Raw genomic sequence first — 144,179 nt, 5'->3', positions numbered from 1 at the left:
CACACACTTGCCAACTCCTAAAACAAGGCAGAGGAAGCAGATTGAAATTTCATGGGACTCTAATCAGCTTCCTATGACTGCCCCAGGGCGCACCCCAACCCAAGGTGAGTGGCTGTATCAGCCCCTTTTGCTGTCTGGCACTGCTCAACACTAGGGTGAGGTCTGCTGTGGCTGAGGAAAGGGCACACTTATGAAAGACAGAGCAGGTTCAGACCCAGCACAGCACCCTAACAGAGCAAGGGCAGCCATTACTGGCATTCACGGGGGCAGCAGATCAGGAACAGTCTGGAACTCTGGTGTGCCAGGACCACAACAGAATGCCCCTAGCCCACACTGGATGCCCACTTAAGCCCCTCTTGCCCCAGCACTGCTCCTCTTTGCAATGGAGGTGACAATGCTGGGGGTGCAGAAAGCAAACACTGAAAAGGAATAGAACTAGCTCAGACATGAACTTCAGGGCTTCTGCTCCTACAACTTGAGAATCATCCCACCCCTAATAGGGTGGTATTGACCACTGAGGAGACAAGCTCTGGCTCACACTTGACTCTGGCTCAAGCCACTCCATCTCCAGTTCCACCACCTATCAAGGTAACAGTAGCCAACACACCCTGGGGGAAGATGTGACTTCTGTTCCCTTCAGATATAGCCCTCCCAATGACACCAGGCACATACAGAACATATAGGGATACTCCCATACAAGCACACCACTTTAAGACCAGGATAGGTAACAATTTCACTTAACTTCACAGTGATTTAAAAAAAAAAAAAAAAGTTAAGCCAAATGATAAGATAGAGGAATTTAGTTCAAATGAAAGAAAAAGGGAAAAAATAAAATAAAAACTAATGAAACAGATTTACCAGATAAAGAGTTCAAAGCATTAGTAATAAGAATGGTACTGAATTAGTAACTGAATTAGCAAAAATACAGTGAGAATTTTATCAAGGAACTAAAAAAGAAAAACAGCTAGAACTGAAAATACAACAATTGAAAAACATATCAGAAGGAATTAATAGCAGACTAGGTAATAAAGAAGAATGCCTAAGTGATCTGGAAAAGAGAATAACAAATAAGAACAGCAAAAACAACAACAAAAAAAATTTTTTTAATGAGAACATAGTAAAGGACCTCTGAGACAATATCAAGTGTACCAACATTCACATTATATAGGTTACACAGGGTAACCATTATATAAAGCAAATAGGGTACCAAGAAAAGATGAAGCCAAACAGACACACACCAAGATATATCATAGTTAAAATGGCAAAAGTTTAAAGATAAGAGTATCCTAAAGGCAGCAAGAAAAAAATGGAGTCACATTACAGGGGAGATCCATAAGGTTATCAGTGGATTTTCCTGCAAAAATATTGCAGCCCAGAAGTGAGTGGCATGATATATTTTAAGTGCTGAAAGAGAAGAACAAAAACCTAGTATATTCTACCAAGTAAAACTATCATTCAGAATTAAAGAAGAGAAAAAACTTCTCAGGCAAGTAAATACTAAAAGAGTTCATCGATACGAAACTGACCCTAAAAAAATGTTAAAGAGTTTTCTTTAAGGTGAAAAGAAAAGGATACAAGAAGTAAGAACTCATAGGAAAGTAAAAATCCCCCTAGGAAGGAAATATATAGTAAAGGCCATCATTCAACCATTTAACAAACCAGTACAAAAATTAAAAGACAAAAAATTGTGAAATCAAAAGTAACCACAAAAAACTGTAAAAAGATACACATGAAGATGCAAAGTATGACATCAAGGACACAAAGTGTGGAAGAAGGGAGTAAAAAGTGTAGTTCTTTTAGAATGGGTTTGTATAGGGAACATTTTATAATAACTAAAATGGAAAGTAATCTTTAAAAACTATATAATAAATTAAATAATATTTTAAAAGAACAGAAAGATACCAGTGGCGGATTCATTTTGATATATGGCAAAACCAATACAATATTGTAAAGTTAAAAAATAAAATAAAATTAAAAAAAAACTGAAAGTCAAAGTTATTTAAAAAAAACAGAAAGAGTAAAATTTACAAATTGTAGAACATGGGGAATATAGACAATATTTTGTAATGACTGTAAATGAAAACTAACCTTTAAATAAACCTTCAGTTCAGTCCAGTCTCTCAGTCATGTCCCATGGACTGCAGCACGCCAGGCTTCCCTGACAATCACCAACTGCTGGAGCTTGCTCAAACTCATGTCAATTGAGTCGGTGACGCCATCCAACCATCTCATCCTCTGTCATCCCCTTCTCCTCCTGCCTTCAATTGTTCCAGGAATCAGGGTCTTTTCCAGTGAGTCAGTTCTTCACATCAGGTGGCCAAAGTACTGGAGCTTCAGCCTCAGCATCGGTCCTTCCAATGAATATTCAGGACTGATTTGCTTTAGGCTGGACTGGTTGGATCTCCTTGCTGCCCAACGGACTCTCAGGAGTCTTGGAACGCCACAGTTCAAAACTATCAATTCTTTGGCACTCAGCTTTCTTTATAGTTCAACTCTCACATCCATACATGACTACTGGAAAAACCATACCTTTGACTAGACAGACCTTTGTGAGCAAAGTAATGTCTCTGCATTTTAATACACTGTCTAGGTTGGTAATAGCTTTCCCTCCAAGGAGCAAGCATCTTTTAATTTCATGGCTGCAGTCACCATCTGCAGTGATTTTGGAGCCCAAGAAAAGGAAGTCTGTCACTGTTTCCATTGTTTCCCCATCTCTTTGCCATGAAGTTATGGGACCAAATACCATGATCTTCATTTTGTGAATGTTGAGATTTAAGCTAGCTTTTCCACTCTCTTCTTTCACTTTCAAGAGGTTCTTTAGTTCTTCAACTTCTGCCATAAGGGTGGTGTCATCTGCATATCTGAGGATATTGATGTTTCTCCAGGCAATCTTGACCCCAGCTTGTGCTTCATCCAGCCTGGCATTTCATATGATGCACTCTGCATATAACTTAAATAAACAGGGAGACCGCATACAGCCTTGACATACTCCTTTCCTGATTTGGAACCAGTCTGTTCTTCCATGTCCAGTTCTAACTGTTGCTTCCTGACCTGCATATAGGTTTCTCAAGAGACAGGTCAGGTGGTCTGGTATTCCCATCTCTTTCAGAATTTTCCACAGTTTCTTGTGATCCACACAGTCAAAGGCTTTGGCATAGTCAATAAAGCAGAAATAGATGTTTTTCTGGAACTCTCTTGGTTTTTCTATGATACAGTGGATGTTGGCAATTTGATTCCTGGTTCCTCTGTCCCACCACTTCATGGCAAATAAATGGGGAAACAGTGGCTGACTTTATTTTTGGGGGCTCCAAAATCACTGCAGATAGTGATTGCAGCCATGAAATTAAAAGATGCTTACTCCTTGGAAGGAAAGTTATGACCAACCTAGATAGCATATTAAAAAGCAGAGACAAAAGGTGAGATGGTTGGATGGCATCACCGATTGGATGGACATGGGTTCGGGTGGACTCCTGGAGTTGGTGATGGACAGGGAGGCCTGGCGTGCTGTGATTCATGGGTTCTCAAGGAGTCGGACACGACTGATTGAACTGAACTGAACTGAAGACAGTCATCATCAAGTCACAAAAGGAAAGAACAAAAGAGGAAATGAAGACAAAAAGACCTACAAAAACAGTCCAAAACAATTAAAAAATGGCAATAGGAACATACATATCAATTGTTACCTTAAATATAAATGTATTAAATGCTCCAACCAAAAGATAGACTGGCTGAATGGATACAAAAACAAGACCCAAATATATTCTGTCTACAAGAGACCCACCTCAGATCTAAGGACACATGCAGGCGGAAAGATAGGGGATGGGAAGTTAGTCCACAGAAATGGAAAACAAAAGAAAGCTGGAGTAGCATTACTCATATAAGACAAAATAGAATTTAAGATAAAGACTGTCATAAGAAAAAAGTAGGACATTAAAATAATAATAAAGGGATCAATAAGAAGGAAATATAACAATTGTAAATATATATGCACCCAACATAGGAGCACTTCAATATATAAGACAGATAGTAACAGCCATAGAAAGAAAAATACACAGTAATACAATAATAGTGTTTAACTATTTTGAGACTTCAACATCCCAATTACATCAATGGACAGCTTATCCAGATAGAAACTCAGTAACGAAACATAAGCCTTAAAGGACACATTAGACCATATGGACTTGATATTTATACAACAGTCCATCCAAAAGCAGCAGAATACACATTTTTCTCAAGTGCAGATGGAACAATTTCCAGGATAGATCACATGCTGGGCCATAAATCAAGCCTCATTAAATTTAAGAAAATTGAAATCCTATCAAGCATCTTTCTGACTACAAAACTATGAGATTAAAAATAAACTACAAGAAAAAAAAACAATAAAAACATAGACACATAAAGGCTAAACAATATGCTACTGAACAATCAATGGATCACTGAGGAAATCAAATAGGAAACTATGAGAAAACACAAATATCCAAAACCTATGGGACACAGCAAAAGCAATTCTAAGAGAGAACTTTATACCAATACAATCTCACCTCAGGAAACAATAAAAATCTTAAATAAGCAAACTAAACTTACACCAATGCTACTAGAAAAAGAACAAACAAAACTAAAAGTTAGTAGAAGGAAAGAAAATATAAAGATTAGAGCAAAAATAAATGAAACAGAGAAAAGAGTATAAAATATCAATGAAATTGAACATTGCTTATTTGAACAGATAAACAAAATTGATGAAGATTTAGCCAGACTAAATTAAAAGGGGGGGGGGGGGGCAGCGGATTGCTTCCCAGATGGTGCTAATGGTAAAGAATCTAGATGCCAAAGCAGGAGACATAAAGATATGGGTTCGATCCCTGGGTTGGGAACCTCCCCTGGAGGAGGGCATGACAATCCACTCCAGTATTCTTGCCTGGAGAACCCCATGGACAGAGGAGCCTGGCAGGCTACAATCCATAGGGTCACAAAGTGTTGGACACAACTGAAGTGACTTAGCATGTGATAAGAAAAAAATAAGAGGGTTCAAATCAATAAAATTAGAAATGAAAAAGGAAATGTTACAAGGACACCACAGAAACAGAAAGGATAATAAGAGACTACTACATGCAACTATATGGCAATAAAAATGGACAACTTGGCATAAACAGACAAATTCTTAGAAATGTATGATTTTTCAAGACCTAACCAAGAAGAAAGAACAAATATGAACAGACCAGTCACAAGTACTGTAGTTGAAACTGTGATTTAAACTTCCAACAAACAAAAGTCCAGAAACACCTGGCTTCAAAGTTGAACTCTATCAAACGTTTAAGAAGCGTTAACACCTATACTTTTGAAACTATTCCAAAAAATGGCAGAGGAAGGAACATACCCAAATACATTCTGAGTCCACCATCACTCTGACATCAAAGCCAGACAAAGATATCACATCACTGATGAACATAGATGCAAAAATCCTCAACAAAATACCACCAAACTAAATTCAACAACATATTAAAAGAATCATACACCATGATCAAGTGGGATTTATTTCAGAGATGCAAGGAATTTCAATATTTGTAAATCAATCACTGTGATACTCCACATCAACAAACACAAGAATAGAAACCATATGATTATCTCAACAGATACAGAAAAATCTTTTGACAAACTTCAACACCAATTTATGATTTTTACAAAACTCCAGAAATTGAGCATATAGGGAAGCTAACTCAACATAATAAAGGGCATATACAACAAATTCACAGCAAATATCATTCTCAATGGTGAAAACATGAAAGCATTTCCTCTAAGATCAGGAACAAGACAAGGATGTCCATCATTGCCACCTTTAAACAATATAGTATTGGAAGTCCCAGCTACAGCAATCCAAGAAGGAAAAGAAATAAAAGAAATACAAATTGGAAAAGATGAAGTAAAACTGTCACTGTTTACAGATGACATAATACAAATAGAAAATCCTAAATGTACCACCAGAGAAATACTAGAGCTCATTAATGAATTCAGTAAATTTGCAGGATACATAATACATAGAAATCTGTTGCATTTCTATCTATACACAAACAGTGAAAGATCAGGAAGAGAAATTAAAGAAAAAATACAATTTAGTATTTAAATATATATATCAAAATTTTAAAAACATATTGAAAAGAATAAAATACCTAGGAATAAGCCTACATAATCAGGCAAATACATGTACTCTGAAAACTATGGCAGTGATGAAAGAAATTAAAGATAACACAGAAGGAAAGATATACCATGTTCTTGGATTGTAAGAATCAATATTATCAATGTGACCACATTACCCAACACAGTCTGTGGATACAATGCAATCCCTATGAAGTTACCAATGTCATTTTTCACTGAACTAGAACAAAAATAATTTTTAATTTGTATGGAAACATAAAAGGCACTGAATAGCCAAAGCAGTCCTGAGAAAGAAAAAGAGATGGAGGAAACAGACCCCCTGACTTCAGACTATAGTACTGTATGGTACTGACACAAAAACAGAAATGCAGAACAGTGGAATAGGAGAGAAAGCCCAGAAATAAACCCACATACCCATGGTTGATTAATCTATGACAAGGAAGGCAAGGATATACAATGAAGAAATGACATCTCTTATAAGTGGTGCTGCTGCAAAAACTGGACAGGTACATGTAAAAGAATGAAATTAGACCATTCTAACACCATATACACAAATAAACTAAAAATGATTTTAGACCTAAATATAAGACCAGACACTACAAAACTGGAACACTGAATACTATAAAACTCTTAGAAGAAAACATAGGCAGGACACTCTTTGACATAAATTGCTGCAATATCTTTCTGAATGCACCTTCTAGAGTAGGGGAACCAGGCCACATAGCAGGTGAGCTGCAGGCCAGCAAGTGAAGCTTCACCTGTATTTACAGATTCTCTACTTGCAGGAAAACAAGCTCAGGGTTCACAATGGGTCTGCATTATGGTGAGTTACATAATTATTTCATTATATATCATATTGTAATAACAATAGGAAAAAGTGCACAAGAAATGTGATGCACTTCAATCATCCTGAAAACATTCCCACCCCCAACCCCTGGTCTGTGGAAAAATCATCTTCCGTGAAGCCAGTCCTTGGTGCCAAAAATGTTGGGACCACTGTCCTAGAGTAATACAAATAAAAACATAAACAAGCAAATGGGACCTAATTAAACTTAGAAAGCTTTTGCACAGCAAAGGAAACCATAAGCAAAACAGAAAGACAACTCACATAGTGGGGTTTTCATGTGTTTATTTCATGCCTTCTGTATGTCTTCTTTGGAGAAATGTATGTTTATATCTTCTTCCCATTTTCTGATTGAGCTGTGTTTTTCTGATATTCAGCTGCATGAGCTGCTTGTATATTTTGGAAAATAATCCTTTGTCAGTTGCTTCATATACAATTATATTCTCCTCATTCTGAGGGTTGTCTTTTCAATTTGTTTATAGTTTCCTTTGCTGTGCAAAAGTTTTTAAGTTTCATTAGGTCTCATTTGTTTCTTTTTGTTTTTATTTCCATTACTCTACTAGGTGGGTCGTAGAAGATCTTGCCCTGATTTATGTCAAGGTGTATACTGCCTGATTTATTTGGCCTTACATTTAAGTCTTTAATCCATTTAGAGTTTATCTTTGCATATGGTGTTAGGAAGTGTTCTAGTTTCATTCTCTTACATGTAGCTGTCCAGTTTTTCCAGCACCACTTGTTGAAGAGGCCGTCTAGGGTTGTTGTTTTTTCATATTGGTTGTGTGAGCTGTTTATTTATTTTGGATATTAACCACTTATCAGAAATATCATTTGAAAACATTTTCCCCCACTCAGTAAGGTGTCTTTTTGATTTGCTGATGGATATCCTTGCTATGCAAAAGCTTTTAAGTTTAGTTAGGTCACATTTGTTTACCTTTGCCTTTATTTCCCTTGCTTTAGGAGACAAATACAAAAATATTGCTATAATTTATGTCAAAGAATATTCCATCTATGTTTTTTATTTAACATTTTTTTAATTATGAAAGTATGATAACAGATTTACAGGAGAATTGGAAAATACAGAACAAGGTTACATATAGTTCTACTATATGTTACAATTACTTTTTAAGTAGATAAATTAAGTTTAGTTGGAGTTTCAATATCAAACTCTCAAAAATTAACAGAATGAATATACAGAGAAGTAGAAGGAAGTAGAAGTAGCTTTTCAGTACACCTGAAAAGTTCTGTGAACCAATTCAACATAATGAAGATTTATACAATTTTCCCACAACAGCAGGATACAAATTCTATTCAAGTTTTCATAGACTATAAACTAGGAGACACAGGAACATATCCAGGGACATAAAACCAAAGTGCAAGAATATCATGGTCTAAATGTATTGAGATCATAGTCTGTTCTCTTATCACTGTGGAATTATGTCAGAAATCAATATCAAAAGATATTTGAAAATAACCTACAAATTTTCAAGTGCAATATGCATTTACCAAGAGAGATCCTCAACTTAGGCATTTAAAGCCTCAATAATGTTAGTCTGAAAACAACACAGAGGGTGATTGCAAAGAAGAAAGCATTTACATGAGAAATTAGTATCAAAATGAGAATTTAATGTTAAATATACTTTAAACAAAACCCCATTTATTTGGAAAATAAATGTTCACTTAAAATTGATGAGTGTATCTAAGAAGCCATTACATTGAAAATTAGAAAATATTTGTAATGGAATAAAAATGAAAAGAGAATTTACTGGAATCTGTTGCATGCAGCAGAAACTCCTCAATGCAGTTGAATACAATATAGAAGCTTGAATAAGGTATGAAAACAAATAATGGACTCTAGCATAAAATTTTGTGAAATTAAAACAAAATCTGTAGTTAATAATACTGGATCACTTGTTAATTTCCTGTTGTTGTTTGTTTTTTTTCACAATATAGTATTTCTGAGATCCTGGATCACCTTCACTATCATTATTCTGAATTCTTTTCCTGGAAGGTTGCCTAACTTAGTCATTTTTGTGGGGTTTTATCTTGTCCCTTCACCTAGGGCATAACCCTCTGCTTTTTCATCCTGATTAACTTTCTATAATGTGGTTTTCCTGACTAACTTTCTATAATGTGGTTTTCATTCTAGCCACTGTGGGAGTCTGGTTCTTCTCGCTTCTTCTGTCTGAACACTGGTGGATGAGACTAAGAGGCTTGTGTAAGCTTCCTAATGGGAAGGACTGGTGGTTGGAAAAACTGGGTCTTGCTCTTGTGGACAGGGCCTTGGTCAGTAAAGATATAATACAATTATCTGCTGATGGGTGGGGTTTCCTGTTAGTTGTTTGGCCTGAGGCCACCCAGTCCTGGGGTCTATGGTAGGGTTAATGGAGACTCCAATAGGACTTATGCCAATGGGCCCCTTCCAGAACTGCTGCTGCCAGTGACCTATTCCCTGTGGTGAGGCACTGCTGACTTACGCCTCCACAGAATACCTTCCAACACTAGCAGGTAGGTCTGGTTCAGTCTCCTGTGGGGTTACTGCTCCTTTCTCCTGAGTATTGGTGCATGTAAGATTTTGTTTGTGCCCTCCAAAGGTGGAGTCTCTGTTATCCCCAGTCCTGTGAAAGTCCTGTAATCAAATCCCACTGGCCTTCAAAGTGGGAGTGGCCAAAATCCCCAAAGTGGCCCTGGGGATTCTCAGTCCCTTTGCCAGATTCCTAGGCTGGGAAGCCTGACATGAGGCTCAGAACTTTCACAACAGTGAGAGAACTTCTTTGGTATTATTATTCTCCAGTTTGTGGGTCACTTACCCAGTGGGTATGGAATTTGATTTCATCATGTTTGTGCCTCTTCTACCATCTTGTTGCATCTTCTCCTTTGTCTTTGTGGGCTATCTTTTTTGGTAGATACCACCATCCTCTCATGATGGTTGTTCAACAGCTAGTTGCAATTTTGGTGCTCTTGTAGACGATGAGTGCATGTCCTTGTACTCCACCATCTTGAACCAGAACTCCACCTAAACTAAATCCACAAAACCGAACTCCACCTAAACCTTGTGTGGTATGCTCATTTTAACAATATTAATCCTTCCAATTCAAGAACACAGTATTCTTTCCATCTCTTTTTGTCATCTTTAATTTTTTCATCAGTGTCTTATAATTTTCTGAGTATGGACCTTTTACCTCCTTAGGATGGTTTATTCCTAGGTATCTTATTATTTTTTATGTGACTGTAAAAGTAGAACTACCATATAACCTGGAGATTCCACTACTTGGTACATATCTGAAAAAAAAACCAAAAACACTAATCTTGGATATGTCCATAGCAGCATTATTTATAATTACCAAGATATGTAAGCAACTTAAGTGTTCATCCACAGATGAACTGATAAAGAAGATGTGGTATATATACACAATGGAATATTATTCAGCCACAAAAAGACCAGAATAATGCCATTTGCAGAAACACGGATGGATATGGAGATTGTTATACTGAGTGAAGTTAAGTCAGATGTTGTTGTTTAGTCATTCAGTCATGTCCAACTCTTTGCAACCCCATGGACTGAAGCACACCAGGCTTCCCTGTCCTTCATCATCTCCCAGAGCTTGTTCAAACTCATGTCCATTGAGTCAGTGATGCCATTCAACCATTTCATCCTCTGTCATCCCCTTCTCCTCCTGCCTTTAATCTTTCCCAGCATCAGGGTCTTTTCCAATGAGTAAGCTCTTCGCATCAGATGGCCAAAGTATTGGAGCTTCAGCTTCATCATCTGTCCTTTCAATGAATATTCAGGACTGATTTACTTTAGGATTGACTGGTTTGATCTCCTTGCAATCCAAGGGACTCTCAAGAGTCTTCTCCAGCATCACAGTTTGAAGGCATCAATTCTTTGTTGCTCAGCCTTTTATTTTATTGTCCAGCTCTAACATCCATACATGACTACTGGAAAAACCAGAGCTTTGACTATACGGACCTTTGTGGGCAAAGTGGTGGCTCAGATAGTAAAGACTCTGGCTGCAATGCACTAAACCTGGGTTCAATCCCTGAGGCAGGAAGATCACCTGAAGAAGGAGATGGCAGCCCACTATAGTCTTCTTTCTGGGAGAATTCCAGGAACAGAGGCACTTCACAGGCTACAGTCCATGGGGTCACAAAGAGTCAGACATGACTGCACCACTAAATCAGAGAAAAACAAATATATGATATTGCTTATATGTGGAATATAAAAAGGGTAGAAATGAACTCATCTACAAATCAGATATAGATTTATAGATACAGAAAACAAACATATGGTTATCAGGGTATCAGTGGGGGAGGAATAAATTAGGAGATTGGAACTGACATACACACATTACTATTAATATATATAAAATAGATAACTAATGAGGATCTGCTCTACAGCACAGGGAACTCTACTCAGTACTCGGTATTGTCCTATATGGGAAAATATCTAAAAACAAGTAGATATATGTATATGTATAACTGATTCACTTTGCTGTATCCCTGAAACACAACATTATAAATCAACTGTACTCCAATAAAAATTTTTAAAAGAGAAATTGTGGTATGTGTGTGCACACAATGGAATTCTACTCAGCCATAAAAAGAACGAAATTTTGCCATTTGCAACAATATGGATAGACTTGGAGGGCAGAATGCTAAATGAATAAGTCCGACAGAGGCAAATACTATATGTTGTAACTTACATGTATAACCTTAAAAATAAGTGAATAAATATAACCAAAGAGAAACAGATTTACAGGTATAGAGAACAAACTAGTGGTTACCAGAGGGCAATGGAAGAAGTGTGGCGAGATATAGGTAGGGGGTTAAGAGGTACAAACTACTATGTATATGATAAATAAACTACAAGAATATATTGTATGGCACAGGGAATATAGTCGATATTTTATTTAAAAAAACAAATGAACCAAGCAGAAATCCTGAAGCTGAGTAATACAATGACAAAATCTGGAAAATTCAATACACAGCTTTAACAACAAACTCAGTTATGCAGAAGTAATAACCAGGGAGGGATTTCCAGGTGGCTCAGTGGTAATGGAACTGCCTGTATATATGTAATTTGGAAAGATAGTAACAATGATCCTATATGCAAAGCAGCAAAAGAGACACAGATGTAAAGAACAGACTATTGGACTATGTAGGAGAAGGCAAGGGTGGGATGATTTGAGAGAATAGCATTGAAACATGTATATTACCATATGTAAAATAGAAGACCAGGGTAAGTTCGATGCATGAAGCAGGGCACTCAAAGTCAGTGCTCTGAGACAACCCAGAGGGATGGGGTGGGGAAGGAAGTGGGAGGGGGTTCAGGATGGGGGACATATGTGCACCCATGGCTGATTCATGTCAATGTATGGCTAAAACCATCACAATATTATAAAGTAATTATCCTCCAATTAAAATAAACTAATTAACTAAAAATGTTACTGCCAATTTATATGCCATTTATGATTACATTATAGTCAGCATTAATACATATATTAAAAATGAGAAAGGTAGGCCTCATTTCTGCCCCAGTCTAGTGTCTGAAATGTAAGGCTACTTTCTAATTCTCAAATTTATACTATACTGTTGTGCAGAAAAGGAAATGTTCATCAATTATTTATGTAAAGGCCAGATGTGGAGCTTTCCTGCATGCTTTAGACACAACAGAAAACTCCTTTTAGAAAATAACTGAGAGTCAGTCTTGCTTGGCTTGAAAATCCTTGTTTTTAATGGTAAATCATAAATGGCATATAAACAAGCAGTGGTATTTTATTTTAAGCTAAATACAAAAGGCGATTTGACAGTCATTTAATACAAGACTTATTTGCTACTGTCTTTTTTTACTAAATTGCCATCTACACTACTTTTTCAATGCATTGTGTACAATTTTTAGTTTCAATTTTCTTTGTGAGCCATAGGAATGTAAAGCACTAGATATTACATCTTCAGCCACCCACATTCTGACTTTGGCCATAGCTCCATGGTTAATAGGAAAATGTTGTTGTTGTCTTTGTCATTCTTTATGAAACTACTTGCCTCATTCATCAGCTCCCAATTGAACACATTTTCTTTTTCATAAAAGCAATAAAAGTGAGCACTCAACGTGACACCTTATGGGATTCAAAGAAGAAGGAGAGAATGAGAAAGGGACAGATAACTCAGTCAAAGAAATAATGGCTGAATATTTCCAAAATCTTGGGATGGATATGTATATCCAGACTCATGTGATCAAATATTCCCAAGCAACATCCAACTAAAGATTTCCCAAAGGCACATGATAATCATAAAAATCTAAGACAAAGAGTATTTTGAAGCAGCAAGAGAAATACAGTGTGTGACATACAGAGCAACCCCATAAAACTATCAGTGGATTTCTCTGCAAAATTCTTGCAGGATAGGAAGAAGTCAAATGGTATTTTCAAAATACTAAAAGGAAAATATGCTAACTAGGAATACTATTCCATGAAAAGCTTTCATTTAAAAATGAAGTAAAGATAACTGCACTCCCATAAAAACTAGAGCTGAGGGAGACCATTACTATTAGATTTCACTCATGAGAAATGATAAAGGGAGTTCTTTAACTTGAAAGGAACCTAAGAAACAATATGCAAACATATGAAAATGCCAAACAGTAGTAAAGGTAAATATATAGTCAGTTCAGAACACTCTAATATAGTAATGGTGGTATATAAATCACTGAACTCTAGAGTAAAATTTAACAGGCAAAAGTAATAAAGATAACTGCAGCTATAATAATTTGTTAATGGATACATAATATAAGAAGAAGTGAAAGGTCATATCAGTAGCATAAAATATGGGAGAAGTATAAATATATCATATTTTTTCAAATGACTGACATTAAGTTCTTATTAGTTTAAAGCAGAAACTTCAACTATGTCTTTTGTAAGCTTCACAGTAAAAAAATAAAAACCTCTACTGCATGCACAAATGATAAAGAAACCAATGTATACATGGGAATAATTAATGAATAAAAATGGAAGATAATAAGTGAGGAAAAAAGAACAAACTAAAAAAAATTCATAAAATAATGAACAAATTGGCAATAATAAATACTTAATCTGTCAATAATTACTTTAAATGTAATGTATTAAGTTCTTCAATCAGAAGTCATAGAACGGCTGAATGGATTTAAAAAAACAAACAAACAAACAAACAAGATCTAACAACATCTGTTGGATCATTGAAAAAGCAAAAGAGTTCCAAAAAGACATCTACTTCTGCTTTATTGAGTACACCTAAGCCTTTGACTGTGTAGATCACAACAAACTGTGGAAAATTCTTCAAGAGATGGGAATACCAGACCACCTTACCTGCCTCCCTGGCAAACCGAATGCAGGTCAAGAAGCAACAGCTAGAACTGGACATGGAACAATAGACTGATTCCAAATCAGGAAAGGAGTACATCAAGGCTGTATATTCTCACCCTGCTTATTTAACTTACATGCAGAGTACATCCTGCAAAATGCCAGGCTGGATAAAGCACAAACTGGAGTCAAGATTCCCAGGAGAAATACCAATAACATCAGATAGGCAGATGATATCACCCTTATGGCAGAAAGTGAAGAGGAACTAAAGAGCCTCTTGATGAAAGTGAAAGAGGAGAGTGAAAAAGTTGGTTTAAAACTCAACATTCGGAAAACAAAGATCATGGATAGCCTCTGGTCCCATCACTTCATGGCAAATAGATGGGGAAATAATGGAAACAGTGACAGACTTTATTTTTGGGGGCTCCAAAATCACTGCTGCCATGATTTTGCTGCCATAATTTCATGGTGACTGCAGCCATGAAATTAAAAGACACTTTCTCCTTGGAAGAAAACCTATTAACAACCCAGACAACATATTAAAAAGCAGAAACATTACTTTGCCAACAAAGGTCCATCTAGTCAAAGCTATGGTTTTTCCAGTAGTCATGTATGGATGTGAGAGTTGGACTATAAAGAAAGCTGAGTACCAAAGAATTGATGCTTTTGAATTGTGGTGTTGGAGAAGACTCTTGAGAGTCCCTTGGACTACAAGGATATCAAACCAGTCAATCCTAAAGGAAATCAGTCCTGAATATTCATTGGAAGTACTGATGATGAAGCTGAAGCTCCAATACTTTGGCCACTTGATGTGAAGAACTGATTTACTGGAAAAGACCCTGATGCTGGGAAGATTGAAGGCAGGAGGAGAAGGAGATGACAGAAGATACGATGGTTGGATGGCATCACTGACTCGATGGACATGAGTTTGAGCAAGCTCTGGGAGTTGGTGATGGACAGGGAAGCCTGGCGTGCTGCAGTCCATCGAATCACAAAGAATTGAACACAATAGAGCGACTGAACTGAACTGAACTGAACTGAACAATATAGAGCCTATAAGAAATTCACATAAGATTTAAGGGCACCCACTGACTGCAAATGAAGGGATAGAAAAAGATATTATGTGTAAATAGTAACCAAAAGGAAGTAGTAGTGGGTATCCTTAAAAGAGAGAAAATAGACTTTCATTCAACATCTGTCACAATAGACAAAGAAGGTCACTATATAATGATAATGTAGTCCATTCATCAAGAGGATATAGCAATTATAAATATAAATACAGTCAACATTGGAGCACTTAATATATATAGGAATTATTAAGCAAACTGGATGAGAAATAGAAAACAATATAATAATGGCAAGGACTTCAATAATCCACCTCAGGAAATTTGAACAAACTAAGACCACAGTTAGCAAAAGGAAGAAATTAATGAAAATTAGAACAGAGGCATCCCTGATGGCTCAGTGGTAAAGAAATCTGCCTGCAATGCAGGAGACACAGAGGACGTGGGTTTGATCCCTGGGTGAGGAAGATCCCCTAGAGGAGGAAATGGCAATCCACTTCAGTATTCTTCCCTGAAAAACCCCACAAACAGAGGAGCCTGGTGGCCTACAGTCTAAAGAATTGCAAAGAGTTGGGCGTGACTGAGCTAGCCTGTAATGCCAATGCAGAACAGAAATAGAGACCTAGAACACAAAAATCACAATTAGCTGTTGAACAACCATGAGCAGAGGATGCTGGAACCTATCAAAAAAAAAAAAAAAAGGATAACCTATGTCCAAAGACAAAGAAGATGCTGCAATGAGATGGGAGGAGGGCCATTAACAATAAAATCAATAAAATCAAATTCCATACCCACTGGGTGGGCAACCCACAAATTGGAGAACAATAATATCAGAGGAGTTCTCCCACTATTGTGAAGGTTTTGAGCCCCATGTCAGGTTTCCCAGCCTGGGGATCTGCCAAAGGGACTGGGAATCCCCAGGGAATCTGACTTTGAAGGTCAGTGGGATTTAATAACATGACTTCCACAGGACTGGGGAAACAGAGACTACACCTTTGGAGGGCACAAACAAAATCTTATGTGTTCCAAGCCCAGGGGAAAGGAGCAGTGACCCCATAGAAGACTGAATGAGACCTACCTGCTAGTGTTGGAGGGTCTCCCATGGAGGTGTCGGTCAGTAGAGGCTTGTCATGGGGAAGGGGGCACTGGCAGTAGCAGTCCTGGAAGGGGCTCCTTGGCATAAGTCCTGTTAGAGTCACCATTAACCCTACCATAGAGCCCGTAGACCCCAGGACTGGGTAGCCTCAGGTCAAACAACTAACAGAGAGGGAGTGCAACCCCAACCATCAGCATATAATTAAATTATATCTTTACTTACCAAGACCCTGTCCATAAGAGCAAGACCCAGTTTTTCCCACCACCAGTACTTCCTATCAGGAAGCTTATACAAGCCTCTTAGTCTCATCCACCAGTGTGCAGACAGAAGCAGCAAGAAAAACCAGAATTCCACATTGGCTAAAAGAAAACCACATAAAAAGTTAATCAGGATGAAAAAGAGAGGATTATGTCCTAGATGAAGGGACAAGATAAAACTCCAGGAAAACAACTAAATGAAGTGGAGATATGCACCCTTCCAGAAAAAGAATTCAGAATAATTAGTGAAGATGATCCAGGATCTGGGAAACAGAATGAAGATGCAAGAGATGTTTACCAAAGATGTAGAAGAATTAAAGAATAAGCAGAGATGAACAGTACACTAGAAAGATTCAATAGCAGAATAACCGAGGAAGAACAGATAAGTGACCTGGAGGACAGACCAGTGGGAATCACTGCTGCAGAATAGAATATAGAAAGAAGAATGAAAAAAATGAAGACAGCCTAAGAGACTTCTGGGAAAACACACCAACATTCACATTACAGGGGTCCCAGAAGAAGAGAAAGAGAAAGGACCCAAGAAAATATTAGAAGAGATAATAGCTGAAACTTCCCTAGCATAGGAAAGGAAATAGTTAACCAGTTCAGGAAGTGCAGAGAATTCCTAGCAGGATAAACCCGAGGAACACACCGAGACACATAGTAATCAAAATGATGAAAATTAGAAACAAAGATTAAATATTAAAAGCAACAAGAAAAAAATGACAAATAACATACAAGGGAACTCCCATCAGGTTATCAACTGATTTCTCAAACAGAAGCTCTACAAGTCAGAAGGGAATTGAACCATATATTTAAAGTGATGAAAGGGAAGAAACTACAACCAGGAATACTCTACCCAGCAAGATTCTCATTCAGATTTGATGGAGAAATCAAAAGCTTTCTAAACAAGCAAAAGTTAAGAGAATTCATCATCACCAAACCAGTTTTACAACAAATGCTAACGGAACTTCTCTAGGCAGGAAACAGAAGACAAGGAAAAGACCTACACAAAATAAACCCAAAACAATTAGAAAATGGTATTGCAGGCAGACGCTTTACCGTCTGAGCCACCAGGGAAGCCCAATAGGATCATACATATTGCTAAGTACCTTAAATGTAAATGAATTAAAAGCATCAACCAAAAGACATAGACTGGCTGGGCAGATGAAAACTTGTGCATGTATGCACTTCCAGTTACCATGTCACTCTATTTAACCCCCCAGAATGTATGCAATTCTTTTATATTGTTAGATTAATCATGCTTCCATTTACTTGTCTGGTTATTGATTGTGAAAACTGATAAACATATTTTATTACTGTGATTATGTAACTATTTCTCACTTAATACCATAGCATCATGATGGGTCAACAGAAAAATAATAGAATTCTGTACTGCCAAAACATTTAAGAGAAAAACCTATAATCATTTTTTATTTATTTTTTTGTATATGAGCTCATTTTATTTTTTTTACACCTCCTCCTCTTTTATTTTTTTAATTTAATTTAATTTTATTTTTTAACTTTACAATATTGTATTGGTTTTGCCATATATCAAAATGAATCCGCCACAGGTACACATGTGTTCCCCACCCTGAACCCTCCTCCCACCTCCCTCCCCCTACCATCCCTCTGGGTCATCCCAGTGCACCAGCCCCAAGCATCCAGTATCGTGCATCGAACCTAGACTGGTGACTCGTTTCATATATGATATTATACATGTTTCAATGCCATTCTCCCAAATCATCCCACCCTCTCCCTCTCCCACAGAGTCCAAAAGACTGTTCTATATATCAGTGTCTCTTTTGCTGTCTCATATACAGGGTTATTGTTACTATCTTTCTAAATTCCATATATATGCGTTAGTATACTATATTGGTGTTTTTCTTTCTGGCTTACTTCACTCTGTATAGTAGGCTCCAGTTTCATCCACCTCATTAGAACTGACTCAAATGCATTCTTTTTAATGGCTGAGTAATGCTCCATTGTATATATGTACCACAGCTTTCTTATCCATTCATCTGCTGATGGACATCTAGGTTGCTTCCATGTCCTGGCTATTATAAACAGTGCTGCGATGAACATTGGGGTACATGTGTCTCTTTCAATTCTGGTTTCCTCAGTGTGTATGCCCAGCAGTGGGATTGACAAATGGGACCTAATTAAACTTAAAAGCTCTGCACAACAAAGGAAACTATAAGCAAGGTGAAAAGACAGCTTTCAGAATGGGAGAAAATAATAGCAAATGAAGCAACTGACAAACAGCTAATCTCAAAAATATACAAGCAACTCCTGCAGCTCAATTCCAGAAAAATAAATGACCCAATCAAAAAATGGGCCAAAGAACTAAATAGACATTTCTCCAAAGAAGACATACAGATGGCTAACAAACACATGAAAAGATGCTCAACATCACTCATTATCAGAGAAATGCACATCAAAACCACTATGAGGTACCATTTCACGCCAGTCAGAATGGCTGCAATCCAAAAGTCTACAAGCAATAAATGCTGGAGAGGGTGTAGAGAAAAGGGAACCCTCTTACACTGTTGGCGGGAATGCAAACTAGTACAGCCACTATGGATAACAGTGTGGAGATTCCTTAAAAAACTGGGAATAGAACTGCCTTATGATCCAGTAATCATTTTTTATATCCAGATGCATATCAGAATTACCATTGAATATTTTGAAAAATATAAACACCTACGTATTGCTTTTTTTCCTCCAAAGCTCCAGATGTATTTATAATGAACAGTGATGTATAAAAACAACTGGACTATATGATGATCATTTATTTATATCTAGTTTATCTCACATTTACTGTTTCATATTCAGTTCTCCCATTTCATTTAATGTTTTCCAAGTTCTCTCTTTTTCTTCTGATATTCTTTCTCAAACTTTGATCAAGTGTCAGTCAGTTCAGTTCAGTCTCTCAGTTGTGTCCGACTCTTTGTGACGCCACAGACTGCAGCAGGTCAGGCCTCCCTGTCCATCACCAACTCCTGGAGTCCACCCAAACTCATGTCCATTGAGTCGGTGATGCCATCCAACCATCTCACCCTCTGTCGTCCCCTTCTCCTCCTGCCCTCAATCTTTCCCAGCATCAGGGTCTTTTCAAATGAGTGAGCTCTTTGCATCAGGTGGCCAAAGTATTAGAATTTCAGCTTCAACATCAGTCCTTCCAATGAACACCCAGGACTGATCTCCTTTAGGATGGACTGGTTGAATCTCCTTGCAGTCCAAGGGACTCTCAAGAGTCTTCTCCAACACCACAGTTCAAAAGCATCAATTCTTCGGTGCTCAGCTTTCTTTATAGTCCAACTCTCACATCCATACATGACTACTGGAAAAACTATAGCCTTGACTAGACGGACCTCTGCTGGCAAAGTAATGTCTCTGTTTTTTAATGTGCTGTCTAGGTTGGTCATAACTTTCCTTCCAAAGTGTAAGCATCTTTTAATTTCATGGCTGCAATCACCATCCACAGTGATTTTGGAGCCCAGAAAAATAAAGTCTGACACTGTTTCCACTGTTTCCCCATCTATTTGCCATGAAGTGATGGGACTGGAGGCCATGATCTTTGTTTTCTGAATGTTGAGCTTTAAGCCAACTTTTTCACTCTCCTCTTTCATCAAGAGGCTCTTTAGTTCGTCTTCACTTTCTGCCATAAGGGTGGTGTCATCTGCATATCTGAGGTTATTGATATTTCTCCCGGCAATCTTGATTCCAGTTTGTGCTTCCTCCAGCCCAGCATTTCTCATGATGTACTCTGCATATAAGTTAAATAAGCAGGGTGACAATATACAGTCTTGACTTACTCCTTTTCCTATTTGGAACCAGTCTGTTGTTCCATGTCCAGTTCTAACTGTTGCTTCCTGATCTGCATATAGGTTTCTCAAGAGGCAGGTCAGGTGGTCTGGTATTCCCATCTCTTTCAGAAGTTTCCACAGTGAAAACTTTTGTATATGTATATACAGTATGTATAAAATAATATACATTTTAGAAAACTTATGACTTCTTGCCCAGCTAAAAAGTATGACATTTTGAATCCATTTGTTTGACTTAGTATGAATAGAATGCTAGATTTCTAATTTATATTCACTCAAAATTTTGATACAGTTCCATGTATTTTGGCATCTAGTATTACTGTTGAGAGTCTAGAAAGTTTATTAAATTAGTGCTTTAAAAATTTTTGAATGAGACTTAAAAACTTCTAATCCAATTCTGAGACTTAAAAACCTCTAATCCAATTCTAATCCTATAAATACTATGCTTTAAAAAAAAAACAGGAAATTAACATGTGATACAATATTATTAAAAATGACAGAATGATTTCAGTTGGTTTCCAAGGCAAGCCACACAACATCACAGTAATCCAAGTCTATGCCGCAACCAATGATGCCAAAGAAGCTAAAAATGACTGCTTCTTTGAAGACCTATAAGACGTTCTAGAACTAACACCAAAAATGTGTTTTTTATCAAAGAGGATTGGGATGCAAAAGTAGGAAGTCAAGAGATATTTGAAGTAACAAGTTTGGCCTTGGAGAAAAAAATGAAGCAGAGTAAAAGCTAACAGTTTTGTCAAGAGAACACACTGGTCATAGCAAACACCCTCTTCCAACAACCCAAGAGACAACTCTACATATGGATATCACCAGATTGTCAATACCAAAATCAGATTGATTATATTCTTTGCAGCCGCATATGGAGAAGCTCTACACAGTCAGCAAAAACAAGATATGGAGCTGACTGTGGCTCACATCATGAGCTCCTTATTTCAAAATTCTGACTTAAATGGAAGAAAGAAGGGAAAACAACTAAGTATGACCTAAATCAAATCCCTTATGATTATACAGTGGAGGTGATGAATGTTAAAAAATTCAAGGGATAGATCTGGTAGACAGAGAGCATGGAGAACTATGGGCGAAAGTTCATAACATTGTATAGGAGGCAGTGAACAAAATCATCCCAAAGAAAAAGAAATGCAAGAAGGCAATGTAGTTTTCTGAGGAGATTTTACAAACAGCTGAGGAAAGAAGAGAAGTGAAAAGCAAGGGAGAAAGGGAAAGATATATCCAACTGAATGCAGAGTTCCAGAGAATAGCAAGGAGAGATAAGAAGGCCTTGTTAAATGAACAATGCAAATAAACAGAGGAAAATAAAAAATGGGAAAGACAAGAGATCTCTTCAAGAAAACTGGAGATATCAAGGGAACATGTCATGCAAAGATGGGCATGATAAAGTACAAAAATAGTAAGGACCTAACAAAAGCAGAAAAGGTTAAGAAGAGGTGGCAAGAATACACAGAAGAACTACACAAAAAGGTCTTAATGACCTGAACAACCATGATGGTGTGATCACTCACCTAGAGCCAGACATCCTGGAGTGTGAAGTCAAGTGGGCCTTAGGAAGCATTACTATGAACAAAGCTAGTGAAAGTGATAGAATGCCAGCTGAGCTATTTCAAATCCTAAAAGATGCTGCTGCTAAAGTGCTGCACTCAGTATGTCAGAAAATTTGGAAAACTCAGCACTGGTCACAGGACTGGAAAAGGTCAGTTTTCATTCCAATCTCAAAGAAGGGCAATGCCAAAGAATGTTCAAACTACTATTAAATTGCACTCATTTCACATGCTATTTATAGTAAGGTTATGCTCTAAATTCTTCAAGCTAGGCTTCAGACAGTATATGAGGCTGTATACTGTCACCCTGTTTATTTAACTTATATGCAGAGTATATCATGTAAAATGCCAGACTGGATGAAGCACAAGCAGAATCAAAATTTCTAGAAGAAAAATCAACAACCTCAGATATGCAGATGATACCACTCTAATGGCACAAAGTGAAGAGGAATGAAAGAGCCTCTTGACGAAGGCAAAGAGGAAAGTGAAAAGGCTGATTTGAAACTCAACCTTCAAAAAACTAAGATCATGGCATCTGGTCCCATCAATTCATGGCAAACAGAATGAGAGAAAAGTAGAAGTGACAGATTTTATTTTCTTAGGCTCCAAAATCACTGCAGATGGTGACTGCAGTCCTGAAATTAAATGACACTTGCTCCTTGGAAGGAAAGCAATGACAAACCTAGACAGCATACTAAAAACCAGAGATATCACTTTACTGACAAAAGTCCGTATAGTCAAATCTATGGTTTTTCCAGTAGTCGTGTTCAGATGTGACAGTTGAACTATAAGGAAAGTTGAGCATTGAAGAATTGATGCTTTCAAATTGTGGTGCTGGAGAAGACTCTTGAGAGTCCCTTGGACTGCAAGGAGATCATACCAGTCATTCCTAAAGAAAATCAACCCCAAGTATTCATTGGAAGGACTGATGCTGAAGCTGAAGCTCCAATACTTTGGCCACATGATGGGAAGAACCAACTCATTGGAAAAGACCCTGATGCTGGGGAAGATTGAAGGCAGGAGGAGAAGGGGATGACAGAGAATGAGATGGTTGGATGGCATCACCGACTCAATGGACATGAATTTGAAAACTCTGGGGGATGGTGAAGGACAGAGAAGCCTAGCATGCTGCAGTCCATGGGGTTGCAAAGAATTGGACATGACTTAGCAGCTGAACAACAACAGTATTATTAACTAAAATAGAGGTTTCATTCAAATTTCACAACATTTTATGATAGTGTCCACTATTTGTTTTCATACCTTATTCAAGACTCCACATTGTATTTAATTTAATTGCACTGAGCAGCTTTGGCTACATGCAAGAAATTCTGGTAAATTCTCTTTTCATTTTTCTTCTGTTACAAATATCTTCTAATGTTCCTTGTTGTGGCTTCTTTGATAAACCCATCATTTAAAAGTGGACATTTAATTTCCACATACATAGGATTTTTAAAGTAAAAAGAAAAGTCACAGCCCAAACCAGTGTTTTAAAGAAAAGAAATAGAGACTGGAAAGACAATAGAAAAGATCAAGGAAACTAAGTGTTGTGTTTTTGAAATGACAAAGAAAATTGAAAACTTTTGCTATGCTGACTATGAAAGAAAGACAAATAAAATTTTAAATAGAAGACATTTCAACTGATTTGTTGTTGTTCAGTCACTAAGTTGTGTCTGACTCTTTGCAATACCAAGAAATAAAAAGTTCATAAAAGACTTTAATAAACAATGAAATGCCAACAAATTGAATTATCTAGAAAAATAGATAAATTCCTAGAAATATATAACCTACTCAGACTAAACCATGAAGAAATAGACAATCTGACCTGACCAATAATGAGTTAGAATTTTGATTCAGTAATCAAAAATCTCCCAAAAATAAAAGTCCAGGGCCAGGTGGTTTCACTGGTGAATTCCAACAGACATTTTAAAAAGAATTATTTCTACTCCTTCTCAAACTCTTTCAAAAAATTGAACAGAAGGAAACACCTCCAAACCATTTTACAAAACCAACATTACCCTGAAACCATAGCCAAACAAGGATACTTAAATAAGGAAAACAATAGGACTACATCCCTGATGAACAAAAGTCCTTAACAGATTACTAGCAAACCAAATTCAATAGCACATGAAAAGGATCTTATACCATGATCAAATGAAATTTATCCCTGGGATGCAAGAATGGTTCAACATATGCAATTAATAAATGTGACACATCATATTAACAGAATGAAGAATAAAAATCATATGGCCATCTCAATAGAAACAGAAAAAGTATTTGACAAAATTCACCATACTTTCATTATTAAAAACTCAACAAATTAGGTATAGAAAAATGTCCCTCAACTTAATAAAGGTCATTATATATGACAAGCCCACACCTAACATCATACTCAATGGTGAAAATCTGAAAGCATTTTCTTTAAGATAAGAAACAAGACAATCATGCCCACTCTCACCACTTCTACTCAACATAGACTGAAGTCCTATCTATAGAGAGTAAAATAAATAAAGAATAAATGAATAAATAAAAGCATCCAAGCCAGAAAGTAAGAAGTAAAATTGTCTGTTGGCAGATGACGAGTTGATCTTATATTTAGAAAACCCTAAAGACTCCACCAAAAACCTGCAAGATCTAATAAATGATTTTGGTGAAACTTCAGGATGCAAACTTATAAAAAATCAGTTCTATCTTTATATTCTTACAGCAAACTACCTGAAAGAGAAACTAAGAAAACAATTCCTTTCACAGCAGCCTGAAAAAAAAAAACCTAGGAATTAATTTAACTGAAGAGATGAAAAAAAGTTTGCATACAAAACTTTAGGACATTGGTGAAAGAAACTAAAGAAGATACAATTAAATAGAAAGATATCCTATGGTCATGGATTAGAAAAATTAATATTGTTAAAATGTGCATACTACCCAATGTGATCGGCAGAGTCAATGCAATCTCTGTCAAAATGAGTGATATTTTTCATAAAAATAGAAAAAACTATTGCAACATATATGCTGGTGGTGGTGGTTTAGTCACATCCAACTCTTAGCAACCCCATGGGCTGTAGTTGCCAGGCTCCTCTGTTCATGCGATTTCCCAGGCAAGAATACTGGAGGGGATTGCCATTTCCTTCTCCAGGGGATCTTGCTGGCCCAGGGATTGAACCTGAGTCTCCTGATTGGTAGGCAGATTTTTAACCACTGAGTCACCTGGGAATCCCTGCAAAATGTATATGGAACCACAAAGGATTGAATAGCCAAAGCAATCCTGAGCAAGAAGAACAAAGCTGGAGGCATCATGTTTCTTGATTTTAAACTCTATTAAAAACTATTGCAGTCAAAACAGTGTGGTACTGGCATAAGAGGAGATATATAGTCCAATGGAACTGATGAGAGTCTAGAAATAAAGCCACATATAAGCCGTCTATTAATTTTTAACAAGAGTGAATATACAATGGGGAAATGATAGTCTCTTTAATCAATAGTTCTGGAAAATTTGGACATCTACATGCAAAAGAAACTGAACAATTATCTTACATCATACACAAAAATCAATTCAAAATGCATTGAAGACTTAAACCCAAAACTGTAAAACTCCTAGAAGAAAACAGAGGGAAAACACTCCTTGACATTAGTCTTTGCAATTATCTTCTGGATATGACACCAAAAGCAAATACAACAAAAGCAAAAACAAATGTGTGGAATTATATCAGACTAAAAAGCTTTTGCACAGCACACAATCCACAAAATTAAACAGCAACCCACAGAATGGGGAAAATATTTGCAAATCAAATTTCTGATAAGAAGTTCTCCATAATATATAAGGAACTTATACAGTTAAATAGCATAAAATAAACAATTTGATTTGAAAATGGACAAAGTACTACCTAAATAGTCATTTTTCTGAGGATGACATACAGATGCCAAAAGGTATGTGAAAGGTGCTCAATATAACTAATTATTGGGGAAATGCAAGTCCAAACCACAACGACATATCACCTGTTAAATGATTATCATCAAAGAGACAAGAGGTAACCACTGTTTGTGCACTGTTGGTGGAACTGTAAACTGGCTCAGCCACTATGGAGAACCCTATGGAGGTTACTCAAAAAATTAAACATAGAACAACCACATGTTCCAGCAATCCCACTTCTGGGTATATATCCACAGGAAGTGAAAAAGGTTACTGAGAAAACATATATTTTCCCATGTTTATTTCAGCATTATTCACAATTGCTGCTGCTAAGTCACTTCAGTTGTGTCCGACTCTGTGCGACCCCATAGATGGCAGCCCACCAGGCTCCCCCGTCCCTGAGATTCTCCAGGCAAGAACACTGGAGTGGGTTGCCATTTCCTACTCCAATACATGAAAGTGAAAAAATAAAGTGAAGTCGCTCAGTCATGTCCGACTCCTAGCGACCCCATGGACTGCAGCCCACCTGGCCGCTCCGTCCATGGGATTTTCCAGGCAAGAGTACTGGAGTGGGTTGCCATTGCCTTCTCCATCAAAATTGCTAGTATACATATAAAATACTATTGAGTCATGAGAAAAAAGAAAATTCTGCCATTTTCAAAAATATGGATGCACTTTGAGGACATTATGCTAAATGAGATGTCATAAAGAGAAAGACATATACTGTATATTTCTTACATGTGAAATTTAAAAAAACATACTGTTACCAGGAGCTGTGGGGATTGGGGTGGGAAAATGAGGCAGAAGTTGTTTAAATGTACATATTTGCATTATGTGGTGTGGTACAGATGTTAGCTAAGGGTACAATAGCAATAGTACTGCCAATCAACATGATGTACACCTTAAATTACACAATGTTTATTGTATGTCAAATATACTCAATAAAAAATAATTGTCAAAAATGGTAACTGTGTGAGGTGATGGATGTGTTAATTAGCTTGATTATGGCAATCATTTCACAATGTATATGTATATCAAATCATCATATATATATGTGTGTGTGTGTGTGTATGTGTGTGTGTGTGCAGTCAACATATGTGATCTTAGCTCCCCAACCAGGATCAAACCTGTAGTGGAAGCAGCATGTCTTAACCACTGGACCACCAGGGAAGTTCCTATACTTTTATCTGTCAGTTTTATCTCAAAAAGATGGAAAAATATTTGAAAATCTACGTCAGAACCTTAGGGCACAAGTCTTATCAGGCTATTAAAAAATAAATATTTTAATTGAAATGAGCTGCATTTCATTACATCATTTATTTAGTAGTATTAACTATGAATGTAACAATCTGAAAAGAAACAACAAAGTTCTTATCAGTTCAGGAAATTTGCTGCACATGTAACTATGAATAAGAACAGAGAGCAACATGAGTCTTAGCAAAATTATTAATTTCTTCATGTCACAGATCTTCATAAATCTTTGAACCTGCCTGGGTGCTCAGTTGTGTCTAACTCTTTGCGAGCTCATGGACTGCAGTCCACCAGGTTCCTCTGTTCATGGGATTTTTCAGGCAAGAAAACTGGATTGGGTTGCCATTTCTTCCTCTAGGGGATCTTCCCAACCCAGGGATGGAACCCGGGTCTCCTACGTCTCCTGCATTGGCAGGTGGGTTCTATACCATTGAATTACTTGGGAATCTTTGAACAGCAGGTATTTATCAAATTTATCATATCTATAAATGTACAAAAGCTTGCTATACTTCTTATTGTACTTATGTCATTGAACACCTATTGCTGTGATGAGAACATGAGCTTCTTGGAGACAGGCCCCCTTTTGTCATTCTTTTTATCACCCCACTCCAGTACTCTTGCCTGGAAAATCCCATGGATGGAGGAGCCTGGTGGGCTGCAGTCCATGGGGTCGTGAAGAGTCGGACATGACTGAGCGACTTGACTTTCACTTTTCACTTTCATGCATTGGAGAAGGAAATGGCAACCCACTCCAGTGCTCTTGCCTGGAGAATCCAAGGGATGGGGGGAGCCTGGTGGGCTGCCATCTATGGGGTCGCACAGAGTCGGACAGGACTGAAGTGACTTAGCAGTAGCAGCAACCTAACACAAAGCAACCACTCTGCAAACACTTGTTGAAATAATTGATGTGTATTTCCAGGCTGTTCCCCTCTACAAAATTCTGCCGGTTGTTTTACAAAAATACACTTTTGATAATGTCATTTTCATTGTCCCAAAACTTTTAATGATTATTCAATTCATTGTCCCCAAACCTTTAATGGTTGTTCATAACCTGCTTTACAGGATTATGTCCACATACCCTGGCAGGGTGTACTCTACTCACGACTTGTATTCCCAGTCTCATTCCTGACCTCTCCTCTTCACATACTCTCTCCTCAAGCTGTGCTGACTGTTTCTTGAACACGTTTGTATTTTCATTACTCTCCAGTGTCCAGTGTCTAGTGTTAATCGCTCAGTCCTGTTCAACTCTTTGTGACCCCATGGACTGTGGCCTCCCAGGCTCCTCTGTCCATGGAATTCTCCAGGCAAGAATACTTGATTAGGTTTCCATTTTCTTCTCCAGGTGATCTTCCTGACCCAGGGATCGAACACGTGTCTCCCCCACTGCAGGCAGAGGCTTTAAGATCTGAGCTACCAGGGAAGCCCGGGACTCTCTGCCTTTACAAATGCTGTTTCCTCTGTCTGAAAAGTCCTTCCCCTCCCTTTTGTTAGGCAAACTCTTATTTATTACTGAAGCCCAGCTTAAATATCACTACCTTGTAGTTTTCTCTCACCTCTCACAGAATTGACATCTCTCCCATTTTTTTTCTGTACCAATATGTTTATTTATTCTTAAAATAAATGGACTAAGTTGACTCGGGGGGGAGGGAACTAGAGAAAGAAGGAGGGAGCTTCCTGTTAATGGACTTACCCAAGCAGCAACTGCGGCGCTACGTGTTAAGCATATTGTTCAAGCAGCAGTGGGAGTATGGGGCTGGATGATCTTTAAGTCATTAGATGCTACCGTTCGTATATTTCACACTGCGTGTCTTTGTGCTCGAGTGTGTCAGACAATAGTGTGTGTGTGTGTGTGTGTGTGTGTGTGTGCGTGTGCGTGTGTGTGGCGTTGGGAGGGAGGGGACAAAGAAACAGAAAAAGATCAGAGCGGAGATGAGATGAGGGGAACGCAGTGCAGTAAGAGCAGATGGGCGGACCTAAATTTCTTCTGCTTAAGAGTTTTGCAGAGGTCTAGCCCTGCATCAAGTGCTGTGGCAAGGGGTGGGAGAGGGGGAAAGAGGAGGGACTGCACTCTCCACTCCCTCTGAGCGTGCCCAGCCTCGCCAGCCTGACGGATCATCTTCCGCTCCAACACCGCCTGTTCCTCCTCGCCGTGACTCATGCCTATTGTGTGTGGTGCACTCTGGCCTGCAGCCCCACAGGTGGTATCGACTAGGGGAGATTGTTCCCGCCAGGCTAGGCAGTGGAGCGCCGCACAGCGCGTCTTCCCGCCTCTCAGCCGCTGCCCAGCAATTCCGACCCAGCGCCAGCAGGCCTGCTCGGTCGATCTTCGAGCCTAAGATGCGGCGGGGCTGGAAGATGGCTCTGTCCGGGGGGCTACGGTGCTGCCGCCGTGTACTTTCCTGGGTGCCAGTGCTCGTTATCGTCCTCGTCGTGCTCTGGTCCTACTATGCCTACGTCTTTGAACTCTGCCTGGGTAAGTCGAGCTGGCACCTAAGGTGGGGAAATTATGCTTCAGCATAACCGTCTGCCCTACCCTTCACACTGGTGTCCCCTGTGTTCTTAGCCCTCACACTGCGGTTTTCCTTAAGCTCCCTGGAGATCTCTTGATCTCCAACCTATGGCTTCCCATAGTATTTCTTGCACCCTCCCACGAGTGTCCCACCATGTCGCTATCGTCTCCTAGCCAGGGTTTCTTACATTACTTCCTGGCCATACCCACAAGAATTTCCTCCCCACCCCCCCACTGGGGTCCCCTTTTCTCAAACAGGACAACCACTTGTGCCTTGTGCTCTGGTTCTAGGGGCTGTCATCCTACCGAGTTGAGTAAACAACGTACCCTGTATACTTAAACTGGCCATTTACACTATGAGTCCCTCCAATTCACCCAACTAAGAGCCCCATATTTTCCAATTTCTTCCTATTAGGAACCCCCAAATATTTCCTGTACTCCCTTACTAGCTCTCCCTTATCTAACACTGGGATTCCTCCTTTTCCAGTGATCCTCTCAAGCCAGCTGAAGTGCATTTTCTGCCACTTGGGACCCCACAGTACACCTTGTTCTATCCCACTGTAGTCTCCCCTTTTCACAAAGTAATGTGCCTTCCATTCCTCTTTCCCTGTGGGACTAAACTAAAAGTTCGATTAGTTTCCCTTCCATTCCCCATTTTCTGATCTTCTCTAATGGAATGGGAATCCTACAATACATCCCATCCTTTCTGCTCATACAAGAAGCCCTGATTTTGTCACACTGGAGCTCCCCTTAGTCTCCTGCCTGCCTGCTTTGAGGTACATTCACTCCTTCCCATTCATGGCCCCACATTATTTTCTGACACCTCATACTAGTCACCCTGCTTTTTATCACACTATGGTACTGCTTTGTCCACTCTCTTCTCACACTAGGGTATCCTGTTTACCCTCCTACAAGGGTTTCCCTGGTGGCTCAGACAGTAAAGAATATGCCTGCAATGCAGGAGGGTAGGGTTCGATCCCTGGGTGGGAAAGATCCCCTGGAGAAGGGAATAGCTACCCACTCCAATATATTTGCCTGGAGGATCCCATGTACAGAGAAGCCTGGTGGGCTACAGTCCATGGGGTTGCAAAAAGTCAGACACAACTGAGCGACTAACATTTTCAATTTCAAGGGTTCCCACAATATCCCCTGTACACCTTCCAAAGGCCATTAGTTTTCTATATGATGATCTCCTCTTGCTATCTTTTCTGAAATATACCCCCCACCTCCTGCAGTCTTCTTCCACTGTTAGCCCCACATTTTGCCATCCTCTTCCTCTGGGGTTTCTTATTATTTTCACTTACTTTCTTCTAGGATTACACTTGTCCCTTGTCTTCTCAAACTAGGGAAACACCATACTTTCCTTCAGGGGTTTCTAATATTTCCTCTCCTAACAATGGGGGGCTCATTTCTTGTCCCCTCTCATTAGACCATACTTTTATAAATCTAGGGTCTCCTGTTACACCCAGTCCTATAACACCAGGGAACATTTCATCCCCTCCAGTCTATAAAACAGTTCCCACAGTATATCTCACGCTCTCAAACTCAGAATTCCACAGTATTTACAGATGCAAATCCCAAGACTCTATCCCACTTGGATTAACCTCAGTCCCCTATAGTGTTATCAATTCACAATGGAGTCTTCATAGTATATCCTCGCAAAAGAACCTCTGCTTTTCTCATGGTGAGATTTCTCTTTGCCTCTCACATTGAAGAATCCCCATCTCTTCTCAAAGGAAGTTCCACTAATCTTGTCACTTCAGTATAGAATCCCACTTCTAACATTCTTAAAATTGTGTCCTATAATGTTCCCTATTCATTCAATGTGAGGTCCCAGTATATTTCCGTTCCCTCACATTAGGACTCCTATTTGTCTCTTTGGACATCCCCTCACTTTCAAATCCTTCCAAGACTCCTATATTTCTTTATATCAGATTCTTCTCCTCTTAAAAATTATGGTTGAGGTCCTGCTTTTTCTAACCCTAGGACCTGACTCCACTTATAATTTCTGTTTCTTACATATTTGACAAAGCAATAGTCTACTCCAGGTAGACTGGGATTAACTAGGGAGACAGAAGATAGCTATATTTTCTAATATAGAAGTTTCTTATAGATTCTGTGCATCAGAGTTTGAATTTTCCTGGTCCATTTCTTAGATTTACTAAGGAAAATACAGAAAGGTTATTACAAATTCAATTAGTTGCCTTCATAAATACAAATTTAGGCTGTATTTCTTTTTTTAATCACATTCTGATATGCAGGTGTATTAAATGGGCTGTACAATGACTGGGAAGTTTTTCTATTCCCAGAGCTCACCACTTTCTTCTTTTGAATGATTGATTGAAGGGTTAAAAGTTCAGCTCTGTTATTGTTGCTCCTAGGATCAATGCCATATTGTAAATATATCAGACATATTTTGGAGTTTTTCAGTACTGACCTACATGAGCTTTGCCAAGCAATTATTTTAAAAATTAATAATGGCTAACACTTACATAGTGCTTGATCTGTGCCAGGCAATGTTCTAAGTACTGTAGATATATGAACATTTTAATATATTAACTTATTTAATACTAACACTAACCATACAAAGCAGATATCATTACTATCCCCATTGTGCAGATGTGCAAAATGATGTAAAGACCAAATTAATAATTAGCTTTCTACAAGTTCTTATTAAGTTATATAATAGTAAAAGCTGAAAAGAAGCTTATTTATTTTGTTTATTTAACATATTTGCAGGGCATTTACTACATTCTAGGCACTGTTTGCAATGGCACTCCACTCCAGTACTCTTGCCTGGAAAATCCCATGGGTGGAGGAGCCTGGTGGGCTGCAGTCCATGGGGTCGCTAAGAGTTGGACACGACTAAGCGACTTCACTTTCACTTTTCACTTTCATGTATTGGAGAAGGAAATGGCAACTCACTCCCGTGTTCTTGCCTGGAGAATCCCAGGGATGGGGGAGCCTGGTGGGCTGCTGTCTATGGGGTCACACAGAGTCGGACACGACTGAAGTGACTTAGCAGCAGCAGCAGGCACTGTTTTAAGTGACTACACACACACAAACATACACAGACACACAAACTTAATCCTTATAACAACCTTATGAGGCAAGCATTATCATTATATCCGTTTTGAAGATAAGAAAACTGAGGCACAGACACATTGTGAAACTTGTCTAAAGTCATGGACCTAGTAAATGTCCAAGCTTGGATGGCAACCCAGGCAGTATAGCTCCTCAGTCCATGCTTTAACCTCCACAGTATCTTATTTAACTCCATCTACTTTCAACCAATACAGAGGTCTAAACTTGTGACTCACAGGCCATATGTAGCCTACAGATGTGTTTCATTTGGCCTGCACAGTATTTTCCTAACATTTTGCGTCAGATACCATTATTTAAAAACTAGAAAGGTAAGATAGCTTTTATTTCCAATTCTGGCTCCACCAATCCATCCTGTCATTCCCCCCTCCCTTTAATAAGTCTTTTATTTTTTAATTTAATTTTTAATTGGAGGAAAATTGCTTTACAATGTTGTGATGGTTTCTGCTGTACAAAAATGCAAATCAGCCATAATTATACATATATCATCTCCCTCTTGAGTCTCCCTTCCTTACCCCATCCTACCCCTCTAGATCACTACAGAGCACCAGGCTGGGCTCCCTGTGTTATGTAGAAACTTCCCACTAGCTATCTGTTTTACACATTATAGTGTATGTATACCAGTGCTACTTTCTCCGTTCTTCCCACTTTCCTTCCCCCACTGTGTTCACAAGTTCTTTCTCTATGTCTGCGTCTCCATTCCTTCCCTGCAAGTAGGTTCATCAATACCATTTTTCTAGGTTCCATATATATGCTTGAATATATGATACTTATTTTTCTGTTTCAGACTTACACTCTGTATAACAGGCTCTAGATTCATCCACCTTACTAGGACTGACTCAAATTCATTCTTATTTATGGCTGAGTAATATTCCACATCCTCACCAAAACTTATTTTCCTTTTTAAATTATAGCCATCAGAGTGGCTATGAAGTAGTATCTTATGTGATTTTGGTTTGCATATCCCTGATGACTAATGAAATAGATTATCTTTTCATGTATTTGTTGGCCATCTGTACATCTTCTTTAAAGAAATATCTATTTAAGTCCTTTGCACATTTTTAACTGGGTTATTTATCTTTTTGTTTTTGAATTATAAGATTTCCTTATGTATTTTGAATATTCAACCCTTATCAGAAAATGATTTGCAGATACTTTCTCCCATTCAGTGTGTTATCTTTTCACTTTCTTGATAGTATAATTTGATATCTGCTCAGTTGCTCAGTCGTATCTGACTCTGCGACCTCATGGACTGTAGCCCACCAGGTTCCTCTGTCCATGGCATTGTCCCAGCAAGAAACCTGGAGTGGGTTGCCATTTCCTCCTCCAGGGGATCTTCCTGACCCAGGGATCAAACCCACGTCTCCAGCGTCTCCTACATTGGCAGGTGGATTCTTTACCACTGAGCTACCTGGGAAGCCTGTCATTTGATACATAAAATCTTTAATTTTGATAAAGTTCAACTTACCTATATTTTTACTTGTTGCCTGCTTTTTGGTATCATATCTAAGCACCCATTGATAAATGCAAGGCCATAAAGATTTACCAATGTATTTTCTTCTAAAAGATTTTTATAGTTTTTACTTTTTATTAAATATGATTAGATCTTTGGCCAATTTTGAGTTAATTTTTGTACATGGAGTGAGGGAGGAATCCAGATTCATTCTTTTTCATGTGGCTATGAAGATGTCCCAGCATCATTTATAGAAGAGACTATTCTTATGCCATTGAATAGCCTTGACATGATTGTCAAAAACCAATTGATCATAGAGGTATGGATTTATTTCTGTACTCTTAATTCTGTCCCACTGATTTGTTTGTCGATTCCTCTGTCAGTACCACATTTGCTTTGATGACTGCATCTTTGTTTTAAATTTTGATGTCAAGAGTGTGAGTCCTCCAAATTTCTTTTTTGGGCATTTTATTTTTTTTTAATTTATTTATTTTAATTGGAGGCTAATTACTTTACAGTATTGTGGTGGTTTTGTCATACAATGACATGAATCAGCCATGAGTGTACATGTGTTCCCCATCCTGAACCCTCCTCCTACCTTCATCCCCATCACATCCCTCTGGGTCATCCCAGTGCACCAGCCCTGAGCACCCTGTCTCATGCATCAAACCTGGACTGTTTCATGATATGATATGTTTCACATATGATAATATACATGTTTCAGTGCTATTTTCTCAAATCATCCCACCCTCACCTTCTCTCACAGAGTCCAAAAGACTGTTCTATATACCTGTGTCCCTTTTGCTGGGTCGCATATAGGGTTATCATTACCATCTTTCTAAATTCCATGTATCAGTTCAGTTCAGTCACTCAGTCGTGCCTGACTCTTTGCGACCCCATGAATCACAGCATGCCAGGCCTCCCTGTCCATTACCAACTCCCGGAGTTCACTCAAATTCATGTCCATCGAGTCGGTGATGCCATCCAGCCATCTCATCCTCTGTCGTCTCCTTCTCCTCTGGCCCCCAGTCCTTCCCAGCATCAGGGTCTTTTCCAATGAGTCAATTCTTCCAATGAGGTGGCCAAAGTATTGGAGTTTCAGAATCAGCATCAGTCCTTCCAATGAACACCTGGGACTGATCTCCTTTAGGATGGACTGGTTGGATCTCCTTGCAGTCCTAGGGACTCTCAAGAGTCTTCTCCAACACCACAATTCAAAAGCATCAATTCTTTGGCACTCAGCTTTCTTCACAGTCCAACTCTCATATCCATACATGACCACTGGAAAAATCATAGCCTTGACTAGATGGACCTTTGTTGGCAAAGTAATATCTCTGCTTTTCAATATGCTATCTAGGTTGGTCATAACTTTCCTTCCAAGGAGTAAGCATCTTTTGATTTCATGGCTGCAATCACCATCTGCAGTGATTTTGGAGCCCCCCAAAATAAAGTCTGACACTATTTCCACTGTTTCCCCATCTATTTCCCATGAAGTGATGGGACCGGAGGCCATGATCTTAGTTTTCTGAATGTTGAGCTGTAAGCCAACTTTTTTACTCTCCTCTTTCACTTTCATCGAGAGGCTTTTTAGTTCCTCTTCACTTTCTGCCATAAGGGTGGTGTCATCTGCATATCTGAGGTTATTGATGTTTCTCCCGGCAATCTTGATTCTAGCTGGTGCTTCTTCCAGCCCAGTGTTTCTTATGATGTACTCCACATAGAAGTTAAAGAAGCAGGGTGACAATATACAGCCTTGATGTACTCCTTTTCCTATTTTGAACCAGTCTGTTGTTCCATGTCCAGTTCTAACTGTTGCTTCCTGACCTGCATATAGGTTTCTCAAGAGGCAGGTCAGGTGGTCTGGTATTCCCATCTCTTTCAGAAATTTCCACAGGTTCTTGTGATCCACACAGTCAAAGGCTTTGGCATAGTCAATAAAACAGAAATAGATGTTTTTCTGGAACTCTCTTGCTTTTTCCATGATCCAGCAGATATTGGCAATTTGATCTCTGGTTCCTTTGCTGTTTTTCTTTCTGGCTTACTTCACTCTGTATAGTAGGCTCCAGTTTCATCCACCTCATTAGAACTGATTCAAATGTATTCTTTTTAATGGCTGAGTAATATTTCACTGTGTATATGTACCACAGCTTTCTTATCCATTCATCTGCTGATAGACATCTAGGTTGCTTCCATGTCCTGGATATTATAAACAGTGCTGCGATGAACATTGGGGTACATGTGTCTCTTTCAATTCTGGTTTCCTCAGTGTGTATGCCCAGCAGTGGGATTGCTGGGTCATATGGCAGTTCTATTTTAATTCTTTTACACATAGGTGACTGATTTTCCCAAAACCACTAATTGAAGAGACTGTTCTCCATTGTATATTTTTGCCTCCTTTGTCAAAGATAAGGTGCCCATAGGTGTGTGAATTTATTTTCAGGCTTTCTATCTTATTCCATTGGTCTATATTTCTTTTTTCTGCCAGTATCATACTGTCTTTTTTTATTTTAAATTTATTTTTTTAATTGAAGGATAATTGTTGTACAGAATTGTGTTGGTTTTTGCCAAACATCAACATGAATCAGCCATAGTTCAAGACCCCTCCGTCTTGAACTTGCCTCATATCTCCCTCCCCATCCCACCCCTAGGCTGTTGCAGAGCCCTGGTTTGAGTTTCCTGAGTCATACAGCAAATTCCCATTTGCTATCTATTTTACATATGTTAATGTAAGTTTCCATGTTACTCTCTCCATACATCCTACCCTCTCCTTCCACCCCCAACTCCCACCATGCCCATAAGTCTGTTGTCTATGTTGGGTTCTCCATTGATGCCCTGCAAATAATTTCATCAGTATTTTCTTTCTAGATTCCGTATATATGCATTACTATATGACATTTGTTTTTCTCTATCTGACATACTTCACTCTGTGTAATAGGCTCTAGGTTCATCCACCTCAAGAACTGACTCAAATACATTCCTTCTTATGGCTGAGTAATATTCCATTGTATATAAGTACCTGAACTTCTTTTCCATTCATCTGTTGATGGACTTCTAGGTTGCTTCCATGTTCCAGCTATTGTAAATAGTGCTGCAAAGGTACATGTGTCTTTTCCCATTTTGATTTCCTCAGGGTATATGCCTAGTAGTGGGACTGCTGGGTCTTATGGTGGTTTTATTCCTAGTTTTTTTTTTAAGGAGTCTCCATACTGTCGTCCATAGTGGCTGTATCAATTTACATTCCCACCAACAGTGCAAGAGGGTTCCCTTTTCTCCACATCCTTTCCAACATTTACTGATTGTAGACTTTTTGATGATGGTCATTCTGAACAATGTGAGGTGATACCTCATTGTATTTTTCATTTGCATTTCTCTAATAATTAACAATGTTGAGTATCTTTTCATGTGTTTGTTAGTCACCTGTACTTCTTCTTTGCAGAAATGTCTATTTAGGTCTTTTCTCCACTTTGATTCGGTGGTTTGTTTTCCTTATATTGACTTGTATAGCTGCTTGTGTATTTTGGAAATTAATGCTTTGTCAGTTGTTTCATTTCCTATTATTTTCTCTGATTGTGAAGGTTGTCTTTTCATGTTTATAGTTTCTTTTCCTGTGCAAAAGCTTTTAAGTTTAATTAGGTCTTACTTGTTTATTTTTATTTTTATTTCTATTACTCTAGGGGGTGAATCATAGAGGATCTTGCTGTGGTTTATGTCTTATTTTGTTCTGTCTATGTTTTCCTCTAGAGTTTTATAGTTTCTGGTCTTACATTTAGGTCTTTAATCCATTTTGAGTTTATCATTGTGTGTGGTGTTAGGAAGTCTTCTAATTTCATTCTTTTACATGTAGCTGTCCAGTTTTGCCAGCACCACTTATTAAAGAGACTCTTTTTGCCCCATTGTATATTCTAACCTCCTTTGACAAAAATAAGGTACCCATAAGTACATGGGTTTATCTCTGGTTTCTCTATCTTGTTCCATTGGTCTATATTTCTGTTTTTTGTATTTGTACCATACTATCTTGATGACTGTAGATTTGTAGTATAGTCTGAAGTCAGGAAGGGTGATTCCTCCATTTCCATTCTTCTTTCTCAAGATTGCTTTCACTATTCAAATTTTTTTGTGTTTCCATGCAAATTTTGAAATTATTTATTTTAGATATGTGAAGAACACCATTGGTAGTTTGATAGGAAATGCATTGAATCTATAGATTGCTTTGAATAGTATAATCATTTTCATAATATTGATTCTTCCAATCAAAGAACATGCTATATCTCTCTATATGTTGGTGTTGTCCTTAATCTCTTTCATCAATATCTTATAGTTTTGTGCATACAGGTCTTTTGTCTATTTCGGTAAAATTATTCCTAAGTATTTTCTTGTTTTTGTTGCAATGGTGAATGGGATTGTTTCTTTAATTTCTCTTTCTGATTTTTCTTTTTTAGTGTATATGAATGCAAAGGATTTCTGTGTATTAATTTTATATCCTGTGACTTTACTATATTCATTGATTAGCACTAGTAATCTTCTGGTGGCATCTTTAGGGGTTTCTATGTAAAGAATCATGTAATCTTCAAATAGAGTTTTATTTCTTCTTTTGCAATATGGATTCCTTTTATTTCCTTTTCTGATTGTTGTGGCTAGGACTTCCAAAACTATGGTCAATAATAGTGGTGAGAGTGGGCTCCCTTATTTTGTTCCTGATTTTTAGAGGAAATGCTTTCTTTTTTTCACCATCGTGAATAATGTTTACTGTGGGTTTATTGTATATGGCCTTTATTATGTTGAGGTATGTTCCTTCTATGCTTACTTTCTGGAGAGTTTTTTTTTTTTTTTATCATAAATGGGTGTTGAATTTTGTCAAAAGCTTCCTCTGCATCTATTGAGTTGATCATATCTTTCAATTTGTTAATATGGTATATCACATTGATTATTTGTGTATAATAAAGAATGTTTGCACCACTGGGATAAAGCCCATTTGATCATGATGTATGATCTTTTTAATGTGTTACTAGATTGTATTTGCTAAGATTTTGTTGAGGATTTTTACGTCTGTATTCATCAGTGATTGTTTTTGCTCAGTCATGTCTGACTCGTTGTGACCCCATGGACTGCAGCATGCCAGGCATCCCTGTCCTTCAGCGTCTCCCAGGGCTTGCTCAAACTCATGTCCATTGAGATGGTGATGCCATCCAACCATCACATCCTCTGTCGTCCCCTTCTCCTCCTGCCTTCAATCTCTCCCAGCATCTGGGTCTTTTCCAAGAGTCAGATCTTTGCATCAGGTGGCCAGGTCCTGGAGCTTCAGCTTCAGCATCAGTCCTTGCAATGAATATTCAGGACTGATTTCCTTTAGGATTGACTGGTTTGATCTTGTAGTCCAAGGGACTCTCAAGAGTCTTCTCTAACACCACAGTTCAAAAGCATCAGTTCTTCAGCACTCAGCCTTCTTTATGGTCCAAATCTCAGATCCATACATGACTAATGAAAAAACCATATCTTTGAATATGTGGACCTTTGTTGACCAAGTAATGTCTCTTTTTATATATGCTATCTATGTTTGTCATAGCTTTTCCATGGAGCAAGCGTCTTTTAATTTCATGGCTGCTGTCAACATATGCACTGATTTTGGAACCCAAGAAAACAAAGTCTATAACTGTTTCCATTGTTTCCCCTCTATTTTCCATGAAGTAATGGGATCGGATGCCATGATCTTCATTTTTTGCATGTTGAGTTTTAAGCAAGCTTTTTTACTCTCCTCTTTCACTTTCATCAAGAGGCTCTTTAGTTCTTCTTCACTTTCTGCCATAAAGGCAGTGTCCTCCTTATATCTGAGGTTATTGATATTTCTCCTAGCAATCTTGATTCCAACTTGTGCTTCATCCAGCCTGGCATTTCACATGATGTATTCTGCATATAAGTTAAATAAGCAGGGTGACAATATACAGCCTTGATGTACTCATTTTCAAATTTGGAACTAATCCTTTGTTCTATGTTCGGTTCTGTTGCTTCTTGACTTGCATACAGGTTTTTCAGGTAGGTAAGATGCTCTGGTATTCCCATCTCTTTAAGAATTTTCCACAGTTTATTTTGATCTGCATGGTCAGAGTCTTTAGCGTTGTCAATGAAGCAGAAGTAGATGTTTTTCTGGAATTCTCTTGCTTTTTCTGTGATCCAACGAATATTGGCAATGTGATCTCTGGTTCCTCTGCCTTTTCTAAATCCAGCTTGAACATCTGGAAGTTCTTGGTTCCCATACTATTGAAGCCTAACTTTGAGAATTTTGAGCATTACTTTGCTAGTGTGTGAAATGAGTGCAACTGTGTGGTAGTTTGAACATTCTTTGGCATTGCTTTTCTTTGAGATTGGAACAAAACTGATCTTTTCCAGTTCTGGCCCACTGCTGAATTTTCCAATTTTGTTAGTATATTGACTGCAGCACTTTAACAGCATCATCTTTTAGAATTTGAAATAGCTCAGCTGGAATTCTGTCACCTCCACTAGCTTTCATCATAGTGATACTTCCTAAAGCCTACTTGACTTCGCACACTAGGATGTCTGGCTGTTGGTAAGTGATCACATCATCATTTTTATATGGGTCATTAACATCTTTTTTGTATGGTTCTTTTTATTCTTTGAGGTTCCCTTGTGGGTCAGCCAGTAAAGAATCTGCCTGCAATGCTGGAGACCTGGGTTCGATCCCTGGGTTGGGAAAATACCCTGGAGAAGGGAAAGGCTACCCACTAGAGTTTCTGGCCTGGAGAATTCCATGGACTGTCTAGTCCATGGGATCGCAAAGAGTTCGACATGACTGAGCAACTTTCACTTTTTTCTTTGTATTCTTGCCACGTCTTCTTAATATCTTCTGCTTCTGTTAGGTCCATACCATTTGTGTCCTTTATTGTGCCCATCTTTGCATGAAATGTTCCCTTGGTATCTCTAATTTTCTTCAAGTGATCTCTAGTCTTTCCCATTCTATTGTTTTCCTCTATTTCTTTGCATTTTTTACTTAGGAAGGCCTTCTCATCTCTCCCTGCTGTTCTTTGGAACTCTCCATTCAGATGGGTATATCTTTCCTTATCTCCTTTGCCTTTCACTTCTTTTCTCAGCTATTTGTAAGGCCTCCTCAGACAACCATTTTGCCTTTTTGCATTTCTTTTTCTTGGAAATGGTTCTGATCACTGTCTCCTGTACAGTGTTTTGAACCTCCATCCATATTTCTTCAGAAACTGTCTATCAGTTCTAGTCCCTTGAATCTAGCTGTCCCTTTATTGTATGTGTGTGTGTGTGTTAGTCACTTATTCGTGTCCTAGTCTTTGCAACGCTATGGACTGTAGCCCTCTAGCCTCCTCTGTCCATGGGATTCTCCAGGCAATAATACTGGAGTGGGTTGCCATTTCCTTCTCCAGGTGATCTTCCTGATCCAGGGATCAAACCTGGATCTCTTGAATTTCAGGCAGATTCTTTACCATCTGAGCTATAGGGAAGTCCCCTTTACTGTATATCATAAGGAATTTGATTTAGGTGATACCTGAATGGCCTAGTGGTTTTCCCTAGTTTTTTCAATTCAAGTCTGAATTTTGCAATAAGAAGTTCATGATCTGAGCCACAGTCAGCTCTCAATCTTGTTTTTGCTGACTGTATCGAACTACTCCATCTCGGGCTGCAAAGAATATAATCAGTCTGATTTTGGTATTGACCATCTGATGATGCCCATGTGTAGAGTCTTCTCTTGTGTTGTTGGAAGAGGGTGTTTGCTATGACCAGTGCATTCTTTTGGCAAAACGCTATTAGCCTTTTCCTTCCTTCATTTTGTACTCAAAGGCCAAAGCTGCCTGTTACTCCAGTTATCTCTTGACTTTGTACTTTTGCATTCCAGTCCCCTATGATGAAAATGACAGTCTTTTTGGGTGTTAATTCTAGAAGGTCTTGTAGGTCTTCATATAACCATTTAACTTCAGCTTCTTTGGCATTAGTGGTTGGGGCATAGACTTGGATTACTGTGATATTGAATGGTTTGCCTTGGAAACTAACTAAGATCATTCTGTTGTTTTTGATATTGCACCCAAGTTATGCATTTTGGACTCCTGTTTACTATGAGAGCTACTCCATTTCTTCTAAAGCATTCTTTCCCCAAAGTAGTAGGTATAATGGTCATGAATTAAATTTGCTCATTCCAGTCCATTTTAGTTCACTGATTCCTAAAATGTCGATGTTCGCTCTTGCCATCTCCTGTTTGACCACTTCCAACTTACTTTGATTCATGGACCTAACATTCCAGATTCCTATGCAGTATTATTCTTACAGCATCAGACGTTACTTTCACCACCAGACACATCCACACCTGGACATTTTTACCACTTTGGCTCAGCCTCTTCATTCCTTCTGAAGCTATTTCTTCACTCTTCTCTAGTAGCATATTGGGTACCTACTGACCTGGGAGTTCATCTTTCAGTGTCATACTTTTTTGCATTTTCATACTGTTCATAGAGTTCTCAAGGGAAAAACACTGAAGTGGTTTGTCATAAAGATGTTAAGATGGTGGAGTAGAAGGACATGTGTTCAGCTTCTCCTGTGAAAACTCCAAAATTGAAACTAGCTGGTGAACAACCATCGATAGAAGAATGTTGGATCCCAGCTAAAAAGGATACCCCGCATCCAAGGGCAAAGGAGAAGCCACATCATCTATGATATTGACATGTAATTTTCTTTTTTGTGGTATCTTTGTCTGGTTTTTGTATCAGGGTAATGGTGGCCTCATATAATGAATTTGGGTGTTTTTCTTCCTCTGTAGTTTGCTGGAAGAATTTGAGTAAAGTAGATGTTAGCTTTCCTATAAGCTTTTGGTAGAATTCACCTGTGAAGCCATTTGGCACTGGGTTTTTATTTGTTCAGAGATGTTTTATTACAGTTTCACTTCTGTGTTTGTGATTGGTCTGGTTATATTTTCTGTTTCTTCCTGGTTCAGGTTTGGAAGGTTATAGTTTTCTAAGAAATTGTCCATTTATTCCAGGTTGTCCATTTTCAGATCAGATCAGATCTGATCAGTCGCTTAGTCGTGTCTGACTCTTTGCAACCCCATGAATCGCAGCACACCAGGCCTCCCTGTCCATCACCAACTCCCGGAGTTCACCGAGACTCACGTCCATCGAGTCAGTGATGCCATCCAGCCATCTCATCCTCTGTCGTCCCCTTCTCCTGCTGCCCCCAGGCCCTCCCAGCATCAGAGTCTTTTCCAACAAGTCAACTCTTCGCATGAGGTGGCCAAAGTACTGGAGTTTCAGCTTTAGCATCATTCCCTCCAAAGAAATCCCAGGGCTAATCTCCTTCAGAATGGACTGGTTGGATCTCCTTGCAGTCCAAGGGACTCTCAAGAGTCTTCTCCAACACCACAGTTCAAAAGCATCAATTCTTTGGTGCTCAGCCTTCTTCACAGTCCAACTCTCACATCCATACATGACCACAGGAAAAACCATAGCCTTGACTAGACGAACCTTTGTTGGCAAAGTAATGTCTCTGCTTTTGAATATGCTATCTAGGTTGGTCATAACTTTCCTTCCAAGGAGTAAGTGGCTTTTAATTTCATGGCTGCAGTCACCATCTGCAGTGATTTTGGAACCCAGAAAAATAAAGTCTGACACTGTTTCCCCATCTATTTCCCATGAAATGGTGGGACCGGATGCCATGATCTTCATTTTCTGAATGTTGAGCTTCAAGCCAACTTTTTCACTCTCCACTTTCACTTTCATCAAGAGGCTTTTGAGTTCCTTTTCACTTTCTGCCATAAGGGTGGTGTCATCTGCATATCTGAGGTTACTGATATTTCTCCTGGCAATCTTGATTCCAGTTTGTGTTTCTTCCAGTCCAGTGTTTCTCATGATGTACTCTGCATATAAGTTAAATAAGCAGGGTGACAATATACAGCCTTGACGAACTCCTTTTCCTATTTGGAACCAGTCTGTTGTTCCATGTCCAGTTCTAACTGTTGCTTCCTGACCTGCATATAGGTTTCTCAAGAGGCAGATCAGGTGGTCTGGTATTCCCATCTCTTTCAGAATTTTCCCCAGTTTCTTGTGATCCACACAGTCAAAGGCTTTGGCATAGTCAAAAAAGCAGAAATAGATGTTTTTCTGGAACTCTCTTGCTTTTTCCATGATCCAGCGGATGTTGGCAGTTTGATCTCTGGTTCCTCTGCCTTTTCTAAAACCAGCTTGAACATCAGGAAGTTCACGGTTCACATATTGCTGAAGCCTGGCTTGGAGAATTTTGAGCATTACTTTACTAGCGTGTGAGATGAGTGCAGTTGTACGGTAGTTTGAGCATTCTTTGGCATTGCCTTTCTTCTGGATTGGAATGAAAACTGACCTTTTCCAGTCCTGTGGCCACTGCTGAGTTTTCCAAATTTGCTGGCATATTGAGTGCAGCACTTTCACAGCATCATCTTTCAGGATTTGCAATAGCTCAACTGGAATTCCATCATTTTATTTACTTATAATTGTTCATAGTGGTGTCTTATAATCCTTTGTGTATCTGTGTTGTCCATTGTAACTTCTCCTTTGGCATTTCTAATTTTATTGGTTTAAGTCTTCTCCCTTTTTTCTTGATAAGTCTTAGCTAATGGTTTGTCAGTTTTGTTTTAGTTTTATTAATCTTTGCTATTATCTCCTTTGATTCTTTTTCATTTATTTTTTTCTAAGATTTTTATAATTTCTTTTCACTTACTAACTTTGGGATGATTTTTTTTTTCTGTTTGTAGTTGCTTTAGGTGTAAAGTTAGGTTGTTTTTTTGGTTTTTTTTTTTGATGCCTCTCTTGTTTCTCGAGGTAGGCTTGCATTGCTATAAGCTTCCAACTTAGCATTGATTTACTACATTCCATTGGTCTTGAGTTGTCATTTGTTTCTAGGGATATTTTTCTTCAGTGATCTGTTGGTTATTCAGAAGCTTGTTGTTTAGCCTCCATGTGTTTGTGTTTCTGTAGTCATTTTCTCAGTAGTTCATATCTAATCTTACAGTGCTGTGGTCAGAGAAGATACTTGAAGTAATTTCAATTTTTAAAAATTTAAAGTTTGGTTTTTGGCCCAAGATATAATCTATCCTGGAGAATATTCCATATGCACTGTTTTCAGATGAAATACCATGTAGGTATCAATTAGGTCCAACTGGTCCAATGTATCATTTAAAGCCTGTGTTTCCTTATTAATTTTTTGCCTGAATGATCTGTCCATTGGTGTGAGTGAGGTATTAAAGTCCTGCAATATTACTGTGTTACTGTCAGCATCCCCTTTAATAGTTATTAGTATTTGCCTTATGTATTGAGGTGCTCCTATTTTGGGTTTTTAATTTGGTCTCTCAGTTGTGTCCAACTCTTTGTGACACCATGGACTACAGCAAATTTGCCATGAAGTGATAGGACTGGATGCCATGATCTTAGTTGTCTGAATGTTGAGTTTTAAGCCAGCTTTTTTACTCTCCTCTTTCATCTTCATCAAGAGGCTCTTTAGTTCCTCTTCACTTTCTGCCATAAGGGTAGTGTCATTTGCATATCTGAGGTTATTGATATTTCTCCTGGCAATCTTGATTCCAGCTTATGCCTCATCCAGCCTGGCATTTCACATGATGTACCCTGCATATAAGTTAAATAAGCAGGGTGACAATATACAGCCTTGACGTACTCCTTTCCCAATTTGGAGCCAGTCTGTTGTTCCATGTCCAGTTCTGAATGTTGCTTCTTGACCTGCATACAGGTTTCACAGGAGGCAATACAAATATTTATAGTTGTTATATCTTCTTGAGCTGATCCCTTGATCATTATGCAGTGTCCTTCTTTGTGTCTTACAAATATCTTTTTTTTAAAGTCTATTTAATCTAAGATAAGTATTGCTACTCCCGCTTTATTTTGATTTCTACTTGTAGCAGTTCCTTTTTCCAGGCTCTCATTTTCGGTCTGCATTTATTCCTAGGTCTGAGGTGGGTTTCTTGGAGACAGTATGTATAGGGGAGGGGTCTTCTTTTTGTATGCATTCATTCAATCTGTATCTTTTGGTTGGAGAATTTATCCCATTTACGTTTAAGGTAAATTTTGGTATATATGATCCTGTTACCATTTACTTTACTTTTTTGGGTTTGTTTTTGTAGGCCTTTCCTTTTTGTGTTTCCTGTCTATAGAAGTTCCTTCAGTATTTGTTGAGGAGCTCAATTTGTTGTGGTGCTGAATTCAGTTCACTTTTGCTTGTCTGTAAAACTTTTGATTTCATCTTCAAATCTGAATGAGATCCCTGCTGGATAGAGTAATCTTGGTTGTAGCTTTTTCCCTTTCATTACTTTAAGTATATCCTACCATTCCCTTCTGGAGAAGGCAATGGCAACCCACTCCAGTACTCTTGGCTGAAAATCCCATGGACAGAGGAGCCTGGTAGGCTGCAGTCCATGGGGTCTCGAAGAGTCGGACACCACTGAGTGACTTCACTTTCACTCTTGACTTTCATGCATTGGAGAAGGAAATGGCAACCCACTCCAGTGTTCTTGCCTGGAGAATCCCAGGGATGGCGGAGCCTGGCGGGCTGCCATCTGTGGGGTCGCACAGAGTCGGACATGACTGAAGCGACTTAGTAGTAGTAGTAATAGTAGTAGTAGTACCATTCCCTTCTGGCCTGTAGGGTTTCTGTTGAAAGATTTGCTATTTGCCTTCTAGGTATCTCCCTGTATGCCTGTATGTTATTTGTTGCTTTTCCCTTTCTACTTTTAATATTTGTTCTTTCTGTTTGATTTTTGTTGGTTTGATTAATATCTGTTGTGTTTCTCTGTGTGTTTATCCTTTTTGGGAGGCTCTGGGCTTCCTGGACTTGGGTGGCTATTTCTTTTCCTATTTTAGGGAAATTTTCAACTATAATCTCCTCAAATATTTTCTCATGGACTTTATTTTGTCTTCTTCTAGGAACCCTATGATTTGAATGTTATATTTAATGTTGTCCCATAGGTCTCTGAGACTGTCCTCATTACTTTTTATTCTTTTTTCATCATTCAAATTTTCATATTCATGTTCTGTTTCAGTTATTTCAGTCATTCTCTCTTACAGCTTACTTATCCGTTTTCTGCCTCAGTTACTCTACTGTTGGTTCCTTCTAGTGCACTTTTAATCTTAGTTATTGCACTGTTCATTGTTGATTGTATGTTCTTTAATTCTTCGGTGTCTTTGATGAACATTTCTTACGTCTTCTCGATCTGTGCCTATAGTCTATTTATCCATACCTCCATGTTGTTTTCAAGATTTTGAATCATCTTTATTATCATTACTCTGAATTCTTTTTCAGGTAGATTGCCTATTTCATCTTCATTTGTTCCATCTTATAAGTTTTTACTATGTTCTTTCTGCTGGATATTTCTCTGTCTTTTCCTTTTTTATAAATTTACTGGGTTTGGAGTCTCCTTTCTTCAAGCTGGAAGGTTGTAGTTCCTCTTAATTGTGGATTCTGCCTCCCCTGGATGGGGATGGACCAGTGCCTTGTGACAGTTTCCTGGTTGGGGGGATTTGTGCCTGTGTTCTGCTGGATGGAGCCAGACCTTGTCTCTCTGAAGGGCAGTGCCAGGTCCAGTAGTGAGATTTGGGGTGCCTATGTGTTTGGTGATGGACAGGGAGGCCTGGCGTGCTGCAGTCCCTGGGGTTGCAAAGAGTCGGACACAACTGAGCAACTGAACTAAACTGATGTGTTTGGTATGGCTTTGGTCAGACTATCTACTAATGTGCAGGTTGTGCACCTATGTAGCTGAAGGACTGGAATGTGGCATTTGGCACTGGATCTTGCTGGCTTTTTGGTGGGGCTTGCCCTTAGTGTTGAGATGGAGGCCTTTGAGAGGGCTCTCACCTATTAATCTTCCATGGAGTTAGTAGTTTCTGGTGGTCCACAGTTTTTAAGTTGAGTCTCCCACCTCTGGGATTCGGGCCTGAACCTTGACTGTAGCATCAATATTTCACAGGCCACACAGCACAGAAGACAAAAAATCCCTAGAATAATGGTGAAATAACTCTCAAAAGCCGAGATTCACACAGTTATATAGAGAAGGAGAGAAAGATAAAGGAGAAAGAAAAGTTAAAAAGAAGAGTCAAAAAAGAGAACAATCAAGCCAATAATCAAACCCCAAATGAAAATAGATATTAAAAATTATTAACAGACTTTCAAAGATACAAAATCAAAAACAAAAGATAAAAAAACTAAAAATCAAAAGCATGGGAAAAATTAGACTCAAAAAATACAATATCAAAAAGAAATATCTAAAACAAAAATTGAAAATTTGGAATTTGTTTTAAAAATAAGATATTTTAATAAAAATAAAAAGTAGGTAATAAGAAATAAAAATTAAAGGAGTAATAAAGAACCACATTAGGACAGTATGAGAGAAGAAAAAAAGAAAAAGGGGAAAAGAGGAGGGGAAATATATAGAGAGTGGTAGTCATGGCAAATAAAATGGGGGAGAGTGGAAACAATGAAAGGTTTTATTTTGTTGGCTCCAAAATCACTGCAGGTGATTATTGCAGCCATGAAATTAAAAGACTCTTGCTCCTTGGAAGAAAAGCTATACAAACCTACACAGCATATTTAAAAAAGAAAGACATCACTTGCCAACAAAGTTGCATCTAGTCAAAGCTATGGTTTTTCCAGTAGTTACGTACAGATGTGAGAGTTGGACCATAAAGAAGGCTGAGTGCCAAAGAATTGTGGTGCTGGAGTATACTCTTGAGAATCCCTTGGACTATAAGATCAAACCATTCAATGCTAAAGGAAATCAGCCCTGAATATCCATTGGAAGGACTGATGCTGAAGCTGAAGCTCCAATACTTTGGCCACCTGATATGAGGAACCTTTTCAGCGGCAAAGACCCTGATGCTGGAAAAGATTGAAGGCAAAAGGAGAAGAGAGCAGCAGAGGATGAGATGATTAGATAGCATCAGTGACTCAATGGACATGAATTTGATCAAACTCCAGGAGACGATGAAGGACTGGGGAACCTGGTGTGCTGCAGTCCAGGGGGTTGTGGAGAATCAGACACGACTTAGCGACAGAATGACAACAAAAGTGAGAAGAATGTCCAAGTAGTTTCTCCATTTTCCGGCTCCAGGTGATTTGCCTACTCAGAGAGTTCTCCAGTATATCAAGAAAGTATCTCTCTGGACATGTTGTGGGCAGTGCAGGGTCTGCTCATACTCAGGTCTTATCTTGCTCCCATTTGTACTTACTCTCAAAGCAGACAATTGACCCTAAATTCCAGTCTCAGGCTAAATGCTGGAATTTAAACTGCTGCAGCTGTCACTTCTGAAATGCTTTTGGCTTCTTTCCTTTGCTCATGCAGCCCCTGGTGTTCTGCTTTGGTTTTGGTCCCACCTTTGTTTTTAAGTCTCTCTCCCATGTTTGTTCACTGCCCAGGTGTGAGGGTGTGAAAGTAGCCCCTTATTCGGGGTCACTTGCTCAGTTGTGCTGAGGAGAGGGGTGTGTGGGGAGTGCTCATTGTGGCTGGGCAATGTGGAGGGTTGAAATAGTCTGAGGTGGGCTATGCTTTTCCCCAGGGGAGTTAGTCCAGGTTTGTGGAACACTTGGCAGAGCTGAGTCGCTCAGGCTTCCAAGAAGACATGGGTGGCAACCTGCAGCTGCTCATTGCTTGGCAGTAGTTGTGATCTCTGGGACTGAGATTATAGTGGTCCCTTGCCTTCCACCACTGGCACCATGCCTGCCTCTCTGCCTCTGGGGCCACAGACCACAGCTGGATCACACCTCTTCAGAATTCGCTTGGATGGGGTCCCTTGTTCTGTGAGCGTGTGGAATCAGAGGGCGGTGTTAGAGTCTACCTGTGGGAATGATCCTTTTTTCCTCTGGCAGACCCAAAGTTTTTCTGGTCTACCTCTACTGTGTGGCCTCAGCCCTCTCAGAGTATCTTCATGGCAGTCAGCTCTGGCCCTGTCTCTGAGGCCTCATCCCCAAAGCCTAGGCCTCTGCACCTAGCCCCGATTCACGGCAAGTGGACACAACTGTGTGAGCCACTTCTCAGTTGGGAAGTGCTGTTGGGCTTAATCTCTGTGGTGAATTTTCTCTGTTTTTGCCTCAGAGCACCTGTCTTCCTGTGATGCACTCTCCTCTGAGTTCTGAAGCTTCCCCTTGACCCCACATGTGAGGCGATTTCTTAGTGTGTGGAAACCTCCCCTCCTTTAGAACTCCCCCGGGGTGCAGGTCCCTGTCCCAAAATCCTCTGTCTCCCTTTTAGTCTCTATCTTTTGCCCTACCTCACTGCAGTGAGATTTGTTTTCCTTTCTGGATGTCTGGGATCCTCTGCCAGCATTCAGAAGGTGTTCTATGGGATTTGTTCTACATGCAAGTGATTTTTTTATATATTTGTGGGAGAGGGGTTCTCCCTGTCCTATTCCTCCACCATCTTGAAGGTCCCCTCTGTGACTGACTTTTTGCGACCCCATGGACTCTAGCCCACCATGCTCCTCTGTCCATGGGATTTTCCAGGCAAGCATACTGGAGTGGATTGCCATTTCCTTCTCCAGGGGATCTTCCTGACCCAAGGATTGAACCCGTGTCTCCTGCATTGGCAGGCAGATTCTTTACCACTGAGTCACCAGGGAAGCCCATAGAAATTCTCACTCAAGGTTTAAGATGAAGGAAGATAGCAAAGGATAGAATTTAATCACCCTTGCCTTCCTTTATGTTAGCAGGCTGATGGTTTCCTAAAGTATCATTGACTAAATTACTAAAACTGATGCTATGGAAAAACAGATAAGAAAAATAATGTTTCTAAATATCACTAATCTTGATCTTCTCTCTCTTTTCACAGTGACTGTTTTGAGCCCAGCAGAAAAAGGTAAGTGGGTATTATAAGTTGTTTTTGTCAGGACTATATCCCTCTTTCTGTCTAAAAGTGAATTACATTAAGCCTATAAATTGAGCAACTTTCCCAGGAATACACTGAAGTTAGTGGAAAGTTTAAGATGATGTCTTTTAGGAAGATTGCCCAGAGATAAAGCAGAACATATTTTCAGTAGCTCCTCTGGAAAAAATATATGGAGTTTGTTTAAATAAGGTTTTTTTTTTTAGAAAGGTAATAGTATACTATAAAAATAAAAGTTTATAAAGGACTAAATTTTTTTAATTTAAAAATAATAATAAAAATATGTCTAGGTATTTCTCTGGAGCTTTTGTGGGCAGTGTTGATGGGGTCAGTTCACTGTCAGATAGTCCTTTGTTCCAGCTTATACTTGCTCTCGAAGTCTACAGTTGCCCCTCAAATGCAGTCTCAGCTTAACTGCAGAGTTTTAATCTGTTGCAACTGTCACTTCTGGGGGAGTTCCCCCTTCTTTCCTTTGCTTCATTTGGTCTCCTCTGTTTGCAAGTCTCTTCAGTGTCTAATTTCCACCCTGACATGAGGAGGCGAAAGTGGCCACTTACTCGAGCTCACTTGCTCAGCTGTGCTTTGGAGAGGGAAAGACACTGAAAAAAAAAAAAAAATACTGCTGGCATGTGTGGGGAGTGCTCACAGTGGATAGATCACACTGGGTTGCCACAGCCCAAGGTGGCATGTACTTCCCAGGTCCAAGCTTCTCACGCTCTCAGGTGTGCCATGAGGACACAGTCCCAGATGAGCCATGCATCTTGTGCACTTCCCAGATCCAAGCCTCTCAGGCTCCAGGTGCACCACAAGGGCACAGTCTCAGGTATGCCGTGTGTCTTGTGCACCTCCCAAGTCTAAGCTGCTCAGGCTCTCAGTTGCGCTGCGAACACACGGTCCCAGGTGGGCCATTCATCTCATCAGGGGAGCTGGTCCCAAGATCTAACACTCCTAGCCAATATAAACCATCCAGGATTCCAGGAAGATGTGATTAGTGACTGGCAGCCAGCTCACAGCTTGGCAGGAGATGCAGTCTCTGGGGCCCAGATTGCAGTGGCCCATTGCCTTCTACCTCTCTGCCTTCAAGGAGAGAGGGCATAAATGGCAGCCAACTTGCTCACTAGAGTGTGATCCTTTGCTCTGTGAGCATGCCAGGGGTCACAGTGCTGTGTTAGAGCCTTCCCATGGGAAAGGTCCTTTTTTTCTTTTTTCTCCTTTGTTTCTCTGACGTTCCCATGGTTTAGGTTGCTATGTCACATTAGTCTCCTCAGAGTGTCCTCAGGGCATTCACCCCAGTCTTTACCCTAAGGACTGACAATCTGGCTCATGCCTCTGCACCAGCCCCCACTGGCTTTGGCCAAAGGCAAGCATGTGAGCCACTTCTTGGCTAATAATTGCTGTTCATTGTGAAATCTGTGGTGATTTTCAGTTATGCTGCCCTCTGAGATTCCAAAGCTCCCCACTGACCCCACCTCTGAGAGGGTTTTCTATTGTGTGGAAACTTCTCCTCCTTCATGACTCCCTCCCCAGGATGGGTCTCCATCCCTAAATCTTTTGTCTCTCTTTTCATCTTTATCTTTTTTCCTACCTCATTTTGAAGAGATTGTCTTTCTGGGGTATCTGGGTTCAGAAGTTGTTTTGTGGAAGTTACTCCATAGGCAGATGATCTTTTGATGTATTGGTTGGGGAGAGAGTGTTCTCCCCATCCTATTCCTCCACCATCTTGGGACTACCCGCGAATAGTTCTTAAGGTCAGAGATTTTCTATATACATATATGAAATATTTATAAATAAATGTCATTTTCCACAATAGCCTTTCAAGAGAAGTGGGTGGGGGCTTAGTTGATGCTCTACCATAATAGTAATAATGACAATAATATTGTTATTATAACTGGAAACTACAATTTATTGTGCAGGGTACCTTGCTAAGTATTGTATGTGTGTATAGTCTTTCAATATTTACATCAACACAATGATATAGACATTCTTATGACATTTTATTGAGAAGAAAACTGAAGTTTAGAGAAGTTAAGTAACTTATCCCAGGTCATCTAGCTAGTAAGTGGTAAGATTCAAACCCAGAACTGCCTGACATTAAAGTCCATGCTATTAAGCAAATCTATACCTGTTCTTTTACTTCTCAATCTACAACTTTCTGATTTGCTTAGTTGACCTCCTTACTCAGAAACTTGATGCTCAAATGGTCATTTTTCTAGTGTCCAAAGTAGTATACTTTCATTTTTTGTATGTTATCAATGAACTCAGCTACACCCGTGTAGTCATTTGTAAGCCCAACTCAGTTCAAAACCTTTCTGGTATCATCAATCCAGTCGCCAGAATTTGAATTCTTTAGGAAACTGTTACCACAATTTATGATTGTTAATGTCCCTCTTACTCTAGAATTTTGTAATTCTCAAGCACTTCTCCACTGGTAGCTCTTATATTCATCAATACACCAAAGAATAAGATTAGATTTTGCTTCTTTATTCTGCAGTGGGGCATAATGGGACAAAGCACAGGATTTAGAGACAGAGGATCTGGGTTGAAGTTCCAGTTCTATCATTTACTAGCTCTATGACTTTTGGTAAGTAACTCAACTTCTCTGACCGCAATTTCTTTAAAATAAGTCTAGTTTAATAACATCTTACAGATTTATTATTTTAAGCTAGCAAGAGCAAAAGTATACGGACATAAAATATGCAGTATTAAACTGCTTTGTAAATGTGAAGTATTAACAATTTGAGTTCTAACATTTTTTATATGTCAGGATTCTGAAGACAGTAGAACCCATAAACTAAAATTAGATTCAATTGTAACCAGAAGTTTGAAAATTAGACTTGAAGATAACTTTCTGAACATTAGGGCAGTTTAATAAGAGATGCCATAAAACGTATTCAGAAAGTATTAAACACCAAACTATCTGGCATGAATCAGTGAGCCTTCCCTAGAAGCAGACCAATAGGTCTAATAACTATCTGAGATTATTTCTAACCCTGTAACTCTGTGACTTGTTTAGTGCAAAGAAATGGAAACAATAGAGTGGGAAAGACTAGAGACCTCACCGAGAAAATTAGAGATACCAAGGGAAAATTTCATGGAAAGATGAGCACAATAAAGGACAGATATGGTATGGACCTAACAGAAGCAGAAGATTTTTTTTTTTTTTTTTTTAGGTTTTTGAATGTTGAGTTGTTTTTTTTTTTTTTTTTAACTTTACAATATTGTATTAGTTTTGCCAGATATCAAAATGAATCCACCACAGGTATACCTGTGTTCCCCATCCTGAACCCTCCTCCCTCCTCCCTCCCCATACCCTCCCTCTGGGTCGTCCCAGTGCACCAGCCCCAAGCATCCAGCATCATGCATCAAACCTGGACTGGCGACTCGTTTCATACATGATATTATACATGTTTCAATGCCATTCTCCCAAATCTCCCCACCCTCTCCCTCTCCCACAGAGTCCAAAAGACTGATCTATACATCAGTGTCTCTTTTGCTGTCTCGTACACAGGGTTATTGTTACCATCTTTCTAAATTCCATATATATGTGTTAGTATACTATATTGGTGTTTTTCTTTCTGGCTTACTTCACTCTGTATAATAGGTTCCAGTTTCATCCATCTCATTAGAACTGATTCAAATGTATTCTTTTTAATGGCTGAGTAATACTCCATTGTGTATATGTACCACAGCTTTCTTATCCATTCATCTGCTGATGGGCATCTAGGTTGCTTCCATGTCCTGGCTATTATAAACAGTGCTGCGATGAACATTGGGGTACACGTGTCTCTTTCCCTTCTGGTTTCCTCAGTGTGTATGCCCAGCAGTGGGATTGCTGGATCATAAGGCAGTTCTATTTCCAGTTTTTTAAGGAATCTCCACACTGTTCTCCATAGTGGCTGTACTAGTTTGCATTCCCACCAACAGTGTAAGAGTGTTCCCTTTTCTCCACACCCTCTCCAGCATTTATTGCTTGTAGACTTTTGGATTGCAGCCATTCTGACTGGCGTGAAATGGTACCTCACTGTGGTTTTGATTTGCATTTCTCTGATAATGAGTGATGTTGAGCATCTTTTCATGTGTTTGTTAGCCATCTGTATGTCTTCTTTGGAGAAATGTCTATTTAGTTCTTTGGCCCATTTTTTGATTGGGTCATTTATTTTTCTGGAGTTGAGCTGTAGGAGTTGCTTGTATATTTTTGAGATTAGTTGTTTGTCAGTTGCTTCATTTGCTATTATTTTCTCCCATTCTGAAGGCTGCCTTTTCACCTTGCTAATAGTTTCCTTTGTTGTGCAGAAGCTTTTAAATTTAATTAGGTCCCATTTGTTTATTTTTGCTTTTATTTCCAATATTCTGGGAGGTGGGTCATAGGGGATCCTGCTGTGATGTATGTCGGAGAGTGTTTTGCCTATGTTCTCCTCTAGGACTTTTATAGTTTCTGGTCTTACGTTGAGATCTTTAATCCATTTTGAGTTTATTTTTGTGTATGGTGTTAGAAAGTGTTCTTTGAAAGGATAAATAAAATTGACAAACCATTAGCCAGACTCATCAAGAAACAAAGGGAGAAAAATCAAATCAATAAAATTAGAAATGAAAATGGAGAGATCACAACAGACAACACAGAAATACAAAGGATCATAAGAGACTACTATGAACAATTATATGCCAATAAAATGGACAATGTGGAAGAAATGGACAAATTCTTAGAAAAGTAAAACCTTCCAAAACTGGACCAGGAAGAAATAGAAAATCTTAACAGACCCATCACAAGCACGGAAATTGAAACTGTAATCAAAAATCTTCCAGAAAACAAAAGCCCAGGTCCAGATGGCTTCACAGCTGAATTCTACCAAAAATTTAGAGAAGAGCTGACACCTATCCTGCTCAAACTCAGAGGAAGGTAAACTTCCAAACTCATTCTATGAGGCCACCATCACCCTAATACCAAAACCTGACAAAGATGCCACAAAAAAAAAGAAAACTACAGGCCAATATCACTGATGAACATAGATGCAAAAATCCTTAACAAAATTCTAGCAATCAGAATCCAACAACACATTAAAAAGATCATACACCATGACCAAGTGGGCTTTATCCCAGGGATGCAAGGACTCTTCAATATCCGCAAATCAATCAATGTAATACACCACATTAACAAATTGAAAAATAAAAACCATATGATTATATCAATAGATGCAGAGAAAGCCTTTGACAAAATTCAACATCCATTTATGATAAGAACTCTCCAGAAAGCAGGAATAGAAGGAACATACCTCAACATAATAAAAGCTATATATGACAAACCCACAGCAAACATTATCCTCAATGGTGAAAAATTGAAAGCATTTCCTCTAAAGTCAGGAACAAGACAAGGGTGCCCACTTTCACCATTACTATTCAACATAGTTTTGGAAGTTTTGGCCACAACAATCAGAGCAGAAAAAGAAATAAAAGGAATCCAAATTGGAAAAGAAGAAGTAAAACTCTCACTATTTGCAGATGACATGATCCTCTACATAGAAAATCCTAAAGACTCCACCAGAAAATTACTAGAACTAATCAATGATTATAGTAAAGTTTCAGGATATAAAATCAACACACAGAAATCCCTTGCATTCCTATACACTAATAATGAGAAAACAGAAAGAGAAATTAAGGAAACAATTCCATTCACCATTGCAACGGAAAGAATAAAATACTTAGGAATATATCTACCTAAAGAAACTAAAGACCTATGTATAGAAAAACTATAAAACACTGGTGAAAGAAATCAAAGAGGACACTAATAGATGGAGAAATATACCATGTTCATGGATTGGAAGAATCAATATAGTGAAAATGAGTATACTACCCAAAGCAATTTATAGATTCAATGCAATCCCTATCAAGCTACACACGGTATTCTTCACAGAGCTAGAACAAATAATTTCACAATTTGTATGGAAATACAAAAAACCTCGAATAGCCAAAGCTATCTTGAGAAAGAAGAATGGAACTGGAGGAATCAACCTACCTGACTTCAGGCTCTATTACAAAGCCACAGTTATCAAGACAGTATGGTACTGGCACAAAGACAGAAATATTGATCAATGGAACAAAATAGAAAGCCCAGAGATAAATCCACGCACATATGGACACCTTATCTTTGACAAAGGAGGCAAGACTATACAATGGATTAAAGACAATCTCTTCAACAAGTGGTGCTGGGAAAACTGGTCAACCACTTGTAAAAGAATGAAACTAGAACACTTTCTAACACCATACAGAAGCAGAAGATATTAAGAAGAAGTGGGAAGAATACACAGAAGAACTATGCAAAAAAGATCTTCATGACCCAGATAATCACAATGGTGTAATCACTCACCTAGAGCCAGACATCCTGGAATGTGAAGTCAAGTGGGCCTTAGGAAGCATCACCACGAACAAAGCTAATGGAAGTGATGGAATTCCAGTTGAGCTATTTCAAATCCTGAAAGATGATGCTGTGAAAGTGCTGCACTCAATATGCCAGCAAATTTGGAAAACTCAGCATTGGCCACAGGACTGGAAAAGGTCAGTTTTCATTCCAATCCCAAAGAAAGACAATGCCAAAGAATGCTCACACTACCACACAATTGCACTCATCTCACACGCTAGTAAAGTAATGCTCAAAATTCTCCAAGCCAGGCTTCAGCAATACGTGAACCAGGAATTTCCAGATGTCAAGCTGGATTTAGAAAATAGAGGAACCAGAGATCAAATTGCCAATATCTGCTGGATCATCGAAAAAGCAAGAGAATTCCAGAAAACATCTATTTCTGCTTTATTGACTATGCCAAAGCCTTTGACTGTGTGGATCACAAGAAACTGGGGAAAATTCTGAGAGATGGGAATACCAGACCACCTGACCTGCCTCTTGAGAAACCTGTATGCAGGTCAGGAAGCAACAGTTAGAACTGGACATGGAACAACAGACTGGTTCCAAATAGGAAAAGGAGTACGTCAAGGCTGTATATTGTCACCCTGCTTATGTAACTTATATGCAGAGTACATCATGAGAAATGCCAGGCTGGAGGAAGCACAGCTGGAATCAAGATTGCTGGGAGAAATATCAATAACCTCAGATATGCAGATGACATCACCCTTGTGGCAGAAAGTGAAGAGGAACTAAAGAGCCTCTTGATGAAAGTGAAAGAGGACAGTGAAAAAGTTGGCTTAAAGCTCAACATTCAGAAAACTAAGATCATGGCATCCAGTCCTATCGCTTCATGGCATATAGATGGGGAAACAGTAGAAACAATGTGAGACTTTATTTTGGGGGACTCCAAAATCACTGTGGATGGTGATTGTAGCCATGAAATTAAAAGGCACTTACTCCTTGGAAGGAAAGTTATGACCAACCTAAACAGCATGTTAAAAGCAGAGACATTACTTTGCTGACAAAGGTCCATCTGGTCAAGGCTATGGTTTTTCCAGTAGTCCTGTATGAATGTGAGAGTTGGACTATAAAGAAAGCTGAGCTCTGAAGAATTGATGCTTTTAAACTGTAGTGATGGAGGACTCTTGAGAGTCCCTTGGACTGCAAGGAGATTCAACCAGTCCATCTTAAAGGAGATCTGTCCTGGGTGTTCATTGGAAAGACTGATGCTGAAGCTGAAACTCCAATACATTGGCCACGTGATTGAAGAACTGACTCATTTGAAAAGACCCTGATGCTGGGACAGATTGAAGGTGGGAGGAGAAGGGGATGACAGAGGATGAGATGGTTGGATGACATCACCAACTCAATGGACATGAGTTTGAGTAGACTCCAGGAGTTGGTGATGGACAGGGAGGCCTGGCGTGCTGCATTCCATGAGTTCTCAAAGAGTCAGGCACGACTGAGCAACTCAACTGAACTGATTAAATTAGAATACAGAATAACATACGACTGCCAGTAGGAACATTATTTAGCATAAACAAAACATATATAAGCAGCAAAGATATGAAAGCCTCAAATCATGTAACCTTTTATTCATTATTCAGAACTTAAGAAAACCTAGTCAGACATAGTACAAGTTTTTCCATTTCTTATCTGCTTAATGGTGCCCCTACTGGGTGAAGAGTGTCCCTCCAGAATTCATGTCCACCCAAAGTCTGTGGATGTGAATTTATTTTAAAATAGTGTCTTTGCAGGTGAAATCAAGATGAGGTCACAGTGGTTTAGGGTGGACCCTATGGCTGGTGTCCTTATAAGAAGAGAAAATTTTGAATACACAGACACAGAAGGAAGATGACCATGTGAAAACAGAAGCAGAGATTAGAGTTGTGTCACCACAAAGGAACACCAAAGACTGCCAGGAGTGGCCAGAAGCTGGGAAGAGGCAAGGAAGGATCCTCCCCAGGAGCCTTCAGAGGGAACTAGACCTTAATGTCAGACTTCTTGTCTCCTGAACTATAAGAAAATAAATTTCTGTTGTTTCAAGTCACCCAGTTTGTGATAATTTGTTATGATAGCCCTAGGAAACTAATATAGTTTCTGATAAAATTTCAATCTCTAATGTACTATTAAGTAGCAAACTAGCAGACTTTGGTGTCAGATGTACCAGGGATCAAATCTTGACTTTGCCACTTACTATATATATGACCTTGGGGAACTTAACCTAAATTTCACTTTCTTCTTCCATAAAATGAGAATAACAATACCTACCTTTCATGGTTATTTGGAGCACCAAAGGAGATGTTGTATATAAGTCTCTTGGCATAGTGCATGGCATATGTTAAGTACAAAATAAGTAACAGTAGATACTATTGTTATTAACATTGGAAAAAACCTAAAAGATCTTTCTTCTGAGAAAAATAGTATATTTCAGTACTATTATTCCTACTACTGCCCTTATAAATATTTTATCAAATGATTCTAGTGCACAGAAAGGACTAAAGCTCAGATCATCTGAACCACAGTCCAGATACTATACATTATGTCATCCTTGATTATACAGAACTCCAAAATTCTTTTAAGACATGAGTCCATATGTTCTTTCATACACTGTACTAGAAAGAAGAATAATAATGTATTTTGCTTTCATAAGAGTATTTTGCATGGATAATCTCATTCAGCATCATGCTATCTATATTTTGAAAATCTAGAGTAGAAAGTCGTGCTCCTCTACCACTGAAGTGAGGCTATGGGATGAGCCTCAGGTTAAAAATTTGGTAGACTCCAAGGATTAGTGAGGCTAAGGGATGAATTTAGGAATGAGATTAGGCACAATCTATAAGGCAATCCATATGTAATCAAGAGTAATGTGTTGACCACAGTGGTGCATCTCCAAAAAGGGCTATCAATCAGTTTAAGCAAACATTTAACTCATTATGTGAGAATTAATTTGTATTTTGAATGTTTTGCATGCTAAATTCTCTAGTTTCTCATTTAAAGTTAAAAATGATTATAATTATTTACATTTTTAGAAATAGATGCAATTCTAAATAATAGAACTGTTATGGGCTTAATTGTGTTCCTTCAAAATTCATATGCTGAAATCCTAACCCCGAGTAACTTAGAATGTGACTGTATTTCAAGGTAGAATCTTTAAAGAAGTAATTAAGTAAAAATGAGGTAGCTAGGGTGGGCTTTAACCAATATGACTGCTGTCCTTATAAAAACAAAGGAGATTAGGAGAAAGACACACACAGTGGGAAGACCATGTGAAGAGACAGGAAGATCACCATTTACTAACCAGGAGAAGAGGCCTCAGAAGAAACCAACCTTGTTTCCTTTTTTTAAAAAAAATTACATTGTAGTTGGTTCATAATATTATATTAGTGTCAGATACAATAGTGATTCAAAATTTTTATAGATTATACTCAATCTCTGTCTTGTACAATACATCCTTGTTGCTTATTTATTTCATACATAGTAGTTTGTACCTCTTTATCCCCTACCCCTCCTTGCTCCTCCCCACTTCTCTCTCCCACTGGTAATCACTAGACTGTTCTCTACACCTGTGAGTTTGTTTCTTTTTTACTATAATCACTAGTTTGTTTTATTTCCTAGATTCTACATGTAAGTGATAACATACAGTATTTGTCTTCCTCTGTCTGACTTACTTCACTAAGCATGATACCCTCCAAGCCCATCCCTGTTGTTGCAAAAGGCAAAATTTCATTCTTTTTATGGCTGAGTAGTATACCATTGTATATATATATATATATATGTATATATGTATATTGTGTGTGTGTGTGTGTGTATTTGTTCTTCTGTTGATGGATACTTAGGTTGTTCCCATATGAACATTGGAGTGCATGTATCTTTTCAAATTAGTGATTTTGTTTTCTGTCGATATATACCCAGGAAGTAAAATTGCTAGGTCATGTGATAGTTCTAGTTTTAGTTTCTTTGAGAAACCTCCATTCTGTTTTCCATAGTAGATGCACCAATTCACATTCCTACAAACAGTGTATGAAGGTTCCCTTTTTCCCACATCCTTGCCAACATTTATTATTTGTGTTCGTTTTGATGATAGCCATTCTGATAGTTGTGAAGTGACATCTCATTGTGGTTTTGATTTTCATTTCTCTAATGATTAGCAATGTTGAACAGCTTTTCATGTACCTGTTGACCACCTGTATGTCTTCTTTGGAAAAAATGAATATTTAAGTCTTCTGCCCATTTTTTTTACTTGGCTGTTTTTTTTTTTTTTTTTAATGTTGAATTGTATTAGCTATTTACATATTTTGGATATTAACCCTTTATCATTTGCAAATATGTTCTCCCATTTGGTAGGTTGTCTTTTCATTTAGTTAGTGATTTCATTTGCTCTGCAGAAGCTTATAATTTAAATTAGTTCCCATTTGTTTGTTTTTGCTTTTGTTTTCTTTGCCTTAGGAGACAGATCCAAAAAATATTACTATGATTTATGTCAGAGTGTTCTGCCTACATTCTCTTCTAGGATTTTTATGGTTTCTAGTCTTACATTTAGGTCTTTAATCCATTTTGAGTTTATTTTTGTATATGATGTGAGAAAATGATCTAATTTCATTCTTTTAGATGTTTTTGCCTCCTTTGTTATAAATTAATTGATTGTAACTGCATGGGTATAACACACTGTTTTATATTTATTATTGTAAAATTACTTTATAAGGAGGATTTGGGGACCAGACAAAAGCTCTCTTTATGCACTAACCCACTTCTAAAAGAATATTATGTTGATTTTAATATTAATGTAATTATGATAATTACATATAATATAATAATATCAATATACTGACTTACATTAATATAATTTTGTTACAAAAATAATGTTTATTGAAAATTCAAGCTATAAAAAATATATAAGAAAAAGGTCTTCCTCACATTGACTCCACCCCATCAATGTCTATTCACAGTTAACTAGTATATTTGATTGGATTTATATCTTCTAGATCTTTCTCTGTGTATTTACATACAAACAAATGATTATGGATTTCTATAATTTATATAGGATTGGTTGATTTTTAATCTGGATGATACTGTGCATATTGTCCTATGATTTAGTTTTTTTCACTTAATAATATATCATAGGTGTCCTTCAATATTAGTATATACAAACATATTTAATTTTTTAATGACCTCAAGGTATTCCGTGGTGTTGATATGCTATAATTTATTTAATAATTTCTCAAGGATGAACTTAACAAAACTTTATTTTCTCAATTATAAAAGTAATAGAATCTCATAAAATGAAAACAGTGTAGAAGGGAATAAAGAAGTGGAAGTCCTTTAGTCACTGCAGAGGTTAAGGATGAAACAAAATCTGATAATTTTTTTTAATTAACTTATTTTTTGTTAAAGGATAATTGCTTTATAGAATTCTGTTGTTTTCTGTCAAACATCAACATGAATCAGCCATAGGTATACATATATCCCCTCCCTTTTGAACCTCCCTCCTATCTCCCTCCCCACCCCACCCCTCCAGGCTGACACAGAGCCACTGTTTCAGTTCCTGAGCCATACAGCACATTCTCATTGGCTATCTATTTTACATATGGTAATTTAAGTTTCCACGTTACTCTTTCCATACATTTCACCCTCTCCTCCCCTCTCCCCGTGCCCATAAGTCTATTCTCTATGTCTATTTCTCCATTGTTTCCCTGTAAATAAATTCTTCAGTACCATTTTTATAGATTTCATATGTATGCATTAGAATATGATATTTATCTTTCTCTTTCTGACTCACATCACTCTGTATAATAGGTTCTAGGTTCATCCACCTCATTAGAACTGGCTCAACTGTGTTCCTTTTTATGGCTGAGTAATATTCCATTGTGTATATATGTACCACAACTTTATCCATTCATCTGTCGATGGACATCTAGGTTGCTTCCAGGTTCTAGCTATTGTAAATAGTGCTGCAGTGAACAATGGGATACATGTGTCTTTTTCAATTTTGGTTTCCTCAGGGTAAATGCCTAGGAGTGGGATTGCTGGGTCATATAGTACTTTTCTTCCTAGTTTTTTAAGAAATCTCCATACCATCTTCCATAGTGGCTGTATCAATTTACATTCCCACCAACAGTGCAAGAGTGTTCCCTTTTCTCCACACTCTCTCCAACATTTATTGTTTGTAGATTTTTTGATGATGGCCATTCTGACTGGTGTGAGGTATATCTCATTGTAGCTTTGATTTCCCTTTCTTGAATAATGAGCAATGTTGAGTATCTTTTCATGTGTTTGTTAGCCATATGTTTGTTTTCTTTGGACAAATGTCTGTTTAGGTCTTTTTCCCATGTTTTGATTAGGTTGTCTTTTTCTGGTATTGAATTGTATGAGCTCCTTGTATATTTTGGAAATTAATCCTTTGTCAGTAGTTTCATTTGCTATTATTTTCTCCCATTCTGAGGGTTGTCTTTTCACCTTGCTTACAGTTTCCTTTGCTGTGCAAAAGCTTTTAAGTTTAATCAGGTCTTACTTGTTTACTTTTGTTTTTATTTCCATTACTCTAGGAGGTGGGTCATAGAGGATCTTGCTTTGATTTATGTCATCGAGTGTTCTGCCTATGTTTTCCTCTAAGAGTTTTATAGTTTCTGGTCTTACATTTAGGTCTTTAATCCATTTTGAGTTTATCTTTATGTAAAGTGTTAGGAAGTCTTCTAATTTCATTCTCTTACATGTAGCTGTCCAGTTTTCCCAGCACCATTTATTGAAGAGGCTGTCTTTGCCCCATTGTATATTCTTGCCTTCTTTGTCAAAACTAAGGTACCCATAGGTGCACAGGTTTATTTCTGGGCTTTCTATCTTGTTCCATTGGTCTATATTTCTGTTGGTGTGCCCATACCATACTGTCTTGATGGCCGTAGCTTTGTAGTATAATCTTAAGTCAGGAAGGTTTGTTCCTCCAGCTCCATTCTTTATCAAGACTGCTTTGGCTATTTGGAGTCTTCTGTGTTTCCATATGAATTGTGAATTTTTTTTCTAGTTCTGTGAAAAATGCCATTGGTAATTTGATAGGGATTGCATTGAATCTGTAGATTGCATTTGGTAGTATAGTCATTTTCACAATATTGATTCTTCCTATCCAGGAACATGGAATATCTCTCCCATCTGTTTATGACATCCTTGATTTCTTTCATTAGTGTCTTGTAATTTTCTGTGTACAGTTCTTCTGTCTCCTTAGGTAGGACCCTTGTCTTTTTCCTCATCTTAGGAGGAATGCTTTCAGTTTTTCACCACAGAGAATAATGTTTGCTGTAGGCTTATCATATATGGCATTTACTATGTTGAGGTAGATTCCTTTCATGCACATTTTCTCAAGAGTTTTCATTGTGAATAGGTGCTGAATTTTGTCAAAGGATTTTTTCAGCATCTATTGAGATTATCATATGGTATTTATCTTTCAATTTGTTCATGCAGTGTATCACATTGATTGATTTTCATATATGGAAGAATCCTTGCATCCCTGGAATAAACCCAACTTGATCATGGTTTTATGAGCTTTTTGATGTGTTGCTGGCTTCTGTTTGCTAAAATTTTGTTAAGGATTTTTGCATCTATGTTCATCAGTGATATTGACCTGTAGTTTTCTTTTTTTGTTTTGTCTTTGTCTGGTTTTGGTATCAGGGTGATGGTGGCCTCGTAGAATGAGTTTGGAAGTGTTCCTTCCTCTGCAAGTTTTTGAAAGAGTTTTAGAAGGATAGGCATTAGCTCTTCTCTAAATGCTTGATAGAATTCTCCCGTGAAGCCACCTAGTCTTGGGCTTGTTTTTCGGAAGATTTTTTTTTTTTATCACAGCTTCAATTTCAGTGCTTGTAATTGGGTCACTCATAATTTCTATTTCTTCCTGTTTCAGTCTTGGAAGATTGAACTTTGCTAAGAATCTGTCCATTTCTTCCAGGTGAATCTGGAAGAAATTGAACTTTTCTAAGAATCTGTCCATTTTATTGCCATATAGGTGTTCATAATAGTCTCTTATAATCCTTTGTATTTCTGCATTGTATGTTGTAACTTCTCCTTTATCATTTATAATTTTGTTGATTTGATTTTTCTCTCTTTTTCTTGATGAGTCTGGCTAAAGGTTTATCAATTTTGTTTATCTTCTCAAAGAACCAGCTTTTGGTTTTATTAATCTTTACTATTGTTTCTTTCTTTTTCATTTATTTCTGCTTGGATCTTTATGATTTCTTTCATTCTACTAATTTTTGTGGGTTTTTTGGTTCTTCTTTTTCCAGTTGTTTTAGGAGTAAAGTTAGGTTGTCTATTTGATGTTTTTCTTGTTTCTTGAGGTAGGATTGTATTGCTATAAACTTCCCTCTTAGAACTGCTTTCACGGCATCCCATAGGTTTTGAGTTGTTGGGTTTTCATTGTCATTTGTGTCTAGAAATTTTTTGATTTCCATTTTGATTTCTTTAGTAGCCTGTTGGTTATTTAGAAATGTGTTGTATAATCTCCATATGTTTGTGTTTCTTACAGTTTTTTTCTTGCAATTGATATCTAATCTTATAGCATTGTGGTTGGAGAAGATGCTTAATACGATTTCAATTTTCTTAAATTTACTGAGGTTTGATTTGTGACCCAGGATGTGGTCTATCCTGGAGAATGTTCCATGTGCACTTGAGAAGAAGGTGTATTCTTCTGCATTTGGATGGAATGTCCTGAAGATATCAATGAGATCCATCTCATCTAATGTACCATTTAATACTTGTGTTTCCTTATTAATGTTCTGTTTTGATGATTTGTCCTTTGGTGTGAGTGGGGCGTTAAAGTCTCCTACTATTATTGTGTTACTGTCAGTTTCTCCTTTTATGTCTGTTAGTGTTTGTCTTATGTATTGAGGTGCTCCTATGTTGGGTGCATAGGTATTTACAATTGTTATGTCTTCCTCTTGGATTGATCTGTTGATCGTTATGTAGTAGCCTTCCTTATCTTGTAATCTTCTTTATTTTAAGCTCTATTTTGTCTGATATGAGGATTGCTATTCCAGCTTTCTCTTGCTTCCCATTTGCATGGAATATATTTTTCCATCCTCTCACTTTCAGTCTATATGTGTCCTGAGGTCTGAAGTGGGTTTCTTGTAAACAGGATATTTATGGGTCTTATTTTTGTATCCCTTCAGCTAGTCTGTGTCTTTTGGTTGGAGCATTTAATCCATTTCTATTTAAAGTAATTATTGATATATGTGTTCCTATTGTCATTTTCTTAATTGTTTGGGGTTGATTTTGTAGATCTTTTTTCTTCCTTTGTATTTCTGGGCTATATAAGTCCCTTTAACATTTGTTGTAAAGCTGGTTTTGTGGTACTGAATCCTCTTAACTTTTGCTTGTCTGAAAAGCTGTTTATTTCTCCATCAATGTTGAATGAAATCCTTGCCAGGTACAGTAACCTTGGTTGTAGATTTTTCCCTTTCAGTACTTTAAATATATCCTGCCATTCCCCTGTGGCCTGCAGAGTTTCTGCTGAAAGATCAGCTGTTAAACGTATGGGGTTTCCCTTATATGTCACTTGTTTCTCCCTTGCTGCTTTTAATATTCTTTCTTTGTGTTTAGTCTTCATAGTTTGATTAGTATGTGTCTTGGCATTGTTTCTCCTTGGATTTATCCTGTATGGGACTCTTTGTGCCTCTTGGACTTGATTATTTCCTTTTCCATGTTGGGGAAATTATCAACTATAGTATCTTCAAAAATTTTCTCATACCCTTTCTTTTTCTCTTCTTTTTCTGGGACCCCTGTTATTCAAATGTTGATGCATTTGATATTGTCCCAGAGGTCTCTGAGACCGTCCTCAGTTCTTTTCATTCTTTTTACTCTATTCTGCTCTTCAGTAGTTATTTCCACCATTTTATCTTCCAGCTCACTGATTCATTCTTTTGCTTTAGGTATTCTGCTGTTGATTCCTTCTAGAGTATTTTTAATTTCAGTGATTGTGTTGTTTGTTTCTGTATGTTTATTCTTTAATTCTTCTAGGTCTTTGTTAATTGATTCTTGCATTTTCTCCATTTTGTTTTCAGGATTTTTGATCATCTTTACTGTCATTATTTCTGAATTATTTTTCAGGGAGTTTGCCTATTTCCTCTTCATTTATTTGGACTTCTATGTTTCTAGTTTGTTCCTTCATTTGTGTAGTTTCTCTGACTTTAAATTTTTTTTTTCTTTTTTTTTTTTAGCATAGTGTGTTTGAGGTCTCCTTTTCCCAGGTTTCAAGGTTGAATTCTTTCTTCCTTTTGGTTTCTGCCCTCCTAAGTTTGGTCCAGTGGTTTGTGTAAGCTTCAATTAGGGTGATATTTGTGCTGAGCTTTTGTTTGTTTTTCCTCTCATGGGCAAACTGAGTGAGGTGGTTATCCTGTCTGCTGATGATTACGTTTGTATTTTTGTTTTGTTTGTTGTTTAGATGAGGCGTCCTGCACAGGGTGCTACTGGTGGTTGGGTGATGCCAGATCTTGTATTCAGTGGTTTCCTTTGTGTGAGTTCTCACTATTTGACATTCCTCTGCAATGGCAACCCACTCCAGTACTCTTGCCTGGAAAATCCCATGGACGGAGGAGCCTGGTAGGCTGCAGTCCATGGGGTCGTGAAGAGTCGGATACGACTGAGCGACTTCACTTTCACTTTTCACTTTCATGCATTGGAGAAGGAAATGGCAACCCACTCCAGTGTTCTTGCCTGGAGAATCCCAGGGACGGGGGAGCCTGGTGGGCTGCCATCTATGGGGTCGCACAGAGTCGGACACAACTGAAGCAACTTAGCAGCAGCAGCAGCAGCAGCAGGGTTAGTTCTCTGGTTGTCTAGTGTCTAGGAGTCAGTGCTCCCTTTCCAGCGACTCAGGGCTTGATCTCTCTCCAAAGACCAGCCTAGGTTGAATCTACCAAGAGGAATTTCACCAGAAATGAAAGGGCCTTAACTTGAGTTCCAAATTTCAGTGCACAAGAACACAATGGAGGTCTCTGATTCAGTGGAAACTGTTTCTTGAGGGATTCCCTCCTTTTCTGTATGGAGGCTTTTTTTGCGAAGAGGTGTCTTTCAGGAAAGTTCTGTTAAATCTTAATCCATGTCGCTTTTTAAAAGGAAAATAAGGAAGCTCACTCTCTCAAGTTGTACTAAGTGGAATGCTCTCCAACTCATAGCAAGTGAAATAGAAGTAGAATGCAAAACAGTGCTATTTGTTTTAAAAAGCCCATAGTTTTGGTGCCTTTATGTTCATAAAACCTGATAGGATGAAGAATAAAGTCATGACAGTATGACATTTGTTGCTTCCAGGGAGGGAATCTGGATGGCTAAAGGACAAGGATAGAAGGGAGACTTTTCACTGTGTACTATTTTCAACCTTTTGAATGTATTACCTTTCAAAATACAATGAAAAAATTTTATTATAACAAAAATTACATATGTGTATTGTATTTGTACATATATATATATATAGACATGAAAATAGAGGATCTGGAAAGATACACATCAAACACAAAATAAGTATTTTACTTTAGGAGGGAGAGGGAGGAGGTTATATATGTGTGTGTGGTGGACATTTGCTTTCTATTGCTTGAATTTGAAATGATATTTCATAATTACACAAAACAAGCCATTAAAAAGATCCTACCACAGGGCTGAGAGCACTGTGCCAGCTTTTTTCCATTCTATTATAAATATGTGAGAGAATCGGCCCTATTAACTTGGTCTCGAGTCACATCATTCCCTTGAGTCTTCCTCATAGATTGAAGTAATAAAACTTTATCATACAAGGATTCACAATGAAACAGTAAAATGACATTTAGTCTCAAAATGGCTCTGGAGAATACTGAATGTTCCTGTATCAGAAAAGCTATCTAGGAGACAAAGAGTATAAAAAGAGATGGGGAGCCACAGATGTCTCAAAACTACATCTCACATTTCAAAAGTGTGTAGTCGCTGGGGCAACTGAAGAGAAAAACTTGTGATTTAGAGTCAGAAGCCCTGTGTTTAAGACCTGGCTACTCTGTATAGTGGAGGCCACCCAGGTGGCACTCCTGGTAAGAACCCACCTGCCAATGCAAGAGACGTAAGAGACGCTGGTTCGATCCTTGGATCTGGAAGATCCCCTGGAGGAGGGCATGGGAACCCACTCCAGTATTATCGCCTGGAGAATCCCATGAACTGAGGAGCCTAGAGGGCTACAGTCCATAGGGTCGCAAAGAGTCAGACATGACTGAAATGACTTAGCACACATGCACATTGTATAGTAGCTGTGTGACTTTGGATAATCGACTACCCTGATAGTTGATCAACTGTCCTTATTGCTTATCTACTTATTACTTATCTCATTGCTTATCTACTTATTACTTATCTCATTGCTTATCTACTTATTACTTATCTCACAAATGTGTTGAAAAAATAAAATTAGATAACATTATGAAAGCACATTGTAAACTCTATAGCACTGTGTGAATACTATCATTATTATCTTTTAGTATGCTTAGTGGCAGAGAGAATGACAATCGGCAACAGTAGCTCCCCCTCACATTATCATAAGGGACATTTCCCCTTTATTCCCAGGATCATGTGGCAACTTTTAAAATATGCAACTCCCAGAAAGTCTCTGATTCCAAATTTGGCATTATAAATTGTTTCTGTCACTGTGTGGGGAAAAGGTAAAAATTAACCTTTCATAATAATACTAGAAAATACTTGGTAATAGGAAAACAGAGATTTTTTGTTGAGCTTTACATCTTTCTGAACTCAGAAATGGGTGAAAATATAACATAAATGCTGATTTTTTTTCCCTTAAATTTCAGTTATCTACCTCATATTCTACCATGCTATCTTTGTGTTCTTTACCTGGACCTACTGGAAGTCTATTTTTACACTCCCACAACAGCCAAACCAAAAGGTAAGAATACTGGTTACTTCATAAAAACTGAAGACAAAGGAAAGTAGAAATGCCAATAAGGCAAGAAGAGGGCAAAAAGAGGAGCAAATAACCTTCCATTACAAAAGAAAGATTCAAGGTAATCTTTAAAAAGGACTTGGAGTGATAAATGTAAGTTAAAATTAACATAGTCTATTGAAGGAGGAAACTACTACCTGCATTGTTGAGATAATGAGCGAAACAAGGAATCACTTGGATTCTGAGGACTCATCTAGTTGAATTCTATGAAACTGTAATAATTTAGAACTCAGTGAGACAATGAGAAAAATTACAATAGTTAAATTGATCATTTTCAAACTGTGTTCCCTTGAATGAAAGTGTTTCATGCAATATTTGGGAGGGTACATGAAAAATTACTAATCATATCAGGTACTTATAACATGTGATTACTGTAACATGGATTAGTTTCCAAAGTAGGAAATCAAACAACGGAAGAAATTTCAACAGCCTCCTAACATTAGGAAAAGTACTGATTTTAGTTTTCCCACTTAAAATTGTACACATACAAAATAAAATTAAACACAGAGAAAGACAAATATCATATGATATCTCGTATGTGGAATCTTAAGTTTTTTAAATGATACCAAAGAACTTATTTATAAAACAGAAACAAACTTACAGATATCAAAAACAAACTTATGGTTGCCAAAGGGGAAACATTGTGGAGATGGATAAATCAGGAGCTTGGGATGAACATACACACGTGACTACACACAAGATAGATAACCAGCAAGGACCTACTGTATAGCACAGGGAACTATACTCAATATTCTATGATAACCTGTTCGCCTGTATGAGAAAAGAATCCAAAAAAATGTAAATATATATATATATATATGTGTGTGTGTGTGTGTGTGTGTATATATATATATATATATGCATAACCAAGCCTTCCCTGATGGCTCAGATGGTAAAGCATCTGCCTGCAATGTGGGAGACCTGGGTTCAATCCCTGGGTCGGGAAGATCCCCTGGAGAAGGAAATGGCAACCCAATCCAGTATTCTTGCCTGGAAAATCCCATGGATGGAGAAGCCTGGTAGGCCACAGTCCATGGGGTCGCCAAGAGTCAGACACGACTGAGCAACTTCACATGCATAACCAAATCACGTTGCTGTATGCCAGAAATTAATACAACATTGTAAATGAATTCTGTTCCAATAAATTTTTATAAAACACAAAGTAAGGTAGTAATGCAAGAATTGAGGAACATGAGACATTACACATATAGAAAGTAGAAAATGGCAAAAGTTTTTTATGAGTAATGATTTGAAATATGTTTACTTAAATATAAATATTTCATTAAAAGGCAGATATTTGCATAATAGATAAATATTATTATCTATCTGGATTTCTTTGGAAGGAATGATGCTAAAGGTGAAACTCCAGTACTTTGGCCACCTCATGCGAAGAGTTGACTCATTGGAAAAGACTCTGATGCTGGGAGGGATTGGGGGCAGGAGGAGAAGGGGACGGCAGAGGATGAGATGGCTGGATGGCATCACTGACTCTATGGACGTGAGTCTGGGTGAACTCCAGGAGTTGGTGATGGACAGGGAGGCCTGGCATGCTGCAATTCATGGGGTCGTAAAGAGTTGGACAGGACTGAGCGACTGAACTGAACTGAACTGAACTGATGCTGTCTATAAGTGGCTCACTTTAGAACCAAAGACGTAAATAGGTTGAAAATGAAAGGAAGAAAAAAGAAGAAAAAGATTTGACTGAGTGATGTCAGAAAGATGGCAGAGTAGAAGATACCAGCCTCTATCCACTCCCCACAAAAAAACAGCTGACAGCTATACATAAATGAAAATATCCCTTGGAGGGCTCAAGTGTCTAATTTTAGAACCTGAAGCAACACAGTGGAACAAAAAAATGGAGAATAACCACACATAAAAGATTGCTGGGGAAATCAGCATGGATGATGATAATCAGCATGGATTTAGCTAATCACTGCAAATGTCTAACATTTAAGGCCACATGTTCATCATTTTTCGGAGAAGGCAAAAAGAAGACCCCCCCCCCCCAATACATAACCCCTGGAGAAGGAAATGGTAACCCACTCAATACTCTTGCCTGGAAAATCCCATGGATGGAGGAGCCTGGTAGGCTGCAGTCCATGGGGTCGCTAAGAGTCGGTTACAACTGAGCGACTTCACTTTCACTTTTCACTTTCATGCACTGGAGAAGGAAATAGCAACCCACTCCAGTGTTCTTGCCTGGAGAATCTCAGGGACAGGGGAGCCTGGTGGGCTGCCGTCTATGGGGTCACACAGAGTCGGACATAACTGAAATGACTTAGCAGTAACAGTTCATCATTTTTAATTGGAAAAAATAAAAAGTGAATATTTTGGCATATGTTTTGCTTAGGTCAGTCAGTTCAGTCGCTCATCGTGTCTGACTCTTTGCGACCCCATGAATTGCAGCACGCCAGGCCTCCCTGTCCATGACCATCTCCTGGAGTTCACTCAAACTCACGTCCATCGAGTCAGTGATGCCATCCAGCCATCTCATCCTCTGTCGTCCCCTTCTCCTCCTGCCCCCAATTCCTCCCAGCATCAGAGTCTTTTCCAATGAGTCAACTCTTCACATGAGGTAGCCAAAGTACTGGAGTTTCAGCTTTAGCATCATTCCTTCCAAAGAACATCCAGGACTGATCTCCTTTAGAATGGACTGGCTGGATCTCCTTGCAGTCTAAGGGATTCTCAAGAGTCTTCTCCAACACCACAGAGATAATGCCAAAGTTTCCCAAAGTGGTTGCATAATCTACACTCCCATATAAAAAAGGTGAATCATTTGGGCCTATTTGATAGCCATAATATTAATTTCTCTAATACCAAATACAGAGGATGAGATGTCTGGATAGCATCACCAACTCGATGGACATGAGTTTGGGTGAACTCCGGAAGTTGGTGATGGACAGGGAGGCCTGGCGTGCTACAATTCATGGGGTTGCAAAGAGTCGGATGTGACTGAGAGACTGAACTGAACTGAATACCAAATACATCCTGATTTATCACCAGTTGTCCTACTTAAAACACATTTGCTGGCTCATTGCATTCTAATCATTAAAAACATTTGCTTAGTGCCAGAAATAGGACATCCAGGCATGACATCTTATTCTAAACCAAAGCCTACTTGTTGTACAACCACAAGGTTTCATCACATACAAGCTGTAACAATATTGTCTCTGCTTTTCAAGCTGGAACAGTATAAGACGACAAAGTTACAGTCCCAAGAACATCCCTCAAGGTGTTACTTTTAATTATCCACATTAGCAAGAATTGTTTAAAACTTTATACTTTTAAATCAGCTATACTTCAATAAAAAGATAAAAATAAATTAAAAAATAAAACTTTACACTTTCCAATTAATATAATTTTTTCTTATAAGAAAACAAAATTGCCATTTGTTTTTATATTAAATTTGCGTTATTTAGTTAACATTTTATAATATTGATCTACAGACTTCTGGCTGCAAAATGTCTTAATGTGTGTGTCTGTAAGGTTCATCGCAGAATCCTTGGCTACCTGGGCCTCCACCTGTTAAATGCCTGTAGTGCACTATGTTTATTGTGATAGCCAAAAATTCCCCTACGCATTTCCACATACTCACAGGCAGCCAGTCTACTTTAGAATAACATGATACCATAAAAATGTACCACAGGTATGGTTCTTAAAATAGTGTTTGACTTTATACCTTTGTAGTTTTTAAAGTTAGATACATTAAGTTATCTTAAATATTTTATTAATTTATTTGTTTTACTATTTTATTGATGTATAAATACATACTCTTTCCAAGAACTAAGCTGTAAAATGTATGGTTTCATAAATTTTACCTACATTTACACCCATATAATCACTATCCATGTTAAGATTTTGAATGTTTCTAACACCTCAGAAATCTCCTTCATATCCTTTCCAAATCAATTTCCTCTCAGAGATAACCACCATGGATTAATTTTGCCTATTCTTGAACCTCACACAAAAAAAGAATCATAGTATATACTGTTGTGTGTAAGCCTTTCACTCAGGGTAATGTTTTCCAGATTCATTCATACTGATGCATGTTTCAGTTGTTCATTCCCTTTTACTGTTATTAGTTATTCTCTTTTATCACAATTTATTTATCAATTCACCAATTAAGGGACACTTGTTTCCATTTTTTCTGTTATGAATAAAGCTGCTATGAATGATCTTATACCTGTCTTTTGGAATACACACAAACATAAACACGCACACACACTCATTTCTCTTAGGTATATAACTGGGAATGGAATTCCTGAGTCATAGAGCTGGCATATATTTAGCCTACATAGATAATGTTAAACAGTTTTCCAAAGTGGTTGCATAACTCTACATTCCCACCAGGATTTTCTGATCCTCAAAATGCACCATAAAGGAAGTAAAGGGGAAAGCCACAGAATTTTACAAAACGTTCAACAAAGGACTAGTATCCAAAATATATAAATTACTCAAATCATTACAATACAAATCAATAATTTAAAAAGACATGTAACCCAATTACTTCTAATGGACAAAAGGTTTGAATAGGCATTTCACAGGTAGATACCCAAATGGGCGATAAACTCAAAACGGTGCTGAATGTCATTAGTAGTCAAAGGAGTGCAAATTAAGATCACAGTAACATTATTACATGCTGTCTAGGATAGTTAAAAGTTTAAAGATTGGCAATATCAAATATTTGAATGATTTAAGAAATTTTACTTGTAAAAGAGACATTTAGTTACTGGTTATTTATTACCCAGCAATCTTACACCAATCTTGTGAAGTAAGTATTATTTCATGTATCTTACAGACGAAGAAACTTAGGTTGAAACTGTCTGATTTTCCAAAGTGATTTTTGAACTATTAAATGGCAGAGATGAAGTTAAAACCCAGAAAATCTGATCACAGGTCTTTTTCTTTTTCACCTCTGCTATAGTTTGGCCCAAACAGAAGAAAACTTACAGGTCTGTATTACTTTGGAAAATCATTGCCCTTTTTTTTTGGCAAGATTAGCAAAGTGTGGGACAAACATGGCAACAAGCTCCATACCAGACTAAAAACTTCTGAAATAGTGAAAATATCCAATTATCTATTCATTTGCAAAATTAGAATACACAACGTTGCAAGTAGTCTCATCCAACTTCTCCAAGAGGACACCTATGAAGAATACTCACAACTTAATAAAAAGCATAGTTTATCATCAACAGGATCCTGGCAGCAAGGTTCAGTTTGGTTCAGTTCAGTCGCTCAGTCATGTCTGACTCTGTGACCCCATGAATCGCAGCATGCCAGGCCTCCCTGTCCATCACCAACTCCCGAAGTTCACTCAAACTCACGTCCATCGAGTTGGTGATGCCATCCAGCCATCGTCGTCCCCTTTTCCTCCTGCCCCCAATCCCTCCCAGCATCAGGGTCTTTTCCAAAGAGTTAACCCTTCGCATGAGGTGGCCAAAGTACTGGAGTTTCAGCTTTAGCATCATTCCTTCCAAAGAACACCCGGGGCTGATCTTCTTTAGAATGGACTGGTTGAATCTCCTTGCAGTCCAAGGGACTCTCAAGAGTCTTCTCCAACACCACAGTTCAAAAGCATCAATTCTTCGGCACTCAGCCTTCTTCACAGTCCAACTCTCACATCCATACATGACCACTGGAAAAACCATAGCCTTGACTAGACGGACCTTTGTTGACAAAGTAATGTCTCTGCTTTTGAACATGCTCTCTAGGTTGGTCATAACTTTCCTTCCAAGGAGTAAGCGTCTTTTAATTTCATGGCTGCAGTCACCATCTGCAGTGATTTTGGAGCCCAAAAAATAAAGTCTGACACTGTTGGCAGCAAGGTATCACTTATTAACATGCAACATCATATTATGGTATAGTGGAGTGGAAATGGCATAAGTCTTGGTGAATTGGTTTGGGTCTTAGTTTTGCTGCTTTTACTAGTTGTGTTGAGTATGACCATAGACAAGATACTTAGATTTTATTTTCTTAGGTTATAAAACAGTATTACCTATCACATAGAGTTATGAATATTGAGATAAAAGCCAGATAAGATAAATGAGATAATTATCCAGAGAAAGTTATAAGCCAAATTGGTACCTGAATATCAAAGGGTAGGTAACAAATATTTTCATCTAAATAGATGTTGTTGTTGTCTTTAATCTTTTCTGTGAACCTTGGAAAGTAAGTCTTGCCTCTCACTTTTCCTTGCAGTTCCACTTGTCCTATACAGACAAGGAGCGCTATGAAAATGAAGAGAGACCTGAGGTCCAGAAGCAGATGCTTGTTGATATGGCCAAGAAGCTACCAGTTTACACAAGAACTGGGAGTGGAGGTCAGTTCATCCAAAGTCATTTAGGGAGGCAGATCTACAAGGATCTCAGAAAGAGATCCTCAGTCTAGCCCACTTTTCCCTTCTTTCTTCTGAGAAACACCATGGAGTTTTTTTTCTCAACACAGTATAAAAAATGTCAAATATTTATGGAATAATTATCTTATAAACATCTGTATACCCACCACTGGAGTCTACCACTAACATTTAACTATATCGCTTTATTGTGTATCTGTCTACAAATCCATTCCTCTATCCATCATCCATCAGGCAATCTTTGTAAAAAAAATTTTATTGAAGTATAGTTGATTTACAATTTTGTGTTAGTTTCTGATGTATAGCAAAGTGATTCAGTTAAACATATACAAATGTATATATTTTCTTTTTCATATTCTTTTCCATTACAGTTTATTACAGGACACTAAATACAGTTATCTATGCTATACAGTAGGTCCTTATTGTTTATTTTATATATAGTAGTTTGTATCTGCTAATCCCAAACCTCTAATTTATCTATTCCCCACAACGTTTCCCTTTGGTAATCATAAATTTGTTTTCTATGACTGTGAGTCTGTTTCTGTTTGTAAACAAATTATTTGTATTTTATTTCAGATTCCACACGTGTGATATCATATGGTATTTGTCTTTGTCTGACTTCATTTAGTATGATCATCTCTAGGTCCATCCATGTTGCTGCAAATGGCATTATTTCATTCCTTTTTATGTCTGACTAGTATTACATTGTGTGCCACAACTTCTTTGATCGTTTGTCTATTGATGGACATTTAGGGTGCTTCCATGTCTTGGCTATTGTAAATAGTATTGCAATGAACATTGGGGTATATGTATCTTTTTGAGGTATGGTTTTCTCCAGATATGTGCCCAGGAGTGGGATTGCTGGGTCATACGGTAGTTCTATTTTTAGTTTCTTAAGGAACCTCCAACTGCTCTTCATAGTGGCCATATGAATTTACATTCCCACAGACAGAGTAGGAGGGCTCCCTTTTCTCCATATGCATCCTCTCCAGCATTTGTTATTTGTAGACTTTTAAATGATGGCAAGCCATCTTATTTTTTAAATATTTATTTATGGCTATTCTGGGTCTTCATTCCTGAATGCAGGCTTTCTCTAGTTGCAGGGAGTGGGGGCCACTCTTCCTGGTATTGCATGGGCTGCTTATTGCAGTGCCTTCTCTTGTTGAGGAGTGCAAGCTTCAGTAGTAGTGACGCATGGGCTTAGTTGCTCTTCAGCATGTGGGATCTTCCTGGACTAGGGATCAAATCCATGTCGCCTGCATTGGCAGGTGTATTCTTAACCACTGGACCACAACAGAAATCCCATCTTATTTTTTGATGCATTCCAAAGTACCCAGTTCAGTTCAGTGGCTCAGTCGTGTCCGACTCTTTGTGACCCCATGAGTTGCAGCACGCCAGGCCTCCCTGTCCATCACCATCTCCTGGAGTTCACTCAAACTCACATCCATTGAGTCGGTGATGCCATCCAGCCATCTCATCCTCTGTCGTCCCCTTCTCCTCTGGCCCCCAATCCCTCCCAGCATCAGAGTCTTTTCCAATGAGTCAACTCTTCCCATGAGGTGGCCAAAGTACTGGAGTTTCAGCTTTAGCATCATTCCTTCCAAAGAATACCCAGGGCTGATCTTTAGAATGGACAGGTTGGATCTCTTTGCAGTCCAAGGGACTCTCAAGAGTCTTCTCCAACACCACAGTTGAAAAGCAAAAGCATCAATTCTTTGGTGCACAGCTTTCTTCACAGTCCAACTCTCACATCCATATACATGACCACTGGAAAAACCATAGCCTTGACTACACGGACCTTTGTTGACAAGGTAATGTCTCTGCTTTTGACTATGTTACCTAGGTTCGTCACAACTTCCTTCCAAGGAGTAAGCGTCTTTTAATTTCATGGCTGCAGTCACCATCTGCAGTGACTTTGGAGCCCAAACAAAGTCTGACACTGTTTCCACTGTTTCCCCATCTATTTCCCATGAAGTGATGGGACCAGATGCCATGATCTTCATCTTCTGAATGTTGAGCTTTAAGCCAACTTTTTCACTCTCCTCTTTCACTTTCATCAAGAGGCTTTTTAGTTCCTCTTCACTTTCTGCCATAAGGGTGGTGTCATCTGCATATCTGAGGTTATTGATATTTCTCCTGGCAATCTTGATTCCAGCCTGTGCTTCTTCCAGCCCAGTGTCTCTCATGATGTACTCTGCATATAAGTTAAATAAGCAGGGTGACAATATACAGCCTTGACGTACTCCTTTTCCTATTTGGGACCAGTCTGTTGTTTCATGTCCAGTTCTAACTGTTGCTTCCTGACATGCATATAGGTTTCTCAAGAGGCAGGTCAGGTGGTCTGGTATTCCCATCTCTTGAAGAATTTTCCACAGTTTTTTGTGATCCACACAGTCAAAGGCTTTGGCAAAGTCAAAGCAGAAATAGATATTTTTCTGGAATTCTCTTGCTTTTCTGATGATCCATCGGATGTTGGCAATTTGATCTCTGCTTCCTCTGCCTTTTCTAAAACCAGCTTGAACATCTGGAAGTTCACGATTCACGTATTGCTAAAGCCTGGCTTGGAGAATTTTGAGCATTACTAGCGTGTGAGATGAGTGCAATTGTGCGGTAGTTTGAGCATTCTTTGGCATTGCCTTTCTTTGGGATTGGAATGAAAACTGACCTTTTCCAGTCCTGTGGCCACTGCTGAGTTTTCCAAATTTGCTGGCATATTGAGTGCAGCAATTTCACAGCATCATCTTTCAGGATTTGAAATAGTTCAACTGGAATTCCATCACCTCCACTAGCTTTGTTCGTGATGCTTTCTAAGGCCTACTTGACTTCACATTCCAGGATGTCTGGCTCTAGGTGAGTAATCATACCATCATGATTTTCTTGGTCATAAAGATCTTTTTTGTACAGTTCTTCTGTGTATTCTTGCCACTTCTTCTTAATATCTTCTGCTTCTGTTAGGTCCATACCATTTGTGTCCTTTATCAAGCCCATCTTTGCATGAAATGTTCCCTTGGTATCTCTAATTTTCTTGAAGAGATCTCTAGTCTTTCCCATTCTGTTGTTTTCCTCTATTTCTTTGCATTAATCACTGAGGAAGGCTTTCTTATCTCTTCTTGGTATTCTTTGGAACTCTGCATTCAGATACTTAGATCTTTCCTTTCTCCTTTGCTTTTTGCTTCTCTTCTTTTCACAGCTATTTGTAAGGCCTCCTGAGACAGCCATTTTGCTTTTTTGCATTTCATGGTGGAGAGGTCTCTGACAGAATGTGGTCCACTGGAGAAGGGAATGGCAGACCCCTACAGTATTCTTGCCTTGAGATCCACGTGAGCAACATGAAAAGGCAAAATGATAGGATACTGAAAGAGGAACTCCCCAGGTCAGTAGGTGCCCAATATGCTACTGGAGATAAGTGGATAAACAATTCCAGAAAGAATGAAGGGATGGAGCCAAAGCAAAAACAATACCCTGTTGTGGATGTGACTGGTGACAGAAGCAAGGTCTGATGCTGTAAAGAGCAATATTGCATAGGAACCTGGAATGTCAGGTCCATGAATCAAGGCAAATTGGAAGTGGTCAAACAGGAGATGACAAGAGTAAACGTCGACATTCTAGGAATCAGTGAACTAAAATGGACTGGAATGGGTGAATTTAACTCAGATGACCATTATATCTACTACTGCGGGCAGGAAGCCCTCAGACGAAATGGAGTATCCATCATGGTCAACAAAAGAGTCTGAAATACAGTACTTGGATGCAATCTCAAAAACGACAGTGATCTCTGTTCATTTCCAAGGCAAACCATTCAATATCACAGTAATTCAAGTCTATGCCCCAACCAGTAATGCTGAAGTTGAATGGTTCTATGAAGACCTACAAGACCTTTTAGAACTAACACCCAAAAAAGATGTCCTTTTCATTATAGGGGACTTGAATGCAAAAGTAAGAAGTCAAGAAACACCTGGAGTAACAGGCAAATTTGGCCTTGGAATACAGAATGAAGCACTGCAAGGGCTAATAGAGTTTTGCCAAGAGAACGCACTGGTCATAGCAAACACCCTCTTCCAACAACACAAGAGAAGACTCTACACATGGATATCACCAGATGGTCAACACTGAAATCATATTGATTATATTCTTTGCAGCCAAAGATGGAGAAGCTCTATACAGTCAGCAAAAACAAGACCGGTCGCTGACTGTGGCTCAGATCATGAGCTCCTTATTGACAAATTCAGACTGAAATTGAAGAAAGTAGGGAAAACCACTAGACCATTCAGATATGACCTAAGTCAAATCCCTTATGATTATACAGTGGAAGTGAGAAATAGATTTAAGGGACTAGATCTGATAGATAGAATGCCTGATGAACTATGGACAGAGGTTCATGACATTGTACAGGAGACAGGGATCAAGACCATCCCCATGGAAAAGTACCCAAGATCCACCTAAATATTTTATTATTCTTTTTTGGGTGAAATTTACATACAAAAAACATGCACAGATCTTAAGTGTTTTGACAATTAACAGATTCAGTGTGTTGACAAATGTATACACCTGTGTAACCAAAACTTCTGTAAACATTACCACACCACAGAAAGTTCTCTCATGCTCCTTCCCAATCATTCCCACCACCACCACGAAAGACAACCACTATTTTAAGAGTTTTCTACTGTTAATTAGTTCTACCTACTCTAGAATTTTGTATAAATGGAATCACAGTATGTACTGTTGTATCTGGCTTCTTTTATTCGGCATAATATTCTTGAGATTCATTCACATTCTTGTGTATTTCATTCCTTTTATTGCTGAGTAGTATTTCATTGTATGAATATCATAATTTGTTTATCATTTACCAGTTGATGCTCATTTGGATTGTTTCCAGTAGTCAGCTATTATGAGTAAATCTGCTATGAAAATTCTTGTACAAGTGTTTGTGCAGAGATATGTCTTCATTTTTCTTTGGTGATATTCACTATGGAGTCTTATTGTTAGTTTTCTTCTGCATGAGTGGAACAATACTAGCTGATTAATTCACCTTATAAAATTTGAAAACTAAGGCTTTTTTCTCTCTGTCTGTAATGCTATTACTACTTTACAAATATCATCTATAGTATTTTTCAAGATTCCAAATATGTAAAATAACTAGTGAGAACATGAAAAAGTCTTATTTATTCCTCCCTATGTGACATTCAGCAATTGACCTTTCTCAGTCCCCAGTTTCTTCCCCTATTAAATGGGGTTAATACTGCCTGTATCAAAAAGTTACATTGATGATTAAATGACAAGAATAAATAAATGGATAAAGGTCCTTAAAAGGGAAAAGAAAACCAAGGGGTTTTTTGGCAAGTAATTCTAATGTTTCTAAAAAGGAAGATCATGTTTCATAGTTTGGGAAGTATACTGTTAGACATTTATGTTCATCTATTTATCATTTACTTGTTCAACAAATATTTATTAAGATCCCATATGGCAATTGGGGATGTTTCAATATAATCTAGATATTCAGTTCAGTTCAATCTCTCAGTCGTGTCCGACTCTTGGCGACCCCATGAATTGCAGCACGCTAGGCCTCCCTGTCTCTCACCAACTCCTGGAGTTCACTCAAACTCACGTGATGCCATCCAGCCATCTCCTCCTTTGTCATCCCCTTCTCCTCCTGCCCCCAATCCCTCCCAGCATCAGAGTCTTTTCCAATGAGTCAACCCTTCGCATGAGGTGGCCAAAGTACTGGAGTTTCAGCTTTAGCATCATTCCTTCCAAAGAATACCCAGGGCTTATCTGCTTTAGAATGGACTGGTTGGATCTCCTTGCAGTCCAAGGGACGCTCAAGAGTCTTCTCCAACACCACAGTTGAAAAGCAAAAGCATCAATTCTTTGGCGCTCAGCTTTCTTCACAGTCCAATTCTCACATGCATACATGACCACTGGAAAAACCATAGCCTTGACTAGATGGACCTTTGTTGACAAAGTAATGTCTCTGCTTTTGAACATGCTCTCTAGGTTGGTCATAACTTTCCTTCCAAGGAGTAAGCATCTTTTAATTTCATGGCTGCAGTCACCATCTGCAGTGACTTTGGAGCCCAAGCAAATAAAGTCTGACACTGTTTCCACTGTTTCCCCATCTATTTCCCATGAAGTGATGGGACCAGATGCCATGATCTTCATTTTCTGAATGTTGAGCTTTAAGCCAACTTTTTCACTCTCCTCTTTCACTTTCATCAAGAGGCTTTTTAGTTCCTCTTCACTTTCTGCCATAAGGGTGGTGTCATCTGCATATCTGAGGTTATTGATATGTTAAGCCAACTTTTTCACTCTCCTCTTTCACTTTCATCAAGAGGCTTTTTAGTTCCTCTTCACTTTCTGCCATAAGGGTGGTGTCATCTGCATATCTGAGGTTATTGATACAAGCACCCAGCTTATGCTTCTTCCAGCCCAGTGTCTCTCATGATGTACTCTGCATATAAGTTAAATAAGCAGGGTGACAATATACAACCTTGACGTACTCCTTTTCCTATTTGGGACCAGTCTGTTGTTTCATGTCCAGTTCTAACTGTTGCTTCCTGACATGCATATAGGTTTCTCGAGAGGCAGGTCAGGTGGTCTGGTATTCCCATCTCTTGAAGAATTTTCCACAGTTTTTTGTGATTCACACAGTCAAAGGCTTTGGCAAAGTCAAAGCAGAAATAGATATTTTTCTGGAATTCTCTTGCTTTTCCGATGATCCATCGGATGTTGGCAATTTGATCTCTGCTTCCTCTGCCTTTTCTAAAACCAGCTTGAACATCTGGAAGTTCACGATTCACGTATTGCTAAAGCCTGGCTTGGAGAATTTTGAGCATTACCAGCGTGTGAGATGAGTGCAATTGTGCGGTAGTTTGAGCATTCTTTGGCGTTGCCTTTCTTTGGGATTGGAATGAAAACTGACCTTTTCCAGTCCTGTGGCCACTGCTGAGTTTTCCAAATTTGCTGGCATATTGAGTGCAGCACTTTCACAGCATCATCTTTCAGGATTTGAAATAGTTCAACTGGAATTCCATCACCTCCACTAGCTTTGTTCATAGTGATGATTTCTAAGGCCCACTTGACTTCACATTCCAGGATGTCTGGCTCTAGGTGAGTGATCATACCATCATGATTTTCTTGGTCATGAAGATCTTTTTTGTACAGTTCTTCTGTGTATTCTTGCCACCTCTTCTTAATATCTTCTGCTTCTGTTAGGTCCATACCATTTGTGTCCTTTATCAAGCCCATCTTTGCATGAAATGTTCCCTTGGCATCTCTAATTTTCTTGAAAAGATCTCTAGTCTTTCCCATTCTGTTGTTTTCCTCTATTTCTTTGCATTGACCACTGAGGAAGGCTTTCTTATCTCTTCTTGGTATTCTTTGGAACTCTACATTCAGATGCTTATATCTTTCCTTTTCTCCCTTGCTTTTCACTTCTCTTCACAGCTATTTGTAAGGCCTCCCTAGACAGCCATTTTGCTTTTTTGCATTTCTTTTCCATGGGGATGGTCTTGATCCCTGTCTCCTGTACAGTGTAACGAACCTTCATCCATAGTTCATCAGGCACTCTGTCTATCAGGTCTAGGCCCTTAAATCTATTTCTCACTTCCACTGTATTTAAATATTTATTGTTTATTTTGTTAGAGGATTAGTGCATGCTGGTTTTTAAAAAGTCTTCATGCATACTGAAATATGGTGAAAAGGAAATAGTCAGGAAATTATCTATATAATTCCAAACAGTAGTAAGCAGAATGGTGTGGCAGAGAATAGATTACAAACTAGAGTTATATGGGATGAATTGGACTCAGAGATGTATTCTTTCTGATCTCTTATATGTCTTTTAAAACTGCATTTTTTACTAATTTTTAACAATTCAAATATTTCTTCATGAAAATCCACATTTCTGACTTCTTTTGAAAACTCAGACACTGGCAACATTTGATCTGTATTTCCCAATGGCAAAAATTAGCTAGAGCCAAGTGGGTAGTGCCTCTTTAAACAAGGCATGAATCCTGAGGTTCTTCACTAATCACTGTTCCCTCAAACGTTGAAGCATTTGTTCACATCCTTGATACACAGTTATAGAGAGGGCTTCTCTGAGGCAATGTCATATGATCTGGGACTCAAATAAGAAAAAATTACTTGTAAAAATTCTCTGGTGGTCCAGTGGTTAGGACTCAGCGCTTTCAATTGCTGGGGCCAGGTGCAGTCCCTGGTTGGGGAACTAAGATCCTGCAAGCCACGCAGCTTGGACAAAAAATGAGGACTTGCCATGCTAAGAGTGTTGGAAATCCATTGAAGGTTTTTAGTAGAGAGTGATAAGATCTCATTTAGATTTTGACAAATCATTTGGCTATTCTGTAAAGAATGTATTGTGAAGGGGCAAGAATGAAAGCAAAGTGAATAATTAGGAATTATTGCAGTCTTCTAAATTAGAAGTGATAGTGGCTTAAACTTGATAGTGGCATTTGACCATATTTTTAAAAACATGCTGAAGGACCTAAACATGCATGTCCCTTGTAGAATGAACACAGAAACTCTGCTGAACTAATAGTTCATTATGTTGAATCAGTTATGTGTGCTTAAGGTACACTTTAGATGGAATTTTTATATTAGCTCAAATTATTCATAATTTTGTTAAACTTAATAATCACATTAAATAGGCATACTCTATCAATGAACACAGAGAAAATTAGAAGGAAAGGAAACTGTCTTTTATCTAAGGAAATAAAGAAAAGAAGGAAGAAGGTAGAGAGGGAAGGAGAAATATTATTTATATCATATTTACAAAGTGAAGAGAATCCTGAACTAAAGAGTCATGAAAACTCTACAAGTCACAGCCCTGCCACTGTCACTTGCTTACTATGTGACTTTGTTTAAGTCACTTGATATGGCTCAGGTCTTTATTTTCTTTATCTGCAGAATGGTCAATTGAACTAATTGTTCTAGAATGTCTCTTCTATTATTCAAATTCTTATTCTAAGAACCACCCTCTTTACCATACCTTAGGAGTTTTATCCTCCTGATACAGCCCAACCTCTGGAGACAGGAGATAGATGATGAATTCTGTTTTCAGATAGGAAATTTGGATTAAACAGAGGGTAAATGATTTCCCCAAAATAACTCAAGTAATTGACAGTATAGTTTGTTTCATAATACAGAATTTTATGATCAAATATCCAGATATGAAAACTTTTCCCCTTACACTCATCCTCCAAAAGGTGCTTTTAAGATTTATCCAACAGGGAAAAAATACATACCACAATTGTCTTATGTGATCTTTTGCTTGTTTACTTGAACTGAGGTGAGTTTGGGTATCTGTAATCAGTGTATAACAAGTCATCTAGATAGGCTAGTAAGATATTTGGTGTCTTATTGATCCCTAACCAATGCTAACTACCTTATTTTTCCTGTAGCTGTAAGATTCTGTGACCGGTGCCATTTGATAAAGCCAGATCGCTGCCACCACTGTTCTGTCTGTGCCATGTAAGTGACAGCAATAATTCCCCTGGGCTGAGCTTGGCCACTGATGATTGCCTTGACAATCAAGTGACTTATCCTAATATGTTGATCCCAAAGAGCATTTCCTTTCAGTCATGTTGAGTACATGCCAAATACCCTAATAGAGATGATGATGGTTCAAATTATTCTAAAGATAAGAGAAATCAAACCACATTTTTAAAAATAAACATTTTATTTGAGAACAGTTTTAGCTTTATAGAATTATTGTAAACATAGTTTTCATATGTCCTGCACCATTTCCCCTATTATTATCTTGTGTTAATATGGTGCATTTGTGAAAATTAATGAACCAACATTAATTTTTTAAAAATTTTTAACCAAAGTCCATACACTATTTAGATTTCCTCAGTTTTTCTCTAACACCCGTCTTCTGTTCCAGGTTACCATTTAGTTGTCATGTCTTCATAGGCTTCTCTTAGCTGTGACAGTTTCTCAGACTTTACTTATTTTTGATAACCTTGGCAGTTTTTAGAATTGTCAGATATTTTGTAGAATACTCTCAGGATTTGTCTGATATTTTTCTCATGATTAGATTTGGGTAATGTCTTTTGGGAGAGGAAGACTAGAGAGGTTAAGAGTCATATTCATTGAGTCATATCAAGGGTAAGTACTATAGACATAACTTATCACTGCAGTGCTAATCATCTGACTGAGGAGTGTTTGTGGATTTCTTCACTGTAAAGCTACTCTTCCTCCACCCTATCTTCCATAATGTACTCTGTAGAAGGAAGTTTCGGTGTGCTGCCAACACTAAAGGAATGTTATCCTCCCCCCACCCCACCCTGAAGGCACAATATCTACAAAAATTATGTGGAATTCCTCTACATGGGAGATTTGTCTCTTCTCCCTCATTTATTTATTCAATCATTTACTTATATCAATATGTGAAAGTTCCTGAGTCATGTTCGACTCTTTGTGACCCCATGGACTGTACAATCCATGGAATTTTCCAGGGCAGAATACTGGAGTGGGTAGCCTTTCCCTTCTCCAGGGGATCTTCCCAACCCAGGGATCGAACTCAGGTCTCCCGCATTGCAGGCAGATTCTTTACCAGCTGAGCCACAAGGGAAGCCAAGAATATTGGAGTGGGTAGCCTATCCCTTCTCCAGCAGATCTTCCCAACCCAGAAATTGAACCGGGGTCTCCTGCATTACAGGCGGATTCTTTACCAACTGAGCCATCAGGGAAGCACATGTGGGCATGGATAATAATTTTATCTTGTGGGGTTCTAAGTCAATGCTACTTAATTTTATTACTCAAATTCCTCCAGCTTTGTAAAATCCCAGTTTTATGCTAATAAATATAATCTTCATGTCCTTCTTAAGTGCTTGTTTCATCCATGTTTCTCTTAACCTTGATTCAAGCACAGGCTGTAGTCATGTTTTATTTTTTACTTTTATTCAACTAAGTAAGTAAAGTGAGGGGAGATATCTTGCACCTATTCTCTGTGTCAATATCCTATAGTTCCCAATGGCTTTTAAAGTTTGAATTTTAGGCATGTAACTTGCTGCCAACAAGATCCTAAAGTTTAGTGATTGGCTTATCCTAGGAACAACTGAGGACACAATAGTTTTGGAGAAGCTATAGTGGAAATCTAGAAATGAGTGTACTGGTACCATGTAAAAGTACTGCTGGACACCTTGAATTCAATTCTGAAATTTATCACACTGTATTTTGTTCCTTTTGTAGGTGTGTTTTAAAAATGGACCATCATTGCCCATGGTATGTCCTTTTCATTCATTTCTCTCATCTAATAGGGTCAAAGTTACTCAATATGCCTACTTTCCTAAGCATAGTTGTAAAATGCCTGTTTCTGCTACCATAATTCTTTGAACTTTGTATTTGTGTAGGTAACAGGGAAGGCATAACATTTTAAAGGAAGAATAAATATACGACCAATGGTGTGACAATGAATTCCTGGTGTCACAGAATTAATGGTGTCTTGTCCATTAGCTATAATAATGAAAGAGAGCACAGATAGTTCTCTTTGACATTACACAGTTCAGTTCTGTTTTTAGCATTTTGATGTTTGAAATACTCTAGATTGTTAATTTAAGCAATTCTTTTCCAAATTTTGTATGTCTGACCCCGAGAACCAGTATGAAACCACGATAAAGAGAATATACCATACTATAGTAAGTATAGTTGCTGAGATTCTAGTAGGTTTTCAGAATCCAAGATCCAGGTTTGCTTGGGTGTGTCAGGAACCTATTATATAGGTCAGGTGTTTCTGTGTCTATAAATAAAAGGAAAAACAAGTGAGACATGAACTTATTTTTCCAATCTGTTCCTATTAAGGGACTTCAATTTCTGTTTTCTGTACAGCAGAAAATGAAGCAGCAGGGGTAACATATTTCACTGTCTCTCAGTGTGTTCTAAATCAATGGATCCTGATTTCAAATGTTTTTCTTTTTTTTTTTTTTCCCTTTTTTAGGGTTAATAACTGCATTGGATTTTCCAACTATAAATTCTTCCTTCAGTTCTTAGCTTATTCTGTTCTCTATTGCCTGTACATTGCTACAACGGTCTTCAGCTATTTCATCAAATACTGGAGAGTAAGTTAAATAATCCCAAAGGGTCTCCCCTTCTGGTCCCCACCCCCAGAATAAATACACCTGCTCCAATCTGTCACCTTGTTCAAATTACTTTTTTTTTTTTTTAACATTTTTTAGTAGTTAGTACTGAATTAATCAGAAAGGAAGAAACAGTAAATGAGTCTCCCATGTTAAATATTCTGAGATTTAGGAGACTATTATTTAGATGTCAGTTAAACAATTTACTATTACATATGAGAACCTTGTTGGGCCTCCAGGAACCTAATCTCTTTACTCTTACTGATTCTTTACAATGTATTTATCTAATCAAGTTTTAAAAATCTACTTCTTACCAATTTTAGGTTTGAAAAATGTTGAAACTAATTCTAAGTCCCTAGTTTCCTGAGACAAAGGCTGACAAAGTACTCCTTCATTCCCAGAAAATACTTTCTAATTCCCTGTTCAAAGGAGATTTAATTCCTATTGGATTCCTATTCCTATAGGAAAGGAAAAGGAAAGGAAAGGAAAGTCGCTCAGTTGTGTCCGACTCTTTGTGACCCTATGGACTGTAGCCTACCAGGCTCTTCCCTCCATGAGATTCTCCAGGCAAGAGTACTGGAGTGGGTTGCCATTTCCTTCTCCAGGGGATCTTCCCAACCCAGGGATCGAACCTGGGTCCCCCACATTCCAGGCAGATGCTTTAACATCTGAGCCACCAGGGAAGCCCTATTCCTTTTGGAAAGATTCATTAACTCATCTTCACAAAAGACCAAATGAAAAGGAAGAAATAAGTGAGACATGAACTTATTTTTCCAGTTTCTCCCTATTAAGGAACTTATTTGAACTTTGACAAACTCTGGGTTGGCTTTTAGGATAACTGAGTTCTCATACTGGCTCTGCTACCTGCTTCACTGGCTCTTTGTCAAGATCAAATGAAACAGATGTTGAAAGTACTTTACCTTTCAAAACATTATTCCAATAATTATAATGAAATATTTTTTAAAAAATCCTTTCACCTTTCTTCTGCTTGAAGATATCAGTTATATTGCATCTATTCCCAAAAGAATTGAAGGCAAATTTTCAGTTCATATATGTTTACAGGATCTGGCAGCAGTATAGTAAAATATATATTTTTTTAATTTCATGCCAAAGAACCCCAGAATATATGTATTTCCCACAACTACAATTATTAAGAAATAACCTTACATGATGAGGGCTTTCCAGAATGAACTGGTATAGCAAAAAAAGTTGTGGGCAGAGCTACTAGTTATTACTTTAGGAGTTGAACAAGAGCCTGTATAACAGGAATATCTCACCTCAAGCAGAACCTCAAGCAGAGAGGTAAAGCAAGTGACTAGAATCTAGGTTATTAAAAACTGGAGAAAAAAGGAGAAAGACAAGGCAGTAAGAACCTAAATAGCTGAGAATATATAAATTATTAATTAGTACTTTCATCTGTACTAGTGTAGAAAATTACAGAGGTATGGACTTTCCATTCTCCCCTCAGCTTGCTTAATCAATTCCCATATCTAATAACTTTAAGAATCAATAATTATATAATGCATATCAAAATCTTCAACTCAGGGATACAAAAGTATAAGCAGAAGTGAAGTTTTCTCACAAATTTTCCCAAAATACAAAATGCTTCATCATCCTTGTGTCTCTTTGGCTACTTTCCACATCACAGGATCTCTTATCTATTGCCCAGGTTTCCATTGCCTGTTTGGCATTCTCTTCACATACTGAACTACTACCTTGACCATAAAGAAAATCTCCTGCATCCAATTCAGCAGGGAAAGTATCAGCCTTGGTCTTCACTACAGACTTTACTTGGTCCTTGATACAGTAAGCTACTGTTAAAGAACTAGTTGTATTTCATACATTTGCCTTGGGCCCTCCTACCTAGCCAGTAATCAAATACCATAATGCTAGCCCAGTGCAGTATGCTTCTTTTACTCTTAAAAGATAATATCTGGATATGAATTAATCTTCAGAAATGTACCAGTATTCACAAGCACTATCAGAGGTAAACATAGCCTTCTCCTTTTCCTATTCCTTCATTTTCTCTCTCTGCAATAGACTAGTTCATACTGACAGATGAGAGGCAAGGAAACATGCCCTGGTTTGCCTTCATCATGTAAAGGGCATTGACAGTTCAGAGAAATGCTTCTTTGCAGCCTCTCTAGCCAGAGAGCACTTTGGTGTGGTTTAAAGATGGCTTTCTCAGTTTAAATTGAGTCTTCCCCTAAAATGAAAAGTAAATGGTGCCATGTATTTTAAAAACCATGTATCAAGGAGATTAGCTGTGTTCCTAAGAACAGCAACCTCCATTTGTATGGTACTTTACCATTTTCAAAGCACTTTCATATCTATTATCTCATCTTATCCTCACCACAACCTTGTGAAGTAGGTAGAAGGAAGTATTAGTCTCATTTAAATATTATAAACTGAGGGTCATAGTAGCTAAGTGACTTGTTCAGGATCACCCAGCTTCTAAGTTTCAAAGTGAGAACTTGAACTGACTCTCAGCCCAGTAATCTTAAACACTGTACCATGTCTTATTGCCCATTGCGGTCCTGCTATAAAGAAGTTCTACCTCCTTTGGAATACATAATTCAGAAAACCATCAGATTGTGGTTCTCCTCTCAATGATAACTTAAAGAGTAGCTACTTTGATAGGAAATTGATATTTGCTTTATGAAAAAGTAATAATATACACCTCTCACATGGGGCCAAGAATCTCCTCATAGAGACTAAGAATTCTTTTAGAACTGAGATGATACTATTATTCTACCTGTATTCCCCTGAACTGCTTCTAGTGGTTACTGCTTTGAGTAATTTAGCTTGGTTATCTCCTGAGAAGGTAATTTTGAATATAGGGTCACTTTCTTCTAACAAAAAAACTAAATATCTAAGGAGTTTATCAAAGGACAACACAATAGATATGCTTTGGCGGACAGAAGAGATTTCTGTAGGAGCAATTCAGGGAGGAAAGACTTTCAGCTCAGCTACTCAGAGTGTAAACTGACTTTATATCAGTCCCTGCTACCCAGCCATTTGCTATTGTCCATTTAAACATGAAAGATAAGTAAAATAAATGTGAGCTTTAAAATATAAAAAAGTAGACATTTTGAAAACAAAAGTCCAGCCAGTCAAAAACCACTGCAGATTCTTTCCTATAAATTTGAAATGAATGAAAGAAAAATCGATTGAACTCAATTTGAGTGGTTAAGCCAAATTTTTTAGAGGGATCATTTCAAAAGGGAGCTTCACATAAAAGTTCCTGAAGGTCAAAGTCCTTGGTGTTGCTATATCCTGGAGTACTCTTCCCCCAGGCAAATTTCACCTAGACCACCCCTCAGCTGAAAGCATCTGACTAGTTTACTTCCTCTTATCTTCATCCTTCAAACACATAATCTCTAGAAGACTCCTAATATTTCCTTACACCAAAATAAATATATGTATGTGTATATATATATATCTTCATATCTTCAAAAAGAAGAAAAAAACTGTAATATCTGAATTTGCCAACTGTTTCTAAGCCTTAATTTTCTCTTTCCAAACTGTAGTAGAACTAGATCCTAATATCAACATCGACTTTAACCAAGAATCACCTTTATTACTCAAGAGCATTTGGAAGTATTTCAAAGCAATTCATCATACCAAAACAATGATCAGCACAGGAAAGGGGGAAATAATGAAAAGTCATTCTCCCAATTGCTTACTCCAAAATTGAAAATGTTTTCTAAGGTTCTCTTTAGAAGACAAAATGTTACATTCTGTGCATGCTATAGAACTTTAGAACATTCATTCTAGTACGCTGCTGCTGCTAAGTCACTTCAGTTGTGTCTGACTCTGTGAGACCCCACCCAGGCTCCCCCATCCCTGGGATTCTCCAGGCAAGAGAATCCACGGAGAACCCAATCCACGGAGTGGGTTGCCATTTCCTTCTCCAATGCATGAAAGTGAAAAGTGAAAATGAAGTCTCTCAGTCGTGTCCAACAACCCTCAGCGACCCCATGGACTAAAGCCTTCCAGGCTCCTCCATCCGTGGGATTTTCCAGGCAAGAGGGGCTACATTAAAAAAAAAAAAAAAACTGTTGCCATATGGAAAATAAGATGTCTCAACTAACTATGAAAATCTTTAGCTACCTACTTCTACAATTGCCTGTCAAATCTTGCTTGATTTTACTGTCTAAACAGCTGTTTCATAGGATGTAACATACCAGCACATTCAGCTATTAAGAAAACACATAAAATTTGCAGTAGTTTTAACATCAGGTCATGACTTACAGGTAGAACATTTAAAAATACTACCTATGTATTTTAACTTCATACATATATCACTATGACATTTTCAACATACATACATCCAAAGAAACATGACATATAAAGTATTCCAGAGTAAGCCACCTTGAGGCAAGAGGATGAACCATATGATATAACCTCAAGATCACCTCTAGCCAATCACTCATAATTTACAAAATAAATGGAGTACAAGCTTTAAGAAACTGCATACTAATTATGTCCTGAGCATACTCTTTTATAACATTACTCTTTTCTAACTGACACATTATATACTCTATTTTACACTGAACTGCACTTAAGCAAAGATCCATTTAGGCTGTATAGGCCAAAAGCATATCCATAATGTGGAATGGTCATCCACAGAAAGAACTGTTTTGTAAAAATTATACAAAATATATTTTTAATTATATATATATGGAAAAGTACTAACCAATACAGGAAAACTACTGAAACCTTACAACTTTAATCTTTTGTTTCTGTTTACTATTTCTTTTCTAGGGGGAATTGCCTGGTGTTCGCTCTAAGTTCCATGTCCTTTTTCTCCTCTTTGTGGCCTGCATGTTTTTTGTCAGCCTTGTGATTCTCTTTGGTTACCATTGTTGGCTTGTCAGCAGAAACAAAACCACCTTAGGTAAGATTGGATATTAAGACTAGAAAAAAAAAAATGAATATATATCCCTGTGACCAGTGGATTGTTCCCAAGAAAGAGAAAAACTTTGAATGAAGCATTTCAGCTGCAATGACATTTCTTTGCCTCCAAACAGAGACAGATGTAAACACAGAAAGCCGTAGTAAATGAAACTTACAGACTAAAGAGAGCATTAGTGAATAAAACCTCACATAAAAAGTGACCATTGATTTTTATAGTTCATACTGGGTAATAGCTGGAGAAGGAAATGGCAACCTACTCCAGTATTCTTGCCTTGAGAATCCTATGAACAGAGAAGCCTGGCAGGCTACAATCCATGGGGTCACAAAGAGTCAGACACGACTGAGCGACTAACACACACACACTGGCTAATAAAGTGTAGTCGCTCAGTACTGTCGGATCTTTGCGACCCTATGGACTGTAGCCTATCAGGCTCCTCCGTCCATGGGATTTTCCAGGCCAAGAGTACTGGAGTGAGTTGCCATTTCCTTCCCCAGGTAGCTCCCTAGATTTGCAGCATAAAAATTTCTGAAAGGTGTTCACATAAGGGAGTGCAGGAAAGAATCAGCACAGAAGGGAACATCAGAAGGCAGAGGTCAAAGTCAACAAAGATAGAAAAATCTTATTGAGCACTTCTAAAAATGTTCTCCTGAGATAGAATCCAAACCAACAAATCATTGAATATCTACAGTTATCAAGGACCTGTGTAGGGACTGTGGGAATGAGATAAACACATTGAACAAGTAAGTCTATAGAAAATGAGCACAAGAAATGAAAAATTTTCCATTACACTATACTCTGGGCTGTTATTTGTAGAACTGTATTTCTGATGGATCCAGTACAACAGTTGTTTTCATGGTGAAACAAATATTTATACTGTATACAAATCAGTGCATGAGAGTTAAGGAGAAATTGTCTATATGTTGAATGTTTAGCCAAGGTAAATTTGAGGAAAATATAGTGTGAAAGCCACTATGTTTTTGGAATTTATTTGCTAATAATTATGACAGCTAAGAAGTATTTGCACTTATTTTCTAAACCAAATATATATGAAGCACTTAGTTGCTAGGGTGGTAGATTAGCACATTTGGTTTAAAGATTAGGCACAATATAGAAAAGTACTAAAAGCTTCATGATAACAGAATCTGAAAAAAGAACAAAAAGGAAATGGCTAGATGCAGCCAGAATCCAACAGTGAAAATGTTTGCTTAATGGGATAAATGTGTATCTAAAAATAATGTGGACTAACATGGTCCAATTTCTATAGTCATTGAGGTGATTATAGTTCACTCATTGATTTTTTTTCTGGAGTAAAACTCAGTTTCTTACATTGCACGCTTCAGTGTGAACATCTTCATTTCTGAAATGTTTCAAAACCAAATCAATGTCATTACTGTCTCTTTATGTGTCATTATTTTGGCACCAGCTCTAAATATAGAGACCATTTGGCTGTTATTACAATTTAGATTCAAATAAAGCACTCAGATTTGGTCTTTCACTCCTTACATGCAGTACAAAATACATACTATTTCCATTACCGTTCATTGATTTCTATCATCCTGTTTCTTCTGCCTTAAAAAAAAAAAGAGTGCCAATTCTTTGCATTTAATAAAAACTTGCTTTGTAGTAAAGCAATTATGCTAGTTTTTACTAAATTATTTAGCAATAACTAAGAATGAGGGGCCTGTGGTACCACAGCAGAAAGACACCATAGAAACAAGTCACGTTCATGGAGAGCTGTAAAATTATAATAGTCCTGATTATTGCTCTCTTCTTTTCTTCAATTTCTCTGCCCTTCCATAGAGGCCTTCTGTACTCCAGTGTTTATGAGCGGCCCAGAGAAAAATGGGTTCAACCTTGGCTTCGTCAAAAATATCCAGCAAGTGTTTGGAGATAATAAGAAGTTCTGGTTGATACCTATTGGGTCTAGGTAGGTAATTATTACCAGTGAAAGAAGTTGATGTGGGACCATGACTTGAAGTGGCAATCTAATTTTGACTGTATTATGCAGCAGATATCTGTTCAATTATGCAGCAGATATCTGTTCAATGTAAAACTCTATTTCCCGAGTTTTTTATTACTAGGTTAGTGAAAGTGAAAGTCGCTCAGTCATGTCTGACTCTTTGCAAGAGTCAATCCATGGAATTCTCCAGGCCAGAATACTGGAGTGGGTAGCCATTCCCTTCTCCAGGGGATCTTCCCAACCCAGAAATCGAACCCAGGTCTCCCACATTGCAGGTGGATTCTTTACCAGCTGAGCCACCGGGGAAGATAAATCAGGAGGTGAGGGTGTGATAAAATAAGCATTCTTATGCTTTGTTTGTGGCAGTGTAAGCTGGTACAAGTCATTTATAAGTGAATTTTGTAAACAACCGATTTTTTCTATATATATTTGTATGTATTTTTAATCACAGTATACATACTATTTTGAATTTTACATTTTTCACTTAAAATACAGTGAACATTTCCCCTTATTGTGACATAGTCTTTATAACCATTACCTTTGACTATATCATATTCCATCCAGTGGGAAAAATATATATGTGTATATAAATATATATATATATAGATATATATCCCATGGACAGAGGAGCCTGGTGGGGTACAGTCAATGGGATCGCAAAGAGTTGGACATAACTGAGTGACTAAAGACAGCAAACTATATACATATTTCCCATATTGTTAGATGTTTAGGTTGTTACCTAATTATTGGCTGGAAATAATAGCATAATGGACATTTTTGTGTCTAGTTTATCTCTAGCTTTAGCAAAATTCCCAGAAATGGAATTAGTAGAACAATAGACATGGAATTCTTATGTTTTTTTATATATACAAATATAAAGAGAAAAGAAACAACAGAGGGAAAATATACCCCCAAATGCTTTTAGTGCTATGTGTAATATAGTCTTAGAAATTATTTCTCTTGTCTTCACTTTTCATAGTTTTGGATTAAAATTTTTAATTTAAGTAAGAACAAACAAAGATTGATTTAGAGACTGTAGGTAATTCTTATAATTTCAGCAAGAATGAAGGGAAACCAATAAAGGAGAGATGAGCTTGTGTCCTCTGAGTGACTTCATGTACCAGATTAAACTACCATCAACAAACTAGCTCTGGTGCAAAGCTTATAGCCTTCTTTCAGTCCCCTTTTAGATCCATTCTTCAGACATCCATTTGTTAATTTATTTGAGGAAACTTTGCTGGCAAATGAGAAAAAATTCTCATGAAGAGAATTGCCCTAATAGTTCCTCTATACCAGTTAATATTTTACAGGTTCATTTATTTAAGAGCTGTGGTATATCCTACTGCCCTGGCTATAATCACAAGATAAAACTGTGTTACTGCATTATGTTGATTAATAACTATTACCAGCAATTATTTACACCCCACTCACACATATACATACACAAACACACACACAATCACTCCACCAAAGGGAAGTTTCAATGAGTCTCCTTTGAAATAAAGAACAAGAGCAAAAATCAAAGCCCACTCACCTATAATCAGTGTAGTTACATCCTCTGTAGGGAACTATCAGTTCTGAGGTAGGATAATAGGCCCCCAGAATCTGCACTCTAAGAAATGCCTCACTCTGGTGCTTTCTCCCCAGCCCTTAATAACTTTTCTGTCATACAAGTGAAATAACAGAGCATTCAGACATCATTATTATTTATCACCAATTAACAGCAGCTTATCTCCAGTGAATTCAGTGACTCTGAATCTGCTAATTTTTCTTGAAAATTTAGAGCCAAAGCAATAATATAATGGGGTATAAATTGGAATCATCATTAAATTATATTTATGAAACTTGCTATATGTGCATTTTGCTATACTGGGCATTGTGAGAAGCAAGTTAAAAAGCTGCTTAAAAACAAAAACAGTCAACATGATTCAGACAAACAAATGAGATATAGAAATTGAGAGCAATAGAGTAACTAAATGATGCTATTATAAGAGCCTATTCCAGTTTGACTTTAGCCAATAAGCTAAAGGGTTTAAATATTTCTAAGAACCTCCCTCCTACTTCTAATAGGGATATTACCTTCATAAAATAGTCTAGGCTGCAAGATCTCACTGCCTTCATTTTCCCACCAGCCCTGGTGATGGACACTCCTTCCCTATGAGGTCTATGAATGAATCGCAGAACCCATTGCTAGCAAATGAAGAGCCCTGGGAAGAAAATGAGGATGACAACCGAGGTAAGTAGGTTGAGAAGGAAGTCTTTTCTCCACTCAGCAGACTAATAAAGGCTATGTTAACACAACTAATGTAGTGTAGTGGGAATATAGTGTACAGAAAGATTATGCAAGCATGTCAACCTCATAAGTGCCGTTTGGATGGAGAAAGGCAAGTATAGCCAGATTTGTTTAGCAAATATAGGTGGCTTAGGTAAGATTAGATGAAAGCTTGAAAGGTTTCTTGCCAGTTTGTGATATTATAACTTATAACCAATCAGATAGATCAGGAAACATAATAAGCATGTTTGTGAACAATTCTGCCAGTATAACTTGTAGTGCTTTTCTTGAATTGATGCAATCATTGGGCAAAAACTCTACCCTGGTTCATGCACATTGGTTAAATTTTCTTTAAAATCTCATTCCCATTCTGCTTTAGAATTTTCTAATGCATGAAAAAATAAATGATAGTATATATGAGCAAGGCTACACATCCATGTAGTATACTTTTCTAAAAGGCAGCCCTTAAAGGAAAAATAAACAGAACTTTGCCCTCCACATTTCTCCCATCAGATTGCTGAGTCATCTTGAGATTTTTTGAAGAGCTAAAAGTTAAGTTCTCATGTCATGTATTCCATTGCCACCTGTTCTTTGTCTCCATGTGATATTATGCTTACTTCTGTGCCTCCAACATTTCTTTATATTGTTAGTACCAGGCTGGTCCCAATAATGTAGTAACTGACAGAAATTTTGAGTGGGAACTTGCAGTAGTTATCACAGACTGTACCTGGAATGAATACAGCTGAATAAGGACCTGAAAAGGCTTGAGGTGGGGAGAAGAGGTGGGAAACAAGCCTATCTAAATGTTTCCCCAGTTAGATATCTAGTTATTTCTCTACCAGAAGTCCAGTTTTAGAATAAGGCATTGTCACTAAGACTAAGTAAGACAAAATGGTGCCAAATCTATAGATAGAAAAGGAAGGAGCTCGTACCCAGTCCAAAGAACTTATTAACACAAGCAACTCCTTTTACCTCCCCCTGCTGACTCTGATTCTTTTCCCTTGTAGGTTATTACAAAATACTGAGTATAGTACCCTGTGCTGTACAGTAGGTAGATGCCAGCCTTATTTTGGAGATGGCAATGGCACCCCACTCCAGTACTCTTGCCTGGAAAATCCCATGGACGGAGGAGCCTGGTAGGCTGCAGTCCATGGGGTTGCTAAGAGTTGGACACGACTGAGCAATTTCACTTTCACTTTTCACTTTCATGCATTGGAGAAGGACATGGCAACCCACTCCAGTGTTCTTGCCTGGAGAATCCCAGGGACCAGGGATCCTGGTGGGCTGCCATCTATGGGGTCGCACAGACTTGGACACAACTGAAGCGACTTAGCAGCAGCAGCAGCAGCCTTATTTTAGTACAGCAACATATGAGGTAAAGAAACACCTTTATGAAGTCAAGAGATTAAAGAGATTTCTCTGATGAGATTAATGTATCTACATGCATAGAAAAAAATCTGCAAATGAAAAGTGACAGATCAATGTATTGTTCTGAGAAGATTTTCTGTGGTTCTTATGACTTTTTATTAATTTTAACAATATAAATAATTCATAAACATATGAATGATTGAAGTAATAAAACATATATAGAATAAAATCCCATTTGACTACCACAGCAAATTCTGACCATTTCATCACTTATTACCTTAATTTTTCATCTTTTGTAATTTAATTTTTATTTTATATTGGAGTATAGCTAATTTATGACTTCCCTCATAGCTCAGTCAGTAAAGAATCTGCCTGCAATGCAGGAGACCCAGGATCGATTCCTGGGTCAGGAAGATCCCCTGGAGAAGGAAATGGCAACCCACTCCAGTATTCTTGCCTGGAATATCCCATGGACAGAGGAGCCTGGTGGGCTACAGTCCATGGGGTCACAAGAATCAGACATGACTTAGCAACTAAACCACCACCACCATAGCTAATTTACAGTGTTGTGTTACTTTCAGGTATACAGCAAAGTGATTCAGTTATACAAATAGCATACATCAATTCTTTTTCAGATTCTTTTCCCATATGGGTTATTACAGAATATTGAATAGAGTTCCCTGTGCTATATAGTAGTTCCTCACTACTAATCTATTTTTTTTAACTGGTATGCTTATTTTATTTTTATTATTTTTTAATATAAATTTATTTATTTTAATTGGAGGTTAATTACTTTACAATATTGTATTGGTTTTGCCATACATCAACATGAATCCGCCACAGGTATACACGTGTTCCCAATCCTGAACCCCCCTCCCTCCTCCCTCCCCATACCATCCCTCTGGGTTGTCCCAGTGCACCAGCCCCAAGCATCCTGTATCATGCATCAAACCTGGACTGGCGATTCGTTTCATATATGATATTATACATGTTTCAGTGCCATTCTGGAATTCCATTGCCTCCACTAGCTTTGTTCTTAGTGATACTTCCTAAGGCCCACTACTTCACATTCCAGGATATCTGGCTCTAGGTGAGTGGTCACACCATCATGGTTATCTGGGTCATGAAAATCTTTTTAATGTAGTTCTTCTGTGTATTTTTACTTCTTCTTAATATCTTCTGCTTCTGTTAGGTCCATACCATTTCTGTACCTTTTTGTGCACATCTTTGCGTGAAATGTTCCCTTGGTATCTCTAATTTTCTAGAAGAGATCTCTAGTCTTTCCCATTCTATTGTTTTCCTCTATTTCTTTGCATTGATCACTTAGGAAGGCTTTCTTATCTCTCCTTGCTATTCTTTGGAATTCTGCATTCAAATGGGTATATCTTTCCTTTCCTGCTTTGCCTTTCACTTCTCTTCTTTTCTCAGCTATTTGTAAGGCCTTCTCAGACAACCATTTTGCCTTTTATCGTTTCTTTTTATTGGGGATGGTCTTGATCACTGCCTCCTGTACAATGTCATGAACCTCTGTCCAAAGTTCTTCAGGCACTCCGTCTATCAAATCAAATCCCTTGAATCTATTTGTCACTTCCACTGTATAATCATAAGGGATTTTATTTAGGTCATAACTGAATGGTCTAGTGGTTTTTCCTACTTTCTTCAATTTAAGTCTGAATTTTTCAATAAGGACTTCATGATCTGAGCCACAGTCAGCTCCCAGTCTTGTTTTTGCTGACTGTATAGAACTTCTCCATCTTTGGCTGCAAAGAATAAAATCAATCTGATTTTGCTATTGACCATCTGATTATGCCCATGTGTAGAGTCTTCTCTTGTGTTGTTGGAAGAGGGTGTTTGCTATGACCAGTGCATTCTCTTGGCAAAACTCTGTTAGCTTTTGCCCTCCTTCATTTTGTACTCTAAGGCCAAACTTGCCTGTTACTCCAGGTATCTCTTGACTTCCTACTTTTGCATTCCAGTCCCCTATGATGAAAAGGACATCTTTGGTGTTAATTTTAGAAGGTCTTGTAGGTCTTCATAGAACTGTTCAACTTCAGCTTTTTCAGCATTAGTGGTTGGGGCATAGACTTGGATTACCATGATATCGAATGGTTTGCCTTGGAAATGAACACAGATCATTCAGTTGTTTTTGAGACTGCATCCAAGTATTGCATTTCAGACTCTTTTATTGACTATGAGGATTACTCCATTTCTTCTAACGGATTCTTGCCCACAGTAGTAGATATAATGGTCATCTGAATTAAACTCACTCATTCCAGTACACTTTAGTTCATTGATTCCTAAAATGTCGATGTCACTCTTGCCATCTGCTATTTGACCACTTCCAATTTGCCTTGATTCATGGATCTAACATTCCAGGTTCCTATGCAATATTGCTCTTTATAGCATCAGACTTTACTTCCATCACCAGTCACATCCGCAACTGGGCATTGTTTTCGCTTTGGTTCTGTCTCTTCATTATTTCTGGAGTTATTTCTCCACTCTTCTCCAGTAGCGTATTGGGTGTCTACCGACCTGGGGAGTTCATCTTTCAGTGTCATATCTTTTTGCCTTTTCATACTGTTCATGGGGTTCTCAAGACAAGAATACTGAAGTGGCTTGCCATTCCCTTCTCCAGTGGACCACGTTTTGTCAGAACTCTCCACTATGACCCATCCATCTTGAGTGGCCCTACATGACATGGCTCATAGTTTCATTGAGTTAGACAAGGCTGTGGTCCATGTGATCAGTTTGATTAGTTTTCTTTGATTGTGATTTTTATCCTGTCTTCCCTCTGATAAGGATAAGAGTTTTATGGAAGCTTCCTGATGGGAGAGATTGACAGTGGAAGAAACTGGGGCTTTTTCATGGGTGGGTCCATTCTCAGTAAATCTTTAATCAAATTTTCTGTTGAAGGGTGGGACTGTCTTCCCTCCCTGTTGTTTGACCTGAGACCAAACTATTAGGGGTAATGAAGATAATGGTGACCTCCTTTAAAAGGTCCTGTTCATGCACTGTTTTATTCAGTGCCCCTGACCCTGCAGCAGCACACTTTTGACCCACACGTCTACCGGAGACTCCTGGACACTCATAGGCAAGTCTGGGCCAGTCTCTTGTGGGGGTCACTGCTCCTTTCTCCTGGGTCCTGGTATGCACAAGGTTTTGTTTGTGCCCTCCAAGAGTCTGTTTCCCCAGTCCTGTGTAAGTTCTGTAATCAAATCCCACTGGCCTACAAGGTCAAATTCCTGGGGGTTCTCATTCCCTTTGCCAGATCCCCAGGTTGGGAAATCTCTTGTGGATCCTAGAACTTTCTTAACAATACAAGAATTTCTTTGGTATCATTGTTCTGCAGTTTGTGGGTTGTCTGCTCAGTGGCTCTATGGTGGGGTTAATGGCGAACTCCTCCAAGATGGCTTATGCCACAGGCTGTGTGACTCAGGTCTACTGCACCCAGAGCCCGTGCCCCTGCAGCAGGCCACTGCTGACCCACGCCTCCACAGTAGACAGTCAAACACTCAAAGGCAGGTCTGGCTCAGTCTCTGTGGGGTCTCTGAGTCCTGGTGCACAAAAGGTTTTGTTTGAGCCTACTGAGCATCTCTGGAAGGTATTGAGTTTGATTCTAAACATGATTTCGCCCCTCCTACAGTCTTGCTTGGGTTTCTCCTTTGCCCTTGGATGTGGGGTTTCAGTTTTTGATGAGATCCAACATTCTCCTGTCAATGGTTGTTCAGCAGCAAGTTGCAACTTTGGAGTTCTCACAGGAGAAGATGAGTGCATGTCCTTCTATTCCACCATCTTGCTCCATAAGTTGGCTCCAGAGATCAAATTGCCAACATCAGTTGGATCATAGAAAAAGCAAGAGAATTCCAGAAAAACATCTACTTCTGCTTTATTGACTATGCCAAAGCCTTTGACTGTGTGGATCACAATGAACTGTGTAAAATTCTTAAAGAGATGGTGATACCAGACCACCTTACCTGCCTCCTGAGACATCTGTATGCAGGTCAAGAAGCAACAGTTAAAACTGGACAGGGAACAACAGACTGGTTCCAAATTGAGAAAGGAGTACTTCAGGGTTGTATATTGTCACCCTGCTTATTTAACTTATAAGCAGAGTACATCATGTGAAATTCTGGGCTGGATGAAGCACAAGTTGGAATCAAGATTGCCAGAAGAAATATCAATAACCTCAGATATGCAGATGATACCACCTGTATGGCACAAAGCAAAGAGCAACTAAAGAGATCTTGATGAAAATGAAAGAGGAGAGTGGAAAAGTTGGCTTAAAACTCAACATTCAGAAAACCAAGATCATGGCATCTGGTCTCATCACTTCACGTCAAATAGATGGGGAAACAATGGAAACAGTGACAGACTTTATTTTCTTAGGCTCAAAAATCACTGCAGATGGTGACTGCAGCCATGAAATTTAAAGATGCTTGCTCCTCTGAAGTAAAGTTATGACCAACCTAGGCAGCATATTAAAAAGCAGAGACATTACTTTGCTGACAAAGGTCTGTTTATCAAAGTTATAGTTCTTCCAGTAGTCATGTATGGATGTGAGAGTTGGACTACAAAGAAAGCTGAGTGCTGAAGAATTGCTGCTTTTGAACAGTGGTGTTGGAGAAGACTCTTGAGAGTCCCTTGGACTGCAAGGAAATCCAACCGGTCAATCCTAAAGGAAATCAGTCCTGAATATTCATTGGATGCTGAAGCAAAGCTCCAATACTCTGGCCACCTGACACGAAGAACTGACTCATTGGAAAAGACCCTGATGCTGGGAAAGATTGAGGGTAGGAGGAGAAGGGGACGACGGAGGATGAAATGGTTGGATGGCATCACCAACTCGATGAACATGAGTTTGAGCAAGCTCTGGGAGTTGGTGATGGACAGGGAAGCCTGGCGTGCTGCAGTCCATGGGGTGGCGAAGAGTCAGACAGAACTGAGTGACTGAACTGAACTTGCTCCTCAATAGGCTGGGGATTGGAAACAAGAAATCTCTACTGTAAATAATGTTGCTTGTTGATTCCAAAGCTTCTTATGTTCGAGATATATCATTCCTTTTTAAAAACACACCAACACCTAAAGTGCTATAACAGCTATCTCAATTATGTCCAGTGGAATAACAAAACAGAGTAATTTTGTTAGTGAAAGTAAAGTGAAAGTGAAGTTGCTCAGTCGTGTCCGACTCTGTGCGAACTCCTGGACCATAGCCTACCAGGCTCCGCGGTCCATGGGATTTTCCAGGCAAGAATACTGGAGTGGGCTGCCATTTCCTTCTCCAGGGGATCTTCACAACCCAGGGATTGAACCCAGGTCTCCTGCATTGCAGACAGATGCTTTACCATCTGAGCCACCAGGGAAGCCTAAATATTCCATTAAAGCCAAATGATGTTAAGCTGTCATCACAGCTAGTTAAGTCAAATACTAGCCACTATTATAGATCAGATAATGCTGACAAATAAAATAATCTTAGTGCATAGTACAGCAGGCTTACTACTCTTTAAATGTGAATGCTTGGACTGGTTGCAAGCGCTTCAGTAGATAACACACCAGTCTTTAGATATTTGTAGATGTCTGCTGCCTCCAGGGATTGCCTGAGAAGGAAGTATGCCAATGAATGAATACCCAGCCGTACAAGAGAAAGGACATTTGTTTACCTTCACTTTTCAACCTTACAGATTATCCAGAAGGATCATCATCTCTTGCCGTGGAAACAGAAACATAGCAGCTTTTACATCTCCTGCATCTCTCAAACAGGTCAGTGTTCTGAGAAAAGCACATAGAGAAATAACTGGACTGCTAAGAAGCAGTCTGGGGAGCTGAACTAGAAAAGGAGTAAATTCTCACCAGGCAAACAAGATGTTAAATTATTCTATCTTTTATTATTAACATAAGCAGAAGTTCTATACATAAGTTCCCTGTGTAGTGTACTGAAAAAGATGCCCTTACTCCCTGCAAACTCACACTATTAACTTTGCCTAAAAGACCCCAGGGTATTCAGAAACAGTCAAACATCTCGTTTAGGTTTTTGCCTTCTTGTCCTGCTGCATTTCAGGTCTCTGAAATGAAAAAGATTACACATAGGTGTTTTTTTTTGCCTGACTCCATTATGTCAGTTAAAAACCTACTCTTACCCATAAACAAGCAAAAAGCACAATCCCTACGCTCCCACTCTCCCAAAATGCTATTAATTTGTTCATCAGTGGTAGGCAGCCTTACACATGGGATTCTCTTTGACCTAATGAAAAGCTAAACAGCCTTCCCTTTGCAACATTCACAGGTAAGTAAACTCAATGTAATTTAGTATCAAAGGAAAATTTTTAGTAAAAAAAAATACCGTGGAGCTTGAAACTGATCTGATAAGCCTCCAGTTCCATTCCCATGAAAAATCTGGCAATTATTCAGAGGCCGTCAATCTGTTGGCTCTCAGGTCTTCACTTCTTTACCTTACAGAACCCTACTATGAACCAGTATAGACGCTATATAAGATTTTCTATATGCCAGTCACTTTACTGTGTACTTGACATATGTTATCTCACTTAATGCTCACATCAACTCTTCGAGGTGAATGTTACTATCCCCATTTTAATGAGAAACCTGAAGTCCAAAGAAGTTAAACCACCTATCTAGCTACTATGTAAATAACCTAACACTGCAACTGAGGTCTGTCTGACTTCAGATTATGCCCTTTCTACTATAGTACTACATTTAAAAACCTGATTTGCTATATTTACTGTGCACCTTCACTTATAATTAAAGGTTTAAAAGAGGAAAGAATTAAATCTGTCTTCTTATCCAAAGTCCTAATGAAATGTTTGACACTTTTGTGGTACTCGTACTTAGATTTAAGTTATCCATGGTGTTTATCTTCCTAATTTTCTTATTTTAGCATTTTACTATGGGTATTCTTTGACATATTAGTAGATGTTAACAGGGAAAAGTTATTTGGTGAAATAAATTTAGGAAACCCTTCATCCATATTATAGAGTTATCTTTACCATAGGAACTATGCAAATAAGTTTTGTCACTCTCCAAGAGGGGATTGTAGTAGCCCCCTGAAGTTACATGACTGAAGTTATTTTCTTATATGCAGATCATGGAACTTTGTCTTTAGTGCAGTACTTGTCAAGACTGATAATATGCTAAGCAGTTTTGTGAATCCCCAAAAGTGGAATAAGTTTTTTCAAAATTTATTTGACCATGCCCTTTTTTCATAATATCTTGGGTAAATATGAAGCCATAAAATACATTTTTATATGATTCTGTAGGTAAGCAAAATTGCCTTTAAGCAATGCTTTTCCCATTGTACCCTGTTCAAATAAATTAACTAATCAATTTTGTGGGAACAACATAGTCATGTTCTAATAATAGAAAAGTGGGAACATGAGAAGGCAGAATAGTACAATCATTTCAAAGTTTATCAACATATTAAGAATTATACATAATCACTACAGTGATGTTTGTGAAAGCTCCAAATGGAAAACAACTTGAATGTCTATCAATAGGAGAATGGTTGAATAAGTTATGTATTTCTAAATTATTAGATATTTTATACATGTTTTTCTTTTTTTCTTTTGAAAAGTTTAAAAATTAAAATATAAAGGATAAAGTGAATACCTCTCTATTTACAACTTATGATTAACAAAGGCTAGCATATTTTTTCATTTTTTCTCAAATTTTTATGTATAAAAAAAATTATTGCCATAATTTTTTACACACAAAAACACTGATTCTCAATGATATTTTCTTTGAAATGAAAAGTCAAATTTGTAGAAACATTTGCAAAATATGTAACACAAAAATTTTTTTGTAACACACAATTTAGCATCCTCAATTTACAAAGATCTTACAAATCAGTAAAAGAAGGAACAACACAACAGTTGGAAATTCTACAAAGGTTGGGAATAATCAACAAAATAAAAGTTAAAAAAAACATGAAAATTACTCAACTTCAGTAGAAAGAAATGCAAATTAAAATAACCCTAGATATTAATTTTTGTCTACTAAAGAAGCCAATTTTTATAATGTTGGCAAGAACAGGTGCTGATGATGTAAGGTTAAATTCACAGATAATTTTTTGAGGGCAAAATATATAACATATATAAAAACCTTAAATATTTCATGTAATTTTATCTGATAACTACATTTTAGAAATGTATTTTAATTTTAATGAAGTCATCAGAGATCTGCATGACTATTCATCATCAATTTATTATAATACCAGAAAATTGAAAACAAAATTAAATATCTAACAATATAGGAATGGTGAAATAAATTACCAAATCATTATGGTGAACTATTATGTACTGTTAAAAGTAATTATTTTGAAGAATAATTCATAAGATTATGTGGAAAAGCTGTATGAGTGCAGTTTAATTCTGAAAAGTTTACTGAGATATAGTTCACATACCATGTAATTTGACCACAACAGTGTACAATTCAGTGGTTTTTTGGATATTCACAGTCATATAACCATTACCACAATCAATTTTAGAACATTTTCATTGCCTACAAAAGAAACCCCATACTCATTACTAGTTACTCCCCATGCCTCCACTCCCACCTATAGGAAACCACTAATCTACTTTCTATCTCTATAGATTTGCCTACTCTGGACATTCCATATAATCCATGATTCCATGGAATCATACAATATGTGATCTTTTGGAAGAAAACATGTGTAAATCAAATATTTGATAGGAGATTTGTATGTAGAATACATCAATGTAAAGAGCTCTTACAATTCTATGGTAAAAAGATGATACATATTTTAATGAGCAAGGGATTTGAATAGATATTTCTCCACATACAAGTGACCAATAAGCACATGAAAAGATGCTTAACATCATTACCTATTAAGGAATGCAAGTCAAAATAACAAGATACCATTTAATAACCACTAGAATGGCTATTGTCATTGTTGTTCAGTCACTAAGTCATATCTGACTCTTTTGCAACTCCATGGACCATGCCCCACCAGGTTCCTTCATCCATGGGATTTCCTGGTGGCTCAGTGGTAAAAAATCCACTTGCCAATGCAGGAGATACAGGTTCAATTTCTGGGTCAGGAAGCCCCCTGGAGAAGGAAGTGGCAACCTAGTCCAGTATTCTTGCCTGGGAAATCCCATGGACAGAGAAGCCTGGTGGGCCACAGTCCATGGGGTTGCTAAAGATTTAGTGACTAAACAACAACAGATGATGGCTATAATCCAGAAGACAGATAATAACAAGTGTTGGTGAGGATTCAGAGAAATTAGAACCTTCATACACTTCTGGTGGCAGTACAGAATGGAGCAGTCACTTTGGAAAACAGCTTAGAAGCCCTTTAGTATGTTAAACATAAAATTACCATTATTGTCATTCAGTTGCCAAGTCCTGTCCAACTCTTTGTGACCCCATGGACCACAGCATGCCAGGCCTCTCTGTCCCTCACCATCTCCCAGAGTTTGCCCAAGTTCATGTCCATTGTTCATGTCTAAAATTACCATACGCCCCAGCAATTCCACTTCTTTGTATATAACCAAGAAAAATGAAAATCATATGCCCAAAAACTCCTGCATGAATGCTCACAGCAGCACTATTCATAATACCCAAAAAACAGAAACACTAATATCCATCTACTGATGAATAGATAAACAAAATGCAGTATATCTGTACAATGGAATGCCATTTGGCAACCAAAGAAATGCATGCTACAACATGGGATGGACCTTGAAAACATTATAGAATAGTATTTTTAATTTTAATATAAAAGTTTTAAGTATTAAAATATATCTATGTATGTAGGGAAACACTGAAAGGAATTATATCAAAATATAAGTAAAAACAAACTTTTTACATGGATTACTTCCTTCTCTGTCAAGCCTTAACACTTCAACCTCTCTCTCGGCAATATTCTTTTCTCCCTAACTTCATTGCTTTAGCCAGCAAAAATCCAAACTCCAGATCAAATCCAGCCATCTGCCTTCTCCATTTCTATACTCAGGCTGCTGAGAACTACTACAAAAATAATACAACTGGTTATAAATACTCACTGCAACTGATTAGAAATAACACAGCTGAGACTACACATTTGTGACCTTCAACTTAAACTGATCTGATAAGTTTTCACTGTTTACCAGTAGTTCTTTCCTTTGTTAACCACAACTTCATATAGTCTCTCTTATCACTGTCATTCCATATCATAGGAAAGTCCTAACATATGCTGCTGCTGCTGCTGCTGCTAAGTCGCTTCTGTCATGTCCGACTCTGTGCGACCCCATAGATGGCAGCCCACTAGGCTCCTCTGTCCCTGGGATTCTCCAGGCAAGAATACTGGAGTAGGTTGACATTTCCTTCTCCAGTGCATGAAAGTGAAAAGTAAAAGTGAAGTCGCTCAGTCGTGCCCGACTCTTAGCGACCCCATGGACTGCAGCCTACAAGGCTCTTCCATCCATGGGATTTTCCAGGCAAGAATACTGGAGTGGGTTGCCATTGCCTTCTCCACCTAACACATGAAATAGGGCTAAGAAAGGAAATAAAAGTCACTATAATTGGAAAAGAAGTAAAATTATCTCTCTTTGCAGATGTCATGATTGTCTGCATTAAGAATCTACAAAAACTCCTAGAACTAATGAGTAAGTTATCAAGTTCACAGCACACAAGATCAATGGACAAACATCTATTTATATTCCTATATACTAGCATTGCACAATTGGGAAACCAAAATCAAAAATACAATACCATTCACAATAACTTCAAAAAAAGTAAATAACTAGATATATATTTAACAAATCACACATAATATCTATATGCTGAAACTTATAAAACATTGATGAAAAAGGCATGGAAGACCTAAATAAACAGACATATATACTATGCTTATGGGTCAGAAGATTCCATATAATTAAGATGTCAATACTCCCAAAATTTATAGACATTTAATATAATCCTAATTCAGATTTTAATTTTAGTTAAAGTTTTTTGTATAGATAGACAAGCTGACACTAAAATTTATATGTAAACGTAAGGAAACTAGAATAGTCAAAACAATTCTGAAAAAAAAATACAAAATTGAAGGACTCAAACTTCCAATTTTAAGACATACTATAATGCTATAGTAGTCAAGACAGTGTGATATTAACCAAAGGAACAGACCTATGAACCAATGGAACAGAATAAAAAATAAACTACATAGACACATAAAGATGTTCAGCTGATTTTTACACAAAGATACAAGGGTAATTCAGTGGAGAACATACAGTCTTCAACAAACAGTGATAGAATAATTGGACATACCTACACCTACAGCTCACAACATGTACAAAATTTAATTCAAAATGATCATACACCTAAATGCAAAACTGTAAAAATCTCAGAAGAAAATTTAGGAGAAAATCTTTATTACTTTGAGTTAAGCAAATAGTTCTTAGATATGACATCAAAAGTACTATACATGAAAGAAAAAAATTACAAGTTGAGATATGATATCAAAAGTACTATACATGAAAGAAAAAAATTAGAAGTTGGACTTCAACAAAATTAAAAATGTATTCTCTGAGAAAATCATTGTTAAGAAAATAAAGACAGGCCACTGACTGAGGGAAAATATTTGCAAAACACATGTCTGATAAAGGACTTGTATCTAGATTATGTTAAATGCTCTAAAATCTCAAAAGTAAGAAAGCAAACAATAAAATAATGAGCAAAAGGTTTGAATGGATATTTCACCAAAAGTGGAAATAAGCATAAGAAAAAATGCTTAATGGGGTGGCCAAAATGACAGAGTAGGAACACCCTGATCTCATCTCCTCTGATGGACACAGGAAAATTACAACTACTACAATTCTCTGAGAATGACCTGAAGACTAGCAGAAAATTTTCCCACAACTAAAGACATAAAGAAGGAACCACAATAAGACAGGTGGGAGGGGCAGAGGCAGTACAGCCAGGACCTACACCTTCAGGTGAGTGACCCACAAATGGGAGAAATATAACAATCATAGAAATTCTCCCCAAGGAGCAAGGGATCTGATTCCCAAATCAGTCTCCCCAGCCTGGGGATCCTACACTGGCAAGATGAGCTCACAGAACATCTAATATTGAAAACTACCAGGACTTAGGGTGAAAGAGCTGGAAAGCTATAGGAAACAGACTTTGCTCTTAAAAGGCACACAAAAAGTCCCACATACCCAATGTCCCAGGATAGAAGCAGTAGTTTGAAAGGAGCCTGGGTCAGACCCACTTGTTGATCTTGGAGAGACTCCTAGAGAGACAGAAGGCAACTGCTACTTACCCTGGGGAATGGAGACAGTGGTGGCAGCCATTTAGAGTACCTCATTCTGATAAAACCAGCACTGGGAAGCATCATTTTGGAATCCTCCTACCAGCCTGTTTGTACTGGGGACTCAGCCTCACCCAATAACAGGTTGGCACCAGCACCAAGTCCCCTCAAGCCACGCAAACAATCACAGGGATTTCTAACTCCACCTACCAGTAGGCTGGCAGCAACTCCAACCCGCCCTGGGCCACAGAGCCAACTGTGTGGGAAGCCTATCCCACATTTCAGTAGGCCCACAGCCACTGCAAAAGGCATGGCCTCATAGCTAACTATACTGGGATCAAGACCTACCCACGCACACACCCACAGTATTTAGCCCTACCACAAGAGAAGGGCACATGCAGCCCACATAGGAGGCACCCCTAGAACATATAGCACTGGTGATCTGAGGGAAGCACGCTGCTGGGCTCCATAGGACGTCTCCTATATAAGGTCACTTCAAGATTAAGAAACATAACCAACCTACCAAATACATAGAAATAAAAATAGCAAATTAGGCAAAATGAACTGACAGAAGGATTTGTTCCAAACAAAGGAACAAGATGAAACCCCAGAAGAAGAGCTAAATGAAATGAAGATAAGCAAACTACCTGATAAAGAGTTCAAAGTAATCATCATAAAGATGTTCAACAAACTCGTGAGATGAATGGGTTAACACAGTGAAAATTTCAACAAAGGGTTAGAAAATACAAAGAAGAAACAAATACATTTGAAGAATATAACAACTTAAATAAAAAAACACTAGAAGGAGTCAACAATATATTAGATGACACAGCAGAATGGATCAGCAATCTGGATGACACATAGTAGAAATCACACAAGCTGAAGAGGAAAAAGAAAAAAGAGCTTTAAAAAAGGGGGAAAATTGTTTAAGAGACCTCTGAGACAACATCAGCATACTACATTTTCATTATATGGGTCACAGAAAGAAGAGATAAAGGGTTAGAGAACTTATTTGAAGAAATAATACTTGAAAACTTCCCTAACCTGGGAAAGGAAACAGACAACCAGATCCAGAAAGCACAGAGCATCCCAAATGAGATGAATGCAAAGAGGTACACACCAAGACACATTATATTTAAAGGGAAAAATTAAAACAAGAATCTTAAAAGCAGCAAGGGAAAGCAATGTGCTATATACAAGGGAACTCACATAAAGCGATCTGACTTTTCAGAAGATACTCTGCAGGCCAAAAGGGATTGGCACAATATATTCAAAATGATGAAAGGAAAAAAGTTACAACCAATACTGCTCTACCGTCCAGAGTTCTCATTCAGATTTAAACAAGTGATAAATAATTTTTCAGACAAGCAGAAGTAGAAAGAGTTCAGCACCACTAAACCAGGTTAAGAAGAAATGTTAAAGGCACTCCTCTAAGCAAAAAAAGGAGTGAGGGGACACACACATGCCTATAACCGATTCGTGTTGATGTATGGCAAAAACGATCACAATATTCTGCAATATGTAAGGCAAATGCTAACAAGTATGAAAGGGGAAATTAACAGTAACACAATAATAGTGGGAGACTTTAATACCCCCACTCACACCTATGGATAGATCAACTAAACAGAAAATTAGCAAGGAAACACAAACTTTAAATGATACAATGGACCAGTTAGACCTAATTGATATCTATAAGACTTTCACCCAAAAAAAATGTATTTCACCTTTTTCTCAAGAGCACATGGAAGCTTCTCCAGGATAGATCACATCCTGGGCCATAAGTCTCGCCTTGGTAAATTAAAAAAAAAAAAAAAATGGAATCATTCCAAGCATCTTTTCTGATCACAATGTGGTAAGATTAGATGTCAACTACAGGGAAAAAAAAACTATTAAACATATGGAGGCTAAACAACACTCTTCTGAATAACCAACAATCCACAGAAGAAATCAAAAAAGAAATCAAAATATACATAGAAACAAATGAAAATGAAAACACAATAACCCAAAACCTGTGGGATTCAGTAAAAGCAGTGCTAAGGGGAAGGTTCATAGCAATACAGACTTACCTCAAGAAACAAGAGAAAATCAAATAAATAACCTAACTCTACACCTAAAGCAACTAGAAAAAGAAGAAATGAAGTACCCCAGGGTTAGTAGAAGGAAAAAAATCATAAAAATTAGGGCAGAAATAAATGCAAAAGAAACAAAGGAGACCATAGCAAAAATCAACAAACCTAGAGGCTGGTTCTTTGAGAAGATAAATAAAATAGACAAACCATTAGCCAGACTCACAAGAAAACAAGGGAGAAGAATCAAATCCACAAAATTAGAAATGAAAATGGAGAAATCACAACAGACAACACAGAAATACAAAGGATCATAAGAGACTACTATCAGCAACTATATGCCAATAAAATGGACAACTTGGAAGAAATAGACAAATTCCTGGAAAAGTATAACTTTCCAAAACTGAACCAGGAAGAAATAGAAAATCTTAACAGACCCATCACAAGCACAGAAATCGAAACTGTAATCAGAAATCTTCCAACAACAACAACAACAACAAAACCCAGGACCAGAAGGCTTCACAGCTGAATTTTACCAAAAATTTAGAGAAGAGCTAACACCTATCCTATTCAAACTCTTCCAGAAAATAGCAGAGGAAGGTAAACTTCCAAACTCATTCTATGAGGCCACCATCGCCATAATACCAAAACCAGACAAAGATGCCACAAAAAAAGAAAACCACAGGCCAGTATCACTGATGAACATAGATGCAAAAATCCTTAACAAAATTCTAGCAAACAGAATCCAACCACATATTAAAAAGATCATACATCATGACCAAGAGGGCTTTATCCCAGGGATGCAAGAATTCTTCAATATTCACAAATCAATCAATGTGATATGCCACATTAACAAATTGAAAGATAAAAACCATATGATTATCTCAATGCTGCTGCTGCTGCTGCTAAGTCGCTTCAGTCGTTTCCAACTCATGTGCGACCCCATAGACGGCAGCCCACACAGGCTCCTCTGCCCCTGGGATTCTCCAGGCAAGAACACTGGAGTGGATTGCCATTTCCTTCTCCAATGCATGCATGCATGCTAAATTGCTTCAGTTGTGTCCAACTCTGTGTGACCTTATGGACAGCAGTCCACCAGGCTCCTCTGTCCACGGGACTTGCCAGGAAAGAATAGGGGAGTTGGTTGTCATTTCCTTCTCCAGATTATCTCAACAGATGCAGAGAAAGCCTTTGACAAAATTCAACATCCACTTATGATAAAACCCCTCCAGAATGCAGGAATAGAAGGAACATACCTCAACATAATAAAAGCCATATATGATAAACCCACAGCAAACACTATCCTCAGTGGTGAAAAAAATGAAAGCATTTCCCCTAAAGTCAGGAACAAGACAAAGGTGCCCACTCTCACCACTACTATTCAACATAGTTTTGGACGATTTAGCCACAGCAATCAGAGAAGAAAAATAAATAAAAGGAATCCAGGTTGGAAAAGAAGAAGTAAAACTCTCACTGTTTGCAGATGACATGATCCTCTACATAGAAAACCCTAAAGATTCCACCAGAAAATTAACTAGAACTAATCAGTGAATATAGTAAAGTTGCAGGATATGAAATCAACACACAGAAATCCCTTGCATTCCTATACACTAACAATGAGAGAACAGAAAGTGAAATTAAGGAAACAATTCCATTCACCATTGCAACAAAAAGAATAAAATACTTAGGAATAAATTGACCTAAAGAAACAAAAGACCTATATATGGAAAACTATAAAACACTGATGAAATAAATCAAGGATGACAGAAATAGATGGAGAAATATACCATGTTCATGGATAGGAAGAATCAATATAATGAAAATGAGTATACTACCCAAAGCCATCTATAGATTCAATGCAATCCCTATCAAGCTACCAACGGTATTTTTCACAGAACTAGAGCAAATAATTTCACAATCTGTATGGAAATACAAAAAACCTTGAATAGCCAAAGCGATCTTGAGAAAGAAGAATGGAACTGGAGGAATCAACCTGCCTGAATTCAGACTATACTACTAAGCTACAGTCATCAAGATAGTATGGTACTGGCACACAGACAGAAATATAGATCAGTGGAACAAAATAGAAAGCCCAGAGATAAATCCAAGCACCTATGGACACCTTAACTTTGACAAAGGGGGCAAGAATATACAATGGAGAAAAGACAAACTCTTTAAACAAGTGGTGCTGGGAAAACTGGTCAACCACTGGTAAAAGAATGAAACTAGAATACTTTCTAAAACCATACATAAAAATAAACTCAAAATGGATTAACGATCTAAACATAAGACCAGAAACTACATAAAACTCCTAGAGGAAAACATAGGCAAAACACTCTCCGACCAATATCACAGCAGGATCCTCTATGACCCACCTCTCAGATTATTGGAAATAAAAGCAAAAATAAACAAATGGGATCTAATTAAACTTAAAAGCTTCTTCACAACAAAGGAAACTATAAGCACGGTGAAAAGACAGCCTTCAGAATGGGAGAAAATAATAGCAAATGAAGCAACTGACAAAGAATTAATCTCAAAAATATACAAGCAACTCCTATAGCTCAATTCCAGAAAAATAAACAACCCAATCAAAATATGGGCCAAAGAACTAAACAGATATTTCTCCAAAGAAGACATACAGATGGCTAACAAACAACAGAAAAAATGCTCAACATCACTCATTATCAGAGAAATGCAAATCAAAACCACAATGAGGTACCATCTCATGCCTGTCAGAATGGTTGCTATCAAAAAGTCTGCAAACAATAAATGCTGGAGAGGGTATGGAACAAAGGGAACCCTCTTACACTGTTGGTGGGAATGCAAACTAGTACAGCCACTATGGAGAACAGTGTGGAGATTCCTTAAAAAACTGGAAATAGAACTGGCATATGACCCAGGAATCCTACTGCTGGGCATACACACCGAGGAAACCAGAACTGAAAGAGACACGTGTACCCCAGTGTTCATCACAGCACTGTTTACAATAGTCAGGACATGGAAGCAACCTAGATGTCTATCGGCAGATGAATGAATAAGAAAGCTGTGGTACATATACACAATGGAATATTACTCAGCCATTAAAAAGAATGCCTTTGAATCAGTTCTAATAAGGTGGATGAAACTGGAGCCTATTATACAGAATGAAGTAAGCCAGAAAGAAAAACAGCAATACAGTATACTAACGCATATATATGGAATTTAGAAAGATGGTAATGATGACCCTATATGTGAGACAGCAAGAGACACAGATGTAAAGAACAGACTTTTGGAGTCTGTGAGAGAAGGTGAGGGTGGGATAATTTGAGAGAATAGCACTGAAACGTGTATATTATCATATGTGAAACAGACCATCAGCCCAGTTTCGATGCATGATACAGGGTGTTCAGGGCTGGTGCACTGGGATGACCCTGAGGGATGGGATGGGGAGGAAGGTGGGAGGGGGGTACAAGATGGGGAACACATGTACACCAATGGCTGATTCATGTCAATGTATGGCAAAACCAATATAATATTTTAAAGTAATTAGCCTCCAATTAAAATAAATAAACTTTTAAGAAACTATCATAATATTGTAAGGTAATTATCCTCCAATTATATAAATAAATAGATTTTTTAAGGCCACAACTAGAAATATGAAAGAAAAATATCTTGTTGGTAAAGGCAAAGGTGCAGTAAAGATAGCAGAATAACCAGTTGTAAAGCTAGTAGGAAGGTTAAAAGACAAAAGTAATAAAATCATCCATATCCACAAAATGTAGTTGTGGAATACACAAAACAAAAAAGATGTAAAATATGATGCCATAAACATTAACAATGGGGTAGGGAGGAATAAAAATATATGATGGTTATAATGTATTTTAACTTAAAAGGTTGTCAACTTAATCATATATATATATAGAGAGAGAGAGAGAGAGAGGAGACAGAGAGAGAGTGTGTTATCTATGAACCTCATGGTAATTACAAACCAAAACCATATAATAGATACATACACAAAAAAGAGAAACATTAAAGATAGCTATTAAATCATAGGGAATACAACAAAAGAAGAAGGAAACAACAAGAACAACAAAAGAACTACAAAACAACCCCAAAAACAGTTAACAAAATGGCATTATGTATGTACCTATCAATAGTGACTTTAAATGTAGATGGATTAAATGCTATACTCTAAAGACATACAGTGGCTGAATGGATTAAAAAAAAAACAAGACCCATATATATGCTGCCTAAAGGAGATTCAACTTCAGACTGAAATTAAGGAGATGAAAAAATGTATTCCATGCATATAGAAACTTAAAGCTGGGGTAGCAGTACTTACATCAGACAAAACAGACTTTTAAAACAACGTGTGTAACAAGAGACAAAGGAGGACATCACATAATGATAAATGGATCGATCCAACAATGAGATATACCAATCATAAATATATATGTACTCAACATAGTAGCATCTAAATACATAAAGCAAATATTAACAAACATAAAGGAGCAGTAACACAAAAATTTTAGGGAAGTTTACCACCCCACTTACACCAACAGGTAGACCATCCACACACAAAATCAATAAAGAAACACTGGCCATAAATATGAATATTTTAATAATATTGTAATAACTTTGTAGGGCAATAGATGGTTACTAGACTTATCATACTGATAGTTTCATAATATATGCAAATATCAAATCACCAGGTAGTACATTGAAGCTAACATAATATTGTACATCAATAATATTTTAATTAAATTAAAATTGACTGTGAATATTCTAAGAAATTAATGCCAAAAGTCTTTCTTAAAATATAAATAGTCATTCACATTTGAAAATTGGTAATATGGCAATGGAGTTACTTTTAAAAGACAGCTATTCATTAGGGGCAGGGGGCAGAAAAATTGCTCAGTATCACTAGCCATTAGGAAAATTCAAATTAAAACCACAAGGAGATTCCTTTATACCCATACTCGAATGGGCTTTTTTTTTTTTTTTTTTTTTAATGTAGTGATAATTCCAAGTGCTGTCAAAGATGCAGAAGAATTGGAATTATCCTACTAGTGGGAATTCTCATTTCTAGTGGGAATGCAAAACAGCACAGGCACTCTGCAAAATAGTTTGTCAGGTCTTTATAAAATTTCTTACAATGTTAAACACACACATACCATATGACCCTGTAATGCTACTCCTGAATATTTCCCCTAGAAAATGAAAACCTGTGTTCACCCAATAATGTATATATGGATGGTTATAGCAGCTTTATTGATACCAAACCAAACCCATAAAACAACACAAATGTCCTTCAATGGATAAAAGAGTAAACAAAGTATACTTCTCAGAAATCAAATGTAATGAACAATTGATACTTACAGCAACATAGTGAACAATGCAAAGAAATAGAAGAAAACAATACAATGGGAAAGACTAGAAAACTCTTCAAGAAAATTTAAGCTATCAAGGGAATATTTTATGCAAGGATGGTCATAATAAAGGACAGAAACAGTAAGGACCTAACAGAAGCAAAGAGATTAAGAAGAGATGGCAAGAATACACAGAAGAACTACACCAAAAAAGGTCTTAATGATACCGATGACCACGATGGTATGATCACTCACCTACAGCCAGACATCCCAGAGTGTGAAGTCAAGTGGACCTAAGGAAGCACTCCTATGAACAAAGCTAGTGGAGGTGATGGAATTCCAACTGAGCTATTTCAAATCCTATAAGATGATGCTGTTACAGTGCTGCACTCAATATGCAAGCAAATTTGGAAAACTCAGCAGTGGCCACAAAATTGGAAAAGGTCAGTTTTCATTCTAATCCCAAAGAGCAATGCCAAAGAATGTTCAAACTACTGCACAATTTCATTTCACATGCTTGCAAGGTAATGCTCAAAATGCTTCAAGCTAAGCTTCAGCAGAACATGAACTGAGAACTTCCAGATATGTATAAGCTGGGTTTAGAAAAGTCAAAGGAACCACAGATCAAATTGCCAACATCTGTTGGATCATAGAGAAGCAAGAGAGTTACAGAAAAATATCTACTTCTGCTTCATTAACTATGCTAATACGTTTGACTGTGTGGATCACAACAAACTATGGAAAATTCTTAAAGAGATGGGAATACCAGACCACCTTACCTGTTTCCTGAGAAACCTGTATGCAGGTCGAGAAGCAATAGTTAGAACCGGACATAGAACAATGGACTGGTTCAAAATTGGGAAAAGAGTACGACAAGGCTGTATATTGTTACCTTGCTTGTTTAACATATGCAGAATGTATCATCCAAATACCAGGCTGGATGAATCACAATCTGGAATTAAGTTTGCTGGGAGAAATAACAACCTCAGATATGCAGATGATACCACTCTAATGGCAGAAAGTGAAGAGGAACTAAAGAGCCTCTTGATGAGGATGAAAGAGGAGAGTGAAAAGGCTGGCTTAAAACTCAACATTCAAAAAACTAAGATCATGGTGTCTGGTCCCATCATTTAATGGCAAATAGATGGGGGAAAAGTGGAAACAGTGACAGATTGTATTTTCTTGGGCTCCAGGATCACTACAGATGGTGACTGCAGCGGTTAAAATAAAAGATGCTTGCTCCTTGGAAGAAAAGCTATTACAAACTTGGACAGCATATTAAAAAGCAGAGACATCAATTTGCCAACAAAGGTCCTGATAGCCAAAGCTATGGTTTTCCCAGTAGTTACGTACAGATGAGAGAGTTGAACCATAAAGAAGGTTGAGCGCTGAAGAATTGATGCTTTTGAATTGTGGTGCTGGAGAAGACTCTTGAGAGTCCCTTGGACTGCAAGGAGATCCAACCAGTCCATCTTAAAGGAAATCAGTCCTGAATATTCATTGGAAGGACTGATGCTGAAGCTGAAACTTCATTACTTTGGCCACCTTATGTGAAGAGTTGACTCACTGGAAAGACCCTGATGCTGGGAAAGATTGATAGCAAAAGGAGAAGGTGGCAGAGGATGAGATGGCTAGATAGCATCACTGAATCAATGGACATGAATATGGGCAAACTCCAGGAGATAATGAAGGACAGGGAAGCCTGGTATGCTGCAGTCCATGGATTTGCAGAGGGTCGGACAGGACTTAGCAACTGAACAACAACAACAGAAATAATGCTGTTACTCTTTAGTTGCTAAGTCGTGTCCAACTCTTTGTGACCCAATGGATTGTTGCCCGCCAGGCCCCTCTGTTCATGGGATTTTCCAAGCAAGAATACTGGAGTGGGTTGCCATTTCCTTCTCCAGGAGATCTTCCGACCTAGGGACCAAACCTGTGTCTCCTGCTTGGCAGGCAGATTCTTTACCTATCGAACTCATGTCTCCTGCTTAGTAGGAGGATTCTTTACCTCTGAGCCACCATTTGTGAACCTAAAACTTCATTATTCTAAGTGAAAAAACCCAGTTCCTAGCACAAGGAATGTAGTCAATAATATTGCAGTATCCTTTGTATCATGTATAATCTATAAAGATTTCAAATTGCTATGTTGTATACCTGAAACTAAGAAGTCAACTATACTGCAATTTAAAAACAAAAATATTTCTGAAGTCTTTGTGCTGTATGATTCCATTTGTATGAAATTTTGGAAAAGGCAAAAATACATAGAGAGAAAATAGATTAGTGGTTGCCAGGTTTAGGGATCAGAGGAAGTTCTGCATTCTATCTGAGACTGTTTACAAGATTCTATGCATGTATAAAATTTCACAGAACTGTAAACCCACAAAAGTTAATTTGACTCTATTTAAATTTAAAAGTTAAAAACAATCCTTCTCTCATGCTTCTCTACAGCTTTCTACACCCTTCTTCCCCCCATCCCTACCATCAGACATCTGAAGATGGTGTCTTCCCAAACTTTGCTAGGTTATCTCCCGTGCATCACATAAATCTACTCATTCCTTAGGGAATCTGTCCATTTCTTAGCTAAAGGGCATATATATGGTGATAACTACTGAATATGTATCTCCAGCCCAGAACTCTTTCCTGAGTTCCAGACATGAATAACCAAGTGCCTTTCAACTTCACCTACCCCAAAACTCATTTCCTGTTTTGTTCCTTCTTCATCTGCCATTCACATCTAATTATCCACTGAAGTATATTAATTTTACTTCTTAAAGTAAAGCTCTGGAAGCTTTACTTTACTCTGGAAGCTATGTACTTTTTCTAGTTAGATTACCATGACTCCAGAGCATGTGTTTGTAACCTGTATTACTGCAATAGCTTTTTAACTGATTTTCCTGCTTCCAGTTTTGCCCCTTCCAGTCCATTCTCCACATTGCAACTAGAATGATGAAAAATTTAAGTCTGTATAATGGCTGTTTTATTGGCTTCAACAGAGTCTGAATTCCTTAACATGGTTTACAAGCCCTTTTATGATCCGGCCCCTGCTCATCTCTCCAGATTCTCAACTCTGAAGCTTCCTCTCCACTAGTTTTATCCCCATACTCTGCACTTGAACCACATCTCAACTTCCTTCAGCCCCTCAAACATCCCCCTACTGCCTCTCATGATTGGGATGCTTCTTCAGCAACCTCCATCTCCTCCATTCCAGTCTACCTCAGCTGGATATATAGTACTTATTCTCTAGATTTCAGCTTCCACATCATTTACATGGGTTTATCATTGACTTATGTCCCTTTTGGGAGAATTCTGTGGACAGAGGAGCCTGACAGGCTTCAGTCCGTGGGGTCACAAAGAGTTGGACGTGACTGAGCAACTAAAGAGAGAGAGAGAATGACTTTATGAGAGCCCTTTTATCCCATTCTATAATAGCCTACTTACTTGTTGTCTCTAAAACTAAATTATAAGTTCCTTGAGGGCAGTCACTATGTCTTGTGCACATTTTAGTGCCAGCCTCTAGCATAATGCCTGGAACATGGTAAGTATTCAATAAATATATGTCAAATAAATGAAGGAGAAGGAGAGGGTGTAGAAGACAGTTTCTGAAATTACAGGTCATTTTTTCTTTATGCCTTTCTACATTTTCCAGTTATTCTATGATGAGCATAGATTGTTTTTATAATATGAACAATATATTAAGGGATTCCCTGGCATTTCAGTGGTTAGGAGTAGGTGCTTTCACTGCAGTTGGCCCAGGTTCAATCCTTAGTAGGGAAACTAAGATCCTGGAAGCCATATGGTACAGCAAAAAAAAAAAAAAATATATATATATATATATATACACACACACATATATATGTGTGTGTGAGAGAGAGAGAAATAGTTTTGAAAGTATATTAAACATAACAGAAAGGAGAGAAAACTATTAAGAAAGTTTAAATCACATATAATCCCACCACCTAAAGATAACTATGTTGACATTTTGTTGTATGCCATCCAATATTTTCTATGAATATATTTTTTAAACATTGAGACCATGTTGTGTTCAGTTTTGAATTCTGCTTTTTTCACTAATGCTGCAAGTAATTTTCCATTATATTAAGGTACTTTTGTTTATTTAACCAATTCTCTGCCGTACAACCTTAAGATTTTATTCCAATTTTCACTATTATGAGTAAGGTTGCCAATAATATCTTTAAACATAAATCTTTTCCTTCATTTATAATCATTTTCTTTTTGTGTGTTGATTATACATTTTTATATTTTAAATTAATTTATTAATTTTAACTGGAGGCTAACTACTTTACAATATTGTGGTGGTATGATAGGATCCTAGAAGCAAAATTACTGGTGTGAACTTTTTAAAAGACTGTTAATATATGTGGCTAAATTGTTTTCCAGAGGGCTTATACTAATAATAGCTGCTTGAGTACCTTCTATATGCCAGACGTTGTTTTTGGTAGATTTTGTTATGCTTGTTTTACAGATGAAGAAATTAATTTGTCCAGAATTATAGAGATAGTAAATGGCAAAGTTAGAATTCAAATTTCAGATTGTGCAATTTCAAAGCTTATGTTATTTCTTGAGAATTTCAAAAATAAATATTTTTACATTATCAAATTATGTATATGTACTAGAGAAAATGTGGGAAATATTAGAGAAAATGAACATAAATTACTCATGAATTCACCACTTTCAACAGCTTAGTGTATTTCATCTGTCTTTTGTTCCAGATAAAAATTCTGGGTTAAAATAACATTGTATATATAATTTTACACCCTGCTTTTTTCACTTAACATTTTTCAATGCTGACTCATACTCTTCAACAACATAATTTTAACAGTTGCATATTATTGTCAGTGAATGTTACCATGTGAATATTTACACTAGTTCAAGCTCACTTGTGCATTTTTTTTTTCATCCCCAGGACCCTCCATCTCCAATGAAGTTTACAGAGTTCAGTGTTGGAAACCATTCTGATCTTCAAAATAAGTCACCACGGCAGATTGAAACTTTTCAATTTGAAAGCATCCCATCAAATACTTGCTGTGCAGATAGATGTTTCAGAACTTATAAGTTATCTAATTTACTAGCTGAACTCATCAATCTGGTAGCAATTAATTCAAGCCAGTCTTCCTCTACTTCTTTCTTCATTTCCTCTCCTCCCCTCAGTGAAAGCCTAAAAGTACATATTTATCTTTCCAGAGGCTCTTTTTATTCCTCTTGTCAGGTAAAGGGGAACTCAAAAGACTCCCTTGGAGTCTTTAACTCCCCTAGAAAGACCGTTAATCATATCTATAGGTCTTTGTTTTGTTGAGGGGAATCAGACAAGTTTGCTGCTTGTGCACATGTGCATTTATAAGCATACATATGTGCAACATATTTACACAAAATTCTGCTGCTGTGTTGTGAAAATTGAGGTTTAAAAAAACTGAAGTTTTTTATTCAATCATATCTTTTTCCTAAATAGCAATCTAAATATTTGCTGAGCTGTGAACACCTTTTCCTATATCAGGTACCTAAAATTTAAGAGGGAGATTCAACACTGTGATCAAGGTCTGTGAATTGGGAATTGAACAATGTAAAACCTGTTCTCTGTCATAGATGTGTGGTGTTCCTGAAAGCACCACAGCTAATAGAGACCAGATCAGATTTCCATTTTATTTAACATAACGATTAGAGTTTTCAAGACTTTTAATGCCAGAGTGTGGGAAAATTCTCCAATAACTTTTATTCTTTTCTCTGCTACCTAGCTTTATTTTAACCTTCACAAATTACTCTTACGATGAAAGAAAAACTATAAGCTCAAGTTATGGACCATTGGTTTTGTTAAGGGGTTTAAGGATGATTTTCTGGTTTAATTACAATACTGTTAACAAGGACAAAATTTCATATTTGAAATTAGCTTAAGGATTAGCACTAAAGATTTTCTTTCACAACAGGAATTAGTGTACAAATAGTGAAAAATCCAATAGTAATATATCAATTCTTTCTCTTTTTTTCTTTCCTTCTTTTTTTTGTTTAGTTTCAATAGTAGTGCAGCCATTAAGATAGTTTACAACCATTTCCCAGCTTATTTATAATAAGCCTTTCTTTTAGTTCTAGTTCCTGAATCAGTAAGTATGGACAGTAATGCTGCTTCTCTATGATAATAATAATATCTAAGAGTATTGATGGTTTCCATTTCTCAGTCAGTGCCATAGTGCACAGCTGCTAACAATAGAAGTTCCAACTCTTACAGAGATCAGTGAGTTAGAGGCACCTTACTGATATCAAGTTGTTGAAATCCTAGAGGGGTTAGGTTTCCTAAAGTATTCTCTGAAACCTTTTTGAGTAAAAAAGAGTTGCCTGCCACAAACAATTCAGCGTTCAGGCTCCAGTGGAGCTGTGAATGTGCATAGTCCAGCTACTTAAAGCAATGAAAAACCCGTTCATTTGAATTCTCTAGGTAATTCTGGTCAAGAGAAGACTTTCAGCATAAATTAAATGGATTGTGGCCATCATTTCACCTGAGAGAATACTATACATGACTAAATCTATTAGTGCCAGGGGCTGTTTTTCAAACTCCAATGGCAAGAACCAGCCTAGAAGACTCTACACACTGGGTTTCGTGATAAAATCATATATGTTCAGATGAGAAGATTTTTTCCCCTTCCTCTTTCCCTTCAAAACACTCTCTTGTTTGGGTTTATCTTGAAAACGTATTGATCATCCACATGGCATTGTGTTTGACAAGCCTTGCCTTATATTCATATAGAAATGCACCTTTCCTAAAAGTAGGACTGTTGCTTACTCCAAAGCCAGTAGGCCTCAAAGCAATCTATCTAGTCCATCATCTTCTGCCAAGAGCTTAGGCAGAACAGCTGCTATCTATGATTCAAATCCAGGAAGGAATCAATAACTTATTTAATGAATAGAGTGTATCAGCACTCATAGAAATCAGGTCATAAAAGACAATGTCAGGGAACTACAAAAAAGCACTGGAGGGTAAAGCTCAGGAAAGCTGTAATGCAAAGATTATTGTTTAATGTCTTACAGACACACTGTCTTCAAAAGGCCAAATAAAGCAGGGTTTTACCTGGGGACTTAGGGAAATAAAGAAACCCTATTCCTATCTCTGAACCTTTATTCCATTAGTTTATAGACTCTGATACTGTCCTCATTATAGGTCATTGTGTATTGATTTCTGTACCTAAACAACGCCCCCCCCCCCAGTTGGTTGATTATTTATAAAGAAAGCAAAGAGGTTTGTTTGATAATTAGCATACCCTGATCTGGCTCCTTTGCTTGCTTTTCCTTGGGGCCATTTCCAATAACTTCTGTGGGATCTCATCCTCCAGTCTTTAGTAGCCATCTTCCCCATTTGCAAAACAAAGATGCTCATTGTTAGGCATACAGGTGAAAGGTGCTATGTAATTCCCCAGTGCTCTTATATATCCTTCATTGCAGGGGTAGAATTAAAAGTTTAACCAGAACAGTATTTCTAAACAAATCAGTGTGCTCGATTCTTTCTTCCTTGCTCTCGTTGATGATTTGTTCTTGCAGAGCTTACTATTCATTCTAACAATGTCCTTGGAAAGAGGCAGAATAGAAATTATTTTCCCCATGGTACAAACCTGAAAAATTAAGGGCAAAAGAAATGAAGCACCCTCCAAAAGCACATAGCTGTCTGGGACAGAACTCACAGTTGCTGCGTCCAGTGCACTGTTAAAGTGACTTGGCTTCCCAGTACTGGAATAAACATGGAGTAGCTTAGAACATTGAGAGCAACTAAAGCAGGACCATTTCTGAAGAGTCTTTCAAAAATCTGAAAGTATGCAGTTTATACAATTCTTATTTTCTATATGATATAAATGTATTTTGTGCCTCTTTCCCCTTCTGGCCCCATATGACACATTTATTTCACACTACGTGGCATCAGCCCAGGTCATTTTGCCCTCTGGCACTCATAGAGCCCATTTTCAGGCCTGTCTTTTCCAGAGAAAAGAAAGTGCTATGTGCTTCCTCATGTTTATGCCAAATTACACAAAGTGTAGATATTGAGATTAATGAAGATTTAAGCACAATCCAAGTAAGTATAAGAATATTGACTATACATTATTTAAATGTGCATCTGAAATTTAATGTGGCCCAAATTCATAAGAATAACAGTCATGCAAAGCCTATCCCTTTCACATATCATCACATACATATATATCTATACATATTTGCACACTCACAGTGCCCCCAAAGCAGGCTGCCTGGTCATTAGGAGCAGATACTTTAAAGGAATGAGTCTCTGTCCTCTTTCTTTACAAAAAAGTCCAACAGTCACTGCAAGTGAAGAATATTCCATTCATACATTCTAGAACTTCTGCTCCTGGAGTAATTAAGGTACTCAGTTGGCACCAAAGACCTGTTCTGTGCCTCTATCAATCACCAAAGGCACATGACAAGATTGTTAGACCTTTCCACAAGTCTCATGTTCTTAGAAAATTCATGAATTCCATCCAATCAGTAGAAAATTGTTTATGAGTTATAGTACATCTGCATTTTTTTAACCAGAGCTGTAATGTACCATATTAAATTGTAGTCTTTTGCATGCAGGTATTATGTAATATAATAATGAATGGATGGCTCCTAATAGCATGCAACCCATGACTGTTTACTTCCCTAAAAGGGCTAGGGCTGTGTCCCACACAGTGTCCAAAACTATTAAATGCATTCTATGTAACAGCCTGATATATGGGCCATCAGCAGATTGAGTTAGACATGTAATGTATTAGGAAATAGACTCTTAGTAGGGTATGGTGTTAAAGGGAAAAAAAAAAAAAACAGTAAGATAAGATGCATTTAAGAAATAATGACTGTCATCCTGCTGGCTAAATCAACAAAGGGATACAACAGGAAAGCTGGTCCTGGGTCTTGGTAATATATGAAATGGATTGGAGAGCCAGAAAAAGAAAAGCACTGGGGACTTCAGCAGTTAAGCTCAAGTTGCCAATTTGCTACAAATCCTTTTTTCCACCAATCTGCTCAAGGTAATTATATATAATATTCTTTAAACTATGTGTCTTGCTACAGAAATACCCAGAAATACTGACCAGCTTTATCTTCCTAAGTCCTTTATTAAAAGCATATACATAAAATTATCACTTCTTTTGTATATTATGGTGTTGTTAAAGTGGTGGCAAAACTGAAAATTTCAAACCACTTTGATGGAAGTTTCTGTACTTCTCATTTCATGGATGTAATAGATTTTATTCACTCCCAAGTTGATTGGTATGTGTGTGTCGACTTTAAAAAAAATGCACAATGTGAGAGTCATGAGTTAAGTTTTATTTGGGGGTAAAATGAGGATTGCATCCCGGGAGACAGTACTTCAGTACTACAGTACTGCCCCAGAGGCAGCAGGGAGGTCAGTATGTGTGTGATTTTGGTAATGGGGGAATATATGCAATCAAGCACATATTTTTCCAAAAGGTTTCTGCTAGTCTGGTGAAGTTTTCTACTAGTCACGAGAAACAGTCATCATCATGCAGGATTTTAGTGCTTTGAAGAAATAAAAGAAATGGGCTCATAAAATTGGCTCCTGAAAATATCTATCTGAAGACCTGTCCTGCCAGTTTTCCCCAAGCACAGAGTGGCTCATTTCTGTGGTCCACCATGTACTCCTTTTAGGGTGTGTTGAAGGTCAGCAGCTGCAACAACACATGATTTAATCCTTGTAGAGAAAGTGCCCATGGCAAGTACCAATTTGAAGTTGACAGGGCCCCCTCATGGTAATAAATTTGATACTTTGGGAGGCATTTCATGACCATTTCAACCCCATTGTACTAGGCAGTCTCATTCTAGGTGTGGTGAAGATTTCGCTGATAGGCCAGTAAATGTGCTGTTATTGGACTAGGTCTATCAACAGTAATCAAAGGGCTCCTGACCAGCTGTCTAACTCAATCTATTATGGTCCAGAAAAACTTCCCTCTTGTATCTTCCCATAGCTAGATTTACACTATTACAATCATTGATTGCATGCAGGACTATATATGTGATCAACTGCTTCAAGTCGTCTAGTCATCATTATTTTCATCGGAGGTTCAGTCACACATTTGGTAATGCAAGAAACAATAATCTTGTAAAATAGGCAAAGTCCAAATAACATAGCTAGCAATATTATCAAAGTCATGAATAAGAATTAACCCAAGAAATTCCATTAGGTGTAGCCCTATATATTCTCAGGTCACCTGAGAGTCTGCCCTGTAAGAATATTTATCTTTCTGGGAAATTATATATTGCCAATTTATCCATGCAAAAATGGGCACAATAATGAACAGAAAAGGTATGGGCCTAACAGAAGCAGAAGATACTAAGAAGAGGTGGCAGGATTACACAAAAGAACTATACAAAAGAGATTTTAATGTCCCAGATAACCACAGTGGTGTGATCACTCACCTGCAGTGAGACATCCTGGAGTACAAAGTGGGCCTTAGGAAGCACTATGACAAACAAAGCTAGTGGAGGTGATGGAATTCCAGCTGAGCTATTTCAAATCCTAAAAGATGATGCTGTTACAGTGCTGCACTCAATATACCAGCAAATTTGAAAAACTCAGCAGTGGCCACAGGACTGGAAAAGGTCAGTTTTCATTCCAATCCCAAAGAAGGGCAATGCCAAAGAATGTTCAAATTACTGCACAATTGCACTCTTCACATGCTAGCAAGGTAATGCTCAAAATCCTACAAGCTAGGCTTCAACAGTACACGAGCCAAGAAATTCCAGATGTACAAGCTGGATTTAGAAAAGGCAGAGGAATCAGAGATCAAATTGTCAACATCCACTGGATCATAGAAAATGCAAGAGAATTTAAGAAAAACATCTACTTCTGCTTCATTGACTATACTAAAGCCTTTGACTGTGTGGATCACAACAAACTGTGGAAAACTCTTAAGGAGATGGGAATACCAGGCCACCTTACCTGTTTCCTGAGAAATCTGTATGAAAATCAAGAAGAAATGTTAGAACCAGACATGTAACAATGGATTTCAAACCAGACATGGAACAATGGTTCCAAATTGGGAAAGGAGTATGTCAAGGCTGTACACTGTCACCCTGCTTATGTAACTTATATGCAAGTACACCATGTGAAATATTGGGCTGGATGAAGCACAAGCTGGAATCAAGATTACCCAGAGAAACATCAGTAACCTCAGATATGTAGATGACACTACCCTTATGGCAGAAAGTTAAGAGGAACTAAAGAACCTCTTCATGAAGGTGAAAGACGAGAGTGAAAAAGCTGGCTTAAAACTCAACATTCAAAAAATGGAGATCATGGTATCTGATCCCATCACTTTATGGCAAATAGATGGGGAAACAATGTAAACAATGACAGACTTTATTTCCTAGGGCTCCAAAATCACTGTGGATAGTGACTGCGGCCATGAAATTAAAGACGCTTGCTCCTTGGAAGAAAAGCTATGACAAACCTAGACAGTGTATTAAAAAAGCAGAGACATTACTTGGCCGACAAAGTTCTGTCTAGTCAAAGCTATGATTTTTCCAGTAGTCATGTACGAATGTGAGAGTTGGACCATAAAGAAGGCTGTGTGCCAAAAATTGATGCTTTTGAACTGTGGTGTTGGAGAAGACTCTTTTTTTTTTTTTTAAACTTTACAATATTGTATTGGTTTTGCCAAACATAGAAATGAATCCGCCACAGGTATAGACTCTTAAGAGTCCCTTGGACAGCTAGGAGATCCAACCAGTCAATCCTAAAGGAAATCAGTCCTGAATATTCATTGGAAGGACTGATGCTGAAACTGAAGCTCCAGTACTTTGGCCACCATTTGTGAAGAGCCGACTCATTGGAAAAGACCCTGATGATGGAAAAGATTGAAGGCAGGAGAAGGGGACAATAGAGGCTGAGATGGTTGGATGGCATCACCAACTCAGTAACATGAGTTTGAGCAAGCCTTGGGAGATGGTGAAGGACAGGGAAGCCTGGTGTGCTGCAATCCATAGGGTTGCAAAGAGTAGGACACGACTGACTGAACAACAACTGTCCATATGGCTCTCAGTCCAACTTCTTAGGGTTACTACACTGGCTATCCTTAGTATGATTTCATTGGTCCCAAGATAAAACAGGGGCTTAAAACTTAAATGACCATAGCCTAGTGTTAAGCATGTAAATCCATCCCATAACTGGGAAGTTTTATTCCTTGGCTGAGTTTTTGTGTGCTTCTCTGTCTTAGCTTTGAGTAACTTTAAAGGAAAATTCATATTTATGGCCAGGGTCAGATCAGGCATTATCAATTGGCCAGGTGTGATGATCCTACCTGCTAATATCAAGAGTAGCTTGACCAAGACTGAATTTTTTTCTTTTAAAATAAATTTTCTACAGGTCATCCAATTAGAGCCTTGTAGTGGAGAAATTCACCAAGGTAATCTAGAAGTATGAGACACCTAGCATAGGATCATGTCCATGAAAGAAAACATTTGATTTATATTCAAAAATCCAATAATTCAAGAAAACATTATAAATGAGCATGCAAATCAGGTCCAATATCATGGGTAAGTTGTCTACTTCTCATCCTTGTCTCGTCTTCTTCTCATCTCGTCCTTGTCTAAGTGTAGTTTTCCCTATTGCAGTGTCATTTTAAGGTGAGTTTGAGGTCAGCAGTCCTCTCTATAGACCAATCTGGGGCCTTTGGAAGTTGAAATTAATCCAAGAGTCAATTTTCCTTCAGTTTCACTGTATGTGAGCTAGTTAAGAATACCTGATAAAGGTTCTTCCATCTAGGTTGGACAGAGTCCTTTAAATTATGTCTTTTCCAGTATACATAATCCGCTGGTTGCAGGTCATGGGGCATCTGATCTTCATCTAAAGATTACTGAGATAAGCTTCAGAAACAAAACTTAAAATATGTTTTAATAATTCAATAAACTTTACATTAATATAGCGTAACAGCAAGGAACTCTCTGGGAAGTGAGTCAGTATATTCCAAATTCCATTAACAAAACTGAAATTTAACACTCATTGATAAATAATATTTTTCCCTCTAAAATTACCCTCATTTCTACTAAATATATCCAAGTGGACTAATTTGTTTTCAAAATAAGTCTGATCTCAAAGAACTTGAGATCCTAAGTAATCATGGCAAAGAAACAGGAAAATGATAGAATGGAAAAAACTAGAGAGCTCTTCAAGAAAATTACAGATACCAAAGGAACATTTCATGCAAAGATGGGCACAATAAAGGATAGAAAATGGTATGGACCTAACAGAAGCAGAAGATATTAAGAAGAGGTGATGAGAATGCACAGAAGAACTATACAATGACCCAGATAATCACGATGGTGTGATCACTCACCTAGAGACAGACATCCTGGAATGCTAAGTCAAGTAGGCCTTAAGAAGCATCACTACGAACAAAGCTAGTGCAGGTGATGGAATTCCAGCGGAACTATTTCAAATCCTAAAAGATGATGCTGTGAAAGTGCTACAATCAATATGCCAGCAAATTTGGAAAACTCAGCAGTGGCCACTGGACTGGAAAAGGTCAGTTTTCATTCCAATCCCAAAGAAAGACAATGCCAAAGAATGCTCAAACTACCACACAATTGCACTCATCTCACACGCTAGCAAAGTAATGCTCAAAATTCTCTAAGCCAGGCTTCAACAGTACATGAACCGTAAACTTCCAGATGTTCAAGCTGGATTTAGAAAAGGCAAAGGAACCAGAGATCAAATTGCCAACATCCATTGGATCACTGAAAAAGCAAGAGAGTTCCAGAAAAGCATCTACTTCCGCTTTATTGACTATGCCAAAGCCTTTGACTGTGTGGATCACAACAAACTACGGAACATTCTGAAAGAGATGGGAATACCAGACCACCTGACCTGCCTCCTGAGAAATCTGTATGCAGGTCAAGAAGCATCAGTTAGAACTGGACATGGAATGAGAGACTGGTTCCAAATTGGGAAAGGATTTGGATATTGTCAAGTTTGTATATTGTCACCCTGCTTATTTAGCAAATATGCAGATTACATCATGAGAAATGCTGGGCTGGATGAAGCACAAGCTGGAATCAAGATTTCCAGGAGAAATATCAATAACCTCAGATATGCAGATGACACCACCCTTATGGCAGAAAGTGAGGAGGAACTAAAGAGCCTCTTGATGAAAGTGAAAGAGGAGAGTGAATAAGTTGCCTTAAAACCCAACCTTCAGAACGCTGAGATCATGGCATCTGGTCCCATCACTTCATGGCAAATAGATGGGGAAATAATGGGAACAGTGAGAGACTTTATTTTTTTCGTCTCCAAAATCACTGCAGATGGTGACAGCAGCCATGAAATTAAAAGATGCTTGCTCCTTGGCAGAAAAGTTATGACCAACCTAGACAGCATATTAAAAAGCAGAGACATTACTTTGCAATCCACTCCAGTACTATTGCCTGGAAAATCCCATGGACAGAGGAGCCTGGTAGGCTACAGTCCGTGGGGTCGCAAAGAGTCAGACACGACTGAGCGACTTCACTTACTTTGCCAACAAAGTTCGGTCTAGTCAAAGCTATGATTTTTCCAGTAGTCATTTATGGACGTTAGACTTGGACTGTAAAGAAAGCTGGGCATCGAAGAATTGATACTTTTGAACTGTGGTGTTGGAGAAGACTCTTGAGAGTCCCTTGGACAGCTAGGAGGTCAAAGCTGTCAGTCCTAAAGGAAATCAGTCCTGAATATTCACTGGAAGGACTGATGCTGAAGCTGAAACTCCAATACTTTGGCCACCTGATGATGCGAAGAGCTGATTCATTGGGAAAGACCCTGATGCTGGGAAAGATTGAAAGCTGGAGGAGAAGGGGATGACAGAGGATAAGATGACTGGATGGCATCACTGACTCAATGGACATGAGTTTGAGTAAACTCCAGGAGTTGGTAATGGACAGGGAGCCTGGCGTGCTGCAGTCCATGGGGTCACAAAGAGTCAGACACGACTGAACAACTGGACTGAACTAAAGAACACCATCAGTGAACTCAAGCCTGGCTTCCCTGGCTTGGGTCGTTCTCTGTTGCTCAGCATGTCAAGTGCCATGTCAAGCGCCATGTCAAGGGCCAACCTCTCTGGAGTCTTTCTGTGTTTTTCAGCTGCTGGTGTTGGCATGTGGGGAAAAAGCGGTTACACTGATAACTCAGCAGTATCCCCTTTCTTTCATGGCTGCCTGGTTTTTCTCCACAAGCATTTCCCACCATGATTTCCTCCCTCACATTCCCTCAGGCTGTATCCCCACAGTCAACAGTAGACTTTGCCCTCGGGTTGATCTCAAATCCCTACGCCTCACCTCCCAGCCGCTGCACTTTCTAGGGGATTTGTGTCCCTGTCTGGAGTGCTTAGGGCTGAGGCAAGGATTGTCTCTGTGATTCTCATTCCATTCAGACTGTCACACATCAGCTGTTTCACTCCCCAACAGCCTCAAGTGCTTCTCCGTCCCAAACAATTGCCCTGTTGTGGGGATCTGATCCCTGCTTCAGTTTCCCCACCCCCTGGATACAGGTCCAGTCCTCCTCACTCTCCTCTTTATTCCACTCCTTTCTCATCCTACTGAGTTTTGCATGGATCTATATGTTCTTTTCCAGTGGTCATGTATTCCTGCCCACTGTTAACTGGTGTTCTGCAAGACCTTCTGTGTCTGAAGGTGTATTTCTGATATATCTGTGGAGAGAAATGTACTCCATGTCTACTTACTCCTCTACCATCTTCAGCCCGAAAAATTGGTTTATTTTTGAATATTAAAATATTCATTTCACACAGTAGCATAATTTTTAAGAAGGAAGGGTTCCTTTTCTTTTTTTAAATTTTATTTTTATTTGGAGGATAATTGCTTTACATGTTGTGTTGGTTTCTGCCATACAACAACATGAATCAGCCGTAAGTATAGATATATCCTCTCCATCTTAAGCCTCCCTAGAACAATGGTTTAATGTTTAGACTTCCAAATCTACAGGGGTAGAAAATTTATGATAGTAAAAAGTACATTTTAAACAAACTTTTTTTTTTTTTTTTTTTTTTTGCTATACTGGGTCTTTGCTGTTGTGTACGGACTTTCTCTAGTTGCAGTGAATGGGGATATTCTTCATTGTGGTGTGTGGGTGTCTCATTGTGGTGGCTTCTCTTGTTGCAGAGCATGGGTTCTAGAGTATATGGGCTTCAATAGCTGCAGCATGTGGGCTCAAGTGTCCTAGAGCACAGGCTCAGTAGCTGCCTAGTTGCCACATGGCATATGGAATTTTCCCCAACCTGGGATTGAATTTGTGTCCCCTGTATTGGAAGGAGGATTCGAACCACTCGACCCCAGGGAATTCTGTAATCAAACTTTTATTAAATGTATATGAATATGTTAATGGTTTTAAAAGAAATTTTCCTCATAAAACTTAATTGAAATATTTGTATCAATTTTTCAAATTAGCACAATATTAGACCCACATCCACATCCTGACAGTGCTGGTGTTGAGCAAAAAAATAAAAGCACAATGTGAGAGTGATTAGTTCAGTTTTATTGGGGGTTATGGACTGTAGCCCCTCATGGGTCACAGCCTTGTTGTGACGAAGAGGCTTCTGTAACTCAGTAAAACTATGAGCCATGCTGTGCAAGGCCATTCAAGATGGATGGGCTATAGAGTTCTGACGAAGCATGGTCCTCTGGACGAGGGAATGGCTAACCACTCCAGTATTGTTGCTGCAAGAACTCCATGAACAGTATGAAAAGACAAAAAGATATGACATTGAAAGACAAGCCCCTGTAGGTTGAAAGGTTTCCAATATGCTACTGGGGAAGAGTGGAGGGCAATTACTAATAGATCCAAAAGAATAAAATGGCTTGGCCAAAGTAGAAATGATGCTCAGTTGTTGATATGTGTGGTGGTGAAAGTAAAGTCTGATGCTGCAAAGAACAATATTGCATAGGAATCTGGAATGTTAAGTCAACTAATCACAGTAAATTGGATGTGGTCAAGCAGGAGACAACAAGAGTAAACATTGACATCTTAGGAATCAGTGAACTAAAATGGATGGGAATGGGCAAATTTAAGACCATTATATCTACTTCCTTAGAAGAAATGGAATAGCCCTCATAGTCAACAACAGAGTCTAAAATGAAGTACCTAGGTACAATCTTAAAAACAACAAAATGATCTTGGTTCATTTCTAAGGCAAACCATTCAACACCACAAAGATCAAGACAATGCTCCAACCACTGATGCCAAAGAAGCTGAAGTTGACCCTTTCTATGAAGACATACAGCACCTACTATAACTAACACCAAAGAAGATGTCCTTTTCATCATACAGTGCAAAAGTTGGAAGTCAAAGATACCTGGAGTAACAGTAAAGTTTGGCCTTGGAGTACAAAATGAAGTAGGGCAAAGTCTGAGCTTTTTCAAAAGAACACATTGGTCATACCAAACAGCTTTTTCCAACAACACAAGAGATGATTTTACATATCAGTTCAGTTCAGTCACTCAGTCGTGTCCGACTCTTTGCGACCCCATGAATCTCAGCACGCCAGGCCTCCCTGTCCATCACCAACTCCCGGAGTTCACTCAAACTCACGTCCATCGAGTCGGTGACACCACCCAGCTATCTCATCCTCTGTCGTCCCCTTTTCCTCCTGCCCCCAATCCCTCCTAGCATCAGAGTCTTTTCCAATGAGTCAACTCTTCGCAAGAGGTGGCCAAAGTACTGGAGCTTCAGCTTTAGCATCATTCCCTGAACATCACCAAATGGTCAATACTGAAATCAGATTGATTATATTCTTTGCAGCTGAAGATGGAGAAGCTCTTATCAGTCACCAAAATCAAGACCAGGAGCTGACTGTGGCTTAGACCACAAACTCCTTATTAAAAAATTCAGAGGAACACAAATTAAAAAGTAGGGAAAACCACTAGGCCATTCTGGTATGACCTAAATCAAATCCCTTCTGACTATACAGTAGAGGCGAATAGATTTACGGGATTACATATGGTAGACAGAGTGACTGAAGAACTATGGACCAGGGTTTATAACACTGTACAGGAGACAGTGACCAAAACCATCTGCAAGAAAAAGAAATTCAAGAAGGCAAAGTGGCAAAGTTGTCTGAGGAGCCTTTACATGTAGCTGAGGAAAGAAGAGTAGCAAAAAGCAAGGGAGAAAGGGAAAGATATATCCAACTGAGTGCAGAGTTCCAGAGAACAGCAAGGATAAGAAGGCCCTCTGCAATGAACAAAGCAAAGAAATAAAGGAGAACAATAGAATGGGAGACTAGAGAGCTCTTCAAGGAAATTGGAGAGAGCAAGGGAATATTTCATGCATGGATGGGCACGATAAAGGACAAAAATAATAAAGACCTAACAAAGGCAGAAGAGATTAAAAAGGGGTGGGAAAAATAGAAAGAAGAACTATACAAAAGAGGTCTTACTGATCAGGATAACCAAGATGGTTTGATTACTCACCTAGAGCCACACATCCTGGAGTGTGAAGTCAAGTGGGCCTTAGAAAGCATTATTACAAACAAAGCTGGTAGAGATGATGGAATGCCTGCTGAGCCATTTCAAATCCTAAAAGATGATGCTGTTAAAGTGCTGCACTCAATATGTCAGCAAATTTGGAAAACTCAGCAGTGGCCACAGGACAAGAAAATACCGGTTTTTATTCCAAACCCAAAAAGGGCAGTGTCAAAGAATGTTCAGACTACTGTATAATTGCTTTCATTTTTCATGCTGGTAAAGTTATGCCCCAAATCCTTCAAGCTAGGCTTCAATAATACATGAACCAAAAACTTCCAGATAGATGTACAAGCTGGATTTAGAAAAGGCAGAAGAGCCAGAAATCAAATTGCTGACATTCGTTGGATCATAGAGAAAGCAAGTGAAGTACAGAAAAACATCTACTTCTGCTTCATTGATTATGTGAAAGCTTTTGACTGTGTAGATCACAACAAATGTGGGAAATCCTTTTTTTAATTTATTTTTTATTAAAGGATAATTGCTTTACAGATTTTTGCTGTTTTCTGTCAAACCTCAACATGAATAAGCCATAGGTAAACATATATCCCCTCCCTTTTGAACCTCCCTCCCATCTCCCTCCTCATCCCACCCCTCCAGGCTGACACAGAGCCACTGTTTCAGTTTCCTGGGGCATACAGCAAATTTCCGTTGGCTATCTATTTTACGTATGGTAGTGTAAGTTTCCTTGTTACTCTTTCCATACATCTCACCCTCTCCTCCCCTCTCCCCATGTCCATAAGTCTATTCTCTATGTCTGTTTCTCTACTGTTGCCCTATAAATAAATTCCTCAGTACCATTTTTCTAGATTCTGTATATATTTATTAGAATAAGGTATTTATCTATCTCTTTCTGACTCACTTCACTCTATAATAGGTTCTAGGTTCATCCACCTCATTAGAACTGACTCAAATGCATTCCTTTTCATGGCTGAGTAATATTCCATTGTGTAGATGCACCACAACTTATCCATCCATTCATCTCTCGATGGACATCTAGGCTGCTTCCATGTTCTAGCTATTGTAAACAGTACTGCAACGAACAATGGAATACATGTGTCTCTTTCAATTTTGGTTTCCTCAGGGTATATGCCTAGGAGTGGGATTGCTGGGTCATATGGTGGTCCTATTCCTAGTTTTTAAAGGAATCTCCATAACATCCTCCATAGTGGCTGTATCAATTTACATTCCCACCAACAGTGCAAGAACGTTCCCCTCTCTCCACACCCCCTCCAGCATTCAACGTCTGTAGACCCTTTGATGAGGGCCACTCTGACCAGTGTGAGGTGATATCTCACCATAGTTTTGATTTGCATTTCTCCAATAATGAGTGATGTCGAGCATCCTTTCATGTGCTGGTTAGCCATCTGCATGTCTTCTCTGGAGAAATGTCCATCTAGATTTTTTTCTCACTTCTTGATTGGGTTGCCCATTTTTCTGGTATTGAGTTGTATGAGCTGCTTGTATATTTTGGAAATTAATCCTTTGTCAGTTGTTTCATTTGCTATTATTTTCTCCCATTCTGAGGGTTGTCTTTTCACCTTGCTTATAGTTTCCTTTGCTGTGCAGAAGCTTTTAAGTTTAATCAGGTCCCACTTGTTTACTTTTGTTTTTATTTCCATTACTCTAGGACGTTGGTCATAGAGGATCTTGCTTTGATTTATGTCATCAAGTGTTCTGACTATGCTTTCCTCTAAGAGTTTTATAGCTTCTGGTCTTACATTTAGGTCGTCAATCCATTTTGAGTTTATCTTTGTGTGTGGTGTTAGGAAGTCTTCTAATTTTATTCTTTTACATGTAGCGGCCCAGTTTTCCCAGCACCGTTTACTGAAGAGGCTGTCTTTGCCCCGTTGTATATTCTTGCCTCCTTTGTCAAAAATAAGGTACCCATAGGTGCATGGGTTTATTTCTGGGCTTTCTATTTTGTTCCATTGGTCTGTATTTCTGTTTTTGTGCCAGTACCATACTGTCTTGATGACTGTATCTTTGTAGTATAATCTGAAGTCAGGAAGCTTGATTCCTGTAGCTCCATTCTTCTTTCTCAAGACTGCTTAAGCTACTCGGGGTCTTTTGTGTTTCCATATGAATTGTGAATTTTTTCATTCTAGTTCTGTGAAAAATGCCATTGGTAGTTTGATGGGGCTCACATTAAATCTGTAGATTGCATTTGGTAGTATAGTCATTTTCACAATATTGATTCTTCCTACCCAGGAACATGAAATATTTTTCCATCTGTTTATGTCCTCTTTGATTTCTTTCATTAATGTCTTATAATTTCTATGAACAGTCCTTTTGTCTCCTTAGGTAAGTTTATTCCTAGATATTTAATTCTTTTTGTTGCATTGGTGAACGTGATTGATTCCTTAATTTCTCTTTCTGATTTTTCATTGTTAGTATATAGAAATGCAAGTGATTTCTGTGTATTGATTTTGTATCCTGCAACTTTGCTAAATTCACTGATTTGTTCTAGTAATTTTCTGATACTATCTCTAGGGTTTTCTATGTACAGTAGCATGTCATCTGCAAACATTGAGAGCTTAACTTCCTTTCCAATCTGGATTCCTTTTAGTTCTTTTTCTTCTCTGATTGCTGTAACTAGGACTTCCAGAACTATGTTGAATAGTAGTGGCAAAAGTGGATACCCTTGTTTTGTTCCTGTTCTTAGGGGGAATGCTTTCAGTTTTTTTCACCATTGAGAATAAAGTTTGCTGTAGGCTTATCATTTATGGCCTTTACTATGTTGAGGTAAGTTCCTTCTATGCCCATTTTTTATAGAGTTTTAATCATAAATGGGTGCTGGATTTTGTCAAAGGCTTTTTCTGCATCTATTGAGATGACCATATGGTTTTTATCTTTAAATTTGTTAATATGGTATATCACATTGATTGCTTTCCATATATTAAAGAATCCTTGCATCCCTGGAATGAGCCAAGGGATGATGGTTTGATCATGGTGTATGAGCTTTTTGATGTGTTGCTGAATTCTGTTTGATAAAATTTTCTTGAGGATTTTGCATCTATGTTCATCAGTGATATTGGCCTATAGTTTTCTTTTTTGTGTGTTGTCTTTGTCTTGTTTTGGTATCAGCATGATGGTGGCCTCGTAGAATGAATTTGGAAGTGTTCCTTCCTCTGCAATTTTTTGAAAGAGTTTTAGAAGGATAGGCATTAGCTCTTCTATAAATGTTTGGTAGAATTCTCCTGTGAAGCCATCTGGTCCTGGGCTTTTGTTTTTGGGGAGATTTTTGATAACAGCTTCAATTTCAGTGCTTATAATTGGGTTGTTCATAATTTCCATTTCTTCCTGGTTCAGTTTTGGAAGATTGAACTTTTCTAAGAATCTGTCCATTTCTTCCAGGTTATCCATTTTATTGCCATAAGGTTGTTCATAATGGTCTCTTATAATCTATGTTTCTGCATTGTCTGTTTTAACCTCTATTTTTTAATTTCTAATTTTGGTGATTTGATTCTTCTCTCTTTTTTTCTTAATGAGTCTGGCTAGAGGCTTATCAATTTTGTTTATCTTCTCAAAGAACCAGCTTTTAGTTTTATTAATCTTTACTATTGTTTCTTTCATTTCTTTTTCATTTATTTCTGCTTGGATCTTTATGATTTCCTTCCTTCTATGAATTTTGGGGGTTTTTTATTCTTCTTTTTTTTCAGTTGTTTTAGGTATAATGTTAGGCTGTCTATTCGAAGTTTTTCTTGTTTCTTGAGGTAGGATTCTATTGCTATAAACTTTCCTCTTAGGACTACTTTTGCTGCATCCCATAGGTTTTGAGTTTTTGCATTTTAATTGTCATGTGTTTCTATAAACTTTTTGATTTCTCTTTTGATTTCTTCAATAACCTGTTGGTTATTTAGAAATGTGTGGTTTAATCTCCATGTGTTTGTATTTCTTACAGTTCTTTTTTTTCTTTTAATTTATATCTAGTCTCATAGCATGGTTGGATAAGATGGTTGATATGATTTAAATTTTCTTAAATTTACTGAGGTTTGATTTGTGACTCAAGATGTGGTCTATCCTGGAGAATGTTCCATGTGCACTTGAGAAGAAGGTGTATTCTTCTGCATTTGGATGGAATGTCCTGAAGATATCAATGAGATCCATCTCATCTAATGTACCATTTAAGACTTGTGTTTCCTTATTAATTTTCTGTTTTGATGATCTGCCCTTTGGCGTGAGTGGGGTGTTAAAGTCTCCTACTATTATTGTGTTACTGTCAATTCCTCCTTTTAAGTCTGTTAGTGTTTGTCTTATGTATTGAGGTGCTCCTATATTGGGTGCATAGATATTTACAATTGTTATGTCTTCCTCTTGGATTGATCTCTTGATCATTATGTAGTGTCCTTCCTTATCACTTGTCATCTTTATTTGAAGGTATATTTTGTCTGACATGAGGATTGCTACTCCAGCTTTCTTTTGCTTCTCATTTGCATGGAATATATTTTTCCGTCCTCTCATTTTCAGTCTATATGTGTCTTGAGGTCTAAGGTGGGTTTCTTATAGACACTATATATATGGGTCTTGTTTTTGTATCCATTCAGCCAGTCTGTGTCTTTTGGTTGGAACATTTAATCCATTTCCATTTAAAGTAATTATTGATATATATGTTCCTATTGCCATTTTCTAATTGTTTGGGTTTGATTTTGTAGATCTTTTATTCTTCTGTTGTATTTCTTGACTACAGAAGTCTGTTTAACATTTATTGTGAAGCTTGTTTGGTGGTACTGAATTGTCTTAACTTTTGCTTGTATGAAGAGCTTTTAATTTCTCCATCAATTTTGAATGAGATTCTTGCTGGGTACAGTAATCTTGGCTGTAGATTTTTCCCTTTCCATACTTTAAATATATCTTGCCATTCCCTTCTGCCCTGCAGAGTTTCTGCTGAAAGATAAGCTGTTAAGTGCATGGAGTTTCCCTTATATGTTACTTGTTGCTTCTCCCTTGATTCTTTTAATATTCTTTCTTTGTGTTTAGTTTTGGTAGTTTGATTAGTATGTGTTTTGGTGTGTTTCTCCTTGGGTTTATCCTATATGGGACTCTTTGTGCCTCTTGGACCTGATTGGCTGTTTCCTTTTCCATGTTGGGAAAATTTTCAACTATAATCTCTTCAAAAATGTTCTCATACACTTTCTTTTTCTCTTCTTCTGCTGCTACTGCTGCTAAGTCACTTCAGTCATGTCTGACTCTGTGTGACCCCAGAAATGGCAGCCCACCAGGCTCCTCTGTCCCTGGGATTCTCCAGGCAAGAACACTGGAGTGGGTTGCCATTTCCTTCTCCAATGTATGAGAGTGAAAAGTGAAAGTGAAGTCGCTCAGTCGTGTCTGACTCTTCGCGACCCCATGGACTGCAGCCTACCAGGCGCCTCCATCCATGGGACTTTCCAGACAAGAGTACTGGAGTGGATTGCCATTTCCTTCTCCAGCTTCTTCTTCTGAGACCCCTATAATTCGAATGTTGGTGCATTTGACATGGTCCCAGAGGTCTCTGAGACTGTCCTCAGCTCATTCTTTTTACTTTATTCTGCTCTTCAGAAGTTATTTCCACCCTTTTATCTCCCAGCTCATTGATTTGTTCTTCTGCTTTGGATATTCTGCTATTGATTCCTTCTAGAGTATTTTTACTTTCAGTAATTGTGTTGTTTGTCTCTGTATGTTTATTCTGAATTCTTCTAGGTCTTTGTTAACTGATTCTTGCCTTTTCTCCATTTTGTTTTCAAGGATTTTGATCATATTTACTATCATTATTCTGAATTCTTTTTCAGGTAATTTTCCCATTTCCTCTTTTTATTTGGATTTCTATGTTTCTAGTTTGTTCCTTCATTTGTGCAGTATTTCTCTGCCTTTTCTTTTTTTTTTTTTTAAGTTATTGTGTTTGAGGTCTCCTTTTCCCAGGCTTCAAGGAAACTTGAATTCTATCCTTGGAGAAGATTTAACTCTTTCTTCCTTTTAGTTTCTGCCCTCCTAAGATTGGTCCAGTGGTTTGTGTGAGCTTCATATAGAGTGAGATTTGTGCTGAGTTTTTGTTTTTTTCCTCTGATGGGCAAGGCTGAGTGAGGTAGTAATTCTGTCTTCTGATGACTGGGTTTGTATTTTTGTTTTGTTTGTTGTTTAGATGAGGCATCCTGCACAGGGTGCTACTGGTGGTTGGGTGATACTGGGTCTTGTATTCCAGTGGTTTCCTTTGTATGAGTTCTCACTATTTGATATTCACTAGGGTTAGTTCTCTGGTAACCAAGGTTCTTAGAGTCAGTGCTCCCACTCCAAAGGCTCAGTGCTTGATCTCTGGTCAGGAACAAAGACTCCACCAGTGGTTTTTTTAATGGCATTAAATGAGATTTAAACCAATATCCAAAAACGAGTAAACAAATATAAACCCCAGACCAATGGCAGTTACAAAATCAGGCAAATAATAATTAAAATAATGGAATATACACATAT

The 144,179-nt window shown here is 38.0% G+C and overlaps 1 protein-coding gene across 3 annotated transcripts; it reads left to right on the top strand.

The window, feature by feature from the left end:
• Positions 1-28,970: 28,970 nt before the first annotated feature.
• On the top strand, positions 28,971-128,350 carry ZDHHC15 (zinc finger DHHC-type containing 15). Of its 3 annotated transcripts, none has more exons than XM_027534311.1 (12): positions 28,981-29,771; positions 51,185-51,211; positions 70,430-70,524; positions 76,780-76,900; positions 86,347-86,416; positions 88,142-88,174; positions 88,887-89,007; positions 93,793-93,925; positions 95,747-95,873; positions 98,039-98,142; positions 105,225-105,303; positions 124,147-128,350. In XM_027534311.1, exons 1-11 carry the CDS (start codon positions 29,636-29,638, stop codon positions 105,269-105,271), a joined length of 1,014 nt encoding a protein of 337 aa, XP_027390112.1. In that variant the 5' UTR covers positions 28,981-29,635; the 3' UTR covers positions 105,272-105,303; positions 124,147-128,350. The 3 variants fall into 3 exon arrangements, with proteins under 3 accessions (XP_027390111.1, XP_027390112.1, XP_027390113.1); XM_027534312.1 differs by lacking the exon at positions 105,225-105,303 and adding an exon at positions 53,730-53,819 and having other exon boundaries at positions 29,708-29,771; XM_027534310.1 differs by lacking the exon at positions 105,225-105,303 and having other exon boundaries at positions 28,971-29,771.
• Positions 128,351-144,179: the final 15,829 nt, after the last annotated feature.

Source organism: Bos indicus x Bos taurus, chromosome X (genome assembly GCF_003369695.1).
Source record: "Bos indicus x Bos taurus breed Angus x Brahman F1 hybrid chromosome X, Bos_hybrid_MaternalHap_v2.0, whole genome shotgun sequence".
NCBI classification, from domain to species: domain Eukaryota; kingdom Metazoa; phylum Chordata; class Mammalia; order Artiodactyla; family Bovidae; genus Bos; species Bos indicus x Bos taurus.
The sequence above is the reverse complement of the archived record's forward strand: the minus strand, read 5'-3'. Positions and strand labels throughout refer to the sequence as shown.

Bases quoted from the DNA above. Each gene is read 5' to 3' on its own strand.
- ZDHHC15 (XM_027534310.1), top strand. From the start codon at position 29,636: ATGCGGCGGGGCTGGAAGATGGCTCTGTCCGGGGGGCTACGGTGCTGC. The intron at 70,525-76,779 runs GTAAGAATACTG...TTTTCCTTGCAG, and splicing joins CACAACAGCCAAACCAAAAG to TTCCACTTGTCCTATACAGA. The intron at 95,874-98,038 runs GTAGGTAATTAT...TTTTCCCACCAG, and splicing joins TTGATACCTATTGGGTCTAG to CCCTGGTGATGGACACTCCT.